General features: G+C 32.6%; 2 protein-coding genes across 5 annotated transcripts; one reads left to right on the forward strand and one right to left on the reverse strand.

Annotated features, from left to right (window-relative positions):
• Positions 1-23953: 23953 nt before the first annotated feature.
• On the forward strand, positions 23954-93918 carry LOC129221949 (sterol O-acyltransferase 1-like). Of its 4 annotated transcripts, none has more exons than XM_054856341.1 (14): positions 23954-24081; positions 72322-72415; positions 76289-76419; positions 76654-76716; positions 80870-80977; positions 82137-82291; positions 82371-82498; positions 83419-83494; positions 84853-84949; positions 86567-86840; positions 87129-87227; positions 89136-89268; positions 90322-90464; positions 92149-93918. In XM_054856341.1, exons 2-14 carry the CDS (start codon positions 72344-72346, stop codon positions 92212-92214), a joined length of 1545 nt encoding a protein of 514 aa, XP_054712316.1. In that variant the 5' UTR covers positions 23954-24081; positions 72322-72343; the 3' UTR covers positions 92215-93918. The 4 variants fall into 4 exon arrangements, with proteins under 4 accessions (XP_054712316.1, XP_054712318.1, XP_054712317.1 ...); XM_054856343.1 differs by lacking the exon at positions 23954-24081 and adding an exon at positions 34435-34545; XM_054856342.1 differs by lacking the exon at positions 23954-24081 and adding an exon at positions 42204-42319.
• A 5542-nt stretch (positions 93919-99460) lies between these two features.
• On the reverse strand, positions 99461-105042 carry LOC129222655 (titin homolog). The gene is made up of 3 exons (XM_054857184.1): positions 103582-105042; positions 100200-100237; positions 99461-99717 (listed from the first exon to the last, which is right to left on the reverse strand). Exons 1-3 carry the CDS (start codon positions 105010-105012, stop codon positions 99603-99605), a joined length of 1584 nt encoding a protein of 527 aa, XP_054713159.1. The 5' UTR covers positions 105013-105042; the 3' UTR covers positions 99461-99602.
• Positions 105043-144179: the final 39137 nt, after the last annotated feature.

Below are 144179 nucleotides of genomic sequence, written 5' to 3' on the forward strand. Positions count from 1 at the left end.
TTCTGAATGATATTTAATGCAATTTAAACAGCTCTTCTTATAAAGAAATGATTACCATTTAACTTAATAATAAATACTTCTAGTGACTAATTTAATACATAATAATTTCTAATATAATTTTCTCTTGTGCCAATTTTTTTCTAGCTAATTTCTATTGAATATGAGTTAGCATTCAAGAATAAGATTTCCAATTGAATTTTGAGTGAGTCTGGCAAACATATCCTTCTTGTCTACTTTTAATTTCATAACTCATAAAATAGAATAATGCTCTGCTTTAAAAAAAAAAACAAAAAAAAAAAAAAAAAAACTGTAAAATATATAATTAAACGAATAAATAGCATTATCTTTAAGCAAAAAATGGCGCTTTTGAAGAAGGAGCTATTGGAGTTTAATTTAACTCATTTGTCAACTAATTTTCAATGTAAGTTTTTTTTTTTATTAAACAGCAAATTCTATATCTTTTAATATTCTTCATAATTTTTAAGTTATATGTAAAAAGGAATAGGTAATTTAAACTCTTGAATGAAATAATTGAGAATAACATTAAAAATCAATGTTTCATAATGTAAAATTATATATATGTTATTTCAAGTCAAACTTTCAGAAATCGCACCGTTTGTTACATTAAATTCATTTATTATTAATTAAATAAAATATCACGCACAGTTGATGAGACAATTTAAGAGAATTTCATGCAGTTTCATTTACTATTTAACTTAAATACATTTGGGGGGGAAAAGTTTCACAAAATTCTAAAACTTGAAAACTCAACCATTTTTGAGGCAATTTTGAAATCAATATATGACTTTTAATGTATTGTAATAAAAAATACAGCGAAATTTTTTAGACTGACCCATGAAGAGAACTGCAGCTGTTAAATATTTTCAGCAAAATTAGCAAAAAAGTTTTCCTTATTTTTTTGTTGTACTGTTGATAAGACCATCGTGATTTTATGAATAGTTCTGAAACAATTTGAATGTTATCATTTGAGAGTGTTGTGAAGGTTTATAACAACACCCTAATTTTGTATAAGAATTTGACTCCATTATTTTATAAAAATCGACAAAACTTTATTTACATCACATATACTTCAAGAAGTCGTCATTTTTATTTTCTCAAGACCAAATTTTTGGAACACGATCTCGTGCGTCTTTTTCACTTTTTTTAATTACGTGTTGCCATTCGGCAGTTTGTGTTAAATAGAAATAAAATAATTAAATTTAAGAATTAAAAGACATTAAAAATATGGATGAAAATATAATACTAGAGAATTATCATTACGTGGTAATAATTTTGACTGAGAAGGGCACTTCAGTGCCCCCTTCCCAGTAATGATGATAATAAATGCGTTGCCGAAAGTCACGCATTAACCACGAATAACATGTCCATAATTCTTTGGGAAGTGAACTGTTCGTCCATATTTTGTCCTATATGAAGTTTCTTCATCTTTTTACGCATTTCTTCTTCTGGTTGGTTAACATTGTCCTTGTCAGCAGACAGAAATGCTGGTTTTAGCCTGTCTACAGACACAGTGACATTTTTGCCTTTTATCATTACTTTGAACTCTTTCGCGCCGCGCTTGATGACTGCATAAGGTCCGTTGTATGGCGGCTGAAGACTTTTCCGCACCTCATCATTTCTGATAAAAACATGGGTGCAAGTTTTTAAGTCTTGTGATACGAAAGGCTTAATATTAGAATGTGATTTTGTCGGTAAAGGAGCAAAATCGTGAAATATATCTCTTAGCTTCTGTATCATAGTTTCAGGGCTTTTTATAACCGAATGTTCATCGAAAAAATCTCCTGGAAGTCGAAGTGAAGTTCCATAAACAAGTTCGGCTGGTGAAACATTCAGAACCGTTTTAATTGCTGCACGGAATCCTAGGAGTATGGTGGGAAGAACTTCGGTCCATTTTTCATTTCGTCGAGCTTTTAAAGCACATTCTAATGGTCGATGCCAGTTCTCAATAAGACCATTTGATTGAGGATGGTATGGTGAAGTTCTTATCTTTTCGGCACCAATGAATCGAGTTAATTGTCGAAATAGCTCAGACTCAAATTGACGACCTTGATCTGATGTAATTTTTTCTGGACAACCAAATCTTGAAATCCATTCAGACATCAACGTCTTAGCGACAGTTGATGCTGTCATATCACAAATAGGATATGCTTCTGGCCATCGCGTTGCCCTATCAATTACCGTTAAGCAGTAATTCTTTCCTTCAGATTCTGGTAGTGGTCCTATTAGATCAATGTGTATATGGGCAAACCTAGATGTGTTAATATCAAATTTTCCTTCTTCAGTTTTAGTGTGCCTGAAAACCTTTGATCTTTGGCAGTTTAAACACTCTTTAACCCATACTTTGATATCCGTAGCCATTGAAGGCCAAACAAATCTCTGCTTAATAAGCTTAGTCGAACCTTTTATACCTGGGTGTGTTAAATTATGTAGGTTTAAAAAAACTTGTTTACGAAAACTTTTTATTAGAAAAGGTCGTGCTTTTCCTGTAGAAATATCACAAAATATTTCAGTTTTTGAATCAGGCATAGTAAGTAATTTTAATACTAAATTAGATTCCTTATTTTCTAAAGCAGATTTAAGTTCTAAGTCAGATTTTTGTTCAACACCTAACTTAGCGTAATCTAGCGAAGTAGGAAATTTAATTGTACTTATTCGAGAAAGGGCATCGGCTGCTTCATTTGAGCTACCTTGCAAATATTCAATGTCAGTTGTAAACTCAGAGATAAAGGATAACCATCTACTTTGCCTATTTGTGTAGGTATCTCGTTTCTTTTGAAAAGCAAATTTTATTGGTTTGTGATCAGTGTATATTATACATTTTTTCGCCTCGATGAAATGTCGAAAATATTTTACTGATTCATAAATGGCTAATAATTCCCTATCAAAAACCGAGTATTTTAACTGAGCAGTATTCAGTTTTTTTGAAAAAAATGCTATTGGTTTCAACCCTTCTTCAGTCTGCAGACTTAAGGTTGAACAAATGGAGAAATCACTAGCATCAGTGTGTAATGCTAACTGCCCATCCTGCGAGGGAAAGACCAATGCAGCGCCAATCAAACTTTGTTTAGCTTTCTCAAATGCGTCATTCAAAATTGGAGACCATTCAATAGGAGTGCTATCATTCTTTTTACATCCTCTTATTTGATCTGTTAAAGGGGTAAGCAGTCTTGCTGCATGTTTAACAAATCTTCTAAAATAATTTATTAATCCAATGAATCGTCGAAGCTCTGATATTGTTTTTGGCTTAGGATAATTTTGAATGGTTTCAACTTTTGATTTTAAAGGTTTAATTCCTTCAAAAGAAATATCATGTCCTAAAAATGATACTTCAGTTTGAGCAAAAACACTTTTGGAAATATTCACATTTAAACCATATTTGGCAAGGCTACCTAATACAATTTTCATGTGTTCTAAGTGTTCCGTTTCATTTTCGGAAAAAATTAGTATGTCGTCTAAATAAGCAACAGCGAAGTCTACATTTGAAAGTGCCTCGTTAATAAATCTTTGGAACGTATTTGCTGCACATTTTAAACCGAAATTTAAATATAAGAACTCAAAACTACCAAACGGTGTGGTAACTGCAGTTTTTTGAATATCATCTTTGAAAACTGGAATGTGAAAATATGCCCTAACAATATCGAGTTTAGAGAAAATTTTCTTGCCGTGTAAAATGTTCGTTACATCGTGTATGTGTGGCACAGGGTAACGGTCAGGCACAGTGACCGAATTTAACCTTCGATAATCACCACAAATACGGTAAGATCCATCCGCTTTTGGTACCACGTGAATAGGAGAAGCCCAAGGAGATTTTGAAGGACGGCATAGTCCTTGATCCATAAGGTATTGAAATTCTTTTTTAACTTCGATTAATACCTTTGGATGTAAACGTCGGGGCTTAGAAAATAAAGGCGGTCCTTTTGTTTCTATATAATGGACAGTATCGTGACTGACTGAATTTTTGAAATTTGGGATAGGATTCAATAACTCGGGAAAATCTTTAAATAATTCTTTGTACACCATATTATCCGAGACTAATTTAATTCCACTATATTGAGTTTTAGTTAACTCTCCCTTCGTTGTCAAACCAGTGACTGAATCAATTAATCTCGACTTCTTTAAATCTACTAGTAGTGAAAAATTTTGTAAAAAATCTGCTCCTAGAATTGGGCAAGAAACATTTGCTACGACAAATGGCCACTGATATATTCTACGCAATCCCATGTTGATATTTAACACCTTGTGGTCGTACACAGCTATTTTTGAATCGTTCGCAGCATACACGTAAGTGATGGGAGTTTTTGCTTTGAATGAAAAATGGGCAGGAATGCAAGAAATATCACTGCCACTATCAACCAAAAAATTTAATCCCGTACTTTTATCCATTATGTGTAATCTACACTGTTTATGTGCTGCTATGTCAGGGTAAATATCGTTATTAGACATAGCAGCTGTGGCAAGTTTTTTTGAACTGCATCATAACTGCATGGTTGGCGACATTTAAATGCTTTATCGCCGAATTTTTCATGATAAAAACAAAACTCAGATGTATTTTGATTATCTGAGGGTGTTGGAGCTCGTCTACTCCTAGATTGGGACCTATATCTATGATTACTACGACCTCTTGAAAATGAACGTTTTGATACCATTTTAGTTAATTCAGAAACTCGCATGGTTAAATGCTCAATTTGATTTTGCAAATTTGATATTTGCGTCGTTTGTTCACTATGTTTTAGTGTTTCTGAAATTTTGCAAACTGATGGCTCCATTTTTATTTCATGAATTTTATCAGCTAAAATGGACAGTTCAGTCAACTCTGAAGTTGATGCTGATAAAATGGCTTGAATATGTGTTGGCAAACGCTCTAACCAAATGGTTTTTAAAAATTCGTCAGTAATTGAATTTCGTGAAAGTTCTTTCATTTGCCGAAGTAAAACAGATGGTTTTTTATCACCTAATGTAAGTTCACACAAAAGTTTCCGTATTTGGCTTGATTTCAAATCGGAAAACTCTTTAACTAATCTATCTTTTAAAGCTTGATATTTATTTCCCTCTGGAGGAGCTATAATTAAATCCGAAACAGCGCTAAGTGTATCTGCGTCAATGGCGGATAACAAGTAGTTATACTTCGTCTCATCATTTGTTATACGTGAAGCATTGAAACTAGCCTCCACTTGAATAAACCAAACTGTTATATTACTTTTCCATAGTGGAGGTAATCTGGTTGCAACTCTCAAAACTGAGTCACTTTGTACAGTATTATTGGTAAATTCAACATTATCTAAACTTTCTACCGACATTTTAAAATTTAACTGAGAATTTACAAGTAAAATAAACAAATGCAATTAAATTAAAACAAAGAAAAATTAGTCAAAGATAAAATTTATCTTTACACGAAAATAAAATTTAGGCCAGAGCATTTCCCTTCAAGTGAATGACTTTAAGTGAAGAGCATACCATAGAATAAAGCATTGTCCGTCTTCTTTTTCTTTTCCTTTTTTTCTTGTCCAAAACGTGGGTCACCACTGAGAGAGTTGTGAAGGTTTATAACAACACCCTAATTTTGTATAAGAATTTGACTCCATTATTTTATAAAAATCGACAAAACTTTATTTACATCACATATACTTCAAGAAGTCGTCATTTTTATTTTCTCAAGACCAAATTTTTGGAACACGATCTCGTGCGTCTTTTTCACTTTTTTTTAATTACGTGTTGCCATTCGGCAGTTTGTGTTAAATAGAAATAAAATAATTAAATTTAAGAATTAAAAGACATTAAAAATATGGATGAAAATATAATACTAGAGAATTATCATTACGTGGTAATAATTTTGACTGAGAAGGGCACTTCACATTCAAATACATTAAATATCATACATTCATTGAAAATTTTTTAAAGTATTTAAAAAAAATTGAATTTAATGAAGGTGAAGCCTTTCTTTTCTAAATACAGACATCTTACTTGTTTTAGCATTTTATAAAGAGTACGCATCGACTATTTATAATTTAACTCAGGATTATGAATTTAACCACTGAAGACACACATAAAGCAATCCAACCAATGAACGATAAGATAAACAAAATATAGACAAAAAAAAAAAACGGATTAACATAAAAAAAAGAAAAAAGGACAACCTGTTAGAGAGCTTTATAAAGCTTTTGACCAATAACGATATGATATTTTGTTCAGCTGACGTTATCAAATAGTAGTGCGCGAATAGCTGATTCTTTTAAACATAATCTTTGAAGTAAAGGATTAGTTTTTTTTTTTTTTTTTGTAAAGAAGGAAATTCTTCCAAAACAAAAAGGAACTTTTTCCAGATGGACTCACTTCTCAATTAAAGGTCTTATTCTTGAATGCTAACTCATATTCAATAGAAATTAGCTAGAAATAAATTGGCGCAAGAGAAAATTATATTAGAAATTATTATGTATTAAATTATTCACTAGAAGTATTTATTATTAAGTTAAATAGTAATTACAAACAAGAAACACAGTGCGAAAGACGACTAGTAACAATACAATGGTGTCTTTGAAGCTTTGATGTACACTCCAATAAGCCAATGAGAGGACCTGAAATTTTCCTATGACCGAACAGGAGTAAAGGTAGCTTATATGCCGCCGGGCAACTGGTTCTGCAGAATTGCTACCTTAGAGGGCACAGGAGCTGATTTGATTTTGGCGTCAAAAGCTCGAAAGGGGATGGTGCAATCGCAGGTTCTTTTTTCTTTATTGCAAGTGCTATATGGATGCCTCACTTGCCAAATCCAATTAACTCCATAAAACAAAAAGTTGAGAAAAGTTATGAAGAAGATATTGCTATACATAAGAGTGAATAATTCCTCGTGTTACATTTTCTGCCATCACATGGTCAGAAATGTACTGAACCAAAACTTTAATATAAATTCACATGCTAAGCATTGGTTAAACACTATTAAAGCAGCAATGAGATTTTTTTTTAAAGTGGAGTTTGGCTGCTGAGGCATTCATATATCTCAAAAAAGAATGCAACGTTTTGGATGAAATTCGGAATAAATATGAACCTACGCGGGAACAGACGCTGATTCAATTTTTGCGTTAATCACTCCAGGAGGGGGGCTGATTTTTGGCATTATTTGCTCGAATAAAAATAGCTCATATAATACAAAAACGTGAAAGATAAACCATTAATTAAGTATCGTCTGCTCGAGAAAGCCTTTCACGTGATTTAATTGTTTGAAAATGATCGGAAGAATCGCAATAATTCAAAATTCTAATTTTCTTCGATTTGTTAACAAATAAAGTGTTAGTAATTAAAACAAGCAAGGCTTTTGAAATGATTTTCAATTTTTGCTTTTTGATTCTGCCTTTGTTGGTGTATTTCGGTTATTCGGAATTTGGCACGGTTGTCAAATTTTTAAGTTAGTAATTTTATTTTGGTATCCCTGTTGTTTTATAAGCAGTGCAAATACCTCTTTCCCTATAATTTGTTTACGTATGCAAAGGAAAAATATACCTTTCTCCAAACTGGTGTCAAAAATTTAGCGGCAAAGAATTAGATCACCGATTTCCCAACTATGATCAGGAGGAAATTCTTGACAAGAGTTCAAGACGGCCACGAAAATTGTATCTCATCATTTTAAAATTGTGATATCATTCCAGAAAATGAAAGTCACATTTGTTTTACAACTTTGAATTTCTGTGAGACATATGCAAAACCAGGAACGGAAATCAACAATTAGGAAACTCCAACCATTGCTATTTAAAATAATCATCTTTTCTTTCTATTTCAAAATATATATATATACAACATGAGATACATATTTTAAATATAAATTCAAAGACATTAAAAAAATGAAAGAATAAATGCTAAAATGTACTATATATATATATATATATATATATATATATATATATATATATATATATATATATATATATATATATATATATATATATTTTGGTTATTTAAGGAAGGCCTGCTGCTTTAAAGGCAGGAACGTTAGCTAATGGAAAAAGTGACGTATCATTAAATGAAGGGGGGGGGATCTAATGTGCACAACACAACTTCTCTCCTGTTGAGTATTCGAAGTCTTTAACAACTGAAAAAAAAAATAGATGCGTATGCTCATTACTCGGTTTGGAAGTAATACTTCTTTAATTCATATTGTTTGACATTTATAAAATATGGTAAATATAGAGTTACGCAATTTAAAATTCAAAGAATTGTGATATTTTTATTAGCGTCAGGAATTCAAAATTTGAGGGAACATGCTATATTCTTTTGTAGAAAATGGTGTTCGCAAGAAAATTTCATTTATCAAATAAAATTGAAAGAAAAAAAGCCATATATGGTGTGTGTGTGTGTATATATATATATATATATATATATATATATATATATATGTGTGTGTGTGTGTGTGTGTGTGTGTGTGTGTGTGTGTGTGTGTGTTTGTGTGTGTGTAAAATAAAATAGTAATAATATTTTCAACCAAAAAATATGATGAAAAGCATTTTTTTGGGGGATAGTTTTGAAAATAGTGTTTGAACACTAAGAACTTACCCTTAAATACGGTCCTGATTTGACCCCTCCCTCCTTTGTTATAAAGTGTCACTTTTCACCTTCCCTTGTCTCATGTTGCGCTATACTTCATTGAAATATTGTCAAAAAATGCGTAACGTCACATTTCTTTTTACTCCCTCCGTTTCCCTTTTTTCACAAACTTAGAAATTTCATTCCCCTCCCCTCCCCTATAAAGCGTGACACCATTTGTTGCCCAGTGTATCAAGATTTAGTTTTATATTTATCATGTTAAACAATTTTAAATCCAAATTTTGCCCTCGTTGTTTCCTTTCTTGTTATGAAAAAGGAAAAGTATTTTTCTTATTTCTTTATACTTCCTTTCTTTCTTCACAAACTTGTAAGGAAAGAAAATGGATGCTTTCTTGAAATTTTTGTGCAGTATTTACACTGGTTCTTCTTAAACCGTCCTCCAAGATCATTTTTTATTTTTCCTCCCTATAATTTGTTAAGCTTACCGGTCTATCTTTCCACTGACGAAATTCTTCTTTTTCGTAATTACGGAGTAGCAAGTCCGTTGACTGTGCTACAGTTCGGAAATCGATGTCATGAGCATTCTTAATCATCTATGTTAGTTGTTAACATGTTCGATTTTTTTTTTTTTTTTTTTTTTTGAACTTTTTACAAATACCTGTGTTTTGTTATAATTTGGGGTATGAGGAATTGTTTGCATCTGCAAAAATATATAAAAGCTTTCCGAAAAGTTCATTTCAACTAGGAAAAGTGATCGACTGAAAATTTTTTGAAATTTCAGTCTATCTTTAAGCAGTTAATTTATAAATATTAATTTGTTTCATTACTTATCATGCCGATTGTCTACTACAGACTACAGATTGATGTGTTTTACATTTCGGTTTACTTTTTGAATTTTTCACTCTCAACTTTACGATTTCTCGTTCTTCCATTCATTTAAGTAACTTAATTTTATAGGGAGTTTACCTTTTTCGTCGTCTTAATTCTTTAACGACGCTTATTGCGTAATTAAATGATATTTTTGCTCCCCTAGTTCAGAAATACATGTAAAAAAAAAGTTTCTCCTAGATAACAGGACACCCCTCAATATTTTTAGACTTGTAGATAGTAATATACTGGAAGAATTTTAGCTTCCTATTTCAACTGAAAGATGGTGCACAATCCCCTCCCCCAAACTTAATCAGTACCAGGAGGGGGGGGCAAAAAAAATACATTGAACTGAAAAAACAATGGTGCATATTATAATATACACGAGTAGTATGCATCACATTGAAATAAAATAATTATTTACAAAAACAAAAAAAAAAAAAAAAAAAACAGCTGGGGAAATTTAATGTTTCTAAATTTGACATTTTCTGTGCTACGGCTAATGTTAAATGAAGGGGTCATTGAGCACCCTCTTAAAATTTGAGTTAGAAGCTAAAACTTTTACAGCATAATACTATAGTAAGTCCAAAAAAAATAGGGAGTGTCCTGGACTCGAGCTGAAAAAAAAGTTTTTTTGGATCACTCTAGTGGACATGTTAATGCGTTAAGGGCATCGTTATTTTACTATTGATTTTTTTTTTTTTTTTCAATCTTTGCAAAATGGCGATTTTGCTTATTGGGCGGGGCAAAACCGCCATTTGGTGGGCCAATAACGGACGCGATATAAAGTCAATGAAAGATAGCTAGTTTAGAAAGTTTGGAAAAAAATAGAAAAAGGATATAAACTACACAAAACGATCACAAAATAATGATGCTCCAATGATTATACTAGAAAAAGTTACAGCACGTCAACGACGCAAACTTTCTTTCGTCTTCAATTTCCAGTTATTCTTTTCCTACACAATTGTGTTTAATAAATATTCAGTTACTAACTTAAAACAATGAAGCTAATATTTGCAAACAAATTTAAACCTCTTGTCTTGAATTAAAATTTTTTTTAATTGATTCAAATACAGTTATTTGAAGCTTTGAAATCATGAAAAAAAAATTAATGGTTCCGTTTTGATGTTAATTATTGCAAATTCAAGCTTATTCTCTCTCATGGCTAAAATAAATAAATAAATTTTAAAAAAATGATGGGGCGAAACGTACCAGGAAAACCCAACTATGTAGTGTTCGATTTTGCCCCACTAAATAATGTGCAATTTTGCTCCTCTACGTAGCGAAACAAATTTGGTTATTCTAGGGCTACAATGTAACACGTCAACATGGCATTTCCTTACTAAAATAAAATATCCTAAAAAATGAAATGAATTCATATATTTACTTACTACATACAGGAGTATCACTCTTTCTAAGATAAAATAGAATCTTTATACCCTTAAAATCAGACAAAATGTGACGAAAGTTTTCTAAAAACTTTGACACCTAAACTGAATGACCGACAAATAATTACAGCTTCAACTGCTTTTTATTTTAATCGCTCTAATAACTGATATTGTTTTCACTTAGTTGTTGCACATATTACACATAATCAGAGGTGTTGGGTTTCACTTTCCTGAACAGTTTTACCCGAAGTTCCTCTACTTAATTTTGGTGGGTTGAGTACTTCAAGTAGTTAACTATAAATTTAGCAAAATAGAATGTTTCAGTTTTGTCGAAAATTTTTATTCGAAAGAAGACATATAAATACTTTAAACTAAGTAAAATTAAGAAATTGTAGTTTAATTACAGTTAAATTAAATCTTGTCTTTAAATATTGTAAAAAAACCATTGACTTGTTGTTTTCTTCAAATATGTATGAAAAAAAACTGAATTGTAGTGACCTAGTTGTATTATTCACCTTTCACTTTGTAGGGACTAATTTTTGAAATAGTAATTCATTCAGAAACTATGTTATGTGACTGCGACTGAACCAACCTCTAAGTGTTTGAATTATAATGGTGCCCTACTTGCAAAATATTTTAACAACTACCCTAAAAGATTCCGATATTAACTGCATCGAAATCTGGTAGCAACTAATCTAAAAGATTCCGATGTTTAACCGCTTTGATCATTATCAGTAATTAGAAATTTCTTATCGATAAACTCATACAATGCTTGATTTCAACTCATTTTTTTTTCTTTTCAATTAATTAGTTTAAAAAAAAGAAGAGAAAAACTGCTGCACTCGCTCGCGGTCGAAGAAAAAATGTCATAAACAAACAACCAAATGTTGTCAATTTCTATGCACTTCGCGTTCCATGCACTTGAATTTGAGACATTTATAAGATAAGAAGGGATTGAGAAATGAGCTAAAAGATAAGAGCTTTCTTGATAACACTGAACTTACAACATGTCTTATGAATTTGAACATATATTTCCGGAAAAAAGAAGAATGTCGAGATGAAAAGAGCTCATTCCGTAGAGTTTCCTCATAAAGTACATTCAAAAAATAAATTTATCTGTTTTTGAAATTTTTCGTGAGAACTAACATTTTCTCCTGAATTCTACTGAAAAGTATTTCGTTCGGTGAATATTTGCGCATGAAGATTTTTTTTCCCTTGAAAATGTCAGAATTAATTTTGGGAAGAGCTTTGAGAATTCCATGTACTCAAACTAAAAGGAAAGTTTGTAGTTTTCAGTTCAATTCAATTGCTGCGTTTAGTATAGTGAACATGGGCTACTTTGGCCCTGGAGTCCTTCTTTGGCCCAAACTAAGAAAAAAAATGCAACGTTCCGTGCAAACTTTCAGATAGCAGTTTTTACGCTAATGTTAACGGTTTTCAATAGGATTAGCAACAAGCAAGCAGTGATGTACTATATCAAAGAGTTGAATAACCACACAGGTTCAATCACTAAACAATTTTCAGTCGCTTTAAACTGTTTGATAAATTTTGTTTTTCGGTAAGAAACATTCCCTCCCTCCACCTTTACGAAATTGAATTTAAAACGAAATAATCAAACTCTAAAAAATATGAAGCTTGAAGGGAAATTCTTAAAAAAGCTTCTTGTTTAACATCTTCCGACATTTAAAAAATAGCGAATGTTTCAACTTTTGTTTTGGATAAAAAAATTTGTGTGAACTTCCTTTATCATATTTAAATTCAAAAGCCTTCGCTTTTGCTTTAGGGGATGTCCATAAATGATGTCACCCTTTTTTTCCAACTAAGTTGACCCTCTACCTTTCTTACGTCATAAATTGTCGCACTTCGCCTTACTCCCCCCTCCCCCTTTTCACACGTCGCGATGCTTTTCATAAGTATATTATTAAAAAGAATGAGAGGCATTTTTCTCTTTTTTTTGTGAGTGGGGGGGGGGGGAAGGGTCTTGCTCATGGGATTTTTGTGGTATTTAGGGGGATAGGATGCGACCTTGTTCTTGGGGGATGGGCACCTCTCCCCCCTCCCTCCCCTTTTTTTAAACTCGCAGTTTCATTCTGCCCCTGCCCCCTTGAAGCGTGATGTCATCTGTTGCCAGCTCCTTATTGCTTTTTGTACTCATTAGATTCATTGCAATAATTAGGATATGTCCCATGCGTAAAATCAGTAGTTGATGAACGGTGAGAAGCTATAACCATTCATCTTATTCCTGTTACTAATTAAATAATTAATATTGAATAGTGTACTGCGATGGGAAGATGTTAAAGCATAGTATTTCCAGAAATGAGGTTTTGAAAATTTTGAAGAAACACGTTTTGGATTCCATACTAACAATAGAGCATTGTTGGAATTTAACTTTTTTTCGCGCTTTATTTTCAGCAGAAACCAAACAAGGAAGCTTGTACGATTGCTGAAGTCGGGTACATTTTTTGACAAAAATGTTTAAAAAAATGAAAAATTTGCTGATACTGTGCTTTACCTTAGCACGGCATTGTAACATAGTGCTATTGGTTTCTTGGATTATTGTTATTATTCTTATATTTAAAGAGTTCTGAAAAACTATTGTTGGGGCAAACCTAACCTGACAGCATTGTGAAGTATACGCCAATCCTAAACACAACATTACGGCGTTGCCAGGTTAGGTTTTCCCCAACTATAGTTGGCAATCATAAATTTTCAATTTCAATATTGAAAGACTTTTTTTTTTACTATCATTTCAGAGTGAACTACTTTTTTTCTGCGCAAATTTATTTTTCTTTACATATTTCCCTTTCTTATTGGGTATATTAAGGGAGGGGGGGAGCTGTGTTTACAAAATAAGTCTGTCTTATGTTACGGTTCAAATTCTGTGCTTAGATATGTTTCACGCTGATGATCTGCAAATAATAATCGCATGATTCCTCAAAATATGAAATTTCAGAAAGAGTTTATAGAGAATGAATCCAGCATTTTTTTTTTTTTTTTCACATTGTAAAAAAAGTTTCACAACTTATTATTATTATTGTTATCATTATTATTATTATTATTGTTATTATTCGTTTTAAATTTGAATTTTGCCTCTAAAGGCAAAAAATCTGAATGATATAAAGCTTAGTTCTTGAGAAATATTTCTCGTAGTCTTTGAAAACGACTCGTGAAGAAACCTGCCTCTACGTTTGAACTTAACATTGTGATTCAAAATTCTTCAGTAGTTAGAAAGTCAGATTTTCTACGAAGAATGGTCATGACGTAATATCCGGATCCACCTCATGAATGATGACGTCCCTGATAAACTGGGGAATTCCTTCCGGTGCAGTAGCACTAAATCGGTCGACCAGAAAGAGATCATTATTGCACTTGTATTTTCGCCAAATCTTTTCCGGATTCTATTTATGAATGAAGTAATAAGGTATGCGACCATTAGTTCAGAATCTACTTGTTTTGGAATGTATCTAGTTTACAATAAAACTCCAGAAATTGAAAAAAAAAAAAAAAACATGAATTGAGTATGGAGTTTGCAACAGAACTCCAGAAATTTAAAAAAAAAAACATGTATGGAACTTCATGACAGTTCACGAAACAGAAATTATTTGTTTTAATTATACTATTCTACAGCTTGGGATATATTTTATTTTTTCCAGCAGTTTTTTCATTTTATTCATATCGTTTCAATTTTCTGAAATAAATCAATGAAGAAAAAAAGCACTTTTGTATATTTAGATAGTGTACACTGGTTTGTAAATGCACACTTAAGCCAAACTTCATTTTCAAAAATTCATAATTATGCATAAACTTTCAAAACTATAGCATTTGACACACGAAAGAAAAACATTTAAATTAATATGTGTAGTTTTTTTGAAAATTGAGATAATTTTTACGGTGTTGCTTTTCTTTTCTTTTCTTTTTTTTTTTTTAATTTTTGATAAACGTTTTCTAGCCTAGCCATTTTCTTTAAAGAATCGTAGAGAAAAAATTCTTCAGAAAAGTTTTTAATAGAAATCTATTGACATCTTTAGAAAAATTTTCTATGTATTAAATTTTTTTTGAAGTGTTTTCTGTAGAAATCTATAGACAGTTTTATCAAAATACCTATAGAAAAGTGTTCAATAGAAATCTCTTAAGAGTGTCAAAGAAATTATTTATGTGAAAATATCTCGCTACTGAAACATTTTGTATGCTACATATTGCTAGGATCTTACATTGAAAATGTATCGAAAATCTAGAGCAAATGATTCAAAAATTATCTACTGCGCTTTAAAAAGATATCTTGTTTTACATAGGGGAGGGTCAAAATAGTTTTTAAAAAAATTGACATCATTTATGGACCGCTCCTAACTCTGCCCACATTCCCTTACTTTCTTTCATTTTATTCATCATAGAAGATTTTGGCTTTCTATACAGCTGAGGAGAAATATCAAAACAAGGCGAGTGAAACGCGACATCGTGATTCGCACAATCAAAGTATATAAGTGTAATACACGTGAAGTAAACACGTGAGTCAGAAAAAATAACCAACAGAAAAAAAATAAGGTCTTCAGATCAAACATATCTTTTAGAATGTTCCAGACGCTACAGAAAGTCGAAGGATAAACAAGTAAAAGGAACTCATATCGTGTGCGAATATAAAGTTTTGAAATTTAAAAAGAAAGAAAATATGAGAGAAATTCATGTAAAAAACTTATGTGATGTGATGGTATTTTCTGCTTATCTGCTAATCTGATAGGAACTCAGTTTCAGTTGCCTTTGGAGCAAAATAATATTAAAATACGCTTACTAAACTAAACATGTTGATGCACTTTGCATAAAAATGGCGCACGAATTATGTGGAAATGTATCACGTAATGAGAATCCTATGAAGTCAAAAAGAAAATGTCTATATAGTTTTTTAAAAACAAAAATCTAATACTCGACATGAGTGAGCATTTGGTTCACTGTATCTCCGGTGACTTCTGATTGGGTTTGCTTTTAAGTTTTAAAAGAAAATGTCAGGATGTCTGGAATTGCCACTTCTGTTGTGACACTGCCCAGCGCTCAGCAGCGTGTGTAAGAATTTATTTCGAAGGGGCTCCAGTCAAATTAAAAAAAAAAAAAAAAGAAAATTAACTTGAATTCTGAAACTTTGAATTCAAATTATGTTTTTCGCAATCACGATTTGCGACAGGGCCCTACTCATTGGGGGCTATTGTTCCTAGAAACGGCTCCTGTCCCCCCAAGCCTGCCCCTCCTCCTAGGCGGTTACGTGTGTATAGTTGTGTGTGTAGTGTGTATATGTAGGCTTGTGTGTGTGCGTAGACCTGTGTGTATGCACGTAGGCGTGTGTGTATGTGTGTAAAGGCTTGTGTGTATGAGCGTGCGTGTGTGTGTGTGTATGAGCGCGGGTGTGCGTAGGACATGGACGCCTCCGACCAGGAGAAGCGGATAGCTCAGGACCGGAGCAGCTGCGCCGCGCCGTCTGCAGAGGCCGGTGGACGGTGGTGCTGGTGTCCCTGGTCCAAGCTGAAAAAGGAACCAGACGCCAAGGACGGTAAAATGAAAGCAATAAGCAATCGTGACTGCTCAAAAAAATCCAAATTTGAGTTTGAAACATAAAAAATCTTATTCAGACATTCAGAGTAGTTATAAACCTATTTGGGGAGGGGCGCGGGCCCCTTCAGCTCCCCCACAAATACGCCCTTACCTATGTGTCTACCCAACGAAAGAGAGCGACCCTTGCCTCTTTATTTTCTTCTATGTAGTCATTGCTCATGTTAACCACCAAATTCACATATTTAACCGCTCTAGCATGTTGACAGATAGTCGATTGTTGAATTGCTGCGAAAGTAATTCTTACATTGACACAATACGTGCGCTATGCTCTGGCTTCTCTAAATATAGGTTAAAGAACATTTAATTTCACAAATGATTGTGTTGTTAAATTCAAGTTCATCCCAAGAAGATTTTTTTGAGTGATTACATGCATTAGAAATGGTCAAAGATAAAAATCTTGTATCGTTTAAATCTTTGGTATTATCAGGGTTTAAACTGCGTTGGTACTCGTAGAAGCTCAGATCCTGAACTTGATTAGAATTTAGATGAATTTTTACACGTTTCACAGAACTCAGGATACACACAAATTAAAAAAAAGCTTTGAAGATCATAGGGTTCCCCGAACTTCTTTTGCTGGAAATTACTCCTTCGATGTAATCGAAGTATTTTTAGAAGTTAAGCAATAAACTATTCGATAAAATATCAAGAGTTTCTATACTGCTTTTTTTTTTTTACTCTTAGCATTTGATGGTTTTAAACTACTTATCAGGGGCGCTCCTCCCAAAAATTTCTTATTCGGCAAAATTGCCATCATTTGGCGACATTTGGAGCTCCATTCGGCAATGAGAATTCCCGCCTTCCCAAAAATTTGAGTTCAGAGTGTCATTGCTACTTATTTTTACATTTGGGGCAGCGAGAAACAAAGGGACGTAATTTTCAAAATTAAAAATTTGGAGATAACCTTTCCAAATGGTAGGTGAACATCCAGGGGTGCCCCCCCCCAAGCTCAATGGCGCAAATTCCCCCCCCCCCCAAAAAAAAATTCTCGCTTTCAAATAACGATAAAGATAACACTTTTTAGAGTTTCTAATTCCCAGGCAAATTAACGGAAGGAGGGGTAGTTACGCTAACTACCGCCATGTGAACCGAAATATTGTTGGATTGTTGACACGTCTCACCTCCCAAAACTTTACAATATGGCCCTTGAGTAAAAAAGTTTAGAGATTTTTTTTTTTTTTCAAACGTATGTGAAAAAATACAGAGAGAGTGGATTCATCTTTCTTGTGTTGGGATTGAGTCATTATTGGATGTAAGCAAGTTGAACTTTGTCCGAAGTATAATATTCCGTCAGATAAGGGGCTCCGGGGGTTTCTCCCCCGAAAAAGTTTCGAAATTGTTGTTATAAAAACAGTTTTTGACATTAATTGGGAAGGTTCAGTGGCTTCGATTGGAACGATTCGGTGGTCCCTCCCCGGTATTTTTTTCCAAATTGAACTACAGTTGAAAAACCAACTGTAGATACTCATCTGTTATGTAAGGGAGAGTGGGCGGGTTCGGGGACTTTCCCCCGAAACGTTTTCAAAATAGTAGTTCTAAAAACGTCGCTTTAAACTATATGTGGTAATGTTAGGTAAAGAAGGGATTCGGGAGGTCTCCCTGTAAAATTTTCGAGATTGAAGTCTTAAAATTGCGATTTCAGGCTATCTATGGTTAGGGGACAGGCAGTTTTCGGAAATTGAAGCCTTAAAATCGCAATTGTAGCCGACCTTCGAGACGTTAGAAAAGGGAGTTTTCGAAAGCTCTCCCCAGATGTTTTTTTCGAGATTGAAGCTAAGAAAACCAAATTTAAGACGATATTTAATGACTTTGACGATAGTGGGGGAAAGGAGAGGGGCGCTCCACTTCAATGTTCGAACCTGTTGCTTTAGAAACGCAATATTGATAGATCTTTGGTAATGTTAGTGGAAGGAGAAGTTCGATGGCATTCCCCCGGGTAATTTTTCGAAATTGAAACTCCAAAAAGGCAATTGCAGATTGTCCTTGATTGTGTGCTAAGAAGAGGGAAAGTTCAGGTTCTCTCCCCATAAATTTTTCGAAATTGCAGTTCTGGAAACTCACAACCTTGAGGGTCACGGATTTGGACAAAATGCTAGGTATAGGTCCATTCTCACTAGATACGAGCGCATGTAAAGCGGTTTGACTGCATAGGTCCTAGTTTTTCTGCAGCGAGGGTCCAAAGTTGCTAGTTTTGCCCCAGAAATGCAATAGCGTTTCCATTGGAATTTCAGAATTCGACACTATGTTCGATCTCCCAACACCTTTGGCATCTTTCGTTAGTAAATTGAGCATAAGGAAGAACACGTATTTATTTATGGCCATTTTCTAAGTTATTCGAAAAGTCGAAACGATCCTGTATTTTTGTTCTTTTGTTTGCCATGTGCAATAAATCAGAGTTTTTTCTCTTCTCCTTATTTTTGCTTATTTATGTGGGATACCTTTGATAACAGACGATAAATATCCAATTAAAGTAAATGTTTTCTATTAGCAAACGATAAATACTTTTTACTTGAAGACGATCAATATAAAACGAAAATAATTAGTTTAATTTGCAAATGATAAATATCACGTAACTATGTTATTTTGGCGTTCATGTTAGTGAAATTAAAAATAGTAGCCAATTTCAATTTGAGAGTCGCTTACAAAAAATTAGTATTCAACGTAATTAATTTAAAGGTAAGCATGCAAACGGCTCATACTGCAGTACAATAGTAGAAAAAGTGATAAAACTGGTAATTTTAAAGGTAACTCCATTGCATCTCTGGGTTCAAATTATCAACTTTCTACACCCGTTGCAGTCGAACTAGGGCTTATGCAGTCAAACCGCTATACCTAGGCTCATATCTAGTTGAAATTGACCTATATCTAGAATTTGGTCCAATTCTGTGACCGGTCGTACCGTTTGGTAGCCAGTTTTTGATAACTCTTAATGACAAAGAGGACGTTTTTCGGGCGTTACAGTGGAGAAGCGCTCCTGGAAGTTTACCGAAATCGAAGTCGCATATCCAAAAAAGGTGGGTCACACACAAGTTCACTATGACAGATATTTTTCGGAAATCCTCAAAATTGATCCAACTATTCAGCACACATCGAAAGAACTCGAAAATTTTCACGAATAGAATACTTCCTTCTATATACACGTATCAGATACAGAAGAAAATAAAAATGATTTAAGAAAAATAATTAAAATACCTTAAGAACAAACTGTTCTACTTCCAACAATGGAACCTAACATCATTGAAAGTTTTATGAAAATCATCTAATGATAAATTGATAGAACAATCAATTTAAAAATGATAGAAAAACTAGTAAAGTGAAATGAAAAATTCTACATAAACTTAAGCTTTTTTTTTCCAAGTGATGGGCTGAAAAAGTATGTTATTCGAAAACTTCAAAATCAGTTTTAAACGATTGTTTTGGTTCAAAGGAATCCATGAAAGGCTAGAGCAAAGTGGTCGAAATTCTTACAAACAATTAATAAATAGCCGGGGGAAAAACAATTAAAAAACGTTTTATTTCAGCCATTTTTGGCCTCCCTCTCATCACTATTACATGTATACACCCCTGAAGTAGATTTACTTCCCTTGGATTACAAAACCATTAACAAGGCTGTAAAACCAACAGGAGAAAAGTTGTACGCATTTTTAAGTAAAGGAACATCAAAATTAAATCGGAAATTTATCTTCTATTGCGAGCTCAGTTATCTTTACTAATAATAAAGCTGAAAGTCTCTCTGTCTGGATATCTGGATCTCTGTGACGCGCATACGCCTAGACTGTTCGGCGGATTTTCATGAAATTTGGCACAAAATTAGTTTGTAGCATTGGGGTGTGCCCCTCGAAGCGAGTTTTCGAAAATTCGACTTCGAATTATTTTTATTTATTTTTACTGTCAAATATATTTTTATTGTCAAATGTTAAATGCTACTCAAAAATGCAAAAAACTTTGATCCTATTTTTTTTTCTTCTTTCTCCCCTGCACTGTGCACTCTTACATTTTTAATGTTGGCATATGTACTAAACTTCTGTTTGATTATTTCAATAAAACATACAAAATATAGATGGCTTTACTTGCAACTTTTAACTTGTTTTCAAATTTTTTAATAAGTTTACTTTATAATTTTTAAAGTATACCGTGTTCACTTTAAGTGTACTGCTGTAAAGATTTTGAAAGCTTTTAATTTTATCACATATAATTTTACAAGTAGCTCAAATGACCGGTTGTAGCTCAAACGATTGTTTTTGAAAATGCTGTGTACAGATTTTGGTATCAATTCAACTTTGAGTAAAAGCTTGTAGCTCGCTGAAAAATGTAACTATCTCGATGAAAAAAGTTGCTTTATGGGATTTTGTTTGCTTTTTCAAATAAGTATTTATTTTGTGTGTGATTTTCTGAGAATTTCAGAAATCAGTTTTCATTTCAGAATTATTTTTTTTTTAGCTTTTTTTTCTATTTACTCGATTACGGTTACAAATTGCAGAGGATAATGGATGGTTCTATGCTCCACTTGGGCTCTTCTAACACCCCCTTTCGTTTGGCAGATTAGGTCAAATTCACCCACGTATGTACATATATAATTGAATCAGTCACTTTAAGGAATCAATTCCTCAAAAACAAAACGAAATCCGATTTTAACATTAAAAAATTGCAGAATATTTGAGTCAAACACGCCGCTTAAATAAATCAAGCGTATGAGACTTACCAATTCTCTCTCTCTCTCACCCACAAACGTGGTGCATTAGCAGTCTTAATTTCTTTGCCTTCGTTTAGCAGTTTTTTTTTTTTTTTTTTTTTTTTGTAAATAGTGAAACGAAGGTGAGGTAGAGTGTTGCTCACTTTTCGTAACAATTTTCTCATGATATGTCCAACAACACCAGTGAGACGAGAGAGATATGTAGTCGACGGGACTTTTCATCTTAGTGTTAGCATTGAAACAATGAGGTACCAATTCCGAGGACTAAAGGTAAATTTATGACATTGAAAAAAAAAAATGCCCAAATTAGTTATTACCTAGTTTTAGCAATCAATAAGAGATGCATTTTTCGAAGCACGTAAGTTAAAAATCTCAATTTTGTAATTGCTTTTTCATACTGTTTTGAGATTAAATTCTTCTAATAATCAGAGAATGGATATTTTGAAGGTGCAATATACTTCTAATAATATCTCGTTTGACCAAAAATTTAATAAAGTTCTCTGAAATTGTATGTGGGATTCTATGTTTAAAAAAAAGAAAAACACGCACACACAATTTTGTGTAATTGAATCAAAATTGTGCTAAACAAACATGATTCATATAAGGGGCAGTGGGTGCAAAAATTAATTTGCTCTCATATCTGCGACTCTTCACATTGCTATGACTTCATGCAAAATAGAATTGTATTGATATTGGCTCTTTTTTTTTTTTTAGTGCTTCAAACATGCTTGATGATATACTTTTTCGAAATTCCTATATATTTTTCTACCTAATAAACTCCTATATATTTTGATGTCAAACTTCTATAGATTTTGCTGCCAAACTCCTATATATTTTGCTATCAAACTCCTATATTTTTCCTTCTAAACTCCTATATATTTTTTTTCACTTGCTATGAGCCATGGTTTTTGCCGATTTTCATGAAATTCGGCACAAAATTAGTCCGTAGCATAAGGGTGAGCACGTCGAAGCGTTTTTTCAAAAATTCAAATTTTGTTCTTTTTCTTTTCAAATTTTAAGCCCATTTTACCCAGCAAATTATCATAACGTGGACGAGTAAATCACCAAATTATCATAACGTGGAACCGTAACATGGGCGAGCAAATTAACATAGCACATCGGCTAGAAATTCATCACCCATTTTAAAAATATACAGGCGAATCAAATGATCTTTTAATTTTCTACTACGGGCCAAGGCCAAGCCGTGCAGGTAACGCTAGTTTTGACTAAAGGGATCATGAAAGACGGGATGGAGTCAGAGCCCGTTGCAAATCATGATCAGACGATTTGATTTCTTTTTAATTCATTATAAACTAGCTGCGTCGCCCGACTTTGCAAGATCTACATCGAAAATAAAAGTTATTTCAAGTGATGTGTGTTTAATAATCAGGCTTGGAACAAAAAGAAAAAGAAAATCTGTAAAATTTCCCGACAGATCGCGGAAAAATAACCAAAAAGGAATAATTTTACACACCTCGATTATAGGAAAAGCCTCAAAACAAAAGTAAGAATTTTATTTGTTCACAGTCGAGAAAAAAAAAATGGTAACAGATCTTTCTTCTCAATGATTTTATTGACGACTAGTGGTACCTGCACGGCTTTGCTCGTAGTAGAAAAGTAAAAGCTCGTTTGGTTCGCCTGTATATTGACAAATAATGTAAATTGAATTTCTCGCCAATTGGCTTGCCCATGTTACGGTTCCACGTTATGATAACTTGGTAATTTACTCGTCCATCTTATGATAATTTTGCAAGAAAACATGTTCTTAAAATTGGAATAGAAAAAGAAGAAAATCGAATTAGTGAGAAAATATAGGAAACATAGGAGAATATCTGACAAATCGTTTAAATATACTAAATATAGGAGATATAGGAGGACTATGAGCCCTGAAAACGGTTTAGGTGCTATGCGCGTAAGACATCCAGAGGGACAAAGATCCAGAGATACAGACTTTCAGTTTTATTATTAGTAAAGGTAAAGAAGAGACGCGGCTAGTAAATTTTGGAATGAGTACGTCCAAAAAGTATTATTTATACATGTATTTATACATGTTGAATAAGTATAAATATTTTTTTCCTTTCAAAAATAAAAAATTTCATGTTCTAAAAAAAAAAAAAAACTTTTGGAAAAAAATATCCCCTTCCCCCCCAAAAATTTTGATGGCGCAACTTGCGCCATAATCCCCCCCCCCCTGTGGGCACCCCTGTGAACATCTCTCCTGTCTTGGGGCAAGACATAGTACTAGTAGCTAGCCCTGGTAGGTGCTGCTGTACAGCATTATTTTAAAAAAAAATCAATGAAAGCTTACCTAGCACCTTATCTTTAAGCCATAAGCGCGAATATGCAAAATTGTAAGGGGGGGGGGGCATAGAAACCAATTTCAGAACAGATTACGGTTATTAAAATTTGACATTTTAACTACCTTATTCATTAATGGCTGGAGAAGAAATTTTTTTACATTTTCGCAAAGACAAAAGTACTAAAATCAAAGAAATTCTAATTTCTAAGGGGTTGCCCTCCCCCCCCCCCGTCCATTCTTTAAAGTTTAAACGAGTTTTACTCGAAACTTGAAAATGTCCACTAACATCCCTTTGCTTCTCACTGCCTCATTTATAAAGAATACATGTGAACAGAAGACTTTATTTTGAACTTTTTTGCGTGAAAACTCAATATAGAAAAGAAAAGAAAAAAATACCGCGTTGATTGTGTTAGCGTATTGAAACGAAAAAAAGATATAGAACTGAACTCAGTTTCTTTCCCTCTAACTTTTTAATCCTGGCGATATTTTGGCGTGATCTTTACTTTGGCAACCATGCAAGCTGAGTGAGTGCAAAGGTACGCGACTTGTAATGACCCAGCACGAACGAAAACAACCGGTTGCTTGGTGAATGGCAGACATATGATTACAACTCGGGTGAAGTTTTCACGTGTCTTTTTGTAACGCTTGCTTCTGTCAAACGTTCGCGATAAGATTATTTACTTTTGGTAAGTGCAGATGTTATTAGTTTTTAGTTTCAATCATCCAAGCCTTTTAGTTTTATTGCATTGTTGGAAATTGAAATTTTATTCTAAAAGGACAAAATGTGTTTTAATAATTGTTATTTACATGCATCGGAGCTTATGTAATTCATATTGTTTGTTACTTGTTTATCTAATTTATATTGTTTTAAGGGACAAATGATGTCATGCTTTTGCAAGGGGAGGGGGTAACAAGAGTCACGTATTTGTTTTCTAAAAATGTCTTCAGAAATAGGGTGACATGTGACAAGGGAGCAGAGTGTAAGGTGAAGTGTGAAACTTTGTGAATAAGAGGGGAAGGGAGTCAAAAATGTTCGAAAAAAGTGACATTTATTAACAGTCCCCAAGAAATTACACATGTTCCCTGATGTGACTAAAATGTATGGATGGTATCTTTTCGTGATGTTAAATACATTAAGTGTTCACTCAATTTTTCGATTTGGGAGAGAAAAAAAAAAAACGATGCTCTCAAATGGTTAATTTTGCAGTTAAAATTAACATAAAAATCTCAAAATGAATTTGCAGAACAATGAATTTGCAGAACAGATGAATTTGCAGAACAGATTTGTTGCAAGTGAAGCATTTTTGGGGGTAACAAGTCAGACATTTACCTTTGGTGCATGCAAAATACCGACAGCAAAGATACGACATCCATACTAGTTGTACCACAACATTGGGTGCTGTTTCTCCCGGTGTGTTAAATTCATTTTAGCTGCCATTTTGTTGGTACATAATCTCAGCTTCAATGGGAGAATATCTTCCTCCAGGTTGGTTATTGACTATTCTAGACTGATGAGTTTATAATAAGGATGTAATCTATAGTGTTCGGGTGTCATAACTGGGCTGTCGGTACTTTGCATGTAGCTCAGCCTTAAGAGCGGTAACTTCGTGCTTATTTACTCTTTTGCTTAAAAAATCAAGTATCGTTAAAATAATGCAAATTGCAAAAAATTTCGCGAAAACTTTACAAATGTTTTTTTTTTATGAACTGACAAATGGGCTTCTCGCATCTCTGAAACATGACTGCAATATTTTTTTTTTTTTTTTTCAAATTGTACCGTAGCCTCAATAAGATCATAAAATGTCTGGTCCGTAACTCCGTAAAATTTCTTTAAAATTTGAAATATTCTCAGAAGTACTCAACTTTGCTCGAAGTACCTCTCTCCCATTTTCATTTAGCAAATTGTTGTGGTTGTCATTACTATGGCTGTCATTACTTAAAAAAATTAGTCAAGCGTATTTTCACGTTTTAATTATTATTATTTTTTAATTGCCGAAACTACCTTCGTGGAGAAAATAGTAATTGTGATTCAAAAAAATATTACATTTGAAAGGGTTGTTACTTTTCTATATATATAAAAATGGAGTTTGGTAAATTTGTTCCCTAAGATCTTAGAAACTACCCGGCAGATTTGGCTGAAACTTTCACCGTTTGTTCAGTTTGGTACTGGGAAGGTTTATAGACCAGTTCGAAAAAAATCCGATTGATAGTTCCCTTTTTATTCCAATTTTTGTCCCAATTTTCGCATAAATGCCCCAATATGAGGGTGGAAAAAAACGTGCACATACTAACATTATGTGTCCATCGAAAGCGCGAATTTTTCTGCTGAAGATAGCATCTGTTCGAAGTTTCTAAGTTGTATAAAAAACGAGTTATGAGTTTTTTTGTTCCCTGTTCGAAGGCTTTCATCAGCCCAAGTCATTATTTAGTGTGTCATCTCAACTCCCAAGAACTGTTGTAATGTTGAATATTTTTGCGTTTCGTCTGACTTTTTGAGGCTTTTCTCAAGTCAAATCTTAAAGTAACGTTTTTCCACAAGATTGGCTAAAAATAAATGAATTTCGCTGATTATTTTACTTTTAAACGGAACTTATGTAATTAATGGTTTATTATTATTATTTAAGCTGATTGAACACTTGCTCACTATATCCAACCAACCTGCAGAAATATCGCCAGAATTTTTTCAGAAAGATTTCAGTAGCTGATGCATTTGGCAGTTTTTTTCCACTGTCGCTGTTTTTGAGCCCAAAGACTACGTAATAATGTTTCTCAGCTATCACCATATAAACAAAATAGCGCCAATCAAAGATACTTAAAAAAAAAAAAATACTGTGAAATAATTCAACAACTAAATAAGCAAATCCATAAACCGCCATAGGCGGATTTAGGACTGAGTTCCTGGGGGGGGGGGGATTTTTTTTTTTTTTGAGCAACATTTTTATAGCTCCCCCCCCCCACACTCCCATGTTTTTGTCTATGCTTTACTTTTTTGTGTTGTTTTTATTAATATGTGTTTTCATGTTGTCCTTTTTGAATTGACCTTAAGAGAGGGGGCTGATATCAAGAGAGTGACACAGGGCTCCCTTTTAAGTGGGAAATAGAATATCTCTAATTTTAGGGGTCCCGAGGGTTTCTCCCCCGGAAGAAATTTTGTAAAATGGATATAAAATTCTGCATTTTGAAGCCTTATAAAGGTTAATGGGACAGACAAAGAAAGTGATAACTAGATTATACAGTTGTACAGTATTGTTCAAACTTTGTAAGAAACAGCCATTTTAAGTTCGAAAGAAAAAATAAACTATAGATTTCTCATTACAACAACCTTTTTTTAATTATAAGAAGTGTAGAAAACGAAAAGGAATAGAGGTAGTGTATGATTTTTTTTTTCGGGCTAAACAGATTAACAATATGCAGTAGAAGTAAGACAAAAGCAATCAATGCTAAAGAATTTCCAAAATACTGCATTAGGGATTGAATATATAGCAAGATATGAAACATGTGAGTCACAAAAATTTATTTCAAATAATATGTTACAAACGCAAGAACCATGATTTTTACAATTTTTAATGCAAGATGTGGCAAGGAGCTGAATTTGACAAATTTTGGCATTCCTCTTCCTCTACCATTTGTTAGAAATTTTAAAATTTAAGATTTGTAGCCACATGTTTCCAAACATTCAAAGTGTTCAAGCACTTGAAAATGAAATTAGTTTTTTCAAGCAATTTCCGTTTTTTAAGGAACAAATCATGAATTTTGTTTTGTGGGAGTTAGGGACCCACTTCAAAGCATGGACCCTAAGCAATAGCTTGTATGATATAAAATGTCAATCAGTTTAGATGCTGAAATTCAAAATAGTGCCCCCCCCCCCAGATATGCAAATGTGCATATCTCGTGCAGCAAACGCTACACGTAGCTAACGACAGTTATTTTTGAATTTTAGAGACTGTGAAAGCTTGATTTAAATGTTATTAATCTACCATTTCTAAATTTCATTTGAATTGAAATATTTAGCCCTTTCGAACAAAAGTGAAACTTTCTATTTTTTTCCAAATTTGCAGTTACCTTGTTGCAGGGTTCGCCGATATAAATCAGTCGATATGTATCATGATGTACAGTGACTCCCAAAAGTGTTCGTACACTTTGAAATTTTTTAGTAAAACCAAAATAACTCAAAACTGAATTCGAATATAAAGGCCAATATTTTTTCTCACCATTCCTATGTCTTTCCAAATATAAACCATTGGTTTTTTCAAAATATTGAAGGATCTTCTTTTTGAAATGGGTCAGAAAACGAAGAGACAGAGAAATAACATGCCACAAAAGTCATCGTACACTCAAATATTTTCGAATAAATTCATGATTAAAATTATCATATGCCGTTTTATTAATATTTTTGCATTGTGTTGACCCTTATAAGTCATTTTGCTTTATTTTTTTTTATTTATTCCTTAATATATTGCTTATTACTGTAAAATGGCTGGTATTCGTAAAAAAAACCGCAAACGCCATTCAAAATTTGAATTTTTTTCCCACAGTAGTGGTAAATTGGTTTGAAATGTCTCTAAATTAGTTAATTTATTTGTTTGTATAGTAAAGTGCTTGATAAAATGCTTTAAATAAAGGAATCGGACTGAAAACAAGGTAAGAAAAGGTCAACCGGCAAAGTTGACAAAACGTGATCGTAGATTTAAAGTTAAAAAATTTAGGAAAAATCAACATTTGAGTACTGTAAAAGTTTCTGCAGAGTTAAATGAAACATTTTACATTTAATTTTCACCTAAAATTGTTCGCCAAGTTCTTTGATTAGCTGGATTAAATGGAACCTCTTTCCGCAGAAATTTTCTTGGTCGTGTGAAAAACAGAAAGCTTACGCTTTTTGTCCCAAAATCAATGATAAATAAGCTAAAAACAGTTTAGAATCATGTCTTACTTACAGATAAAAATTAATTCAACATTTTTGGTTAAATTGTTGTATAACTGTAAGTAGAAGAAAAAATTAGGAACTTAATCTTAAGAACTTAGTTGGATCAGTTAATCTGGACGATGAAGGTGTTTTAGTGTGAGGGTGCATATCAGCATCAGGACTTGGTAGTTTGTAATTTTTTGGTGAAATAATGAATCATGCTGTTCCTTTAAATATTTTAAAAACCAATTTTGAACTCTTAGCCAAAAATTTGGTTATTGGAAACAACTTTGTTTTTTTATCAAGATAACGATAAGAAGCACACGGTTTTCAACGTTTGCGTCTAGAGCCTCGAAAATGGTCCTAAAGTTTAGAAAATACCCCCTCAATCTCCAGATTGTAACTTAATTTAACGTATTTAGAGATATTTGGAGGCTAGATTACGAAAATAGGGCCTTAAAACGAAAATAGAGCTAGAAATAGTAACACTCGAAGTGGTGGTAGAACACTTACTCAGAAATTACGCTAAAAAAAGAAAGAAAAAGAATGAAATCTATTCCCAGACATTTAAAAGGTGTTATGAATACTGTATGATATTCTACTAATTAATAACTTAATCAAAAGTTAGATTATTCAATAATATATAGACATTTTATAAAGTGTACGAAGACTTTTATGAGATAAAATTTCCGGCACTTTTCGGGTTTTGATTTAAAAAAAATTAAGTTTTAATATTTTTTAAAAACTTTTCATGCAGTTTTGTTAAAAATTAATCATAAATCTTATAATTAAATACCTATTCCGAAATATTAATTCTAACCAATGATTTGGGACCTATTTCGTTGAAAGTCGTAGGTGTACGAAGACTTTTAGGAGCCACTGTATATCCGATATTTATTTTGAAAATATCATGATATTTTGATATTTTCGATATTTATTTTTTCAACCACTTTGTTTTTCACTGTAAAAATATTATTAAACAATATTGTGTTTTTTTGAAAATGACCAAAAAGTTATGTACTATATTTTTATGATGCTATACTATATTAAATATAACAAAGTAATATAGTATTCCTTTCGTATTTTATATTCATAAAATTGTTACAAATGTAACTTTTAATTCAGATTAAAAGTGCCTAATTTAATATTAAACGTTGGTCAGATAAAAAGAATGTCTTATGTCTGTGCACCAACTAATGCATATTTTTTATTTCTGATTCATATAACTGGGTAAAACTAGCCAACTGAAGAAAAACGAGTAAAACAACTAATTTAAATTTTATTTTAATTGATTAAAATGTAGAATGAAATGTTAGATATAAAATAATAAAAGTAACCTTAATTATAAGTCTACATATTGTAATAACAATGTAAGAAAAAAAGTGTTTTGAGAATGCATTTAATATTTTGAAGACTTAAAATATCGGATACATATCATAATCTCCCATATTTTCGATATTTTGGAAAATATCATATTTTCGAACCCTGCCTTGTTGTAACTCAGCCGACGATCATTTTTCCATGCCATCTTCTATTTATTTCATCCTTGGGAAATAAGTTTTTCTTTTCTGTAAAATTGATCACTGCTATGTCTTTCCTGTTTCCGCACATTTCACTCCTCTGAATCCCAAAGCCCTTGCCCCTCCCCTCCCCTAAAAATGTCAAGGATTATTTTCAAGCCATGAAAAATCCGTAGCTTTATCTCTACTACATGTTTGTAAAATGCTGTATTAGGGTTAAAATAGGGGTTAAAACATGGCGTTCTGGAGATTTTTTGGGGTCTCTCTTCCATGTCTTTCAATAACTCTTTGTAAAAGGTTTTATAAAGCCTGTCCAAACATTAAAAACTTTTTTTTAATGTCACCTTTAGATGTTGTGAATGATAAATCAACGTATTAGGAAGTAATGAATGTATATACGTATGGAATGTGTCTGTACGTATGTGAGTGTGTGCATAACACACAAATACTTAATTCGAAAAAGAGAGAGAAAAGAAAGTGCATGCATTTGTCTGGGGTGTGCACAGATGAAGTTTTACTTTTAGATTCATAATTTTTTCATGAATTTGAGCTTTTCCTGGACTAAAATATATATTTTCTTCTTCACAAAATTAACTTTTCCTATTACTTTTCCTGTTTTTCTTTTAATTTTATTTTAAGTTTCGGGAAATAAAATTAAGATTTTTTTAGGGATACTCTTTTTTTTTTTTTTAGTATCATTTAAAACTTAATATTATTATGTTCGAAACTGATTCTTTTTTTTTTTGAGGGGGAGGGGAAATCTTTTTTTATAATGTTGCAATTCATCACTGATTTGATTGAAAAGTAAAGAAAGGATCCCTTTTGTGCCCTTACTGCTTTTGCATTGTGTAATCATCGGCGAGAAAAGAGCTGTTCTGGTTGACCTTGTTAGCACACCTGCTGTACTTACTGTCTGAAAAGATTCAGAAAGCAAATAAATATTAATTTGTTTTCTCTTACGACGGAGAAAAAGTATCTTTCTTTTGTTTCTTAATTTGTGAACTTCATAAAGGAAGCTTAAAATCCCTTATTACAACTAGGCACTTCCGTGATGATTAATAACTATTAAATCTTTTGCCTCTGCGAATTGAAGTACATCAGACAGGCGCGTCATTTCAAAAAATTTCGAGGTGGAGGAGTGGAGAGGGATGGCAAAAGCAACCGAGACATATCGCACCCCGGCAAAAAAAGTGAAACAACTCCAAAAAAAAAAAAAAAAATCAAATGGGCGATTCTCGAAAAAATGTCCCGTGCGTAACGCTAAGTTTTTTTATTTTTTCCAGCTAAACAAAGCCTTCAAAAAATAATGCTGTTGGGGCAATAATACATACTTTAATGTACTGTCAAAGCATAACAGTTAATCCCATATTTAATTAATAATTACTTCAATAGAATAAAAAGGCTAGCGTTACGCACTGGACATTTTTTCGAGAATCGCCCATTGGAGAAAATCCACGTTTTACGCAATAGTTGTTTCAAATGATTTAGTCTCAAACACTGCAATACGTGAAATTAAATTTGTAATGTGATGTTTAGAGGTCAGGTTTCGTTGCCTTGATTTATAATGCATACTTAAAGTTAGAAAATTTTACTTCTGAATTATAAAATTCTAATGATGTGTCACTATTGATTACTATATCGTTTTCACGTCACCACGGACCAATTATGCAAGCTAACTATGCGAGTTTTGTGGCAAGAAAGAGCATTAAATTTAGATTTTAAATCAATAGCTATTAAGTTTTTATTTTGAGTTTCATCACTCTCCTTTCCGGGGTGTGATATATTGCGAGATGATGGGATGTTTCCACAATAGCATCAATTGACAAATAATGAAGAAGGTACGCAACACATTAGGTGTTTTACCAATAAACAGTTTTACGTCTGTATTCAATTTCATTCATCATCAGAGACAGTGGTTACATCAACATCTTGAAGGCCCTCCGCAATATTTTTGAAATGGCCCTATTCCGAACATTTTCCTATAATTCGCTTTTAGAAGTTTTATATTTCATGAGATAGTATATTTATCTTTTTAAGAGAGAAGTTCTGAAAGTGATAAAAACTGTACTGGTCATTATTTTGACGCATGGAACTGCAAAGTGTGGTGACATAAAAATAGTTACTGCCCATTATGTTTTCAGATAGAAAATCGTTTTCCTTTCATAGTCTTTTATAAACTAAGAGTACCCACACAGTGATGCCCGTGCTAGGAATTTAAAGTCCACTGAATTAACCGCCCCCCCCCCCCCCATGTGAAATGATCATTTTTCTTCGACTAAAATGCGTACACACCTTTTCAACTAACCTATTAAATTTTCTTTGGAATTTAAAACTATTCACCAAAACACAGCTTTAAAACTCAAAATAACCCTTCAACTATCTAGTTCATCACTTAACGCGCCAAGTAAACTCGCTACCGTAACCCTGCTCTTTAGCGAGTGCAGCGGGTATTTTTCTGCAACTTAAAATGTTTCGCCAAATAAACAATAATACAACAGAAACTTTATAAAGAACAATCACAATTGAAGAATTCGATAAATCAAATTATTTACTTAGATAAGTAGCTGTCTTCAACTATGAGAATGTACCTGATATGTGCTTGAATTTAAAAATGAGTTCGATGACCACAACAGTCCCACAAAAGCGTGGCCGTCCATGCGTCTGAGCCGCGTGGCATAGTTCCTCGCTGCTAACACTGTCGGCCAGCGCTCTCTCGATGAGTTATCTTACCCCGCCATCTATTAGGAATTCATAGAACTAAACAATTAAACATTTAATTTGCAATTACAAATATTTCAGTCTATCTGATTAAAAAAAAAAACAGCATCTATAGCCTTCCTCAATAAATGCACTCTTCAACACAAAAAGAATTTTTGTACTCGAACCAGTAGTTCCTGAGATTAGCGCGTTCAAACAAACTCTTCAGATTTATATTATTAGTATAGGTTAAAATTGAGTTTGTGTTCTGTAAACAACTCTGCACTGTAATACTTCAATAAAATTTTTAAAAACTTTTCCCCCATCTTAATCAGAAATGCTTCTTCAACCTTACTAAAGTCGAGACATTCTGATGTATTTCTTATTCGATACTTAGAGTTGAGTGGCTACTTAGACGCTTTTGGGTTAGTTCTCTTTTTGGGAAAACTATGACTAAATAAGATTTAGTTAAGAGTGCTTGTGTCAATGATCAACGACAATGTCAGATAACAGATATCAGGGAAGTACATTATGTGGCATAAGAAATAAAGCTAGGGATTTTCCATGACGTATTTTTGAAGGAATTAAAATCATCGCAAGGGTTTGACTGTATTGGAAGTAAATTTAAAATATTAAGATTTTGTATTGTTTCTCTGACTTGCCGAATATCTCTGCTAACAACCATAAATGGATTTCTTGCATCATTCCCACCACCTCGCTGATTTCCGTTTTATTTCAGCATTGAATTCTGTTTATAACATCGCAGAATATTAAGCAGGCATACCATGAGGTATCTGAGATATAGCTAGGGTTTTTTTCTTCCTTTTACAAAAAAGGAAGTATTGTATTCGCGAAAAAATTTTCACTCAAAAATCGAACATAATTTCCATTTTACTCACCCCGAATCAATGATGAGTTTTTTTTTTCGACTCGACCGCACATGGATGAGTGCCTAAGAACGTATAGACACGCGAAATATCCATTTTGACGATTCCCGAGTTAATTACAACGAATTTTCTCGTGACGTCTGTATGTACGTATGTATGTATGAGCGTATGTGCGTACGTATGTCGCAGAACTCAAGAACAGTATGTCCTAGAAAGTTGAAATTTGGTACGTAGACTCCTAGTGGGGTCTAGTTGTGCACCTTCCCTTTTGGTTGCATTCAGATGTTTATAAAGGGATCTTTTGCCTGTTTTTGGGGGGAAATCATTGTTAATTTCGATGTAAACTCAAGTGGTGCTATAATTTGGCGGACACTTGGCGATATATCGCCACCTTTTTGGTCGTCAAGTTCTGTCGCCAACTTGGTGACAAATTTAACGTTTTTTTTTAAAATCTGATTTCAAGATGGCCATTGTTGGTGATATTTAGAGAGTAAACTATTGAATCACATTAAAATTGCCAGTAATGGTGAAATGACATTAAATTGGGGTAAAAGGAAGTCAAGTGATGTACACATCAGCTCGTTTTTTTTTCTTCAAGGCATGTACTTTTTGAAGAATTAAAAACCATCGCAACATTTTGATAATATTTAAATAAATTAAAAATATTAGGACTTCATAATTTTTTTCTGACTTTCCGAATATCTCAGCCATAAATGAATTGTTCCCATCTGCTTGCTGTTTACTTTTTCATTTTCCTCATTAAGTTCTGTTTTATAACATCGCGGAATTTTCATGGTCTTATATCAGTGGCAGCTTTTTTTTCCGGAAGAAAACGAATGTATCGATATATTATTGGAATTAGATTTCCCTTAATCTTCCCAACATATACCGGAAACAAAAAAACATTGTCGATTTCTCACTGCCAAAACGAGGTTGGCCTATTTTTGGGTGTTCTGTTATCTAAATTAGCCTTGTTTATTCTAGCGTGACTTACCGTGATGGCAGTCATGGGTGCGACAATCTGTGCATGGACAAAAATTCACCCATCCAAGAAGTTTCCATTTCTGCAAGTTATGCGTTCGTCCGTGGGATGAAACTACTAACTGTTGGAACTTTTTTCCTAATAGATAATTCTAAATAGAAGTACAGTGAAACCTGTGTAAGTTGACCACTCGCGGTGCAATACTTTGGTGGTCAACTTAGACAGGTGGTCAACTTATAAAGGGCGGTAACGATTTTTTTTTAAAAGTTTTTTTTGTCATTTCTTGCACCATGTATTCATTTTTTGAGTAATTCACCCTTATTCTTTCTGTTCAACTCACTTTCATTGTTTAACATTATTGAAAGTGAAACAATCATTAAAAATACTATTCAAATAATTTTGTTATTTTTTCCTTGTTTTTAACTATATTTGACACTAGTTTTAGAAATTCCATATGTGCCGGCCAATTTTCTCTGGCTTTCTCCATTTTCAATTAATTTTAATATAATGTTTCATACTTTTTATTAATCTCAGATACAATTTTCATTTTCAAGCCTTTTTGTACAACTTATAGCGCAAAGAGCAATAAGCGTGACTCTCTCAGTTCATAAAGGCAAAATTAAAATGTCCTATTTCTTAATCCCTTGCACCAGAAACATGTAACTTTACTCATTAGCAGGCCCAGATCTGCGTACCCGCAGTGCGAGGGACCCACGTCTTTAAAGGGGCTAACGGACCTAGAAATTGTAGAAAAAATAGAAAAAACTAGCACTAAGACTTATTCGCTTTACAAATAGACACTGCTGGCCACTAGGGAGGAGCCCTACATATTTTGCTGCACGGGGGCCCAAAATGTATAGATCCGGGCCTGCTCTTTTTTAGCACAATTCCTGTGTTGCCACAACATATTGCAACTGAAAGAAAATACTTTGAACTTTTCTACTGAAACCTATTTTCATTGAACAGAGTACAAAAAGCTATCTCAAATAGAACAACAAATGAAAAACAAGTTTGGAGAATAAAGAGCAGCATAAGCTTTATGCTGCTGTTTAGTTAGTGAAATGCTAGTCTGTCATCAAAGCATTAAAAACATTTTTTGAAAGCTATCAAAAAAAAGAAAAAAAAAGAAGTAATAATAATAAATAAATAAATAATGAAATAAAATAATTTGCTGAAGAAAATTTAAAAAAATAAACCAGGTGGTCAACTTACAAAGGGTTTTTTACAATACTCCTAACCAAATTTGGCGTACATTAGTGGTCAAGATAGACAGGTGGTCAAGATAGAGAGGTGGTCAAGTTACGGAGGTTTTCCTTCAGTGTATGAGATAGTACTAATTCCGTTCCTGACAAAAGCGGTCAACATAGGCATGTGGTCACCTTACAAGGGTAGTCAACTTTACAGGTTTTACTGTATTCATTAATTTCTTCTTTTACAATTGATTTCAAATAGGAAAATATGGTTTTCGTATCACATATGCATATTTCGTTTGTCTATTTTACATTTGTTTATTTATTTTATTTCTTGTCATTTTATGTGTTTATTTATTTTTACTCAATTTGCTCATTTATATCATTTTTAATATATTTTTTAAATGTACACTCTGTATTTCTTATCAAAACTTCGATGTATTTTGCTCTGGGTTTTTCTTGTAAATGCGCATGGGTGCTAACGTCTTTACTACCCTTAGAAAGAACTTTATGTCCGGTAATTTCAACTTAAGTTTTCAAGCCTTGCCCTGGTGCAGTTTTTGCCAAAAGTATGGAAACGTTTTCGAAAATTGACAGATTTTCGAATTTTAGAAATAATACCTGAAGTAGTGTTCCGTAGATTTTTGTCATATAAATGGTGTGCTTGAGTTCACGCTTTCCAGTAAAAATTTAGTGACGTATTTAGGGGTGTCTAACAACAAATTGAAGCAAAGAAGAAAAAATTGTTTCGTTCATCCTGTATTGTAAAAAAATGGGAGAAAACTGTAACCCTCGCAAATTAGTTCCACTTGCTGTGAAAAATTGTTCTTTGGATTTTTGTAAAAATATCACATATACAAGGTATCTAAGAGCTATTTTTTACTCGCAAGATGTGTAAAGAACAAGTGAAATTTCAGAATATGCGAGAGTTCCAAATTACTATCCATCTGGGTATAAAACGCTTTGGATCGGTTTATTTTAAAGGATAAAATCAACGTTGTTAAACCACAGAATTGCAAAATTACTGTATAGGTAATGTTTTTACTTCCTTTTACAAAAAAGGAAGTATTGTATTCGCGAAAAAATTTTCACTCAAAAATCGCCCTTAATTTCCATTTTGCTCACCCCCAAATGAATGTTGAGTTTTTTTTTCGATTCGACCACATGCGGAAAAGTGCCTAAGAATGTATAGACACGCGAAATATCCATTTTGACCATCACCGAGGTAATTACAACGACTTTTCTCGTGACGTCTGTATGTATGTGCGTATGTGTGTATGTGCGTATGTGCGTATGTATCTCGCATAACTCAAAAATGGTATGTCCTAGAAAGTTGAAATTTGGTACATAGACTCGTAGTGGGGTCTAGTTGTGCACCTCCCCTTTTGGTTGCTTTCGGATGTTCCTAAGGGGGTCTTTTGCACCTTTTTGGGGGGAAATCATTGTTAATATCAATGCAAACTTAAGTGGTGTTATAATTTGGTAAACACTTGGTGACGTATCGCCAAGCTTTTGGTCGCCAAGTTTTTTCGCCAACTTGGCGACGATTTTTTTTTTTAAATAACTTGGTATTAACTTGGCCACCGATGGAAATATTTAGAGAGTTAATCATTGAATCACATTATTTTTATTTATTTTTGAAAGTACAGTAATTCATTTTCAAAATTATTTTTTGGCAACAGGGGAAAAACAAACGATTTCTTTTTTCTTACTTTTTTTTTTTTACTTAAGTATTATTTTCCCGAAAGAATTTTCACTCAAAAATCAACCTTAATTTCCATTTTGCTCACCCCCGAATGAATGTTGAGTTTTTTTTTTTTTTTCAAATCGACCACATGGATAAGTGCCTAAGAACGTATAGACACCCGAAATATTCATTTTGACGATTCCCGAGTTAGTTACAACGAATTTTTTCGTGACGTCTGTACGTACGTATGTATGTATGTGCGTATGTACGTATGTGCGGATGTGTGTATGTGCGTATGTATGTCGCATAACTCAAGAACGGTATGTCCTAGAAAGTTGAAATTTTGTACGTAGACTCCTAGTGGGATCTAGTTGTGCACCTCCCCTTTTGGTTGCATTCAGATGTTCTTAAGGGGGTCTTTTGCCCCCTTTTGGGGGAAATCATTGATAATTTTGATGTAAACTCAAGTGGTGTTATAATTTGGCGAACACTTGGCGATATATCGCCAGTCTTTTGATCGCCAAGTTTTGTCGCTAACTTAGTGACAAATTTGGCGATTTTTTTTAAGTTTTAAATCTGGTTTCAATTTGGCCACTGTAGGAAATATTTACAGAGTAAACTATTAAATCACATTAAAATTACCAATAATGGGAAAATGACATGAAATTGGAGTAAAAGGAAGTCATGTGATTCACACATCAGCTCGTTTTTTACCAATGAGGAAATCTTCAATGCAAAAAAAGTCTTGAGCTTGCGAATCAAAGCAGCTGGTTACCAAGGGAGCATGTTTGTTTTCTCACACTAAAGAAGTTATATTTTATTAGTCTTAAGAAGGGGGGAGGGGCGGCACTAGTCAACATCGCCTGGGGCGGCAAAACTACTAGAGCCGGCCCTGAGGGGTCAGGGGGATATATTGATGATTTGAAATCATTTAGCACTGCAGGGTGGGCAACAGCTGCTTCTTGATACAGAGGGAGTTCGGGAGTATGGACATTTTTTACTTCCTTTTACAAAAAAGGAAGTATTGTATTCGCAAAAAAATTTTCACTCAAAAATAGATCTCATTTTCTATTTTACTCACTTCCGAATGAATGTTGAGTTTTTTTTTTTTTTGGCTCGACCACTCGTGGATAAGTGTCTAAGAACGTATAGACACGCGAGATATCCCTTTTGGCGATTTCCGAGTTAATTACGAGTTTTCTCGTGACGTCTGGATGTGTGTATGTGCGTATGTATGTCGCATAGCTCAAGAACGGTATGTCCTAGAAAGTTGAAATTTGGTACGCAGACTCCTAGTGGGGTCTAGTTGTGCACCTCCCATTTTGGTTGCATTCGGGTGTTTCTAAAGGGGTCTTTTGCCCCCATTTTTGGGGGAAATCATTGTTAATTTCGATATAAACTCAAGTGGTGTTATAATTTGGCGGACACTTAGTGATATATATCACCAATATTTTGGTCGCCAAGTTTTGTTGCCAATTTGGCGACAAATTTGGCATTTTTTTTTAAAATCTGGTTTCAATTTGGCCACTGTTGGGGATATTTAGAGAGTAAATTATTGAATCACATTAAAAATGCCAATAATGGGAAATGACATTAAATTGGAGTAAAAGGAAGTCATGCGATGCACACATCAGCTCGTTTGGATACTGAATGCACAAAAAAAAGTTTGACATAATGCATTCGTCTTTTTGTGAATTATTTACCGTAATTATATATAGATATGTATAAATCATCGATTATACTCTCGCAAATTGCTGCAATTTGAGATGGAAAGGAAAAAAACTAAGGAACAAATTTTTGAGTTATTCCCTTTTTTTTTCTCGGGGGGGGGGGGGAGGGTCTTTATTTGCTTCTTTACATTTCACCATCATGAAATTTGCCGTCTTTAAAATCGGCCACCCTAGGCGGTAGCACTGATAGCCTACTCCTGGAGCCGGTTTTACGTCACCATGTAATCATCAAGATGTAAACACTTCTTTCTTCGCCAGTTTTTGGCTCATAACAGAATCTGTTATGGAAAACGGTTTCAGTCAGTTTTCCAAGAAACTCGACCAAATTTGAAGGATATCTTACACCACAAGAGAGACATCATAAGATTTGAAACTAAAATATTGAAAATTTTGTAAAATATAAATTCTTAAAAGTTTAATATTTTCACTGCACATGTGCGAAAGATAGCAAATTATAACCTACATAATGTGGAATGCAGGTGTGTACTTATATAGTAACTTATTAAAAATTGCAGTTGAGATATTACGGATCTAATCAGCTGTATTTTAATTATTTTTAGACACTAGACGGGAACTACGTGGACGAAACTACGGGAGATAAGCTTATAATACATTGTAACAACTGTGCTCTATCGCTTGGAACAAATATATGCAAACCCAGCTGATAGCAGGCATTTTGACTAGCAATTTTATTGCTCTTCGAAAATGTTTTGCATTATCTTTTTCAGTTCAGCTATCTCATGTCGCTGTCAAAATGCGGTAGACACCAAAGTTTATTGCTACACTTATCAAGCTGGTTTTTGAGCTTCGCATTTACTAATTTAACGTTTTGAGATTACGCGAAAGCTAATCTAAGCTATTCTCTTTTAGAATTTTTAAAATAAGCACGCACACTTGAAGTTACGTTTTTAGAGATCGTAAAAATAAACTGGACTAAAGAGGCTTTGTGATGTAATTTAACAAATAATTGGTGCATGTGAATTTGTGAAACAGTGGCCGTAAATTTATTTTCGTGTACATAGTTATAAAATGGTTCAAGTTTTCAAAATGCTATAAATTGAAAAGCGATCGAATCTGTAAGTAAATTATTATTTAATTGAACAGTTATTTTTAAAACTACGGTATTTATGTTGAAAAGTTAACTGGATATGGTTAACTGGATATTTTCCCCGTGGAAACTGATTTCAGGACAGATTAGAGTCATTAAAATTTGACATTTTTTATAACTTATTCATTAATGGCTTTAGAAGAAATGTTTTTACATTTTTGCAAAGAAAAAAGTACTAAAAGCAAGGAAGTTCTAATTTCAAAGGGGGGGGGGCTCTAGCCCCCCTTGCCCCCTATATGGCCGCCCTTGGTGCCACAATACGAAAGTTTTAATTTTTTTTTTCGCTTAAAGGGCTTCAAACGACGTTATTTTCTTGGGAAAACAATGACAGATTTTTGTTCTAATATCAACCGCCGAAGAGCACAGTAAATTTACTTTTCTTACAGCAATTTTCCAGAAGAGTCAAACTTAAAATGCTTCTCCTGTAAAATTTCATTTCTTCGTATTGTGGCACTCTTCTTCCAAATGAGCGATATTGTGTTTCATTAAATTTGTATTCATTGCAATTTCTGATTTTTGTGGCATTTATTGTTTTTAAATGTAGCAATAATGTCAACATAAAGCTTTGTAAACGTGTACATGTTTAAATCCAGTTATTTTTGCGAGCACCATTTTATAGTGTTCTCTTCAATCCAGAATTTTCGATTCACAGAAGGAAATCCGTCTTCGATCACTTCGCCCAATCGAGGTTTTATTGCAATCATGGACGTCATGATAGGAGGTCACTGTGCTCTCCCAAAACTTTCCTTATTCGACAAATTTTGTCTGTCAATTATTAAAATTTGGACATCGTATTGTAATGTTAATTTTTTTCTAAATGACGCCTAATGTCTCTTTTTATTAGACATAGGTATGTGAACAATATGCATGATCATGTTTCATCATTTGGCAAAAATTTGGAGCTTCTTTCGGTAAGTTAAGAATTTTCTCCTTCCAAAAATGTGAGTTCAGGGAGCTCCTGACTGTTTATCAAATGAAATAGGTTTGGTAGTGTGTGCAGGGGCGCTGGAACTTAGGTTTTTGGTAGGGCGAAAATTCTCAATTTTCCGAATGGAACTCCAAGTTTATCCGAATGATATTTTTGCCATTCGGCAAAAATATCATCGATCCGATAATTTTGCCGGATGGAACTCCAAATTTCGCCGAATGATGTCAATTTTGCCGAATCGTCAGACAAAAATTGCCGTATGAGGACATTTTGGAAGGTCGTAGTGACATCCCGAGATGGCAGTGCATCGGGACGTCCCTGAGTGTATCCAGTCTGCTAGAAATGTTATTTCCATTAAATCTCTTGCTTTCCAACAAAGGGAGAAACAGTTTCCGGAGTGTCATTGGTGCAGGGCCGATCAACTGCTTAAATTTCAGTGCTTAAGATTTTAAGAGACCCCCCCCCCCCTTTTTTTTGACTTATTTTGGAGAATTTTGGTTCAATGGAGATGATATAACTAAGTTATACCATCTAGGATTAGCAACAACCCAGAAATGTTGTTTCAGAATTTAAATTAAATATAACACATATATTTCAATTATACAAAGTTATTTGCATTTAACCTGAGGAAATGTGGGATAATGACTCCATTAAAAATATTCTAATGAATAACAATTTTATTAATTTATCGCACCATATTTTGTTGAAGATTTGTGAACACAGATTTGCGTGACTGTGATTAAGAAAACGATATAATAATCGAATGCAGGAAAATAACTTTTCACCAAGGAGGGAGGGGGGAGACAGCAGAGCATTTAGTTTAAGTACAACCTATTTTTAGGCTAATTGAAACATTTTACATGAAGTTGCATTTTGTCGTGGTTCTATTTCTAGTCAAGGTAACTTGCAGCGCCATGGTAATGAAATTTTCTTCTTTCATTGCTGCTTGTTAAAGAGAACGGAAAAAATTGTTCAATTTAAGAAAGTATTCGAAATTGAGCGTGTAAATCTGCACTCCAGTAATCCAAAATCGACAGCACCTCTCTCTGACGAAAACATTTAGATCTCATGGCCCTGACTCATATCTGCGCTCGTTTTTTACTCTCGTTCCGTTTCAGCTGAACTTGTCTCCCCGTGCACGCAGCGATCGCTAACTTTTTCTTCGCTTGTGTGCACCGAGCAGCCTTTCTTTCCCTCTCCTTCTCGCAGCTCTTACTTCTGGTTTAGTGTTGCGTCAAAGATTCGTAAAAGCGACCTCCAGACGGATGTTTTGGTTTTTCTTCATCTTGATGGTGATTGTTCCTGGATTCCTTTTATTCGATGTATTTTTCGCAGTGGCGGCGATTCGAGGGGGGGGGGAGATCATCCGCCTTACTTTTCTGGTTTCTTTATTTATTTTATTTTCCAATTTATTAACCAAAACTAGAAATTATAAAAAAGAGCAGAAATGTCAAAATTTTCAGATTACAATGGAGTTGTTTCCTTCAGTCAAAAGTAGTACTTTTAGTCACTGAAATTGATAGAATAAGCAAAAAAAAAAAAAAAAAAAAAAAAAAACAGGCCTAGAAAATTCTTTTATTTTCCCAACAGTTATTTTTAAATTAATTTTTTAAAATGTCCGATTTTGCAAACAAGGCGTGGTCTTGATGAAGTCACAAATGATGCTCTTTCGCATATCGTTGCCAATACACGTGACTAAAATTGCGAATTAAATATTTTGCAGTGTGAATGGCAAGACAGAATGGCATTTCATCATTTGTGATGTCATCGGCAAGAAATGTAAACAATGAAAGATCACCAATTTAAGTAATTTTTAAAAAATATTAAACTTAAAGAAATTATTTAAAAAATGGTTAGATCCTATGTTTTTAAGCATGTTCTTTCAGAAAAAAATCTTTTAAAATACTGGAAACGACCCCATTATTTGTTTTACTTTGCTGTATCTGTTTATGAAACATTATTTAGCACGAGCAGTAACTTTTAGTTAATGTATTCGTTGTTTAGATATTAGTAAATCGATTGTTTTACTTAAACAAGCTATACTTGCCTATTGAAATTATTACCAAATGTTTGTGACATCTCAAAATACTTTGGGGTAAATAATGTAAGTCTAATTCATGTCTAAGTATTTCCTCGGGGTAAGTTATTGTGTACATAATTCATCCAAATCGAAATAAAACGTAAATTTACATCAATTACCATTCATATGATCTCAAAACCAGCTTAGCGAAATTTTGTATATTTTTCTCTCTTCCATTACGTTGCTGCCGCTAAAAATCCTACGGCTTCTAGCTGTGTTTTTTTCGCCCCCCCCCCCCCCCCACTTTTCAGTCCCAATCGCCGACTCTAATTTTTCGGATGTTCAACGCTAAATTGAAGGCCGGTAACATTGTATCTAGTTACCATGGGATTTATCCCTAAAGCCTTGAATCCCTAAGCCTTGAAATCGACAATTTTTCTTAGATTGGTGGCTTTACGCCTGTCTCCTTGTACATAGGTAGCATACGAGTCAACGGAATGCCAAAGAAACCAAAAACGTCGTATCGCCTCTAAAACCAGCTATGATCATTGAATCCCACTTTTCACTTTTTCCTTGATTCAGGAGCAATGTGACACTGCGGTTTAGTCCGGAAAACGCGCTATATGTGTTTTGTTTGATCTTGGGACCAAAAAGTTGAAACCTGCTTAACGTTTACATAGAATACTGCACATCTAAACCATCTCTGTGGAAATGATTGTATGAAATATTGAAAAATATTTATCGAAGGAAATTCATGATATTAAAGTTTGAACCAAAATTCAATGTGATTAATTTTTTTTAAAAACAATTTGTACAAATGTACATAACAAACTTGGGAGGAGCAGTTGCGATATATGGATAAGATTGGGAACATAACCAACAATGGTGTGCAACCGGAGTTTTTTTCTGTGTAAGTGGATTGGGGCAGTGGTGCCCAGCCCCTAAGAGCAAGGACGCACCCCTTCAATATCGCTGAGACCTTCCCCCAAAAGCAAGAGGCACCCCCTCAAAATGAGAAAAATGCCCCTCAACCCTCCCCTCCAAAAAAATTGAATGGCGCAGTCTGCGCCATGACGCCCCTCCCCCCTCTCCTAGATGGGCACCCCTGGATTGGGGTCTTAGCAATTCTTTTACTCATATGTGTCAGCGTTCTAGTGTTGGGGACGTGGCTCGAGTCCAAGTGTTCTGCAAAAGAGCACCCTGAAGATAACCCTTCTAATTGCATCCCTGATGAACAATAATCCTGTTCACTGGAAAAGATATCATTCATCTTCTTCAGTCTATGTAAAGTAACTTTTCAAGGTAGTAAATCCAACTTTTAATTTCAAGCGAAAGAAATGGAGGAGCTTTAAAGGGCAGTAGTTGCAAACTTTTCATTTTTAATTTTTTTGCATTTTTGTTATTTGTTGTACGTTAGCTTTGTTTTACAAGCTTGCTTATTTGTTTCCTACAAAAAAAAAGCGCATAGAAAATGTTTAATTCCAGCACTTTCCTATTGTTATTATTGAATTCAAAACGCGTTGTTTTCAAACGTCTCGAAAACTCATTTCTGCAGATACTGCCGTTAACCTGCCCACTGTAGTATAATCTCCAGAACTTTTTTTATGTACAAAAAGTCTGAATTTAGTCGAATATTTTAAAAAAATCGCATAAAACTGAAAAAAAAGTACGAGAGCTGAACTGCCGTGAGTTCCCATCAACTCTGAAAGAAGCAATCCGTAAAGGAGCTACAGCATATCTTACTGTCTGTACTCTGTTTCAGAAACAGTGACCTCTGATCTGTCAAATTTGGGCAGCTCTGCCCCCTAAAAAGAGTTATTTATATTTAGAACTGCTTTTAGTAGACTCCAAAAATTGTATCACCCGCTGTAAGGCAGCGCGTTTGAGCTTAAGCAATGGGAAGCAAACATCCATCGTAAATATAGATCTTCAACCTTGTTTTTACTAAAGAGTTAAGAGTTATAGGAAGTACCCCTTATGAGTGGTAAACAAGAATGCGTGGGACTAGAACGACTGAATCGCAGGCAGCATATTCGTTTAGAGATCAAAAGTGCAAAACGCACATCAACAGAGAAGAAAAGTTCAAGTAGATTTTTCATTTCTTTAAATTGGTAAGTTATTTGTATACTCACTGCTTGGAAGTAGGTAGAGCTATACATTTACTGCAAGCAATCCACGACTGTTTTGTTAGTAAATTCTTCTGAAGTCTAAACAGCTTCAACTTTAGGTCACCTTTGAGGTGATGGTTCAAAGAGCAAAGCTGAGTTTTTGAGGAAATCGCGACCATCTCCTGCACTTCGACATCAATTGTTCCAACCCATCCCTTTTCCCACAAGTTTCACAAATGTTCATGGTTTACCCACTAATGGATCAAAGGTCCTTCATTCGCTTGCTCTATTTACTGTCTTTACACACCCAGTGGAAAATGTGCCAGGAGAGTATTTTGCATGTTTATTTTTACCTGTTTTTTCCTCCTTAAACACGACTTTTGAATGTTGCTTAACCTATCCCATAATGTTTATTTCCTATGAAGATATTTTGTTTCCTGTTCTTGGGGATTACAAAGAAAGTTTTGTTGATTATTTCTCATTTGCATTGGAAATGTGACGGACACACTTGTACTCTTTTCATAGGTGGCCTTGTTTTTCTTTAGAAACTTCGACACCATAATTTACGTTAAAATTAGTACAGACAATTCTTTAGCACGAAACTTGCTTACAGCACTTAATTGGGCTTGCACAAATTTGTCCGATGTTACAAATTACGAACTTTTGGATCTCGTGAGGGTTGTTTCATAAACTTGTTTTCATATTCAAACTTGAACAATTGTCGTGTGACATGAAGTTTTCATCATTGGGATTGAAGTAAAATTTATCATTACATTCCGTTTGTGTGAAATGTTATCTTTGGGTTTTGATAGTTTTTACGTAATACAAGTGCATTGTTTTTTGCAATGGTGTTTAATTACTTACATTTTACTTCAGAAAATTTAACATATACTATTACAGCATGAAATGTTTTAGTTTGTATCCTTGCATATGAGCCGGATTTTCTATCTTTTTTAACCGATTTCAAAAAGGAGGCGGTTATCAGTTCATACCGTATGTATGTTTTTTTTTTTTTTTTTGTCCACTCACAGCGTCTCACCTAGTGAACCGATTTTGATGATTCTTTTTTTAATGGATAGGGAATGGCTCAACTTAGGTCCCATTACTTTGTTTGACCATATTTGTCCTTTAGAAAAAAAGTTATGGGCAAAAATCAATAAATTTCATGCAATTTCCCTGATTAAATGATTAAATTTAAAACCCATTGTTATGAAAGTTTGGTGCCATATGACAGTAACATTAATAGTAATTGTAAGGATAATTTTGAATGAAGGCTTCCCTGAAGCAAGCATCAAGTTTCTTCAGTGGGATATTTTGATAATCGGGAATCTGGCGCTGTCGTCTCATTTTTGGCATAAATAATTTGATTTTGGTAACCCTGCTGATGTATAGTTACCCTATGTGAATTACCGAAATCTTCCCTTCTTCTGTGCTATTGCTCCATAGTGGGGGTAAACCTAACCTGGAAGCGAAGTGATGCAGTGATCAGGATCTGCTTAGGCCTTCACAATGCTACCATTTGGTTTGCCTCAACTACACACAGTAGTATTTTTATCGTTATTATCTATTCCAATAACAGATGATCGGGGCTAAGTAAGAAAATACAGGATTGCATAACAAGCAACTTGTATGCTGTGAAATTTAAATTAGTTAGGGAAAACGTAATACTTAAATAGAAATTAACTACACATGAATTCCAGAGAGGAACAAAGATAAGTTTTTAGTGCCAATCGTTTAAAGTGTAACGCGTGTTTATAGTTTTTTTTTTTTTTAGTACGGAGCATTTTTATGAAAAAAAATAAGGTGAAGTTTCGTGATGGTAACTTCTTACTATTTCTGAAATACCTACATTTACACTAAAAAGAATGAAATAAAAAAATTTTGAAAAAAAATAGAACCAACTTCAAAATTGCTCTAAAAAGTGAAAAATAATTTTATTCTTTAAACACCATCGATAATGCTTTTAAACATAATTTTTGAAGTTGGCGCAAAAACGATAGATAAAATCATTCACAGTCGTAACTCAACTATAATTATAAATTTAACCACGCCCAGTTTCTTCACTATCACATATATCATGCATTGATGACAGCATATTTGAATAACGATATAAATGTTTCGTTCGTAACTTTGGATGCTTTTCTGAAAAAAATAAGAACGAAGCATGGTTGCACTGGATTTTACGTTTTGTTTTTGCGCCAACTTCAAAAATTATGTTTAAAAGCATTATCGATGGTGTTTAAAGAATAAAATTATTTTTCACTTTTTAGAGCAATTTTGAAGTCGGTTCTATTTTTTTTCAAAATTTTTTTATTTCTTGTACGACTAACCCTGTTTTTCTAGCAATTGTTTTGGACTCATGGAAAGGGCGATTCTTTTTTTAACCGACTGCAAAAAAGGAGGTTATGATTTCGTCTTGCGGCTTTTTATATATGTTTTTTTGATTACTACTGGACCGATTTAAAAAATTCTTTTTTTGTTTGGAAGGGTATACTTTCCAGATGGTCCCATTGTAGTTTGGTCTGGATCTGATAAGGAATCGCGGAGAAATACAAGAAACTTTGAATTTCACACGTTGTGGATACGTAATCCAACTTCGTCAGCGGCTGGAATACATCACAGGTCACGTGGTTTTGGCGTGAGCGGTGTATTTTCACAGCAAATGTTTTGCCTTCGCCTTAAACGATAATTCTCGCGGCATAAGGATGATTTATTTTCGCGACGCCGCCTATTAATTTTTAATTATAAGTAATACTAATGTATTACTACGTAGCAAAGTAGTGAATTCTATATATTTTGTTACTTTAATAGTTGAATCAATTACCTTAATGTTTTTTTAAACTGAAGTAACTTTATTTAGTCACTAAAATGTAATTTTTTGTTTTTAATATTTACATTTTTAAACATGTTTCGTGTTCAATTCAATGGGAATTTGATGCAGAGAACCCCTGATGATTTTATATTATTTAATAATATGTTGTAACTGGTGTCTGATTTCTAAAGTTTGACCAGTATTCTAGATTTACTATTTCACAATGCCGCCAGTTTAATTTGAAATTATGATTATACTAATTAGCAGGCTTCTAAAACAAGGAGGAAGTTCTGATCTTGTCGGATTTGTTTTTTCTTTGTACAATGTTCCATAAGTACTCGAAGACACCTGTACCCAGGGATGTGCACAAGGGCGAGGAGGAGGGCCACCTGTTGGCTCGGCCCCGAGTCTGAAGAGTGCCCAATATTTTTAAAACTAGGGGTAAAATATGGAGTAAGCAATTTTGAGAAGGGCCCGGAAAAGTCATTTGTGACGGGCCCCGAAATTTCTGTGCACGCACCTGCCTGTACCGATTAGGAAAATTCTTTTTTCGTTTGAAACGGTATACTTCCCCGGCAGTCGATGGTAATCAAGTTCGGATTTGATGAAATTGAGGGAACTCTTCAAATATCATACGATCGTCGTATCGTAATTTTAATCGATTTGTACTTTATTAACTTTGTATATCGTCTCACTTAGTGAACCGGTTTTTATGACCTTTTTTGTTTAGTGGTGGTTTTGTTTAAGGGTGGTGTAACTTTGGTTCCAAATCTTTGACTTACCCTATTTGTTCTTTAGAGAAAAGTTATGGGTAAAAAAAACAATAAATTTAATGTAATTTCTCTAATAAACGATTAAATATAAAACTCGATGTTTAAAAAGGTCATAAAACAAAGGTATTTACTTTCTTTACCCATAGTTAAAGAAAGTACTAAAAGAATTATTATTAAGAGTAATCATAATGAAACTTTTGAATCAAGGATTCTCTGAAGCAAACATAAAATTCATTCTAGTGGAATTTTTTTTATCTTCATCTCTAGTGGGACCATGTGAAGAAACATGCGACTTTTATCACGAGTTACATGACACATATTGTTATGAAGCATAAATTACAATATTACAATCCTTAAATTTACAATTTTCAACTCAAACCGATTTCTGTTTTTTTTAGTGACTCTTACATTTGCTTTCCGAAAGCAAATTTTGATAAAGTTGACCTAATGAAGACAATTTTTTGTACATAGTTACGCATTTGAAAAAGCTTTTCTGCACAGTCGTCGGAAGTCTTAGAGACGCTGCCCACTATACCACTAAAAAGCAAAAAATAAATTATTTTTAAATTTAAAAAAAAAAAACCTTCGAAAAACACCTAGGAACTAAAGCAAAAAATAACTGATTACCTTACATACTATTTTCTACCCAAACCTAGAAATGAAATTTATTTTACAATACCAGTACAAAAATCAACTAAACACCGAATTATGAAATAAACACCGATTTTAATTATTATACGATAATTATTTTAAATACCTAATTATATACGATCTCTTAATTTTTAATAACCTTTTGAAGTCGCGGCCTCCTATAAACTACTACCTAAGGTAACTGAGTAGGTTTAGCTTTAAAGACTAATTCCGCGTTTAGTTAAATTAGTATTTAATTCGGGATTCGATAGGTTGTCAGTTGTATTTATTTTTATTTTGATCTAAATTTTAAAAATAAATGCGTAATTAAATAATAATTAAGTAAAACATCATATTATTTTCAGATTCGATCGCCTTCAAATTTATGTTTTTTTTTTAAATAAAATTTTTTACTATTCCAAAAATTTATTCGTAGATGTAGGAAAAGAAACAGAAGTGACGAAAATGCATGTAGAATTTGTGTCTGTATCAAAAATGGCTGCATCTAGTGACCTTGAAGTGATATTTTTTATGAACCATAGATGAATAAAATTTAGTAAACCGACGTCAGTTGAACTAGGTATCAGTTAATATCTTTTCGGATAACCATAACCAAGGTTTTACTGTATTCATTTACATTGTACTCGAGGGTGCCTCAAACTTTAAATTTCGGTATAGAAATTCTCAATTTCCGAATTGAACATCAAAGTTTGCCGAACGATGAAATATGAGGATGCACACATAAGTACACATGAAAAAGGACATTCCGGCGTTTAAGAATTGCAATTGTGCTCCTCCCAAATTTGCCGAATCGTCAGATAAAACTTTTCGTGGTAGGATTTTTTTGGGGAGGGCACAGTGACTTCCCGTGACCGCCCATCGGGGCGCCTCTGATTATACTTAATGGTTTTGCTGCTAAAATCGTAGTCTATTCCGAAATAAATTTACATTGAGTTGTTAAAGATTTCTGTACTTGCTTGACAGAAGAGTAATCTTACGGTTCATTGAAGAAAGAACCTTGGGTAGAAGAAACCTTGAGAGATGTTTACTATATCGACCTTCTATTTGAGCGTGTAATAATAGGTCAAGATGCGCATGTGCAAGCAGCTGAATACTGTTTATACTTTTATAAATATTTACTAATGGTATTCCGAAATCTAATGCCAAAATTCATTTTTATGCATTGTAGCATGCTCAGATCCGAAGGCCGTATTAATCAAAATTTGACTATTTCAGGATAGTTAGGAATTTAAGTTATGGAGAATTGCTTATCTTTTTTTTTTTTTTGTTTTTTTTTAATATCTTGAAGTTTCTGAATTCGCCTTTATCACCAAATTGGAAAAATATTGTTTGATATTTTACGCTTCATTGAATCAAATTCCGATGCATTAAAAGGATGTGATATCTTGCACTAAACTCGATCAGGTTTTTCCTCTATGATCTTGAAAAAATTTGTTTTACACGATTTCACAAAAAATGCTGCAGAATCTTGCTTTTTCTTCATTTTGTTTCATAGTTTACAATTAACACACTGATTTTTGTCTTTCGATCATCTACATTGTGATCATGCATGTTACACCACATCGCTCAGCAAAAAGCAGCAAATTTTTCCTGACGGCACTTTGCCCCCCCCCCCCTTCCAGAGAACCCCGTGCCTTCCAATCTAACTTCCATGGATTAACCGCTTTAGAATGGGTCTTTGATATATTTCTTTACATAAAAAGAAAATACTACATATATTTTAGAATAACCAATTTGGAGTTCCCACAAGATACATATAAACAGGAATCAGCAGAGCGAAAACTTTTTTATTTTCTTCAAAAGAGCATTTGTCCAAAATTACAGAATTTTAATCCACTTGTTTTAGGTTCAAGTACTTCGATTTGAGGATATGAGAAGGCAATATGTTAAGGTTTTGCTGAAATTGGAGCTATAAACGTTCATGTTTTGTTACAAACGATACATAATCTAAAATTAAAATGACCGTATCTCCTTGATTTTTCATACGAATTTTTTTTAACCTTGGAATATAATCTGTTATGTTGTTGTGCTTGATTCTGTACCCAGAAAATATAATAAAACTACTTTGCTGTTAGCCAATTTCATTTTTTTCTTTTCACCTACTGAACACTTTTGCAAAATTGATATGTTTCCTCTTGATAAATTAATCCGCAATTATTTCCCTTTATTTGATCAATGGGGTAGTTTCCAAAATTTTGAAAGTGCTTTTTTCTGAAAGAACATGCTTAAAAACATAGGATCCGACCATTTTTTAAATAATTTTTTAATTTTAATATTTTTAAAAAAATTACTTAAATTGGGTGCGCTTTCATTGCTTACGCTTCTGCCGATGACATCATAAACGATGAAATGCCATTCAGTGTTGCCATTCACAGAGCAAAATATTTAATTCGCATCTTTACTCGTGTGTATTGGCAACGATATGGTATGCCATTGACATAACAAGCATAGAACGCAATTTTAATTCGCTTCTTGATTATCACAACGTGGAAATGCGGTAGAAAGATGCACCAAAAAGCATTTATGACGTCATCAAGACCACGCCTTGTTTGGAAAATCGGACGTTTTAAAAAATAACTGTTTGGAAAATGAAAGTATTTTCTGGGTCTTTTTTTTTTTTTTTTTTTTTTTTTGCTTATTCTATCAATTTCAGTGACTAAAAGTAATACTTTTGACTGAAGGAAACATCCATTAACTCTCACAATCAAAGTTATAACTGGGTTTTTTTCGGATGGAAAATTAATCTTTGACATTTTTTAGGGAAGAAAAATTAATTTTGGTGGATTAAAATGTACGAAAATATTTAAGATCATATTTGTAATCAAATCCAGTAATCAGTTCCATTAATAAGTGACTTCCTAAAGATGAAATGGGACTGGAAAGAAATAGATGTGTACTTATTTTGATTTTCAATATTTAGAAGGTTTAACATATTGTACGTGAAAAAGTAATCGGTCATTCAAATTTAAAATTTCAAAAATTCCTTCTTTCCCCCCTGTTTTCACGATGATAAGTTTTTATTTGAAATACAAAGCGCGAAAATACGCTTGAATAAGTTCTTGAGGCGCATCTCCAGTTTCCATACGTGAAATACGCTTGCTGGGCGTTAAACGAATCTCTGCTCATAATTACCGCAAAAATGATGTACACAATGAACAGAAAAACATTAGTCAATATTAAAGAGACATGACTATTTTTTCCTTATTTTTCTTGTCAAGTGCAATCACTTTCCTTTACAATCGGAACTAGTCTTTTTAATATTCTCCTTTAAATATAAAGTTATGGTTTTTTCGACAGTATAACATTTTATTAATGTTCCTGATGACTGTGTTTTGAATAATGTGACTTTTAATGAGTATATTCATAATACTTCCTGAAAATTAACAAGACTTGAATGCTTTTTCAGGCGAAAAATTTTTCCCTCAGCGTAATGACACGTTTTAAATTGCGGTGATTTTGTTTTGCTAATGAATTTTGTATTATTTCCTTGAAATATATTGCAATTTTTATTTGTTTGCAAAATCAACAAGGAAAGAGAATCTAGTCTTCCTTTTTGTAAATAAACTAGCTGCGTTGCCCGGCTTTGCCCGGTCTACTTTGAAAACAAAAATTTTGTCAAGTGACGTATAGTCAACAATCAGGCATAAATAAAAGAAAAAAAAAACATCATGCAAAATTTCCCTCCAAACAATGACGACAGATATTAAAATACTTTTAAGAAATTAAAACAAAATGAGATAGATGGATTTAAAAAGCGTAACCATAGAAACATAAAATAAAATAAGTTTAGGAATTGAAAATGAGAAAGATGGAAATAAACAATGGATTCAAAAAGCGTTACCGTGGAAACGCAAAATAAAATGGTTAAAAACTTGAATAGAGAACAGATTTTTGAACTTCATTTAATTCGCTTGTAACTTTTTTTCTAATGGAGGGTTAAAATTTCGACTATAGGTCGAGTTAGATCTGGAGTAAAAAAAAGCAGCTCTTTCCAATGCTGTCAAAAAGAAAACTGTGGGACAATTCCTTCACTTTTTATTGATGGATTTAATGAAGAAAGTAGTGCCTAATTTTCAGCTAAGCCTAAAAGAATTGAGCTAAAAACGTAAACTCCCGCCGCAATTAAGTTAGAGCATTGGAAAAAAATTGCATAGAACGCGGAATTTCTTCTCTTTCCAACGATATATAATGTTACTATTTGCGAGTAATTTTTCACCCCCATATTCGGGAATTTATGTGAAAATTGGGCCTAAATTGGAATAAAAAAAGAACTATTTATCGAATTGTTTTCGAACTGGTCTGCAAACCTCAGGACTTAAAGGAACAAACTGTGAAAAATCGGCCGGGTAGTTCTCGAGTTTTGCGAGTTCAAACACACAGACGCTTTTTGGAGACTTTATTTTATACTATGTAGAGATTGGAAGCGTCTGTTTTGGAAATAGCCGGCTGATTGCATTACCAGGGGCGGACACGGTAGAGGGGTGTCATAACCCCATCCCCCTCCCTAAACCGTAGAGACTACTATATATCTACATTGGGTTCAAGCAGTTTATGTTGCAAGCAATGTAAACGGTTACATTATCTTTTTCATTCATTAAAATAATTTTAAAATAAGCATTTTGAATAATCACTGTTTTTCATTGCTTATGAAATTAGTTTGTTAACCTTTTGACCTATTAGGTGCGTAATTCCACGCTGATTCGTTGCTTTTTATTGACACCCAAGAAGGTTTTTCGCGTCCAAAACCATAGTTTCGTTCGTAAGGGAGTGATCTTTCCTCAGCATGACCTCCCCCCCCCTAAATTGATTGTCTGTATCTGCCCCTGTCTATTACAAATATTGTTTAGACGCGAGTGCTGTGTATTAACGTTTAGTTTTCATTCAACAATGTATGCCACTGTACATACTCAGCGGATGACGATAACGAAAAATTCAATTAGTTTCTAAAATGCTTGTGACGATCACGAACTAAGTCTGGCATTCCATACTCAAAGGAGAATTCAGGGAGGATTTTAGCCCCTCAGAACACTGGTTTTAAGTTTATTTACTGACAACCCTAAGTATTTCGATATTCATTTGTGTAATGATTGTGACATCCCTCCCCGCCCGGGGAAATTCTGGCTACGCTTGCGAAAACGTCTAGTACTGTATGTTGTGGTTCTGATAAGTTAAGCTGGACTTGAAGATGTTTAATTTTTTTAGAGGTAATAATGAAGAGTGATCGACAATAAGTTGATAATGGTGGTTTTTGTAGCATTTTTTCAAAAGTTCTCTAGCTCAAATCCCCGCCAGTAACACGTCTCTTTTTCATTGAACTCAAAAAAAAAAAAAAAAAAAAAAAAAAAAAAAAAAAACATTATCAACGCCTTAACTATCAGAGCTACTCCATTTAACATTTCCCCTTTGGGTTTGTTGTAACCACCATCTGGGGAAAACTTTTTTAACTGTGCTACTGCTCAGACGTATACCTCAAAATAAATGAATACTTGAATCGTTTCACACGATAATTTACTTCTTCACTTTATATGAAAGACATTTCTCCTAATACTTCTTTTTTCTAGTCATAGATTCAATTTTTTCTAGCTCTCCTGTGGAATCATTTCACTAACGTTAGTCTTTTTGGATTGCTTTGAAAAAAGTACATAATTAAGAAACTATCTGCAGTTGCAGTAAAGCTAATCTCATACAATTAGCGCTTTTCCCAGAAGAAAAACTTCGCTGCTTTTTGGGATCTTGCCACTTTTGTTTTTCTTTTTGCCATAACTGTTCAAAGCATATGATAGTTAAATATACCAAGAATTCGTGATGTGAAACATATCCTTAATTCAATTTGAGAAAATCTGGACAGAACAGGAAGTTTTTTGTTGTGTGTGAATTTTCAAACTTTTTGTTTTCTAAAATGCTTCCTCGTTTTACTGGAAATTTTTGCTTCTCTGCAGGGTAACTTTTCGTAAGAGCTTTCTCTTCCCACGCTTTGCTAACGTTATTTAGTTGGAATCATTTTCTGTGTTATAAGTGTCCATAATCCCCGAATGATTGAATGCCAATGAGCCGGCGCTTAATCCGAAAAGACCTCATCCACAATTCAAATTGCACATAATGAGGAGTTGCTTGGTAGTTATTGTTTCCTCAATTGCATTTGTTCGCACAGAATCCAAACTCTTCCCATTATGTTCGCTGGGAACGTAAAAATTGAAATCCTTAAATTCTTAACTCATTGTTGAAGTTAATATGCCGGAAGTTCCACTTAAGCTCATTTGCATTGCATCGATAAATTGTTTCAATTCCAATCCGTGATTTTATGTGTTTTCAACGGAAAAAAGAAACCATTTTCCAATTTTTACCAATATATTGATTGATTTTTTTTTCTTCCCGTGAATCGTACGAAACTAACTTAAAATGTTGAGCACGTTTTATGTGAAGCACTTACTGCTTAGCAGCTTTAACAAAATCTAGCATTGTCTGTAAATATAAGATACTTGGAATGTGTGTGTGTGTGGGGGGGGGGGGGGGGGGCAATTTAGCTTACAGAGGAATTACATCAAAATCAAGATTTTAATTGCACTGCATTGCGTTTTTTTCCCTTTCAGTTATTATTGGCTCTGGTTTTTAATACATTTTCTCAATCAGATGACAAGAGAGGTGTTTGGCCATTTCTCTCTCTATGCGTGCTTTTCTTCCTTGCATTCTTAACTAACTGAAATACATTTTTTGACGCACATTAATAACTACCCTGACTTATCACTAGATTTTTCATGCATCATGTTTTTCTTTTCGTTCTTTTCGGAGGTTACTTTTTGCCGTAAAAAATTAGTTTTATCTAAATAGCTTTTATCAACTTTATCATAAACAAAAATGTCTTGTGCGAAATTTTTAACATACAACTTTTTTCATATGGTACATGGTTGGGTAGCTTCCCATTGATCTTTGTGTTGATATTTTCCTACTGTTTTACATTAAATTTTTGAGTTACCAGCTATATATATATTAGTAAAATTTTCCAGGACTGTAGTGGGAACTACTATATATTGAATTGCTGTAAACGTTTCAACTTGTAAAGCTATACAGGATCTGTATAATAAGCAATGAGTAATTTTTCCTGATGCGACTGTACCTCCAAAGTGCCCACAAATTGGATAGGTCGGTGGTGGGGACTACTGGTGGGACTCACTCTGGTTCGCAATCGCCTGAGAGTTTTCGTTCTCGCAGCATCTTCGTTATAATGTAGGGGAATGTGGGGCAAAATGGTTAAGATGACTGAGTTTTTTCAAAATGAAAAAAATCGGAAATTTTTTTTGTAAATTACAGTACATAAAGAAAAAACATTGTATTTTATAATAAAACTTGAGTTGAAACAGTATTTTTTATTTTTGGCAGTGAATTTGAGTCTTCAAAAAAGAAAAGAAAAAGTGGAAATTTTTCGCTTTTTTTTAATGGGGCAAAGTGAAAAATAAAATATTTTTCTGACGGAATATTTCCTATTTGATTCTAAAAAATATTTTTGATCAAAAGAATCAGTAAATAAAAGGTTGAATGAATAAATAAAAAGATAATGAAACAATAAACAAATAACTAAACGAATAAGTCAATAAATATTTAAGAAAAATAAATGAGGGAGTAAAAAAATGAATGAATAAGAAAACAAGTGCAAACGTCGGTTCCAGCTTCAAAATGCAGAGAACATTTAAGCAATGTTACGCGATTAAGTTTTGTTTAGAACTTGGTAAATTGGCCTCATATAATTTAGAGATATGTGAACAAGGTTCGGAGATAATTATTTGTCAAAGGCTCATGTATTTCGGTGGCACAAGTGTTTCAAAGATGGCCGGGAGAGCGTTGAGGAGGAATCTCAAACAGGATGTTCGTTAACCAGCGGAACGTACGAAAATGTGGAACGTGCGCGTGTTGTGCTGAATTCGGACCACCGGTTATGTGTGAGAATGGTTACAGATGAAATTTAGCTTGATAAAATGACAGTTCACAGAATCATCGCTGAAATCTTAAATGCTGGAAACACCTGCTTCATCCTACAAGAGTTCTTGAACAATTTTGGTATCTCTATGATTCCACAGCCTGTCTGCAGCCACTATTTAGCCCCAGCAGACTTTTTTCTATTTTCAAAGATGAAAATATCACTAAAAAGACATCACCGCGGAACTCTGGATGCGGTAAAAGTGCTGGTACAAGACTTAAACGCTATTCTGGAAGCAGACTACAAAGCAGCCTTCGAAGCTAAGAAGACTCCCTGAGATAAGCGTGTGCTAGGCCAAGGGTCTTATTTTGAAGAATTTTAGGTGTGAGAATTAATATCTGCAATATATTCCTAGAACACGGCTCAGTCTTACTTTTTATACAGACCCTGTAAGTAATATCTTGCGTGAAATAAAATGTTACACACTGTTTTGTTTAAGTACATAAAAAATCGAAATCATACCTGTTTTAATTTAGTCTTAGTATTTGTATTTTTTTTTTTAACTTTATGCTTAATTTATTTCTCACTGAAAAGAAAAATTATTCTCCTTTTCGCATATTCTAAATAAGTAATACTTAAAAATTCGTCTTTGTCGAAAACAAATTGAGAAAAGCGAGGTGGTTTAGTGCAAATCGCAAAGTATGCTGCGTACACATGGTTCAAGGTTACAGGTCAACTCTGCTTAATATTTCAAATTGAAAAAGAGTTTCATATTAACCCAGAAACACGTGTATGCTGCATGTTTTTGCTTTTAGTTTTTCTTAACGTTTCCTTCTAAGAGTTTCAAGTTACGAGATTAAAATTCGGTCTCAATGTTGGAATTAGCATCGTTAATACTGTAATATTTCTTGTAAATAAATGTATATGTAGTTAAATTCCACGTTTTACATTTATTTGCATTACCCCTTTTGATGCCAATGTGCGTTGATAAATATTCAGGTACCCTCGTGGAGAGAACTAAGAGCTATAACAAGAAGAGAAACAACTGGTATTTGATAGCTTTTACTTACCCAACATAAGCACTGGTCATGAATTTTAATCGACCTCAAAGAAATGGAACAAGTAAGTTCACTTGCACTCTCATTTAGCCTCCAGCTTCTTTCCATAACCTCTGTGACACATTGTTGCACAATAGCCAAATCATTAGCATTTATTTTTTGCCTGTTTTTTTTTTTTTTTTGGTGGGATGTAATTTTTTGACTCATGTGCGAGCGTTCTCAATCGATATTGCTGGTTCTCTTACACTGGTAAGACTTACCTAATTTGTACTTCTTCATTTCGACCTATTAAAATAGTTTCTCTCTTAAAAAATAGCTATAGGTGGTTTCATTCTCTTGAATATAGGTTTGATACTAGCAGTCGCACTCATCACCTATAATTTTCTCTGCATATACAATTGTTTTGATTAGGGATCTAAAATGAACTTAACTTTTTGGAAATAGGTTAGTTTATTTGCTATTGTCAACTATCCTGAAACGAGCTGTGTGCCTCACATGACTTCCTTTTACTCCAATTTAATGTCATTTTCCCATTATTGGTAATTTTAATGTGGTTCAATAGATTACTCTCTAAATATCACTAACAGTAGCCAAATTGAAACTAGATTTAAAATTGGCGACAAAACTTGGCGACCAAAAGACTGGCGATATATTGCCAAGTGTCCGCTAAATTGTAACACCACTTGAGTTTACATCGAAATTAACAATGATTTCCCCCCCAAAAAAGGGCAAAATAACCCCTTAGAAACAACCGAATGCAACCAAAAGGGAGGTGCCCAACTAGACCCCACTAGGAGTCTACGTACCAAATTTCAACTTTCTAGGACATACCGTTCTTGAGTTATGCGACATACATACGCACATACATACGTACATACAGACGTTACGAGAAAACTTGTTGTAACTAACTCGGGAATCGTCAAAATGGATATTTCGCGTGTCTATACGTTCTTTGGCAATTATCCACGTGTGGTCGAGTCGAAATAAAAAACTCAACATTCATTCGGGGGTGAGCAAAATTTAAATTACGGTCGATTTTTGAGTGAATTTTTTTTTTTGCTAATACAATACTTCCTTTTTTGCAAAAGGAAGTAAAAAAAGAAGAAAAAAATGTGTCGTACGGTCGCACGATAGAAGCTTTTACCTTTTCTCTTTTTCAATGCGGAAAATAGATTATAACAACGAGAAAACTAAACAATACTCGAAAACGATTTGTTGCCGAAAACAATGAAGAATAATAGTAATTACTGAGTTAGTTTTGTAAATAAAAGTTAACAAACTAATTTCAAGGTTGAAATTAAGCAATGTGGAGAACCCTTATTAACGGATGATTTGACTTGAATCAAAGAAATCTTCGAAAATCTGCATTGTTTGAAACGTCAAAAAACCGAATGTATGCAAGATTAAGTTCAGCATTTAATTTAATTTGTTAAAATTTTGAACAAATTTCATTTTATAATTACGATTGTTTTTCTTGGGGTTTTTTTCCACAATTAAAAACAAACTACATCACTTCAGTCACACAAAAATATTGCGGATCAGAATTTTAAAGCCCTTGCTCAAAAATTTTCACTTTAAAAAGACTTGCTCAAAAATTTTCATTTAAAAAAGAAAACTATGTTCTGAATCTGATTGGAATAGGATGAATTACATGCATTATTTCAGCACAATAAGGGTTTTTTAGTGGAAAAATTTAATTCGTCTAGTAATCACAACGGAAGTCAGCAGACTTAGTAGTTTAGTTGAACTTTTCCATGAGTACATGTAGTGTATACAAATAGTTTACCGATCGATATTGTGATAAGTTTTCAATCTTTAGGGATTAATATTTTCAAAAATATGAACCCATAACTTTGATCTGGAATCTCCTAAATATGAAAGGTTTTTTAATATCATTGTCACATCTCACTTGGCAATTTTGTTGTTGGGTGTTTACAAGTAGTTTCTCGATTAACATTGAGATAAGTTTTTAATCTTTAGGAATTATTGCTTTAAAAATCATTAACCTCTAACTTCAAAATTAAACTGATATAAAGCGAGACTAGTTTAACATTTAACTAAAACCAGACAAATCTGATTCATGAGGAGTGAAGATAAAAAGGTCTCAAAGCTACATTTTGAATCTTTTTATCATTAATATCGATTATTTTCTGGTTATTTATAGCGGCATACGTCCTTGTAGCAAGCTCAAATAGGTAATCAAAAAATAACTTTCAGAAACTTGTTCTTGCTTAAAAAAGAATACGTACGTCTTATGAATTTAACAATACGTTTCTCAATCAAAGACGCTCAAGGGCTGTAAGATACTCCTTACAGGTCCCAAGAGAAAGTGGCGACAGTGAAATTGCGAAATTACAAAGAATAAATTGCAAGAATTATAGAGGAAAGGAAATTAAATGAAGCAGGGAGAAAGAGAGAATAAAGCTATAAAGAAGAAATAGTTGTTGAGAACAGAACCTAAAATCAAGATACCAAGCATCCATTGTTGATACTGCTATTTGTAAATTTGTCGTTTGTACATTTTTATCATCAGGCTATTATTGTCTGTATACGTTGTATTTCTTTTCTATTACTTAAGGTATCGTTCAGAGCAGTGGTGCCCAATCTGCGACCCGCGGGCTAGATGTGGTCTACGAAGCCGATCTATGTGTCCCGTAGTTATGTTCAATGTTGCGAACCAAAAAAATATTTTCTGAAACCTTCCAAAACAAGATAGTCCTTATTCGGTACTACGAGTGATTCATGCAAATTTGAAGCCAAAAAGTTAGATATTTGTTTCTAAGAAAACAGCTTCAAATTTCGGGAATCTGGATTAACTGGGACCTGATCCGTAAAAATAAAAAATCCGGATAATCCGAATAATAAGCAAAGCAAATCTTCGAAAACACTTACCGTTCTTTATGTAAAAATAAGATCTTGTAACAAAATTACATAAGAGTTGTTAACAAGACATTACAAAATGTAAAAATAATTTTTCATTCTTTCTGAACAAAAAAATTGGTTCACTGCCTCCTTTTTCAAAGCGTTTAAATGAAGCACGGTCACGCGATTGCTTTATCAAATAGTTCAGTTGGTGTGTTGTGAGGCTGACGATCCAAGAACTTCTGCAAGATTACCATAGTTTATTGTAAAACCTATGCGAAGCTGTATATTTAATCAAAATTAAAAAATAAAGTTTGACGTACTTATAGTTACGTTTTGCTCTCATAAATTTTCAATTTTTATTGATGTGAATATAAATTTTAAAAGAGGTGTACAAATGTAACCTGGATTATCCTGTTCGTATCAACGAGGACTAGATAAACGAGGTACTATTGAAAAGTATGTAAGTTTTATTTTTTAACTTTATTCAACATAGTTTCTGCGTGGCAAATGAAGTCATTGAAATTAAATTGCTATTATTACTATATCAGAAAATCGCCCGTCATTGTATGACGGGTGAAAATTTGCTTCTACATTTGAACGCAGCGTGATAATTGAAATTTTAACCTTAACTCCAGTGGATTAACCCTAAACTCCAGGAGATAGCGTTTATTGTTGACCATTTTTACGTTTCTTTATTCTCCTTAAAATGATATTCTTACCATTAAAACAGTTAAGTTACCAGATTCAGTTCAGCCCAAACAAAATAAAACATTTCCCTGCATGTCAAACATTACTAAAAAATATTATCAAATTATCATGCCGTGGCGCGACTTTCATTGTTGATGACGTCAGCGTTACTCGATCATTCGCTATTATATTTATGAGGATGCTTCCATATATTTATTTATCTTTGACTTTTAATTTGTTTAAAAATAAAGTTGAATTTCATTTTTAATCTATATTAATTATGTGTTCTATTTACAATCGGTTTTTACGTTAACGCGTGTGTAAGAGATTACTGTATTTTTCGAATATAAAATGACTTTTCTTAATTTGTGACTAGGCACAAAAATAAAAGTTGAATTTCATTAATAAATCTGTCTTACTTATGTCTTATTTACATATTTTCATTTGATTTTTACGTTAACGTGTGTGCAAGAGATAACTGTATTTGTCGGACGATGACTTTTCTTATGTTGTGACTAAGCATAAAATCTAATGCCTTATTTTTTGTATTACTTCACGCTAATGCCAAATAACACTTTACTGCAAAATCCTTTGTATGCCGAAGTATCAAAACTACTTTTAGTTGAATTATTATGTGAGTACCTCTGAAATGAAAAAAAAATGTTGAAGTGGTCTGATTGTAAACGTAGCTCAAATCTCAGACATTAAGTAAGTCTAGACATTAAGTAGTACGTCTTTTTTAAGTATTTGGAGTAACATTATCTAGAAATTCGTTATTTTTTGTAGATAGTGTTTTGTTTGAAACTGATAAATTTTTACTTTATTAGAACATCAAAACTATGTTTTGAACTCCACGTACTTTTTAATTGCTTCATTGTTTCGTAGGTTCACTCACAGAATTCTTTTTTTTTTTATTATGTGTCAATATTTCACTGTATAATGCTGAACACTTAACTGGTGCAGCAGTTACACCCCAGAGTATTTGGACTTTTGCATTTATACGTTTTGTAATGTTTACGTGTATGGTTTTATATGCATTTGTACGTCACTATTGTTTCAGTTGTACTCGTATTTACATAAACAAATAGTATGAAAGTTACTGGTAAATTTCCTACTTCAATTGGCTAACTTTTCCGGAGTGCACAAGAAAGATAAGACTGGGGTTGCATACACTCCACTCCTCACCACTTTCCCACTTTCGTTACAAAAAATCACCTTACCAGTGAAGGGTCCAATTTTCTGTTTCTAGTTAACTGTGCGCTACATATGTTTCTAACTCTGCGTTTTTTGGGTCTATTTTGACTCGCGGATCGGTTAAAATTTAAAAAAAGTTTTCAAGCCGATGCGGGTATTTTTTCGAAAGAAAATTGGTTCTAGATGCTGAAGAACTGTTGTATAATTTAATAGTAATATTTTTAACATAATTCACTTAAAATAATATTTAAATGCAAGAGTAAGTAATTATTGTAAGTAATCAACTTCCGTTAAAAAACTCACCAAACTAGTTAAGGCTGTTTCTAGTAACATTACGTTACATTTGTTTCTAAGCCAAAGTTTTTCTTCCACTTTTGATTTACGGATCGGTAAAAATTTGAAAACGTTTCGCGGACCGATGAGGGGATTTTTTTAACACAAAAAAAATTTCTTGGTGTTGAAGAACTGTTATATAATTTAACTGTAATATTTTTCTATGATTCATTGCAACGATATTTTAATGTAAAGATAAGTAATTATCGTAAGTAATAAATAATAACATTAACTTCTGCAGAGAAAATTGCGAAATGTAATCCCAAAAGACTTCACAATATCTTGGCACACTTTATTATTAAACTAGTAGTACCCGCACGGCTTTGCCCGTAGTAGAAAATTAAAAGGTCATTTGGTTCGCCTGTATATTTACAAATAATGGATGATGAATTTCTCGCCAATTTGCTATGTTCATTCGCGCTCCCAATCCACGTCCTGATAATTTCGTAATTTACTCGTCCATCTTATGATAATTTTGCTCCGGAAAATGTTCTTAAAATTGAAATAGAAAAAGAACAAAAGCGAATTTTCGAAAAATCGCTTCGAGGTGCACACCCCCATGCTAAGAACTAATTTTGTGCCAAATTTCATGAAAATCGGCCGAACGGTCTAGGCGCTATGCGCGTCACAGACATCCAGACATCCTGACAGAGAGACTTTAAGCTTTATTATTAGTAAAGATAAAGAAGAAAATTTTGAACTCAGGTAGGTAAAAATCTCCGAAGATCGAGCTGTCAAATTTTTCTGTGAAATGGTCCGCCGGACAAGCGGTCGAGAATACCAGTTCAAGGAATCTTAGCTCTATCTGTTACAAGTGTAGCCAGTGGCATCGCTACGGGGGGGGGGGGGGGGGTAACACCCGAAGTAGAATTGTAAATTTTGAAAAGTGTAAATCTAAAATGCATTTTCAAGACTAAAAATTTAACGGGGGAGCGAATCTCCTTCACCCCCACCCGCCCATTCCACTTCATGGTTTAGGGTTATATTGTCAAAACTTAGACCTAGTAGTAACTTCCTCTTAAAGTAAAAAACTGAAACCCGTTATTTTCCCCTGTGCTTGATGAAATACGTTTACAATTATTAAGAGGCCATCAATTTCATATACCTTCTTACTTTTTAGACTTCGCAACGGCTCTGCACATATGCGTCTGGGCATATAAAAAGCGTTCATAGTTTTTGTCTTTTCCACATTGACCCACTTAAAATTTCGTAATAACACAAATGTAGTTGTTTCTGAAAATTGTATAAATTTCATGTTTTTATAGAATAATAAAAATATTTTTTGCGCTTGTAAAAGGGGGGGGGGGGTAGCATTACACATCACCGCCACGGGTGTCACCCATGCTAGGTATGCCACTGAGTGTAGCTGTATTTAACCTCAATAGCAAACTATATTCTGTATCTTATTACAAAGCGTGGGGAAAATTTTCACTTTGCCTTGCAACAATTTGCGGATAGTGAAATTAGAACCTGCGGTTCTTCTTTCTCAGTGGTTTGTAATCATCATTAGCGTAATTTGTTGCTTCAGAAGAATGCACATGCTTTATTGTTTTGTGAAATTTTTAGACTTTAGAAAAGAAATACCTAATTTATTTTAAAAAACATTAAGAATCGTTTAAAATGCACAAATATTAATAAAATTATAGACACATGTTTCGGGATTGCTAGGAACCCGGTTTTTAACACAGAAAAATCAGCTTTATTTTGTTTTATACTTTTTTTACTTTGTGTACCATGGTAAGTTTTTACTAATTTTTAGAATAAAAGGTTTTTTTGCAAGTTATGTGAAAATTTCGAATTGTTATTGAACTATTCCTTAAAGAGCTCGCTTTTCAATAAGACCTTAACTGAATATTAAGCTATTGGATAACTTTTTTATCTTCCAAAAAACATGTTTTTGTATGAAATGTAGTGAAGAAATATATATTGATGCATCTGTTTACAATTGGTCAGGTATTGTAATCGTTTCTGCAAACTTCCTTAGTTTGAGAGTAGATAGTTGATGGTGCTTAATAAGATCTCAAAGACATTCATTTAAATTATTAACATTAACTTCTGATAGTGTGCTCATGTTTTCATTAAATGATACTAAGAATAATAAAACAAGGATAGACATTTTAATAAAGTGAAGCATTATTTTTCGTTGGCTAATGTCCAGAATGGCTTTAATGCGTTTTTAACTATAACCGCCGCTTTTTTTACGAATTACTTGAAATTAAAAGCCTTATCATATTAGCTGAACTTATCGATAGTGTAGGAATACCTTTTTACCTATTTCTAAAATTAGATGTTTAATACTAAATTTTAATTTAAATTAAACTAAATTTGAAGAAATGTTGTTCAAGGTTAGCAATTAGAGATAAAGCAAATCTCAACCTTTAACCTTCTTACGACGATATGTTGTCCAACAATCAAATTATTTATAGCAAATTGTGAGAACAAATCCTAAGTATGATTGGACCACTCGAGCAAAAAAGCAGGAAAACTCTTATTAGTAAGCTGATAATGTTCAGATATTGTCTCAGTAAGAACTTAATACCGTTTTAACAAAACATGTCTGTAACACTTAGATTTGAACCCTGGAACTTCAAATCAAAAGTGTTCCAATTAAATCATCAATTGATATTTTTAGGAAAAAACAGTACTAATAATGGTTGGCACTTTGATTTTTATGTTGAATGTCAAAACATAACCCTAAAAAATGGCGGTGGCCATGGTCAAGATTAAAAATAAAATAAAATAAACATAAACATGAGCGTAACTGAGAATTATGAAATCGCGAAGATCAGATTCTTTTAGCGCAGCGGTGATTAACCTGGGAGTACTCACCTCCAAGGAAATAAAATGGAATTGCCTGAAATATGAAGATAAATAACAAGGATACAACCATCGTTCGCTCACAAAACAAAATTCCATGCATCAAATCAAACTAATTACCTAATGGATGACAGCTTTTTTAGTGATTAGTAGGTAATTGTTAATATATTAAAACTTGAAGCAAGACTTACGATGTGCATAGGAGATTTTTATATTTTTCAATGCTTCTTAGAAAACGTTTGAAAGCATTTGGACATAGAAAACGTTTGCTTTTGAATAAATACAAAGTGTATTTGGAGTTTATTCTCCTGATACCTTCTGAGAACTTATCGGCTACATGTTGCTGAGAATTCATGACCCATGTAGAACCCATTCTCAGTAGCTTGTCTTTATGAGTGATTCGTGAGTTTGTGACTATGGCCGAGGCATGAATTATTGTTGGAATTATTTAAATTTATTTCCGTTCTGGATGGGGAAGTAGATTCCGAATTTCACAGATATGGTTCAGGTAGCACGACTTTGGAAAAGCTAAATAAATAGATGAATATGAACTAGTATGACATCAACTGTTCTTTAATTTGAAAAATGTGTTTTCAGTTTTACTAAAATTAGATTGTGTCAAGGGACAGAATAATAAACGCATACACAATATACACTTTCCCACATTTTTAGTATTTTTTAGAATTTTTCTATGCTTTATGTTACGAAAGCTTGTGATGAGCAGTTCCTTATACAAGTAATTAATAATACAGTGAAATCTCGTTATAACAAACTTCAAGGGACCACAAATTTTGTTCGTTGTAATGGGAGTTTCGTTATAATGGAATCCAACTAATACAATAGCAATTAAATTGCGACTAAAAATTAGCTTCGTTTAAAAGGAAAATTCGTTGTATTGGTGTTCGTCGTAACGGGATTTCACTGGACTAAAAAGTGCTTAGACTAAATTTTTAAAAATGACTTTACTGCGTAAATGGAAATTTGAGATCAAAAATTAGCTATATTTACTGTTCGTAATTTTTAACAAAGGGTATACCCGTTGCATTTAATGTTGAGACATAGATATATGCTTTGATCTACAGAAATACACTTTCTATTAGCATGCATAGCGTTTTCAGAAACGTCATTTAAAACTTTTAACGTCAAAAGGTGAAAGATGAAACTTGCATTGATAGGTTGTTTTCATTCATAAATGTTTAATGCCATCACGATGACGAAAGTCACAAAGATGTCACAAAGAATAATACTACTGAAGCATGCTATAATATGTCCTGTTAGTAGTTAAAAGGCATCAAAAATAAATCTGAAGCTTATAATTTAACTCACTTTCAATTCGGATCTGAAATACGACACTTAATTCTCAGTCAAAACAAACCTGGTTAAATGAAAAATAATCAAATTAGCTGTGTGCTAAAATATGATTAAAGGGAAAAACCAACTTAAATAAAGTACAAATTCTCAAGAAAATACAGCAAATAGCTATTTCAAGACTACAATAGAGCCTCTTCATCAGAACAAAAAGCTCAGCATACAAAGAAAAAGTCGCGGAGTACTCTCGCGACTTTCTGGTTGTGTGATGAGCTTTTTTCGCTGATGAAAAGGCTCTATTGTAGAATTTAAATAGCTATTTGCTGTATTTTCTTGAAAATTTGTGCTTTATTTACGTTGGTTTTTCCCTTTAATCAAACCGGGTTAATTTTACTTTTTAAAATTTAGATCAGTATTTAACTTGATGCTAAGCAATATTGTCTAGCAACATTTTTTGCCAAATGCATTTTTTTTCCGAGCTTTGATACCACTCCTACTGTTTTTGTGTAAAATAACCGCCCAAATCCGAACATAAATCCTACTGAATCCGAATGCATTTTCCGTGTCATTCACTGTATTATGAAGACTCATTCCACCCACGCTTATCACTGCGATAATTTTGTAGCCATGAATATATTTTGAAAAGGGGAAAATCTTAAAATTTCATTTAACATTTAAATTTTAGAAGTTTTGGTTTTTACGGTGGAAAATAAGCGAAAAACTCTGAGAAAACCCCTGATCATTGTCAAAGGGTTTTCTTAATTTATGGGGGCAAATTTCCCCAAATTTCTTTCTTGAAATTTGTGTTTTAAGAGCTTTCATATCTGTAATTCTACAAAGAACTTGAAATATTTTTTTTGCCCCCCCCCCCCCCCAAAAGTCGAACCCGCGCTCAAAAGTAATCAAAAAGTAATAAAACAGGAGAGAGCAGCGCAGAAAACGGTGGGTGATGGTTGAAAACGGGGTTCATGTATTCGGATTCAGAAAAGCATTTACATGAGAACGGCCATAACATAAGAACCGGCAGGAATGAAATCGGGACTATTTTTCGTGGAGAACAGTGTATTAACGAGGCATGCGTACAAAATAACGATATAATTAATGATATTCCAGCATTTGAAATCAATACACCTCCCAAAAGTGTTCGTACACTTAGAAATTTTTAAAAAAAACCAAAATAACGCGAAACTGAATTCGAATATGAAGTCCAATATTTTTTCACATCACTCCTATGTCATTCTAAATAAAATCCTGTAGTTTTTTCAAAATATTGACGGATCTTTTTGAAATGGGTCAAAAAAACGAAGAGACAGAGAAATAATACCCAACAAAAGTCATCGTACACTCTAATATTTTCGAATAAATTCATGATTAAAATTATAATATGTCATTTTTTAAAATTTTGCATTGGTGTTGACCCTTAAAAGTCATTTGACTTTAATTTTTTGTTTTTTTAGTCCTTAATATTGTGCTTATTACTTTAAAATGGCTGGTATTCGTAAAAAATCACAAACACCATTCGAAATTTGAATTTTTTCCTTACAGTAGCGGTAAATTGGTCTGAAATGTCTCTAAATTAGTTAATTTATTCCATTCCATAGTATAGTGCTTGATAAAATGCTTCAAAGAAAAGAATCGGACCGAAAACAAGGTAAGAAAAGGTCAAACGGCAAAGTTGACAATGCGTGATCGGAGATTTACAGTTAAAAAAATTTATGAAAAATACACATTTGACTGCTGTAAAAGTTTCTGCAGAGTTAAATGAAAATTTTTACATTTAATTTTCACCTAAAATTGTTCGCCAAGTTCTCTGATTAGCTGGGTTAAATGGGACCTCTTCCCGCAGAAATTTTCTTGGCCGTGGCGAAAAACAGAAAGCTTACGCTTTTCGTCGCAAAATCAATGATAAATAAGTTCAAAACGTTTTGAAATTACGTCTTACTTACAGATAGAAATGAATTCCACATTTTTGGTTAAATTCTTGCATAATTGTAAATAGAAGAAAAAATTAGGAACTTAAGAGCTTAGTTGGACCAGTTAATCAGGACGGTGAAGGTGTTCTTGAGTGAGGGTGCATATCAGCACCAGGACTTGGTAGTTTGGAATTTTTTTATAAAATATCAAATCATGCTGTTCATTTAAATATTTTAAAAACCAATTTTAAACTTTTAGCAAAAACTTGGCTATTGGAAACAGCTTCGTTTTTTATCAAGATAATGATAAAAAGCACACAGTTTTCAACGTTTGCGGTCTAGTGCCTCAAAAATTGTCCTTAAGTTTAGAAAATACCACTTCAATTTCCAGATTTTAGCTAAATGTAACATATTTAGAGATATTTGGAGGCTAGATTACGAAAACACAGCTTTGAAACGAACATAGTGTTGGAAACAGTAAGATTCGAAGTGTGGTTGAACACTTACTCAGAAATTAGGCAAAAAAAAGAGAAAAGAAAAAAAAAAGAATGAAATCTATTCCCAGACGTTTAAAAGGTGTTGTTGATACTGCACGATATTCTAATAAATAATAACTTAATAAAAGGGTTAGATTATTGAATAATATATAGACATTTTTAAAAGTGTACAAAAGCTTTTGTGAGATAAAATTTCCGCGCTTTTTGCTTTTTGATGTTTAAAAAAATTAAGTTTGAATATTTTTTAAAAATATTTCATGTAGTTTTGTTGAAAATTGATCAACTTATAATTAAATACCTATTCCGAAATATTAATTCTAACTTATGGATAGGGTCCTATTTCATTGAAAATCGTAGGTGTACGAACACTTTTGGGAGCCACTGTATGGTTTCGAATTTTCAAACGACAATTTTTAAACACCTAAAAAGGGAGAAAGAAAAGGGGGGGGGGATCAGTGAAAATGAAACTGATTTTGCCTTCTCTTAAGTGCTTGCTAATTATGTTCTAAATTCTGTAAATAATTATAAGTATGTAGAACGAAAGAAATTGGTAATTAAGGTAATAAAACTCAATTTATGTTTTATCCCGGCATCTTTCAAAGAACTAGACGTTCAGTTGCCAAAATGATTTGCTCTACAAAGAAAGAGATTGAGAAGACAGAGGAAGTTGGTCTCGTCTCATGAAAGTACACTCCCGTAACATTTTCCTATATCACGTATCGAGAAAAGTTGCAATGAAACACTTTGTTATGGATTAACATACTACGCGGCAGTTTTTTTGCAGCAGAAATAGGACGTTTTTCAAAAGTGAAGTTTAATCGGTTTGACTTGAGAATGGCTCTAGAATTAATACATTGCTATGTATTTTTCTTGGCATTATCATTTTAATGTCATGAGTTGCTTGTGATGTATCTCCATCGCTCCAGTAAAAAATATATCTTAAATTTATTATGACCAGGAAGTCCTCAAAATTTCGAAAATGGCATTATAATAACTTGATTCAAGCTTTGAAACATAAAATAAATATCGTAATTACGATGCTGCTACATAAGTGTTATACCACTGACTTCCGTAGTTCGAACAAAAGAATTTGATACAATTCAAAAATAACATTGAACGTATTATTTTTTCTCTCGTAAAAGTTTAAGTGCAACTAAATGTTTTTATTGATTTTAATCTTCAAGAAACATTATTACATCTACAACGATCGCTACATTTTCTTTTTGAGACGGCGAAGCACGATGCCTTCAAAATACTCTATTGTACTTTTAATGGAACTTCCTGGTTTCGTCATTAAGGTCGAATCTCTGCAAGCGTCCAATCATGTAATGAATTCTTACATTGTCAAGGGTTTGTTTCTGTCTACGCTAAGACAGTTATCGAGTTAAAATGTGGCGTAGACGATTATTGAGAGCGAATTTTTTTAAACGTGATGAGCTGATTATTTTTAGTCAACAAAGTAAAACCTTTTCTCTAGGAAATTGACCAAATTATTTTATCTGGAACTATAACACTTTTGACAATACGTCTTCTAACTGTGTGGAGTGCTGTGATTTTAAAAATAGAAATTAGTTGCTTAGAGTTAAGGAACTTGAGTATCTCAAAAAGATTTTATGTGAAATGCTACTGCAGATGACTTGAATAAGGATAGACTTCAACTGTTCGTGCAATAAGTAAATAAACAAAATAATTAACTAAATAAAATGAAATAAAAAATAAAGCAAATCAAATGAAAAATTTAAAGCTTTCCACTGGCACTAAACACAAAGTGCAAGAATGAATAATGGCTAGTAAGAGTTTGTTCAGTTTTATACCAATTTTGTGATGGAATTCTTAACAAATTACTCATAATGCAACACTTTTCACTAATGGTCTTCAGTAGAAGTAACTGTAACATATTGATCTACTTTAATTATGGTTTTAGATACATTTTTCGAAGTCACGCTTTAGGGATATCTAAGCAGAAATGAGTGGAAAGTAATATACTACAATTAAAAAAAGCAAATGATATTTTATTTGCTTTGTACGAAACAAATACTTGAATGTTTTTTATAGATACTGTGTGAATGCTTATTGCAGAATAGTTAAAATCCACATTTATATTTTAAAATTGAAGGAATTGAGGCAAGAATGTGATATGCCATATGATGTGAATTTGACCTAATCCACTGTCATGTTTATTTAAGTTTTAGTTATGAGAAACAAAAATTTTGATCGAAAAGTCACTCCTTGTGGCTTGTCTCATTTCGGCCCGAGCCCTTCAATTATAATTGTAACTCTTTGACATTAAATGTATCATTTAAGTGCCATGTATTTTTCCTGTTTGTAAACTGAAGTGTTTTTCAGGTGTGTTGTTCTGCCTTAAAGAATGTCTAACGGGACTATAGAAGGCAAGCAACCACTTAGCGTCCAGCCAGGGGAGCTAAGGACATTCCTACAGGTGAGTTTTTTAAAAATTCAAATACATTTCTGAGTATAATTATGTACTTTTTCAAATCCGTACTTTTTAGATATATAGCTGACCTAGCTTAAAACTGAGTCATGCTATAAATAGCTGTTGTAAGGAAAACGCATTCATCCAGGGACATCTCGATGGGAGGTCGCGAGGAGGGGGGTCACCGTGACCTTCCAAAATTCATTCTGTTCCATTCGGCAAATTGACAATCCCTGCCTAAAATTAAGTTCGTGGTGCCCCTGCATTCACATTTATTTTCGATATGATACAAGAGTGCCCATATGCGAAATTGTAAAGGGGGGGGGGGCTCAGATATTTTCCCTATGGGTTAAGAGGGTATTTTCTTCATGGAAACTGATTTCAGGACTGATTACAGTCATTAAAATATTTCATTTTTAATAACTTATTCATTAACGGCTGGAGAATAAAAGTTTTTACGTTTTTGCAATGAAAAAAGCACAAGGAAGTTCTAATTTTAAACGTGGGGGGGGGGGCGCTCGAGATCCCCTTGCCCCCCCACATGGGTGGCCTTGATAAGATAAAAAAAAAATCATCAAAGTTCTAAGGTTTGCCCGTGCCGACATATCTAACTTTTTTTATTCTTAATTGCCAAAAATGAGCAGTGATGTTGATTGCTTGTTTTAATCAAATCAGATTTATTGAAATCTTCTAATTGTCAAAAATGAGCAATGTTTTCCTTTTGCTTAATTTGCGCTTAACTGATTTGTTTGCAGAAAGCAGGCAGTTTCAATATCATGCACAACCAGATGAATTGCAATAAAATTGTATTTTTAGAGAACACATGTGTTTTATTATATCGTTCTCCAAATGAGGACAGAATACAAATAGTTTGACTTGTACCCAAAGTATGTCATATCACATTTTGCTAATGTAATTTTAATTTCAAATTTGGTGAAACACTTTCATTTTATAAAAGGATCTACTGCAGCAGTATGAGGACCTCAAATTTGGAATGCTCGGAACTGCGATCTTTCCGGATTTTGGATTCTGACTGAAAAATTAGTGAAACTCTTGTGCAGTATTTGTTCCATTTTTTACGGTTTTGCCAATGTTAGAGCTATTTTTTTTTAGTTTTCCGACCAATCTGAATGGAAGTACATTTCATAGTGTTAAAACAAAAGTCGAAAATAATTTTCAGCTTTGTATAGTCCGCGTGTGTTGTTTTTTATTGTTACGCAATGTGCTGGTCAATACAATAAATCATATTTTTACTAAAAATAATTTCGTACTTTTGTTCAATCGGGTTTGTATTGCTTATTTATGAGGGGGAAAAATTATCGTTAACCAAAAGTAAATGTTGAAAGATTACTGCGCAATTATAGCAAAACGCTTTTTTTATGCATAACAGGTGGCTATGAAAAAAACATCTTTAAAAAAAGCTGAATAGAAAGTCCTGTGTTTTCGACAAGAAATTTCCGAACGTCAACAATTTTGAACTTTTAAAACTGGGGGGGGGGGGGGGATGGAAAAATAATATTTTTTTTATTTAAAAAAAAAAACGGAAAAAGTTCCTGATTTTTGAATTTCGAAATTGGGGTTTCATACTGTCATAGTGTACAGATATTACTTACAATGTAACATTTAATTTAATTTTGTATCGGACACATGTATATTTAGATAACATGTATGATAAAATAAATACTTTAACTGCAGATTAGCTCTTATCCTTAATGGAATTTTGTTTAGCAGATATTGAACTTATTTTATCAGATTTCTTTTCAGCAAGTGCAACTCATCTGTGAGAGGTTATTATTTGTAGAATAATTGAGCCAGTGCGTAGTGCTCTTACTTCGAGTTCTAATGTTACGAATTTCATTTTAAACTTGAATGTGTAACGTTGATGTGTTATTGTTATTCAATGGAGCTGTGATTTTATCATTCTGTAAGTATAATATCTGCTATTGGTGATGTATTATGACTGTGTTAGGGAGAATAAATTTCATTTACTAAATATCCATGGATTATGCAATGTTATTAAACGTACGTTAATTTTCTATATTTCAGAGCTTGTCATGCTCTTAAGTAATTGCATCGGTATGTTTACTTAAATAGGATAGATTTTTAAAATTATGTATTATACTTTTTACTATCTAAATGTAAAAAGCATGTTGCATTTGTATGAGTACACTAGAATGCATTTAATATAGCTTGACCTGATTTAAAAGTTCTGTTAGCTGAAATACATTAGAATTTTTAAACTTCTACCAGAAAATTTCATTTTTATTGATGAAATACGTTACACTTCTTAAAACATAAATTTTCCATAAAGACAAAACATGTCTCTACACTTCTACAGTCAAAAAAAAAAAAAAAAATTGCATTTAAATAATGTGGAATGCTTGTAAAAGTGTCAAAAAATTTTTAAAATTATAATTTATTTTGATTAGACAGGATTTTATACATAATATAATTTTTAAAGTTTTAATATATTGAACATGACTTCGTAAAGCACCTATACTCTAAGATTAGTGCCATTTCGTGGCTGGCCGTGGCCAACATTAGATCTTCTGGATTTACTATTATCTTCATAATGTAAATATCTATGTACGTTTAAATACTAAATCTCAATTTACGCATGTGCTGTTGCTTGAATTTAGGTCAAAAAATTATAATGGATAACAACACTGTAAATAAAACCAATAAAAGTTCAGTGATGGATGAAGCACATTTAGCGATTAGCAGTAGAGCAAGAATCATAGATGGAGATATGAGACTCCGAAATAGGACATTTTTTGAATGTAATTTTAATTTTTAAAATCATCTGAAAATCATAGGGGGTGGGGGGGATTCCCCCATAAATTTGCGCATGGCAATGAAGGGCAATGTTTCAAATACATTCAAATCTACATTCGTAGTGTTAAAACACCATTTTGCCTTCCGAGTGAGATATGGTAAAACAATGAGATTATTTTGTAACGTGTTTTATCACTAATGGAAAGTAGTAATGAACAATAATTGTCAATTTGAAAATGAAGCAGAAATTAATTACAAGTGAAACTACTGTGGAGCAAGGTAGGTGTTAAGGTTTAATTCGTAAGAAGGGAAACATCAGGTTTCAATTGTGGAGCAGATTTTGAAAAAAGTTCTAAAGAATGTTTAGCATTGTGCTAAATTTTAGATAAATTCTACAGTTATTTCTTTAGTTTATTAATTAACAAGCAACTTTCCTTACTTTTTTTTTGAAATATTGTTTTATGAGTTTTTTAAACACGGTTGCTTCTGCAATAATTAAAGAATTTTTAAATGGTATCACATTCTCTCCTATTATTTTTGTATCTTTCACTTTCGTTTCCATTCTAAAGTTGTACATCTATCTTCGGTAGCCATCACATAAAAATTAATCTGTTAATCAATTTAAAAATAAACTCGCTGTTCTTTATTTTTAAGCCAACCAAAATTGCTCTCATTTTCTAAAATTAGGAAATAGGTTACTTCTCAAGAGTTGATATTTAAATCAATAATTTTATGAAAAATGCATGGTAACGCATGTTTTTTTTTTTTTTTTTTTTTTGTTTTTAAAATTTAAATGTTGTAAAACAGGTTGCAATGTTTATCCTTTCTGTATACTCAAAACACACACACACACACATATATATATATATATATATATATATATATATTACGATATCATATCTCAAATACAGGTATTTTGTGTGAATAAAGTTCACTGGAAAATAAATACTTTTTATGGCTATGTATTTTCACTTAAAAATAAATGCTCGGATATTTACCCTCAAGAACATACACCCGGGTATTTTACATCTCTAGTATACACTTTTGAAAAAGTGATTTTCAGTGATTAAACTATGTAATGAATTATCAATTGATTGATTTTAGGCTCTAAGAGGCGACATTTTGAGAGACGTTGACAGAAAGCTGTTTAAAGCTATAGATAGCTTAGTTATGGAGCTTGAACTGAAGCAAAGAAAAACTCAAAATGGAATTAAAGAAATACGCTCACCAGAAAAGTAAGCATGTCTTTAACATATGTGTCTTTATTTGATAGGGTCTGTACATCAGTTTCGAGATTTGAGAGGGTGAACAAGACTCCTGAGGGATCAAGCATCCCCAGTCTTCCCTATATAGTCTATAGTTTAGCAACTTTAGTTATAACAATGTTGTTTTGCTCACTAACTATCACCATGTTTCAAAAATTTTGTTTGATATGAACGCATTCTTAATTTTATTTTTGTCCATTCTAGGAAGGAAGAAAAACCTAAAGAGTTACCACCAAAGGAGTTTGTCTTGAGAAATTCAACTTTGACGTATGAATTTTTTTTCTCAATTTCACAAAATATTCATAGGCTAACAAAAGTTGCCCTGTTCTCGTGTGAATAATTTTAACTGTGTTGTATTACCTGGAAATTATATATAAGCTTGAAATACTGCTTTTTGTTTCATTTTTAATGCAAGAAATTAGTTTTCCCAGTCACTTTAATGTACATCTAGGTACAATTTAACTCAAAATTTCTTATAATAACGAACACATAAAAGGATTAGTAGTTTTGTGTAAAATCTCTCAGAATCATCGCCAACTTGGGTCATCAAGCCTCTTGCCTGCATTCTGAATAAGCAGTAGATGAACTCTGTAAAAGTTGTTTCTTTGCCAGCGCAGTGCAAATGCAGGAAAAATAACATTATACAACTGAAATTCAAAGTAATAGAATGCTTCTCACTTTTTGGAAAAAACGATTAATCTAACCAAATATAAGTGCAAATTAGGTATTTAAATGAACGTGCCACCTTTCGTAGACCTTAAAGTGCGCACTTCATTTCAAATTTGCTCAATTTAAAATAATCTTAGACAGAATAATCCAAAAGTTTACAGTGATGAAAATTTACATTGAGTCAAAAAATTAGAACATTCAAATTAAATGGGGAGAAAACACTTCCAAAAGAAAAATATCAATACTAGAATGCGTCATTTTTTGCTGGATTCAATGCTTTAATCCTTTCACTCACGGATTCTACCACTTGTTTACATTAATCGTTTCTGACACTGTTTCCATACCCTCTTCAAAGTGGCAACGAGCTCAATTTTGTTGGCGGGCATCAGGTCTTGAACCGCTTTCTTTAGATTTGACGGTACCACAAATTCTTGAACGTATTGAGATTGGAAGAGTCACTTGACTAGTTTAATACCGAAATTCCTTTTTTTGATTAAAATCTATGAGTCGATTTCGAGACATGAAAAGGAGTAGAAGCTTGCTGAAAGATAAATATGTCTCTAAATCAGTAACTGCTGCGCCTCAGATGACGTATCATGCAATATTATTGATAAACAGCAGAAGTCACGCAGTTTTATTTTAAGATATACATAATTTCCCCTTTCTAGCAGCCCTCATGCACCCACAAGCAAAAAAGGGTGTGTCAAATTGGAGAAAACGTCTTACACAAGATTTCTCATACGCTTTTCTTTTTAAACGTCAAACCCGAACACCTTTTCTATTCACAGATATTTCAAAAAAAGATTCATCACTGAATATACTTTTCCAACCTTGTTGTCCCTATATGAGCTTCTCTTTGCTCCGGGAGAGTCGTGCACGTTTCTGCTTCATGCTGATCTTAGGTCTTCCTTCGTAGTTCCGCAATTAAAACTGCAGTTTGTGAAACCGTCCAAGTATAGTTGACGTGGACAAGGTAACTATACATTCTTTCCAACACTTATGGATGTAAAAAGCATTTTTCAACGATTATTTTGGACGATTTACTTTGAGTTCATCTCTGTCAGGTGCTATGATTTTTCTACCTTGTTTACTTCGGCTACTTTTTAGTTGGTCAGTCCTTCTATATTCTTTTAAAATCTTACACTCCATAGAATGTAAAACGTTCGTTTGAATTGAATTAGATAGTTTTTTCTAACTTTAAGAAATAATACAATACGTAACTTCGTTTTTTTCCTATTTATTACCTTGACTACCCATTTTAAGCAATAAAAGGATTTTAAAATAACTTAAAATTATCCGGACACCAAGCTCCATACTTGTGACAAACTATCTGTTAACAGGTATGCAAATATTTTCGCTACTTTTTAAAATTCACATTGAATGATTAGATTATTCTAATTTTTTTGACCCATATAAAAAATCCATTTTTCCAATGTGTTAATGATCCCTAAATTGTTAAAATAATATCTGAAAAGTTGTTAAAATTGATTTACCCAGTCATGAATAACGAGTTTTACTCTTTTTAATTTGCATAAGTTCACTTTTCCTGACTCAGGAACAACTTTTTTTCAAACTGATATTCTATTTTGAATTTGGGTTGTACAAAGTGAGTTTGGACAACACAGAAAAAGGGTACTGTATGATAGAAAGATCTAACAGAATACTGCGCATCTCCAGGTAGAAACTTCTTTGTGCCAGACACGGGATGTCTGGGTGACCCTAGGATACCTTTCGTTTCGAAAAAAATGTATTCCATGATTTTTATTCCAATTTTAATGAAAATCATAAATTTGAGAATTTCTCATCGAGAAAGGGTCATATTTGTTTAGGTTTTGCAGCATGTTAAAGCCCTTAAAATGCTGCACAGTGTGAACTTTACTCGAAGTTCGAGAGATAATTAGACCCCCCCCCCTCTAATTTTTCATTTAAAGTTGATTTCACATTCTAAAACGAAGCTTATCTTCATTTTTAAAGTATCGTCTGCGGTTTCCAGAATTGCTGCGAGCTCAATCTTAATTCGCTTGAATAAAATCATTGAGAGCAAAAACCTGTTGCGAATAAAATTCTTGCTTTTGCTTTGACCCTTTTCCTGTGATCGGGAGATTTAAAAAAATTTCTCATTTTGGTTTTTCCCATGATTTATTTTAATTTTTATTTTATTTATTTATTTTATTTTATTTTATTTATTTTTTTTTTTGTATTGCCGGTAGAAGATAAAGATTTCAGAATCATTAAAAATTGAAACGTTTACTCTCCACCTAATGTTGTTTTAAGATTATTGATGCTGATATTGATTTTTAAGGAATCGACGTCGTTATTCTAATGGACACTTTTAGAGAACTTATTTTTCTAAGGGGAAATTTTTTCGAATTATTTTCCCATTTCTGATGGTGATTTAAAAAAACGAGAATGTTGGATGTTGTGTGTGTGTGTGTTTTGAGTTTTTTTTCCTCATTCTGAAAGAGATTTTTCAAACTATTATCTTTATCCAAATACTTTTATTGGAACTGTTGACGTTATTTGAAAACTGTTACCCTCAAATGGGAATTTTTAGCGACTCCAGTTCAAACTTTAAAGACAGTTTTTTTTTTTTTTTTTTGGAATTGTCGCCATTATTCCGACATATGGCAACATTCCATTATTTATTTTCTTTTATTTAACACTGGTTGTTGAACACACGTCATTTGACATAACTTTTATTTTCGAGGTCGACCATGCAACGCCGCTGGTAAGCAATAAATTAATCCTGTAAATTCGGTGGTAGGTTGGTCCCTTGATCAGATAAATGTAATGCTCTAAGTACGAAACAGTTCATTGTCACTTACACGAAAAGTTGTTTTAGTAGAGATATTATATGCAGAAGATGTTAAATGTTGCAATTGAGTCGATTAAAAGGCTTGTGATTTTTAAAGTTATGTATTAAGTCGACTTGTTAGTTAAGTCAATATAAGGCAATTAAGAATTTCATTTCTAAAACACATTTGTTGCCTAACACAAAAGTAGCTTTTTATCGGTTGTCTTTACATCCAAAAGCTCCATTTTCTGAACTGAAAAGAGAGTTTCTTGGAACCCCAAAACACGTGTCGCCAGTTCTCAGAAAATATATGTGATTTAACGTTGTTATATTTTCTTTTACTTTCAATTCTAGAGTTTGCTCGGCGATTGATATTGAAGGGGGGTGGGGCTTCAGTGTTGGCTAAAAGGTGATGAAAATCAACCTATTGATTGAAAGTTTTTTTTTTTTTGTATTAAACTTAAAATTTCGTTATTTTGTTCCAAAAGTTTCTTGTATCCCTGTCTGCCTTGGGAAGGTAAAGCTCAGTTTCTGCAGAAATGAGTTTTTTAGATGTTTGAAGAAATGTTTTTTGGATCCCATACTAACAATAAGAAAATGTTGAGTTTGAGGTTATTTTGGTGCTTTATTTTCAACGGAAACCAAATAAGCAAGCTTGTACAATAAATGTAAAGTACAATAAATACGAAAATGCAAAAAAGAAAGAAAGAAAAATGTAAATTTTGCGGTTACTGTGCTTTACCTTCCTGCAGCAGTTGTAATACCTTTTTCACTATCAACATATAACAAGTGGTATATGAAGGTATTAAAACAATTTCATTAATCTTCTATTTACAATTATTTGCTTATAATGATCATGCAAAATTAGTATAAATTAAAATAAATGTTGTCACCTTAACTTTGCTACATTTAATGATATCATTAAATTTCCTTTTTAATTATTTATTTACTTTGTAGGAATTTGTGGGAAGTTACTCATCTGCGTTCAGTGTACAATATATGTCTAGCAATGTTTGTCCTTCTCTATCTAAATATCACAATTTTCTATTCACTTGATTCTGCAAAGTAAGTAGATGTTTTAACAGATTAATACTTTTATTCAAATTGAGGCTGTTAAAAAACGAAGTATAAATACAATTTCTAACAAATCGTAATTAAGAAATGAAAAATGAGGCTCAAAGCATCAAAAGTTTTCACAATTTTCTCTCCATTAAGTAATTATTTTACTGCATTACAGAGTTCCGAAATTTTTATATTTTCATTTAGAGCTTAAAAAAGTTCTGTAATCGTTTTCTTTTAGTAAAAATACTTACATATTTTGCATGTTAGTTTGATGAATGTTTGAACTTTCATAGCTTGAATCTGTATCAAAATAATTAGTAAATTTTATCCTTAACTTTTAAGTTGAATACTATAAAGATATTTTTTTTATATTTTATGCTGTTAGTTACTGAAGTCTACTTCCTAAGCAAAGGTACTCTGTACAGAATGTATTGATCTTTATACAATCATATGAGTACTTCACTTACTTTGAATGAGCATATTATTTTTATATTAAATAAAAGTTATTAACAATTAGTTGTACTAAAAGATCAATAAAATGAATTGAGAAAGTTTCTTATCGATTGCAAATCATTTCTTACAATTTTTGCTTTATATGAATTAGTTATTCCTTATATTCATATTAAATTATTTCGAACTCGCACTAGAAATAATTTTTTTTTCATTTTGAAATAAAAATCTGCCCACTAAAAATGGGAACTTTTTGAAAGTTTTATTGATGCTTCCTATTTTCTAACATAACTTATCACATAATAAAATTTAAGATGGAGAACAATTTTAATCTCTATGAACTTTTCTTACATGCTAGAGCAAAATAAGTTTTTGGAGTTATGAAATAAGCTTAACAGCTAAAGATAAAACTAAATTAATTGTTTTTACATTGAGGGGTTAATTAAGCACAGCTTTTAAATTAAATAACTTTTTCATGACTATTTCTTCTGGAACATAAACGTCTCAAGAAATTTAGCTTCAATAGTTTTGAATCCATTTTGACATTGGACATAAAATTATTTCACCTTCATGCTTGCATCAGCTATTTTACATTTAAAATCTTTTTCCATGCTTGTGTCTTCACACCTCATGTAAATTCTAGCCATAAAACTCTACTCTATTTCGCAGAAATCGCATAAGTGTGTTCAAAATTTAATATTTTTTCTTTCAGATTAAATAAAGATATATCCATTGTAGCATGGACATTTGGGAAATTTTATATAGTAACTGCTGTTTGGTTTGGTATGAACTTTTCAATAGTTTTTTTACTTTATCCAACATTTCGATTTTGGGCTACCACACGATCTGAAGTTGTAAAAAAGAAAGGTAATTTCGTTTCTTTGAAACGTTAAAGCTAAGACTTGAAAATTGAACTGCTATACGAATCTCTATTTTGTTATTTCAGGACTATATGACACAATGTTCACCTTCTTATTCTTCATATACCAAATGGGTTTACTACTGATACCAGCAAATATAATTGTCTCTTATAACTTACCACCTGTGTCTTCATTTACAGTACTAGCGGAGCAGGTATTTTTTACATAATTATTATTACCTTGTAACTTAAAATGTTTTATTCATTGTCTCTCTCATGTGTGTATAAAGCAGACAATCTAGAAATACATTATGTACTGGGGAAAAACTTAAAGCCATCGCTTTCTTTTTTAATAGATGTACAATGTATGCATTTGAAGGATTATTCTATATGCTATAGAGTATTGCCCCTTATTATTATTTTTTCTTGAACTATATTTTTTAAAAGAAAACGCCTTTAGTTAGTTTGTTTTCGAAAGAAAATAAAAGTTAAGTTTGTTTATTTTTCAGAGTGTCCTTCATTATTTATTGTAGATACTCAACAATGCAAAGGCTATGCTTCTGGAACAAAAGTTATTGACCTGTATTGTACTGCATAGCTGTTTTACTAACGGCTTTTTTCTGCCTGCTATTTAGAATTTGGAAAGCAAACGTTTGGAAGCCATTGTAATTTTTAACAAAAATTGGTCTTATTTTTTTGGTAGCTTTTTAGTAATGTTTCTAGTTAAAACAATGGCCATTAAGTAAGGTCAATAACTTTTTTTGCTTGCATTAACACTTGTGTTTACAAATCTTTCGAAAGATTACATGAATTATAATTTCTACCTGCTCTAAATATTGTTTTAAAGAACTTGGATTTTTCTTAACATTCTATTTTCTTTTGGTTTGGTTTGCTGAATTCTTTTTAAATAATTGCCTTTCTTTTTTCCAAAACAGATCTCTTCCTCGTTCAATATCTTGTAAGAAAACTGAAATCATGATGCTCAAATTGAAAATGATTATTTTATCTGAATAGAAAGAATGAAATATTAGTTACTTCATAATTATATAGATTTGTTGTAAATTTATTTTAGAAGTTACCTTTTCCTGTAGACAGTTGAATTATTCATACCTTATTTTTTTTTTATTACTTTCAGTCCAGATTGATGATGAAAACTCATGCATTTGTGAGGGAAAATGCTTCACGTGCTTTGAGATATAAACCACATCAAGGTATTTGAGTTTTGTTAAGAATATCTATTTTCATTTATTTAAATGAACTAAACAGTAACGGAAATTCTTTTATGTTTGCATAAACAATCATAAGGATACTAAACAATCATAAGGATTTTTTAAACACCTTTTTTATGCAAGATTTCCAAAGATTCAAAATATTATTTTAAAAAAATTAATGTATGTTAAACAATTGAAACTGAATGAATCCTTGCTTTTGAAAAAAAAAAAAGTAAAATGAGATTTCTTTAATTGGAGTAATTATGATTGATTTTGGTAACAAAATCCGTATGATGTATTGAAATAAAGCGAAATAAATAAATATTATTTAAAATGGAACTCATCCTATAGATGGAAAAGAGGTATGTAATGTAAAAAGTTATCTTGCAAGAAATGTGGTTTAACTGTGTTAAGAATTATAGTAACATTTGGATATCCATACAGAAAAATTCAAGAAAAGTACATAAATGGGAATGAATGTAGGAAGATTAAAAAATATATTCACTGTTTAAAGTTAATAATATACATATAATATACATTTAAGGTGTTAAATGTATATTATATGTATTGTATAAAGTCTCACTCGTAGGTAGCACAATGGCAAGTGTACGAAACAAAACAAGAAACACAAAAGAATAATAACAATGTAAATTGAAAAACTATGAGAAGTTGAACAATATGAACTATAGAATGGACAGTAACTGCTACGTTATCAAAGAGCTGGAGCAGTTGGCATGATATATTAATTTGCAGGTTTTCTATAGAGGTCGGTAATGTACATGTCATAGTGTATTTGTATTTTTATCAAATTGGCAAGAATTTACTTGCTTAATTAAACAGTGAGAAGTTTTTATAAAAATTGTCAGCATTTAAAAAAACAATTAAAAAAAACATGTACTGTCCAACCCCCAGTTCTTATTAGCTGGAGGGCTAGACAGTACATGTCAGCATTAATTTTTTTTTTTTTAAATTTATGATTCTTTTTGTTTTGTTTAGACCTGGAAAGTTGAATGATATGAATTTATGTTTGGCAAACCCGTTGATTTTGGCAATATGTTTTTGTGAGTGTTACAGCTCAATAATGTAAATTTTGTGCAATTGAATTTTATTATCAAGGATTTTGAGGAAGTATGTATTTTTATAATCAGAAATAATTTATAGTATCCATTGTGCAGTTACAGGTTTTATGAAGGTTCCTCACTTTGAGCCCCTTTTTACTAACCAAACTCAAAATGATACCCTAAATGTAATACTAATCAATGTATCTATTTCTGTGTAAAATGTGCCATGCCTGAGGTTTTGTCAAAATTACTTTTAATTACTCATTAAAATGAAATGTTTGAAAATGCATTTTCCAGATGGTGATAAAGAAGATTCAAAACCATGTCCAGAAGTTGGGAAGCTTATTTATTTTCTTTTTGCGCCTACATTAATTTATCGTGATCATTATCCAAGGTGACAATTTACTTTGCTGAAATTCCTTTTGCCATTTTTGTTAAAAATATTTTTATCACTTTGATTTTTCTTCTTTTTCACAAAATTATTTATTTATGTGCTTTTCACTTAAATAACTCAGTAATGCATCAATTGTAAATTTTGAAATGGATTTAAAATAATTATGCACCAATTTTCATATTTTGTTTATTAAAAATTAAAAAAATCATTGAATCCGTCAAAAATATGTGAGGAATTCTTAAATTGAGATCTACAAAACTATTTTTAAAATCCTCTGGAGCAAAATTAATCCTAATTTAAATGTTGCAGAAGCATTTCAGAAACACTAAAAGTGTTCATGTGGATATTTGTTATTAATATTAATATCAAACTGAATTTTAAAATGGTAAAATTTCTTTTTATAAAGTACACTTGTGTTAACATTTGTTCATTTGCATGTGTCGTACTCGACTTCTCATGAAAAATATTTAATAAACATTGCTCACCGAATTAAATCTTTTTAACAATCGATTAGTTTCATGGACAATGGATCCTTACAACTTATTATTAGTCACTTTTTGAAAAAAAAAAAAAACAAATACATGAATTAATGTTATAATTATCAAAAGCTAATGTCATGATGTTGTTTGAGAAAAATTATATCCTTCAAAGTGTTTGACTTACAATCACAATAGACTTATTCACAGTAGCAAAATAAAAAGAGTAATTAAAAAAGAGAGAAACTTTTATAACAAAACAAAATTTCCATTTAACGCTTTGTTTTAATATAAACTATTAAGCATTTTCAAAATTTAAGTTTTCTATAGTTTATAACCCATTCAGTATTTTTAAAGGCACTTATGTTTGGAATCTTTGTTTTGAATAACTCAATCATGTTTCGGAAATAAACTGTAAATAATTTATTTTACCAGAAAATGGACCTTTTTTTGCACTAAGAAAAAATTGCTTTTGTTTTTAAGATCAATAATATTTTGATGCATTTTTAATTGCATTAATAGTTGACTCCATAATACTTTACCACCCTGTAAGTTTATATTAATGTTTTGGGAGAATTACTACTATAATTAAGTTCTCTCTAAAGAAGATTCATTTATTCATAATCTTCGAATTTAATGAAAATAAAGACCAAGTCCGAGTTAAATTTATTCATTTTCACAGAATAATTTAGAATGTAAGATACCGTTTTCTACCGCAAATCTGTCCAGTGTCTGAAGCTCCGTAATATATATTATACAGCAAAAATAGAGATCAACCGTTTGCATTACAAGCAAATGGTTAACCTCTGCTTTAGCCAATTAGCTGAAATACCATTAAAGTTATTTTTTTAATTGCAATAAAAAATTCAGTTGGGACTCTTATTGGACAGTTTCTTGTTGTTAGTTTTTGTTAAAATCTCTAATTCTGTTAAAATCTAAATTCTTAACTATAATATTATACTACTTCTACTACAGACATCTCTTCTCGCAGATAATTTTTTTGTTCCATAATTCTCTACTAACAAGAAGTATTCATTGTAAAAAATTATTTTATTACACTATTAGTTTAATGATGCGTTATTTCATTGCTGTTGGTCAAACATTTTATGCTACATACTTTCCTTAATCTGTTATTTTTCAGAACACCTCATATTCGCTGGAGTTATGTAGCCTGGAATTTTCTCCAAGTTTTGGGATGCATACTTGGTGCTTACATTCCTTGTACTCACTTCATTGTGGATGTTTTCAACAAAATAGGAATCGAGCCCATTCCACTGGTGAATTTTATGGGCGTTCTGGCAATGTCTGTCTTTGCTGGAGGTCTGCTTATGTTCCTAGTGTTTTATGGGATGTTTCACTGCTGGCTCAATGCTTTTGCTGAAATGTTACGTTTTGGGGACCGAATGTTTTATGATGTAAGTCTCAATATTTTTATCATTTAATGAAAATTTGTTAGTGATTGTTCTATACTAAGAATCCATTACTAATTTAAGTTTTGGAATTATTTTCAGTTTTACTTAAGTCCTCTCTGAAGGAAGAATTGTAGAATTTTTGTTCACAAACAGTTTAGATTTTTGTATTTTAAAGCGTACCTTCGTGTAAAATCTATTAATTTTAAATTAGCATTTTAAACAATTATTCTATTAAAGAATTTTTGACATGATCATTATAACTTTTTACTAGCATTATTTATTATTTTTTAGGATTGGTGGAATTGTACTTCTTTTGCAAAATATTATCGATCTTGGAACATGGTAGTCTACGATTGGTTATATTCATATATTTATAGGGATATGTACACGGCAAGTATTTTATTATTTTTTTTTCTTTCATGTTTTTGTGTGCGATAAATTCTTTACGACTTGTGCGAACCAGATGCTCAGCATGTTATATAATTAAGAAACTCTTGAAGGAAAAGTTCTTTGTCCTTTTCCGGCTCTTTGTCTCTCTTTGTTAAGTATTTTTCAATTGTATACATATTTTTTTAATATAATTTTCTACTAATTAGAAATACTTTAATTTATAGTTATAAAATTATCGTAATATCTATTTTACATTTAAAGAGAACTATATTTTCTCTTTGTATACAATGTTACAATTAGTGTTTCTTACATCATTTTTCAAATACTGATAATGTGGTACAGTAGACCCTCGTTTTATGCTGGTTTATTTTACGCGGTTTACGATTTGACACCTTTATTTTATTTTACGCGGATGAGTTTCGATTTTACGCGGATGCGGCAATGCAAACATAAAATTTTCCTCTCTTTCAAAATCCAAACTACTAAAGATTGCAGATTACACGCATTAAACTGCATTTTGGCTTGCTAATAATCGAGCTTAGGCCACTGAAGACATTTTATGCGATTGGTTCCAGAACTCTTTCTGGAAGTAAAGTTATTCAACTTGCACAGTTCAGAATTCACTAGAACTTTTAGGAGTAACGAAGGCGGCCAAAACCATCGAGGATACCGACAGCGGTGAAACACAACCAAAAACGTTCACATTGAAAATTTCGAGCCATTCCTAGACAACAGAAATGATCTTTCTGATTTGTTAGTGAAGGAAGATTCTATCATGGAAATGATGCAAGTGATCATGGCATCATTAATGCTCTGCAAAGAATTCAAGAGAAAAATTCTTAATGACTGCCAAAAGACTATCATTGCCTTTTGGCAGTTTATAATAATTTTTTTTCGCTTTTCATAAATATAACATTAAATTAGTTTTTTTTCTTTTTGCATGTTGTGCATATAAATCGATATAAGAACACATTAAACTCATTATACAATTAGTAATCACTAGAATGAAGTAGTTTTTTTTATCTACGGAACCTAGCCCCTATTTTAACACTACTATTAAGTCCCAATTTACGCGGTTTCGATTTAAACGGCATTTCCGTGGAAACGAGGGTCTACTGAAATCTTATATATCTGAAATTTAAACCAATTTTTAAAAACATTTTCGATGATTCAACTTTATAAAATGGATTAAACATCTAAATATTTGCAAAAAAATAATTTAAAATTCCCTAAAGCCGACACCTAAAAAACGGTTCTTAAGGCTGACAGCTTTAATTAAAACAGAAGTTTAAATAATTGGCAATTTTCTAAAACATTTTTTTAACTAGATTTTCTTTCTTCTTAAGAACAAAAAACTCTTTTTAAATAATTTTAGTCAATTATTAAAGCTTAAGTCTTTGTTTTAATAAAATATATCGTCTTTCATATATATATATATATATATATATATACATATATATATAACATTCCTTACATATAACCTTCTAACATTACCTTACATATATTTAGATATTTTTGCATAACTATAAGCATGTATAATAATTTTTACTCTTAAAGATTAAAATTTGATTCTAATTCGAACAATATATTTCAAACTATATAATCGATGTGAATAATATGTAAGCAAATAACTTGAAATTGTGATCAAAAACTCATGTTTACTGATAAAAAAAGAAATAAGTTATCAAAGCGAAATATTGTAAAATTTGAAGGATTTTCTTTATTAAGTCTGTTAATCTTATGTTTTTCTTGAATACAGAAGTGGTTTGATGCGACTATAAATAAAAATGAGCAGTAATTACCTGGTTGCAAAATTTTGTAGCTGCAACAGTAAATTATAAAAAAGTTTTTTTTAATATCAGATCGTGTTTGACCACACTTTTAAATCTGGTTATTTTTTCTCTGCAGCTTTTAGGAAAAAGCAGAGTTGGTGCTATGCTTGTTGTGTTCATGATATCAGCTATAATTCATGAATATATTTTAGCTGTGTGTTTCAAATTCGTTTTTCCTTTGCTGTTCATATTATTCTCTACATTTGGTAGTAAGTTAACATGTTTTGCATTGTTCTTTTTTAAAAAATGTGAATTGTTCCATTATCATATTACTACACTTATTATAACCCTACACTAATATTACAATTATGGGCAAAATATGAGAACTGTTCACATCTGCCTTTACATGCGTTCACAACTGTTCCATCCTCTACCTTTGAACTAACTTTCAAAAATCAAGTGTCGTTAAATTTGAAAAATATTTTATTGTCATGAATGTAGTTAAATTTTCATGTAATGATTTGCAATAATTAAGTCCGGCTTATTAGTTAGTTTAAAATATGTTTTTACATGAAGAAAACTGAAAAATTACTCGCTTGCTTAAACAGAAAACTTGTCACCACTGAAACATACACTGGTTCATTGCTCTAAGAGTTTGGCCAAGAGATAGTTCTGGCACTGCCATTACTTGAGAATTTTTCAAGATTTTTCGTTTGAAATTATCTTAGTAAAACGTGCCATGTTCACACACACACATGTTCCCCTTTTTTCTACATTTTTCGGGTTACTTCCACCCATAATCTCACATTAAAAAAGAGATTCTTTGTAACTTTTTACACACATAAATGCAATTGTTGTTAATCATTTTTATATTGTGTATTGTGGGAAAATATTTTTTGAGTATATATTTATTTAATTTTGTTTTCTTATTTATTTTTTTATTGAAACCTTTGACAAAAGTAGAAATTTTTAAAATCAACTGGAATTTTAGGAAAAATTCTTATAAAATCTTTTTTGTTCATAATGATACAAAACTATTCATTTTTTATTATATATTTTTAAAAAATGAACTAATTTTCAAGATTTCTTCTGAGCGAGCTGAATTGCTGCTGAAATAAATTAAGTAAAATGATATTCAGCTGAACAGTTGATGAATTACTTTAAATTACTTCATTTCCGAAGATAACATCTAACAACATCACTCATGAAACAGTGGAAATAATTAAAAATAAAATCCAATATTAAGAATGATTTTAAAAACATTTATTGCGATAGTTTTTGGGATTCATATTCAAAGATTTCTGTTACGTTTTTCCTTACAGTTATATTAGTTTTCATCACAAGAAGAAGAACATCAAGTTTTTGGAATGTGTTTCTTTGGGGTTCCATGTTTCAAGGATGGGGACTTCTAACTGTATTCTATAGCATGGAGTGGTATGCTAGAATCAACTGCTCAAGAACACTGGTAAATCATGTTGTTTTTCATAATTGTTTTTTAAGTTATTAATATGAAATTAATTTTGATAAGCTGAAACGGAAGATATGATCCTATTACATAGACTAATAGAGTTTTTATTGTTATTGAGTAAATTTTGAACGAAAATATATATGGGCTACATTACATGTACTGGTACCGGGTGTTCTTCAGTAACTTTGAGGACATTTTGCTTCACACTTCATTTGTACATAAATTATTTTTTAATTAAGAAACCTGAAAAATTTATCTGAATTGATATTGTAAAGAATATCACAAGTTAAAGTAAATGTAAAATACTTCCTACATAATAAGTTCAAGTTTCTTTACTGAATTACTTTATTACAAATTTACGGACAGAAAAGTCATTGTGTGGTATTGAATTTCTAAGAAAAACGAGAGGAGAAAACTAACATGACAATAAGTTTCTCTATGAATGCTCAAAAACTTTGCCGTTGAAATTTTTTAAATCAGAGACATTACTTTTCTGGTTTTCTTTTTAAAAAAATAAATAATATCTGTATTTCAATAAAATCTGTTCCAAGTGATAACTTTCCAATAAATTACTTTTCATGCATCTTTGAAGGCTTCACGTTGAATATTTCACTTTTCTAAACAGAAATAGTTGTTGAAATATAATCGCAAATATGTGTATGCAGTACGTTAATTTCATGTAATTAAATGCTAAACATTTTCACAGAAACTTTTTTTTTCTTAAGTATTTGACTTTTATTTCATTTAGTTTTCTTTTAGAAAAGGGATTAGCATACTAGATTCATATTCATTTTGTGAGACACTAATCCAATTAAGATAAATATAATGTTTTAAAAAGATAATATAAATTAGAGAGCATGTGTTTGAGATAAAATGTAAAAAAACAGTCTGTCATTTTGCATAAAATTTTCACATAAAGGAAAAATTTTCTATTTTCTTTTAAAACATTTTTGCAATTATTTTGTTTTGTTGCCAAATGTGTGCGTTTATTATTCAGTGAAATTTTTTTAGTGCAGAAATTCTTATTTTATTAAGATAAAAAACATAAACAAAATATATGATGAAAAATGTTCTTTCTTGTCTTTTGAGACGCAATAATCACTCTTAACTGTCACATTTAAGGTATATCGAAAGAAGCGAAATATTCCTATATCTTTTAACTAGTCAAGCATATCTGAAGCTCAGACTGTAAACCAGATATTGCCAAAAATGAATTTTTTTTTTTGAAAACTTGGTTATTATTTCAAGATGCCAAATGATGCCTACAAACAGAAAAATCTGTTGCATTAAGATCGGCTAACTACACAACGTGCTATTATAAACCTGACATGTTTTATTTTCCTCATGAAAATTTATAAGTGGTGGAATTAACAGGTTTACAGTCGGTCATCAAAATGACATCCATAAGATTTTCCATTTGGAAATCGTATATATCTAAACACTCTTTATGTAGAAAGTTTTAAATATTTCATTCATCATCATTTGCAACACATTTAACACAATGTTCACAAGAAATGTTGAACCTTTTCTACAATCGCGCTTATTAATGCATGTTAAATTGCTCATTAATGCATGCGAATGTTAAATAACATTCGCATGTGCGCATTTAACATGCATCTATCATGTTTCCAAAAAATGTTGAATTCTTCCTACATTTTCATTAACTGATCTTTCTTTCCAGGACTCATGGCTAGATTATGTTGTTCCTAGATCATTCACCTGTGACGTCATTTCTTTGCCTTCCTAGTAAAAGATGTCTTCATTTGAGTTTTTAACATTTTAACAATGACTATGTTTAGCAACAAGTGTAAATAATTATTGCTATTTTCATTGTATATTTGACCTTATCAACATGAACATACTAAAGGAAACTTGTTTATATTATCTGTAATTCATATGCAAAATACACCTAATGGAAAAATATTTTGAAGGTTAGAAGTCCAAAAGGGCTTATGTCGGGGAAGTTTAAATAAGTTGATGTTGGAGGATGAAATATTTCATTTTATGTTGTGTATGTGCTTGTTTGTGAGTGTGGAATTGGTATTTTAAAACTACTATTTTTAGTTTTGCGTGGAGAAAAAAATGTAAGCATGTTTTTAAAAAAACCTCACTTGTTGTTTTGCTTATGAATGTTATCAATTTTAATACGTCTAAGTTTCTAAGTATTTCTGAGAGTTTGGAAAAATTTAGAATTTGCATTTGTCAAACTGCAACTGTCATTTCATTGTAAATAACTTGGAATAATATATTTTGATATTTATTTATTTTTTAAATTTTATTTATTGAAAATATTTACAGTGTGATACAGTATATGGTTGAAAGGACCACTGTAAGCATATGAAAGCTTCCAGTGTAATAATCTATTTTTGTACAACTTGTAATTTATTTGTATATAAGCTCGATTCTGTAAATCATGTTGTTTTAACAAATTGAATGTAACTAATTGTTAAGATTGGATAACATATCAAAAAGTGAATGTTGTATACTTTGAAGTGATATATATTTTTAAAAAAGTATTACGCATATTGAATAGATGTTCAATACGCATGAATATATAGTATTACCACCTGATATTTTGTCATTATTGTTATTTCTTCCTAACCAACAGCTTTTATAGTTATAGTTCTTTTACAACTTCGAGTGTTAATATATTTTTTAAAGTCCGACTGCAATATATTTTTTAATAATATAGAATGTTAAGACAACAAGTATTGGATTTACAAAACATTGGAAATTTTAAATACATTTTTAGAACTATATGAAATATATTAACAGATTTATTATGTACCTAAGATATATTTATTAAATAATAAATATATTTAGATGAGACATTTATAGAAAATAATTTTATTAATATTCTGGTAACTTTTATTTTGATTACTGTATTGAAAATGGATAGTGTGTATAAAGAAGATCAATAAAAATGAAATCATAGCCTTGTTTAAATTTTAATTATCTTAATTAACATCTCACTCAACTTTCACTGTTTTAACATATTGTTAAATTTTGAATGCAGTTATTGGTAACTGAACAGTAAAGAGTAAAAAAAGAAAAATAATTTTTCATTCAAATTCAAATGTAAGTACCTACAAATATGTATTTGAAAAAAAAAGGAAAAAGTAAAAATTGATTATTAGTCGTACAAATAAATTTTTATTTTGCTTTACATTTTGATAGTGTAGATAACAAAAACTTACTGCAGAATGTTAATACTTTTTAAAAATGTGTCAAGGGTTTTTGACGTTTTATTTTCTACATGTAAAAATCTATTAATAATGCAAATTATTGACTACTGAAAGTGTTATGAAATTAGCGAATTATTTTAGTTTTCATTCGTATTTAAAGAATTTCCATTCAATTTTTGTCATGCCACATTGTTAAAGTTTAACTGCATTTAAATGTAGCTTGTAAGAGATAGTCAAGAGAAAAATAAGTAAACAAATAAAATATATATTGCTTGTGCATGTTGCTCAATCAATTTGTATGGGAGTAAAATTTTTATACTTATGTACGCATTATACTGCGGGACTTTTTAAACTTCAGCTTTTAATTTTTACTTATTTGAATACAAGGAGTTATTAATTATCATAATATAATTTACCAGCTTTGTAATTTTTTATTTAAAGAATAACGATTTATATGTGTTGTGCGCGTGACTTTAAAATCACTCCCGAAACACGTACAAATCATTATTTCTTAAAGTACATTTTTTTCTTTTTAGAAAATTGATACCATTGATCATCGGTTCCCAACTGCTGATTTATGAGCTATGAACCCCTAAGGGTTTGCGAGAAGTAGAAAAGGGGTTTGCGAGAATAATATTGTGATAGCGGACTTTGTTACAGATGAAGTTTTAAGTTCAGTTTTTCTCAATATTTGTTCATTTGTCTCTTGCTCATACGATGCTCCTTGGATGCGAATGTTTCCCTGGTTTCCTTTCGATGAAATAAATATTTTTCTCGAAAGATTAAGAAAAATGTATTTTGCCATTATGTTCCCAAATTCATAGTGATGAAAATTTATGGTAGAAAATTTTTGGCATGAGCCTCTAAAAATGTTCGATATTTTGTTTTGGGGAGTAAATAGTTAAATTCATTGAAAGAAAATAAAGGGGGACATGGGTCGAACTGAAGAAGTTAAAGTAACATACCTTTTTCAAAATGCACAAATTGAAAATTTGTTTTGAAAGTTAGAGTATTTTATAGTACAGAAAGAACATTTTTTTAATTAAAATTTGCATTGAAACATTATTTTGATTTTTAGTAGATAATTTGTGCTTTCAATAAATGGGGGGGAGGGGGAGTACGGTTTTTTTTTTTTTTTTTGTATGAGGCAAAGTATTGAGGCAAAGTGAAAAAAAAGGAAAGGAAACATTTTCTGTTTGATTATTAAAAATAGTTTTAATCTTCTGAATAAATAAACAAATGAATAAATAAATAATTAGAAGCAAACGAATAAATAAATCAGCGAAATACACCGCCAGCTCAGTCAATTCCAGCCGAAGACTGCAGTTTCGTACTTATTAGCACTCATCAGTCCGGCATAGAAGTGGAAAACCTCTTGAGGAAACCAAGAGTGCCAAACAAACTGGTAGCTAATACAGAATTAGTACTGACTAGACGAGTGACCGAAGCAACGGTTCGGTACTACTCGAATATTGCAGGCAAGGCAGGTATATTCAGTAAGTTACCGCCCTATAGCCAGGCTAGGGCAGAAATACATGAAATACACCCCCAGCTCAGTCAATTCCTGCCAAGGACTGCATGCCGGGCTGATGAGTGCTAATAAGTACGAAACTGCAGTCCTCGGCTGGAATTGACTGAGCTGGCGGTGTATTTAATGAATTTCTACCTTAGCCCTGGCTATGGGGCGGTAACTTACTAAATAAATCAGTGTATGAAAAAATAATAAATGAGTGAATAAACTAGAGCATGAATTAGAGAATAGTGAATGAATGAAGGAACAAGGGAATTAATGCTTGAAAGAAAATAAATGAATCAGTGAATGCATATGTTAGTGATTTAATGAATAAATTAAATGAACTATTTTACTTTGCTCAGAGTACACTTGATAAATTGCGTTGAATATTTGAAATGAAAACATACCTTATACTATTAAAACAATTACTGCCCTTTTAACTTGTACCTAAAATTAATACTTAAAAATTTTAATACAAAACTTTTATCATTTCATAATAACAAAGCATATTTTTGATAAATCACTAAATAAACATTATGTGTATCAAATTTTGGAAATGACTTAGATTATTTTTTTCCTTTATCCTTAGAGTTATTTACTTTTTGGCTAGACATTATTAGATAGGGACTCTAAAAACTGAGAGGAGATTAGTTAAACGAAAAAAAAATTTAAAGTTTTTTTTTTTTTAAATATATAGCCCAATGTCTTAAGTTGTTTTTAAAACAGTTGTTTACAAGGCAATACTACTTTGAAAAGGATACAAGTGGCGGTGCATCCCTAGAAATATAATCTTGCATTAATCTTGCAGGCATGCATACTTTCCTTTTTAATCTTAATTATAGCTGTGAATAAAAATTGAATCAAAATAAATTATACGGGAAGGTTCTTCACTGGAGATCTGCGATGCGACTCGGATCCAATATTCGATGTTTCCCAGATTTTTTTTTTAAAGTTTACAACCTTGAAAATGATTTTGGGCATGTTCTTAGGTGTGAGGCCGATACTCTGGTTTTGTACAAAAACATAAGGGAAAAAGTTTTGAAAAAAAAGATCGTTTTGAATATTTTAGGGAGGAATACTCGCTTGAGTTTCTCAACTTGTTACAAATTCTCCTGTCGTTAAACTTTTCCCCTCTCTAGTTCCTCAGAAGAATGTCAACTAGTAATATAATGCTCCCATCCCCTCCAAATAAAAGTAATTGCTATGAAACAGCTGAAAATTGAAAACAAAAGGGGGGGGGGTAAGTGGTCATATTCGGATTTAGGGACTTATTTTAGATGAGAGGGAGAGGGTAAGTGATCATATTCGGATTTAGGGATTAATTTTACATGAGTGAATAGTGTCAGAAGCAATTTGAGAGGTTTACCGCACAACCGACTTTATGAATCGGGGAACGAAATAATTGAAAACGGACAGAAGTCAAATTACATTGACTTCTGTTCGTTTTCGGTCAGGCTTTTCTGAAATAGACGTTCAATTGCGCAAACATGGCATAAACGAGGTGACACGTATGTAAGGGACAAACTACAATGTTGGATATATTTTGGATAAAAACATCGTATATACTGCTCACTTCTTTCAAAAACGTCACATCTCAAAAATCAGCGATTTTGAGTGATATCTTTTTTTTTTTTAATTCCCAAGACATGCATTTCTATAACTTAGTATTTCACCTTTAGAGAACAAAAGTGCCGCATTTGCATTTTCAAGTATTTTCGGAATGTTCTTTTCAAGAATGTCAAATCTTGGATTGTGTTTGGTCCATTAGATATGAAACATCTGTTTCGTTTAGTGAAAGATATTATTTATTCCGAAAACAGTATTGACACAAAAAATAACATTTTTCATTCTTATTTTTTAATTAGGAACGCAACATTTGCGTTTATGTCGGTTTTGTATAAAGAGCATGTATATATTGGTAACAATAAAATGACATTTCCAGAAATTTCAAATAAGTATCTTTGAAATATAATGCAAGACCATCATCTTCTTTACTAATAATAAAGCTGAAAGTCGCTTTGTCTGGATGTCCGGAGGATGTCTGGATCTCAGTGACGTGCATAGCTCCTATAACGTTCGGCCAATTTTCATGAAATTTGGCTCAAAGTTAGTTTGTAGCATGGGGGTGTGCACCTCTAAGCGATTTTTCAAAAAATTGATGAAGTTCTTTTTCTATTCCAATTTTAAGAAAAAAAGATATCATAAGATGGACGAGTAAATTACGAAATTATCATAGCGTGGAACCGTAACATGGGTACAAGCCAATTGGCGATACCATACATTATTTGTAATTATACAGGCTAACCAAAAGACCTTTTAATTTTTCTATTACGGGCAAAGCCGTGCGGGTACCAATAGTAAAAAATAAAAAAAAATAAATAAACTTATACATTTTACACTTCTGCATGAAAAAGGAAAGAAACACCAGATTTTCTTGAAAAGACCTTTTGCATAAGAAAAAGTTCAGTCAGTGGCTTGAAATATTACATGAAATCTTACTTTTAATTTTTAAAACCGCTCTCCTGAAAAATCACGCATTTTGAGAAATGACGTTGTTGAAAGGAGTGAGCGATACTACGAGTCGGATGTCTATTCCTCAGATCTTATTCCAGTGACTTGTATTTAAATGCCGATGATGGATGTCAGTGCATGGTAAATAGCGCATTGACTTCTTTACATACCTAAGGGGAGTATTTTTTTTTTCAATCGTCCTAATCTAGTATGACTGTCTGCTCAATATAACAATGAACCAGTAATTATAGAGAAATAACGGATTATAATAAGAGATCATTTAAATATGTTCTTTTGATTGATACCTGTATTTTCGTGTTGAATTTTAAGTGAAGTATTTACGAAGTTCAAAGCATTTTTGGAAGTTATTTTTGAGCAATCACATTGCTTATTGTTCTCATTTGACTGTTTTGAATTCCCCTATGATTTTATTTTCCCCCCGCTTCCCTCTGCAGCACCACGGTCGACCGGCTTCACGATGCTGCTCCTCTTGCGAAAACCCGTCTCCAGGTTGCGTCCATATCCTACACGCACATACACACACGCATGCCTGCACACACACACTCACACACGCATGCGTACACACACACACACTCACACACATACCCACACACACACATACACACATTTACCCACACACTCATGTCTGCACACAAACACACGCCTACACACACACATACACACACACGCCTGCACACAGACACAAACACACACACATACACACTCATGCCTGCACACAGACACAAACACACACACTCACACACAAACACACACTCACACACACAGATATACCCACACGCACACATACACATATATAAACACATATCCACATACACACACACATGCCTGCACACAGACACAAACACACACGCCTACATACACACATACCCACACACACACATGCCTGCACACACCGCGCAAAAAAACACATGCTTGCGAAAAACATAATTTGAATTCAAGATGTCAAAATTCAATTATTTTTTTTTTTGACTTAGCAAAATTTTTTGATAGCGCCAGTGGTTTCAAAATGTTTAGCTCATGATTACAATCCCCATTCGGCACTTAGTGAATTTGACTTATGATTATATATATATTTCATTATAACTGCTATGTGATAATGTGTACAAAGCAAGAGAAAAATAGCCAGAAGTTATGATAAAAAATCGAAATCAATCAAGCTCGCTTTTTGACTGACAGAGTAGTAGCAAAGTTTGAGGTCTAGTAAAAAGGGCTTCTGCTTTGGCTCCATTCACACTGTTCCGATGAAATTATACTATCCCTTTTTAACTATGCGACAGGGTGGCCCTCCTCCCTAAGTGGGAGGAGGGCACCCATGTCATCCTCTCCCCACAAATATTTCAAAGCAAGAGCCCCCCCCCCCCCACACAAAAAGCCCGCTCCCCGTCCTTAAAAATTTCAATGGCGCAGTCAGCGCCGTGACCCAACCCTTCCCTAGTTGGGAACCCCTGCTTTGCGAAAAATATCGTTAGTAAAAAGCCACTTTGTTGAAAGACAAAATATCGAGCTCGCCAAAAGAATTTACATAATTGTGGTCAAAAATATTTTCATGGTGACAGCCTGAAAGTAATACTAGCTCGCAATCCATTTTTCCTCTGCCCTAAAGATATTACGCCCGCTTTTGTACCGATTATTCTGACTTAAAACAAAACCGTATTTCCGAATTAAAATAATTTTGCATCTATACTTCAAAAAAATTTTATTCAACACAGAATAATTTACTTCGAACTGTACAAAATCTCTAAAACATTGAAGTTGTTTCACATGCATGTCAAATAATTTTGGATATCACGTTTGCTTTGCAATGAAAAAGTTCTCATTGTCGGCATTGATTACTGGATTGGAAGTCTGTACACACTTTCGTTACTTCCACTTCTACTGATGATTTTGAAAAGTGCTTGATAGTGATCAATCTTCCTCACTGTCAGATTCGCTGTCTTCGCATTTGCATTTCTTCTTCTTTTTCAAAATTTTACTTTTGGACATTTGATGTACTTCACTTTTGTCTGTCATTTTCTTTTTTCTGTGTAAAACAAAAAAAAAAAGAGAGAATACATATTTTGAATGCTCTATAGTTAATTTTTTGCTATTTTTCTCCCGCGGTTCTCAATTTTAACATAAAATGTACAATCTTAAAAATAATACAAAAGTTAACAATTGCTTGCTAAGTTATGCTTGGGAAAAAATAGGATCAGCACATGTTTTTAGTATTTTTTTTTTAAGGAAATATGATAATAGAACTACTCGTATTTTACCTGGGTGTAGGCTGGAGATATTTGAGTCACCTGTTTCTGTTTTCAAAAAATATAGCCAATAATATTTGTCAACAGTAACGCAAACATGCATATACTAATCATTTAATTTTTTTTAAAAATGTATGGTTTTTAAAATTGTTGTATTACTTTGTATCTATATTGCAATGAAAAAATAATAATTATTATTAATTTACAACTGAAACGTCAAAAATTGTGTTGCTTAACAATGAAACATGAAGCCATTACTTACTCATCTAAAAACATAACTCCCTCTGCAGAGCTGATGTCCTAGAAAAAACAAGAAATTATGAGCTCTTGACTATTTAGAGTTTAAGCAAAATTAATTATATATTTGGGTGAAATTAACTGTAAAATTTATGTTCTTGCCATAGAAATTCATTATAAACTTGATGTTCTTGCGTAATTAATAAAGTTTACAGTCATGGGAAATTAAAAATAAATCTTGTTCTCTTGTAGGGGAAAAATTATTTTAATAAAAATCAAAGCTTCAAATTCGAAAACAACATTTTAAACCCCCATTAGCATTAGGGTAACGGGACCAGTAACAGACGTGCTGAAGACATCGCTCTCTCGTTAACTCAATTTTCTGAGCCTTTTAATGTGTTTATATTTTTAAACTATTTTTTTCTCTTGCAACAACATCTCATCTAATGTTTGGCTGCTTCTGGATCCTCTGAATTAGTTAATTATATTTTCATTTACTCAATATCGGAAAAAGGTCCGACCCCCCCAGTAACAGACAAAAATCTGATGATACCCAGTAACAGATAGGATGAGGAAAGGATGAGTAATGGAAAAAATTATATTTTCCTCTTCAAAACGTGCATAAGTTCTTTACTTTTAGAACTATAGCTTTATTAAACTCAAATGAACATGAAACACGAGCAGACCTTGTGGTGGCTGTTTATCATCTTTCACCGCTGCACAGTGTTTCGATTAGTACAAGCTAGGTGGACAAAAGTCATGTTCAAAATTATAAACTTTGGTATTGGGATAATGCAAACAATAAACCAAAACATGACACTTAGTTATTGTTTATGTCTAACTCCCTTCCGTCACGTGAGTAATAAGGTTCAAAGGTATGTATCCGTTTGTAATTGAATAATTCAGTTGTGTTCCAGTCATCATTTCATCACCCAAAATCAAAGTGTTCCAATTTCATATGATTCAAGATGAATATTTTCTATACTAGTAAGTGCTTTTTTTTCCCTAATTTAATTAATCTCTCTGATAGTTAAACAATATCAAAAAATTTATAAAAGATGAACTACGGATATTTTGTCAGTTTCAAAATTTTCAAGTGATGGCAATGACTTGACCCATTTGTACCCGGGCTAAATTTTCTGTTATAGTAGTTACAGCTTTCCCATTAATAATAAGACGTATTATAGTCAGCACACTCGAGTACAACGTATTTTTTTTACCCAAAACTTTGGATACTGCAATAATTCTTCAAAGAAATCCCTAATCAAAAGGAAGCATTCTAGAGAAAAAAAAAGGTGTTGTACTAGAGTGTGCTGACTATAATACGCCTTAATAATAATGGGAAAAGTGCAGCTATCATATACAGAAAATTTGACCCTGGTACAAACGGGTAAAATCATTACCATCACTTGAAAGGTTTTAAAGGAGCAAAAACTCCTTCGTTTATCTTCAAAAAATTTTAATATTGTTTAATTATCAGATGGAGTAATTAAATTAGGGAAAAAAAAGCACTTACCAGTATAAATAATATCTATCTTGAACAATTAAATCATGTGAATTAAGGAACTTTTAATTTTGTGAGTTTAAATGGTGAGTTCTGAACTTGACTTTTGTTCAGCTAGCTTGTATGAATCGAAACACTGTGCGCTGTCTTGAAAATACCGACTAGCTCATAAAATGCACTCTGATAACATTAGATGGTTGCATTGCATTCATGGGCCACAGCAACGTCAGTTTTACACGCTTATAATTATTATTATTTAAATCCAAACTTATGACTGTCTGTTACTGTACCCTTGTCTGTTACGGGTGACCTTACCGTATTACTTGTAGTAAAATCCTAAATTAGATAATCAAGTTTTAACCATTCAAGAACTAATACATAGGGTAAACTTGTATCAGGACAGCAGCGGCAATCATCACATTGTTTTGATTTTTAACGATAAAATCAAGAGGAATTGAAGTAAAGTATTAAACTTCTTGTCTTTAAACAAAGTATGTCATTCGTTTTCTTATGTTTCTGGTCCTCACATTCCTACATTAAAGCTTGATTACTACCTAGTAGCTAAAGGTTGGATCACACTCGTCTAAGCAAATCAAATTTTAACCAAAGTTAGAGCATTGAAAAATATTTGAAACTTCAGGTATGAGTACAATCTCTGTAGCAAAAAATTTCATAATCAAGGTGATTTTTTTATATCAAAATTAAACAAGCAGTTTTCAAAACAGAAAAAAAAATCAATAGATGACAAAATGATTATTTGGTAATAAACAACAAAAAAGATAGTCTAGAGCATCTGTAGTATCTTTTATTATTTTGCTAAGAACAGGAATTGCCTTGGGTAATCTAATGAATATATTCCGAATCCTTACCTTTTTTTTTCTCAAATCTTCAATGTTAAATTTTCAATTTCAAGATTGTGTTTTTTTTAACATGAAGAAATTTGATTTAATGATTAAAAAGTTTTTCTCAATGATGTTTATTAAAACATTTTGTTTTTAACGTTAGGAAGTTTTTTAAAGTTAAATTCTTTAATTTTATACGCGTAAACGCTGATCTTAGACGTTTTTAGAATTCTTAATATCACCCTTTTAAACAGGCTGAACACGATTGAATTCAAAATCAGCGTATTCGGCATTGATTTTTTTTTATCTGGTGAACTTTATTTGAACCGAATCGGCTTTTTTTTTAGGAGTCATGAAAAAAGTGTCGTTTTTTTTTTCTCGGTAGCGCACCTTTTCTTTTTTACCCACTATTGTTTCTTTTATTTGTGAAATGTTTCTTGTATATGTGAAATACTCAATTGTTAACCTTACAATAATTAAAAAGGAGAGAAATAAAGTAGTGGTGTGGGAAAACTAACAATCTGTTTCATTTTGCTTTACCTGAGAATTTGATAATATCTTTGTGTGTATAATGTTATAATTGTTAAGTGTTGTTAATAACAATTATTTTGTCAGTGAATTCTTTCATATTTAGCTTTGAGCTTTTTTTTCTCTTTGAAAGCCTTAGAAACGTATACAAAACATTTTTAAAGTTATGGATAAAGACTGAAACCCAACCAAGAAAACCAAACAGATCAACTAACGCGCATTCATCTTGAGTACTTATTTTCAAATGTTTTGTCTTTAACTTACTTTATTATTATTATTATTATTATTATTATTATTATTATTATTATTATTATTGTTGTTGTTGTTGTTGTTGTTGTTGATGCGTTCAATGATGTATTTGCGAGAAATTTAGTTCACTTTCACATTAGTTTTTCTCTCAACTCACCTTATTATATTTTATTTCTCCATTCCTTTTTTAATTTTTTTTTCTTTTTTTTAAATTTTCATTTTATTACTTCTTGCTGAGAAATAAATGTGGTAAAAATGTAGTAATATTAAGAGTAAATTTGTACCTTTTGTTTATTTGTACTTGCTAGCATTGCCATTCCATTTTCTACATTTTTCTTTTCAACATCAGCGACGATGATCGTCGGCCTCATATCTTGCTTTGGTTCTAAGCTGTCCTTTTCATTTTCCTCACTGCCCGTTTTTGTAGGAACAATAATTTCTTTGTCAGGTTTCAATCTTTTCTCTATAAATTCAGAGGACTCTTCATCCAAGTTTTTGTGAAATATCTCTTTGCTTGCTGTAGATTCGTCAATTACTTCAGCTTTTTCCCATTTTTTCCTTTCTTCATCGCTCATTTTTATGATAAAAGGTTCAATAGGAAGTCGATCCTCAACTGAATCTTGAAAAAAGACTCCTCTTTCCATCTCCACTCCAGGTTTATCTAATTGCATATCCCTTTTCCCTGATTCTTTGAAATTTTCATTCATTTCCAGTTTCTTCTTTTCCCCACTCATTTCTAACTCAGCTTCTACGCTCATTTCACCTTTAAGCATTTTATTCTTTTCTTTTCCGATCATTTTCATTTCAGTATTTGAAGCCATATCATCATTCATATTCATTTTATCTTCTTTCATCTCTTTTTCTTTCAGTTCTGTCATTTCACCTTTAAGCATTTTATTCTTTTCTTGTCCGATCATTTTCATTTCAGTATTTGAAGCCATATCATCATTCATATTCATTTTATCTTCTTTCATCTTTTCTTCATTGCGTTCTGTCATTTCACCCTTATTCTTTTCTTGTCCGATCATTTTCATTTCAGTATTTGAAGTCATATCATTAGTCATTTTTATTTTGTCTTCTTTCATCTTCTCTTCATTCAATACTGTAATCGAGGTACCTACCAACAAAGTGTCTTTTACTAGTTCTTTCATATTCTTTCTGTCTAACATGTCCTTAGATGAATCACTTTTACTTTCACCTATCACGCCTTCAATGGCCGCATCTCCTTTCATTCTCATTGAAAGTTCGAGTTCCGACATTTTCGAGTCTTTTCCTTCACCAATTTCCATTTTCTCTTCTACAATTCCTGGAAACATTTCATTTTCTTTCATCTCTACTTTAACTATTTTAATCTCAGATTCCTTCGGTGTATTCAGTGACTTGTCTGCTTGAAGAATATGGACAAACTCATTTTCCTTCTTACCCGCTTCGCTTTGTTTCATTTCAAGTTGAACATCCATGTCTTTTCCAATTGCTTTAGTTGCTATTTTACTATCAGTTACTTTTTTCTTCCCACTCTCAAGACTCATAGTATCTACTGATTTTTCCTTATTAACCATTTCTACAGCTTTTAGCATATCATCCTGCTCTTTTAGTTCAACACCATTTTCCATAACATTATCATCTTTTTCCATAGATAATTTTGGTTCTGGCTTCAATAATTCGCTGTTCTTTTTCTCATCAATACCAAATTCTTTTTTCTTTTCTTTTTCCATTTCTTTGTCTTTCAGTATTTTAGAACCTTCTTCAGAACTTTCTTTTGAATTAACTCTTTTGTCTTTTTCTCCCATCATTTCCTCAGGCATCATTGGATTAACCTTATCCAAGGGTTGGAGGGACGCCAATCGAACGTACATGCGATTATTTCCATTAGAAGGGTACTTCACCACATTCGTTTTAAGCAAAAACTTCTTCCCCATAATTTCTTTGATTTCAGAATTCGTTTCGTCATTTGGTTTGTCTTCATCCGCAGAAGAGAGACCAACATTCGATACAAAGCCTAGAATGAAAATGTTGAACAATGTTTAATAGTTTAAAGAAGGAAAATCTGAATGCTGAATTTTAAATAATGAACTTGATTATTTTTATTACAAATAATTGTTTTTTTTTTTTTTAAATTTAAATTGAAATTAATAAAACACCATTTTTTAGCATGCTTTTTTAGTTTGTTCGATCAAAGTAATGTTTCAGAAAGGTTAATTACAATATAGAGTGTACCTAAAAAAGTAGTTTTTATTTTTGAAAATACTTTTGAACCTCACTGCGTAATAAAAAGAAACGTTTTTTTAATAAAGTTTTTTTTAATTAATGGAGAAAAAATATCATCAATTCCTGAAGATATTTTTCCTATTCTACTACGAAAGAAGACTATTAAAGAAATGTTGTCTAAAGAAAGAAAAAATATGAGCAATTCTTAAATTATTGTTCTTCTTCGTATTTAATGAAGAACTTTTTTTTAAATATCAATTTAAATGATATTCAGTATATTTGAATATCATTTAAATTGGTCGTGAAAAAACAATTAATTATCAGTTCATGAACAAACTCTTGTTTATTTTGCACAGTAAGAGCAAAGAACGTGTTTGAAAGATTATGAGAGATGCTTAAACAGTTACTGGTAAACAACGATTCATAATCTACTATTTTTTTTTAAATATTGTAGTTAAAACTTAAAATGGCAATGCAAAATTGCATGCAAGTTTTTCGGCATGATGAAAAACTCCTCTTTCAATACAAAAAAAGAAGACTTAAATTTACGGAGAGAAAAATATTAGATTTATTAGTTATTTGTTTAGTTATTTGACAAATAACTAAAATACTAATGATCTTTGAGCTCAATGAGTTGTTATTTAGTAAAATAACTGAAATATTGCTTCTGTCTGATCTGATAAAGTTTTGAATTCGACTTCTGCTCTCCTGCTGATATGGAGTAAGATTACTAGTAATAATAAAAATATATGCAACACTTCACCTAAAGAGTGATCATTTTGTATATCCACTTCAGGTATTACTTATTTAAGCAAAAAACAGCATCACACCTGCGTTTTTTATTTCAATATTTATGATTGTTCTTACATTCATGAGGGGGGTGGGACATGTCTCCTGAAGTGTTGGGTCAAGTCTCCTTAGCTCTAGGGACACTTGACCCATTCGCAGACTTGATGAATATAATTTTTTTGCGCCATTTCTACTTGGAATTTTGCTATTATTTTTACCCATAATAATGCGCAAAATGGCAAGCTATTTATGTTTATTTTTATTTTGTTCTAGCTATTCTACAAAAAAAAAAAAAAAAAGGAATGTAAAAAAACCAAAAATTGGGTCAAGTTTCCCTTGATTCCCCTATTAAAGAAAATTCATTCCTAATATGTCTAAAACTACCACCCCTTTAAGAAAATTATTAAGACAGCTGTACATTTTGACTGGTCACCAATACATGCTACGACTCTTAATGAGCTAAAAAATAAGGTTAGTAAGCCCTTGTCTTGGCAAATTTTGATTCTACTAAACCAATTGTATTGCAGTGTGATAGTTCTAAAAAAGGCTTAGGGTGTTGTTTAATGCAGAATGGTCAACCTTATGGTTTTGAAACCAACCTTGAAAGTTATATTTAGTACTCATGGCATTTCTAGATTCGTAGTTGCAGATAGTAAGCCTTTTGGTTCTAGAAAATTTTTAAAAAATGCAGAAGATTAGGATTTTAAAATAATTAATAGCAGTTCACGATATCCTAAATCTAATGACCAGCGGAAATTGGAGTTAAAATTGCTAAAAGTATACTTTAAAAAAATTCCGAGTCTAATCGGGATATATAAGTAAAGCTAATGGAATACAGAATACCCTATTAAAGGTTTAGATTTTTCCTCATACCAAGCCCTAATGAGTGAAAGAAATCGTAATAAACTGCCAATAAGTAGAAAGCTGTCAAAACATGAAATACAATTTAACGTTCAGGATGAAATTATAAAAAAGCAACAAATAAGTTACTCAATGATAAAACTTCTAAAAAGCTTGAGGATTTCCATAGAGGTCAAAACGTGTTAATTGGTAATGGTAATGAATTGGGAAAGAGGTAGAATTCTTAGAAAAGATAAAGAACCTTGTAGTTACTAGGTGAAACAAGAAAATAATCGGGAGGCGAAATAAGTGCCATTTAAGATCTTCTTGTAACGAGCCAAGGTTTAAAGTTGACTGTGATATCTGTGATGTAGTTGGTTGTATAAATGCTGAAAATGTAATAAATGATTCAGATATCGACTCTGGTATTGAAACTTCAAACAATATCTGCTCTATAATGAACTCAACAAATTATGTAACAAGATATGGAAGAATGTCCAGACCATCAAAGAGATATGTTGCACCGGCAAAATAGTCTGAACTGTAAACACAGGTGTCCCTCGTATAACACGGTACTTCTACAACACGGTTTCGATATTACACGGTGCAAAACTTGATTTTATAAGTACACGGTTTTGATGTAACACGAACTTTAAAAGAGGGAATTTAATTTTTGTTCAATACACTGTTAAAAAACGTATGGTACGTACGGTAATACGTTTTTACTTCGTTTTTATGAAACGTTTACGAAAAATTGTCTGTCTTCGGTTCAAAAGTTTGGCTTCCCCGTATAACACTAACTTTTAACTTTTAAATACATACTTTATTTTTCTCATCAGTGTTATAAAAGCAAAAATATTAATATTATTTCGTATTAGTAATTGTAAGGAAATAGCATTAGGATTAAACGTAAGCTAAATTTGACAAACGATAAATAAAAAATGAAGTCGAAACAAAATATGAAATAAAGTAAATAGAATAATCCTATTTATTTTATTTTGTTGTTGTTGCTCAGACAAACTTTATTGCTATAGAAAAGCTCTGATTTTCTTTCTCATAGAATGCGATTTCTTCTTAGTAAAGAAAAGCGAATAAAGTTTTTTCTTGTTATGCATAACAGTTTTAACTTGAGGTATGTAAAATAATTAAGTTTTATCGTTTGTAACAACTCTTATTTTTAAGTCAGTGGGTCTTTGCATGCTCTGGTTACCAGTTTTTTTGTTCGTTTGCTCTATTGAACCGAAATTTCAGCTCTTATAAAATTTGCATCTTATGACTTGGTTTCGATGTAACACGGTACACATTCCTTGATTTACATTATTTCAAGGTCTCGTATAACTTGATTTCGCTATAACACGGAACACGGTACACATTGGCATAATTTATGATATGTACATGATTAATTAGGTTAAAAAATAAGTTTAAAAAAACATTTATATAAAAGTCTCGTATAACACGGTTTCGATACTACACGGAACGAATTAACCGTATTATACGAGGGATACCCCTCTACTTGAATTGTTTTTTGTATATAGTATTAATGCTTTAAATTTTGGAAGAGGAAGGTGTTTTATGTAATTTGCTCATTGTCATAACTCTAACTTGATGCTCGTATGTATTCTATACAGTGGTTGGAAAAACTACATTTATTTTGCAGCGAACTACAACTAAAACTACTTCGTTACAAATGTAGTTAACTACAACTACAACTACCTTTTTAAAAATGTAGCAACTACAAACTACTTTTGAAATGTAGCCGCTACTTCGCTACTTTTTACAAAATAAGTAAATAAAAAGCATACAGACTAGGGTGCCCCACAAAAATTTTCGAGTTGCATACCCTCTTATATTTTTCTTCTTATGTCAAAACAATTGTTAAAAAAAAAGTTTCATGCAGTTTGAACAACGGCAATCCGTGCCGACCTGCGTCTGAAAGGTTAAGCCAGCACTTGTAGGTACGAGTATGTCAGGACATATTGTAAAAAAAAAATCTTTTTTAGTAACTCGAAATATTTGTTGATAAACCCTTGCACCTATATATCCCACACCCCACATGCACCATAAAATCAATTATTCAAATTTAAAAAACATTTAGATATCTCACACTTGGCTTAAACTTTATAATTTTCTTCAAAAAACTGATTTATTTTTCTATTTATCTACATTTTAGTTGAAACAAAATATCAAGTTCAAAAATTATTAGCGAACACATTTTTCAGATCAACATTTGTAAATGAATAATAATATTAAAAAAAAAAATTCAAAATGAAAAATTTAACTTAACCTTGAAAAAATGCATATCTTTGAGTACTATGTAGGAGACTTAAATGTTGCAGGAGAGCAAAAATTTCTGTTTAACGCTAATAACCTACTTTACTTCTCATATTTTTTAGCTTGATAATTTCGTTAAATTTACCTTGCTTTTTAAAAATTTGTATTAAAAAAAGAAAAGTTTAAAAAAAAATTATTAATTTTAGGCCAAGTGTAAAATACCTAAAAGTTTTTTTTTTTTTTAAATTTGGATAAATATGTTTGTGGTACATGTGGGGCTATAGGGCAAACGTTTTATCAACGTGAAGTTTCGAACTTCGAAAAAATATATATATTTTTTTATTTGTTCTAGTACACAGGGCTGGTTTTTACTCTCAAACAAAAGCCAGCACTGTTTGCCGTTGTTCAAATTATATGAAACATTTTTTACAATTGTTTTGACTTTAAAGGAAAAATACAGAGGGTGTGCGACTTGAAAAATCAACTTTTGATTTTTCGGGGGCACCCTAATACACACACTCACCGTACGAAGATTGAACGGAAAAAGTGTTAGATTGATAAATTAGCTCATCTGAACATGGAATACTACTAAGAATTATCTATTATTTCTTTTTTCTTTTTATTTTCCCCAAAAACGTCCGTTATCATACTTTTATAAACACTCTAATGCTCGTATTTATTGTAAGCCGGTCAGGTCAGTTTAGTATCATTTTCTATAATATTTACAGCTTCTTTATTTGGTGAACACTGTAGAAGCACTATTTTCACGAAACTTTAATTTTCACGATTTTTCCGTGCCCATCGTAATTTCGAAAATTTAAACTTCACCTTCACGAAATACTTTTGTTTTTCAACTTTCGGTCTGTTCATATAAAATTCACAAAATTTTCAACTCGCGAAATCACCGATATTTTAATTTTCGCGAAAATAAGTGCTTTTACAATCTTGGAACAATAATCTCTTTGAAATTTAAAATGTTCATCCACGGGACATTCTCGGCAGCCAGAAAAAACAAAGGAGTTACAAAATTGGCGGTTATCGTTAATTCATATACTTTCTTTTTAAGTCAAGCTCTATTCAGTATAAATATTGAAGAAATATGAGAAATACGATGACAAACAAACTAATGGCGTCAAACAGATATAACGTATGGCGTTAAAACGATAGATCTGAGGTTAGCTCGTATTTTTATGAGCTTTATTTCTCATTGTATCCGCTGATGCACTTGTGTAAAACTTGCACCAGTCAAATTCGTTTGAACTGTGATTCTTCTTTTTTTTTTCAGAAGTTTATTTAAAAGTAGTTTTCTGAAATCGCTATAAACTACTATTTTTTTGTATCGAAATACTCGCTACACTACTTTTTTCAAAAAGTAGTGTAGCGAGTTTAGTTTCTAGTGCACTACACTAGAAACTACTAAAAAATGTAGCTACTACAATAATGTCGCTACTTGTAGCGCGCTACTTCCAACCACTGATTCACTATATGGCATCCCTATGCTTTAACTAGAGACTCGTGCTCAATTTTGTAACAGTTTTATTTTGTGCTTATAATAAATGTTCCTAAGATGCAACAAATACTTAGGGGGATCCCTACAAGGTAGGGACCCTAAATAAGTGCCCTCCCCCCACCCCAACCCACCCCCGTAAATCAATACTTGTTTAGTAACAGAAAAGAAGTTTTGCAAGACAGGAATGCGAGTAGAAGAAAAAGATGGAAGATAATATTAAAAAAAAAAAATAAATAAAACATGAATTAAAAAAAATATATGTCTGGCATGATAAAATGGATTGGAGAAGCCAATGTTCTGAAGACAAAAAAAAAGGAACAAATTCGGTTGGGAGACGGTTATGTAATACCCTCGGCTAGACGAGGTTGAATGAAAAATTTGAACCGAACTTATTTAAAATATGTATTAAAATTTATTCGGGAAACTATCTACTTTTCTTGATAAGTTTGCTCAACATAGACAACTTGTGCCTGATTTTCAAAGATTATAAACCGAAGGATGTTTAGAAACGGTTTTTAAGTAGCACCTTTTGTAACTTATCTGTTTATTTTCGTTGAATTCCCCCTGTGAAATCACGCGTGGAATAGTGGCACAAATATGCAAGCGACTTTAAGATTTCCATTGAAAAAGACATAAATTATTATTTTCTCCCACTTTACTCAGCTTTTTAAGGTACTTGATTGCTACATACTCCACGTGACAGCTTACTAGAAACACATAAGAGATTGCACAAAATCGCTTGGCAAAAGCTAAAGAATACCATGACTTCTAAAAAAATTAACTCCGTGACTAAAAGACTTTTCGTGAAGATTTGTTGTGTAAAACAGCATTTAACTTTAAAATAAAAAAAGAGAAATAGTGCATGACATACAATTTAAGGACACAAGTTCAGTAATTAATGATTACTTATTCACTCATGAACCTTTTACGAAAGATGCAGTAAAATGTTTTGAACAAGAAACATATTAAAGCTAAAATAAAAACGAATGTACTCAAAGATGACAAAAAGCAACACAATAAATGCAGCTTCCGCGTTTCTTTAGTTATAAGAGATTTGTTTTGTAATGCAATTGATGAAGTAACTGTGCATCATATTTGGTTAAGAAGAACATGTTTTTTTTTTCTTTGTGCAGAAGTAATTGAAAATAATGAGTTAATATGGATGGGTGAAAGTGGCTATTTATTCAGAATGGATAAAAATTAACGTTGACAGCGACCTGCAAACTGCATACGGCCTAATGCAGTACGTTTATCCGACCCGTTGACGAAAATAGAGAAAAATTCTCAATGAAAATAAAACTAGGTATAGAAATATTTTACACAGTTAATTTACGCAGTGTATCCTATTTCAATCTAGGAATAAAGATAGTCAGTTAATTTTCACGTTATTACTAGACTATGTATAGAATTTCCCTACTTAAAAGTTTTATTTCACTTATTTTTCAAAACTGAACTTATGTATGGAAAAATAATATATGCTTTTGTTAAATCTATGCTCGAAGTAGTTAACTTTTTTTTTCCATTTGTTTCCTAGTTTCCGAAAAAAGTATAATTCTAGATGGCGCTTGAAACGTGGATACTTTGTAAATCCACAGTTTTCTCGAATTTCATTTGTGCAGGTTTTAATTAATACAAATCAAGCACATATTGCTTGAGACTTTGAATTCATGGCCGACATCAAAGGTACAGGGGTAAAAATAACTAAATTAGTTGCTATAAACGGTAAGAAAATTGCTAATAAAACACATTTGAGGGAAATAGGCGGAAGGGAGACTACAGACACGTGTTTTGGGGTTACAAGAACCTCTTTCAATAAAAGCTAAAACTTTATTTTATCCATAAGCTCCGTTGCAACCCCGAAACATTTATGACTGCAACTTTTTGAGCATTTTTGTGCATTGTTAACATTGTGTTTACTATTTATAGTTTCCGTACAAAGGTATTAATTTCATTTTTAAATTTAGTTGTTATTTTGTGAGATTATACTATTTCTTTTCTTTTTCAAGGTAAGTAATAAATAAAGAATTCGCAAATATGGTCATTCGTTGTGATATTTGTGTATTTGAATGATATTAATCTTTCTTACCCCCCCCCCCTTTTTATCAGAGATGTGCACTTTGGAAAAAAGTCTGCCGAGCTCTAGTTCAGAACTGTCTTTTTTTTTTTTTTTTTTTTTTTTGCGCATAGCATCTCTCAATTTAAAACTGAAATTATTATTTTTTTAGACTTGAGTTGATCATAACATCTAACATTTTGAAAGAAATAAGTGAAATAATTTTCAAGACACCGAATATTCTGAATAACTGTACATTTTCAATCCCGTTTAAATATTTCCGTTGTTTTTCTCTGGAAAAGAGATTTTTGCTGAGATGCAGTTGTAAAGTTTCCAGTACTAAAACGCCATTACTCTACTGAGCAGTAGTTGAGTCCTGACTCGACAAGGACGAGTTCGGTCAACAGGTTACGGTTCAGGGGTTTCAGAATCAGCCCAATAACAGCTGGAAACAGCGATTTGGTTGTATTAGATGTGTAATTTGTTTCTGACTAACTTACGGCCTCCGAGTTCAAAAATTATCTCAGTTCTAGTCTTTCACGTCACGATTTTAAGCTATGTAGGGATGCAAGATACCAATCCGCAAAATAAAGGGCATTTTTAACAAAGTATGGAGCAAAAAAAAAAAAAAAAAAGATTCTAAAGTAAGCAACAATCATTAAATTTTGCATACACGATATAAAAGAATGACATTTTTAAGTAACGGATGAGCCCGGGATTATTACACAATCCTCATTGATCCTTCAATTTTTTACCGTGCGCCGTGTCAAAAGGGTGAATTAACAGATGTCCCAAAAATAATAACAAACAAACAGTAATAAGCAAAAAAAAAAACATTTAATACCGTTCTGACTCTACTCTTGCTGAATATTGTGCAAAATTACCAGCTGAATCCAAATATGACCATCGTTTCCCCCGATCACGTCTAACTTTTTTGGAAATGTTTCCCCCCCCCCATTTTTTTTTTTCATTTTCGACAGTTTTACAGGCATTATTTTTATTTGGAGGGGAAGGGAGCATTATATTAACCGTTACTATTTTTTGAGGGGATAGAGGAGGCAAAGTTCAAAGTTAGGAACATTTGGAGCAAGTTGGGAGATTCATGGGGGTATTCCACCCCTAAACCATTTGAAAAATCATCACAACTGACCTTTTTTTGGGAGGAGTGGGGGGGGGGGAGACGTGTGTTTTACATTTTTTTTTCTCTTTTTTTAAAGCTTTTTAAACAAGAGAATCAGACTCAAGCGTACAAACCCCATGTCCGTAAAAAATTTCCCGTTTTAAAAATAATAATAATAAATATTGCAAGCGTTGTATGTTGCACAGTCCGAGTCGTATCGCAGATCTTCAGAGAAGAATCTCCCTGTATTATACTTATATTTACTCTAGTTATATTTACGGGCATAATTGAGATTAAAAATGAACTTAGGCATGCTTGTAATGTAACATTAATGTATATTTACATTTCTGGGGATGTTCAACCCCCACTGTTTATCACTTCTGTTATAAATGAAAAACAAGGGGGCATTGCTCTCCAGAAATATAAATATACATTAATGCTATACTATAAGCATACCTAAGTTCATTTTTAATCTTAATTATGTTTGTGAATGCAAGTTGAATAATACGGAAGGTTCTTCACTTAAGATCAGCGATGCGACTCTGTCTATGAAGTGACTAATAAGTTAATATCTAGCTATCAATGCTTGTAAGTTTCGTAAAATACTTTAATGATACTCACTTTCTACTTCGCTAAGCATTTTATGTATAGGTAAGAATGGAAATCTCATGGAGAGGATGAGAGGATTTCCCAAATGGTAAGAACCATCAGTATTTTCTTCTTCTGCTTCTTTTGGAATAACTTCTTCAACTAGACTCGATTCAGATTCATCAGCATCGGCTTCCACATCTGCCAAAGGTAATCTGTCGGAAACATCCACGGCAGGGGGAGGCAAAGGCATGTAAGCAACTGAGCCAAAAGATAAACTGCGAACAGGGACAAAAAGGGGGACAGGAATCCTTCTCCCATCAGGCATCAGTTGAGGATACACTACTGGAGTTTGCCCGATAACAACTTTTTGTAAATCGTCTTCCACCATAGGTGTTTTTGTAATTGCAAAAGGATTGACGGGATCTACGTTCAGTGGCATGTCATCTTTGCCATTTGGCTTTTCCTCTGGAACGAGAGGTGAACTAACTGGCATTGTGTCTGGTTCAATTTCTTCTAACTTTATGTCGAACGTTTTTGGAATGTCTGCTGCTTTAGTAGCTTCTATTTTCTTACTATCGACTCCTAAATCAGAAATTCCTGCTTTAATTTTGCTTTCTACTTTTTCTTTAGATGATATTTCTTCCGATGTGTCTTTCAGAACTTCTGTGGACTTCACATCCTTTGGAAGCATTAATGTGGGATCTTTCACTACTGGTTTTTCTTTCTGTTCATTGGCTATTTTGTCTGGGCCTTCTTTAGCTTTCGCTTTCATAATATCTGTTTTTGCATTTATGCCCTCTATGGTAACCGGTCTAACTTCACCTTTCATCTTCGGGATTGATCGCATGTGATAGTTCCCATTTGCATCCTTCTCAAACTCAACAGCGGGTATAGTGATGGGATCAATAAAATAGTCCTTCACAATAAGTCTTTTATGTCTTCTGTGAGGCAGACTGTAGCACACAGAGGAAAGAACAAATAATGTGATTGTGACAGCAAAAATGTAGCACCCAGTGGAAGGCATATCCTGAAAAATAATCAAAATAAATATTGATAGACCCATCAGTTTCCTATTTAAGCTAAAATGATAACTCGGTTAAGAAAAAGAAATGAAATTGAAAAAAGGAACAAGACCCAATTCTTTGAGAATCTTACAACTACTTAAAAATAAATTTTCCCCAGCCCCAAAACTAGATTTGCTTGATGCACACATGAAAGGGATTGATGATTTTTCGAATGTACGTAATATTTAATACGTAATATTTATAAAATTTAGTACGTAAAGAACTTCGTATGTAGAAAAGGTGGTAAAAAGGCTAGGAATAAAGAGCAAATTCTATTGGAAGCTGCAAATTTTAAATCTGAACTACACAAAACATTCGAACAAATTCAAGGGATTTATGTCCACTTAGAAAGAGTTACTCCAATGTAAAATTGGATAAGCTTTACAAGGCAAAATAATAGAACAGCCTCCCCAAAACAAGATGCTCTTTCCAGAACTAACCGTGCAACGCTCTCATATATTAACTTTAATTTTATAACATCAAATAAATCTATCTATCTCTAATAGTTTAAGCTGAAATATTTTCACGTATACCTTTTAAGCATATAAAATTGATTTCCGAAAATGAAGTGTGCCACTTTGTGACTAAGAGGGGTAGAGGAGTGAATTCTGTTGAAAAAGTGTGACATCATTTATTTAAATAGAAATGAATGATAAGAAACCTCTCCAAAATTGTTTGAAGTAGGTTACTTTAAATGTTCGATTCTTAGAAGTTCCTAGATATTGATTGATCCGCCCTCTTTGGTGAAAATTTGGCCCTGAAGGTCATGACGAATTTCAGTTGTTCGCCCCTCATTTTATACGATAGGGATAGTTTGTACGACTAGAGGCGCCTCGAAGCGCCCCCTCATTTTGTGGTGCCCAGGGCGATTTCCCCGCTCGCCTCCCTCCCCTTCGGATGGCCCTGCCCCCTCCCACCAGAGAATTCTGACTAGTTTGTCCAACAGATAAAAATCTGGGGAATTCCACAAGAGAAAATCCTGGCTGCGCTAATGCACCTAATAATGTATGTCTATCCAAAAAGAAATCTGAATCTCAAATATGTTTTTAAATTATAAATCAATTTTAATCGGTAATCGTAAGTTTCAGAAAGTTCCAAAAATTAAATTATTGGTCAAAATTGAAATGCATCGCATATTTTACTTATTAGTTAGAAGTAACTGAATTATAAGCAAAATAAGCAAAGCGTATTAACTGTTTGTCAATGTAAAACCAATAAAGAAATAAACAAATAAAATGAAATAGTGTTTCTTATGATCATTTTTGCACTGTTATGTAGAAGAGTAGAAAGTGAAGTTATGAAAAGTAGAAAATTGTGTCTTCACCCCTTACATTTCGTCATTTGTTCCTTATAACATTCACGCATCCACTTAACTAATCAAAAGTTCTCTATATCCCTTTCTTTCTTTCTCGCTTTTTTTCCATTTTCTTTTCCCTCTCAGTATGAAAAAGATTCAATTGTGTACTTCTGTCTTCGAATTTCAAAATAAACTGCTCTATTTGTAGGCTTTTAGCACTTTAAATCACGTAGCTTCGTAATTTATATGTAAACAATCAATTGTTACCTTTAAAAAAATCGGCATTTTTTTCAACAGTAATCGTTTACCATGCTAACAGCAGTGAAACAATCGAAAATGAAATACGCATTATAAGTCGATCGCGTTTTAAGTGGATTGAAAGGGAAAAAGTAAACTTTCTCGCTAAATGGTTGGCAACACAAATCACTTCCTGACACGCGTAACCGGCCTTCCTTGATTTCGATTAAAGTCCACTACCCTGGAAGCTGAATGAAGTGTGAAAAACTATTGGAGCGTTACTATATTGCATAAGAGACCTTGCACGAAGCTTTGATCCCCCGAAAGTTCTTAAATTACTGTAGCATAAGCGTAATTGATTCAGACAGTGTGTGATAAATACTTCAACATAAATTACTTATCGTGTATTATCTTCATAAGTGAATTCCTTCAAACGTTAAATCGCATGCAAAATTAAGAAAGATGCAGTTGTAAATCAACCTCATTTGTCCTAATCAGTGGCGGGGGCCGCCCCCTCCGCCTCATCCTAGGGTGAGGCGGAGGGGGCGGTTCGCCCCGGGTGGCATACTTTTCGGGGTGGCAATTTAGCACTTTTGATGTTAGAAAAAAAAATCAAATAACGGAATCATACTTTAAATCTATTACTCAAGACCAAAAAAAAAAAAAAAAAAAAACCCTTCGAAATGTAAGGTTTTAGTCTGACTGAACGGTCAATTCAGTGTTCAAAGTTGAAATATTTCCGTAGCGACCCCCTCCTCTAAGACAGACCTAAATTATATTTTTAGAACTTAAATTTCAGAAAATATTCAAATAATATGAAATATATATTTCTGTAATATAATATCTGTTTCTGTATATAAATATCAAATATATGTTTGTAAAAGTTGTTTCTTTGGCAGTGCTGTGTTAATGCGGGGAAAACAAACTGTTGGAACTTTGTTACCGAATAAAAGCAGACTCCCTGTCGTTTCCAAAGGCTAATACTGACTTCAGTTTCGATAAATATTCAGTAGAAAACCCCATTTCCCCAAACATTACATTTAACTGCAATTTTTGATGTAAATTCAGAATATTTCTGCGAGGTAGACGCCTGACTCCTCCCCCCCCCCTTTTTTTAGGAAGAATACGGATTAAATTAGTTTCCTTTTGCTTCCTTAAATGAAATTTTCAATTTTAATTTCGATTATTTTTAATGGTTCTTTAATGTATTAGATATGTCTCAATGAAATGGCGGCAAATAGAGGAACCATCCTTGGCGTCAGAAACTGTGCCATTGGTCCTAAACAAGTACAGCGTGTCCGAGAAAGATCTTTACCATTTTAAACATCATCTTAATCAAGGACTAGGCTAGTAGTAACCTAGGTAAGAACTAGGCAAGTTGGCCTGTTCTGGCTTCTTTGTCCACCCACCGTTTTCTAGTCCTTCCACGGTCTTACCTGCCTGTAGTAGAAAGCAGCTCTAGGAAGTCTTCCTCGTTTCATACAGTGGATATAGGGTCTGGTGGGGGAAAGTGGTCAATGGGGTAAAGTGGTCATTCGTCAGATAAATGGCTATAACTTGGAAATAAATGTTCGAATGAACATGAAAATTTTATTTTAGGATAGGGCAGATAGAAACTACATTTTGAGTACAAAATTTCACATCTGGCAAAATCTTATTTGGTAAAATAAAATACTTTGTGTGAATATGAAAAATTTCAAAATCTGAACACCTCTTTTAACTTTCTTTGAAAATTTTGTTTGTTAGAATTATGAACAGATTGACTACACAGGAAGCTTCCTACATGTCTCAAAAACTCTTACTCATTAGCAGTTAACTGAATCTATTTTGGTTAATTTTTCAGAACAATTTAAATAAGATGGGGTAAAGTTGTCATAATATTAGACTTAACGAATATTGTCCTTCTAACGTCACGTAATCTTTAAGTATGAAACAGACACAAATGAAATATTAATTTTACTTAATAAGTATCGTTTTTACAGTTAACAGGGTTAAATATACGAGTATATGCGTGTGAATGCGCATATACTCGTGTAGGCAAGTATACATACGCATTCACATAAATGCACCAATAAACGCGTAGTATATGGGTATCTGCAAGTATTTTTTGTCTATAAAGGTATACGTTCGACTATACACGTATATACCCGCTTATACTCGTATATATACGAACACTTATTTTCTCAGGTAGACACGTATATATGCGTACGTACTCGAAACTCAAGTAGACACACACAAGCATATGATATGCACGTATACAGGGTAAGATTAAACTCTTGGGCAAATTCTGAAAAGATGTAAGAAGGGAGTAGAAGAAACAAGAATCATAAGAAACATATGGTCACAAACACAACGCTGACGCGCTACATGCACGCAGTCAGAAACTGAGGGATGCAAAACAGGTCACAAATTTATTACACAAAGACAATTTTATACAACATTTTAGATCTTAAGAAAGTGTTAAAGTGATTGATGAACTTTGTGGCCGGTTGCTGTAATACGTGCATCGTAATCACAAAGCACTCTCTGTTGCAATAATGAGACTTTTGAAAAACTTTTATCAGTCGCTGTACCTTTGTTGCGATGCGTGGATTAGAGCTACTACAGGCCGTAACTTTAACATCTGCTCTAAATATTTCTTAAGAATTATAATGTTGGTTAAAATCATCTTTTTTTTTTCCAATTGGGCTGTACAAGAGACCCACCTGAAGAGGCGTCTGGGCCATAACCAGACCTAGTGCTCTCCCCTACAAAGCATCAGTTTTTTATGTGTCACCATTAAGGCGCTGATGCATATGACACAGTAGTTTTTTTGACGCTCAGTTTCCACCAGGTGGAGGCACCTGAGCTCTCTGATGCGACATTGCACTAGGAATTTATTTTTTTTCTAGGGAGTTCTAACTCAAACGAATACCCTAGGAATCTTTTACATTCCGCACAATCATACGACATGTGCACAAACATACGATAATTTTCTTCATGATGAAAATCCACCGACCGGCATCCCCAGTTCAGAACCCGGGTCCACAGACCTGCAAGGCGAGCGCCTAACCATCACGCCACCAGCCGGTCAGGTAAATCATGTTTGTGTGACAAATTTGTGGCCTGTTTTGCATCCATCAGTTTCTGGCTCAGTGTGCATGTAGCACGTCAGCGACCATAAGTTCATTATGATTCTTTGCTTCGTATCCTCTCCTCTCACCACCCCTTTGGATTTTGCCCCAGACCTTGGATTTACTCTGTAACAGGATTGGCAAACCCGGGGTTTTTTCTAAAAGCCCATGGACCCAATATGTTTTGGGTTTTTTAAATAAAACCAAAAAAAAAAAAAAACAACTAAATATGTGTTTTTTAAAAGAAATGCGGGTTTTTTTTGTCTTTTTTTTAGGGAAAATATGAGTACTTGTACCATATTGTAGCGTAAGTATATGGACAAAGCACAAAAATTTTCTTGGGGTAAAAAAAGCTGAAAAATTTAGCATTTTCTGAAGAAAAGTATAAAAAACGACGAATCCCAAGAATGGATTCAGATTTTTTAGTTTTTATGATTATCAACAGTTGAGGCAAAGTTACTTCTCGGGTGATAAAATCTATTGTTCGTTTGTTCGTTTTTAATTACTACATTATTTTTTTTATTTATTTATTTATTTTTTGAATTTTACTCTATTGTGTTTCATTTTGTTATGCAAAACGACTGCAGAACCTCAAGTAGTTTAAATCCCTTTTTACTGAATTCCAGTTTAATCAAGACATTTCCTTGAATTTTACGTTGCCCGTTTTTCTACTTTTGTGTACAGAGTAAGAAATAGTAAACTTTTTCGTAAGATAATGAAAAAAAAATACTGTACATCCTATTCTGTTTTCTGTCCGACCGTTTGTAACATATGTAATTTCAAAAAAATATACCTTGTTTATTCGAGATTTGTGACGTGTTGGTTTGCAGAAAATAATTCAAATGAAAGCCTTTTAGCTAGAGTAGTTTCCTCTCTACAATCTACAAATATTGAGAAAATCAGACGTGACAGGACTTAGTCAAGATAATTTGAGTTATTAATTTAAATCTTTGAAGTATTTTTTTTAATGCCATTAAGAGTTAAGAAATACTATTAAAGTTCAAAATTCATTTTTTATGTCCTTTGTCTGTGATGAAGAACAAATAAAAAAGAAGTTTAAATTATGAAAGTATTCAAATTAATTTTTTTAAACTCCTCAGAAAATTTAAAAAACCCAAAAGTGGGCTAAATATTGAGTTTTTTTAAATGGGTTTTTTCAAAAAAACCCATTGAGTCCAACCTAATTGGGTACAATTCGGCCAACCCTGCTCTGTAAGCATATATGTATATTAGGGGACATACCTGTGTATACATACATGTACTGATATAAACGTAAATGTACGTATATACGTCTATATGGTCCATAATCGTGTTTGCACGTAAACATTCGTATATACTCGTTGCTTCCATATATATGTACATGAGTAGACATGTACAAACACGCACTGGATATATCCACGGAATAACTCGTGTATACCCGTAAATGTATGTATGTATATTTATATATGCGTATATATGTCTACTATATACGTATATACTCAGGTATGCATGTATATACTCGAGAAAGAAGTGCATACACGCATATGATGTTCGTTTATACACGTATATACTTGTATATACACGTGACACGTATGTACTCGTTTAGACACGTATACTGTAGGTAATAACGTATAAATGCTTATGTATACCCGCATATACTCGTGCATATACTTGTAACTATAAAAGTAATCGAAATATACAAATATTACGGTTATTTAGAACGGTTTTGCATCTAATTTAAACTGTGACCTCTTTACCCCATGCTATGACCACTTTACCCCACGGGGTGGGGGAAATGAAAGTCATAAATACATAGGGAAATGAAAGTGTTATAAAACTACTTAAAACAATATTTTTTCCCCTGAAATTCTACGTACTGTGTTCTTTAATAATGCAATGTAAAATAACAACAAAAAAAGTTGAAGTGTTTAAAGAATTTATTGTATTTATTATCTACCTAAGTTGAAAACCTACGATTTTATGACCACTTTACCCCACCAGACCCTACTTTTTGCAATCGATGTAGTATGAATTTTTCCACAGGGGCTAAGAACCTTCTAATGCTCTTCTAATATCTTCATTTCTTATTTTGTCCATTCGTGTGCAGCTCTTTAGAGATCGCAGGTACCGCATCTTAGTTGCTTGGATTCTGCTTCTATCTTGGACACTCAAAGTCATAACAATAATAATAAAAATACTAACCAGGTGAAATAAAAGTTTATTTCAATAAATGTAAGTTAGGGGACCTAGGGCCCGTATAAAAAATTAAAGTTTGAATTTTTTTTCTTATTCTTATTTTCACTTCAGACTCTCAATATCTTAACTCTTCATCTTATTTTGGACATTTCTGCAATTGGAAGTATAACATCTATGACTTACGGTTGCGAAAATAAAGATCTTGCAGGTTAAAACGGAACACCCTGTATAGATACATCACTATCATAAACTATCGAAATCGGCTTCGGCAATGCCAGCTGTTGTAAAACTGCGAAAACTTATTCAACTACCCAATATTAAAATTTAAAATGGTAAAGATCTTTCTCTGACACCGTAGTTTGGATGAATTTTGTTGAATCTTGTTATCCTCAAGGGAATAAGCGAAAATTGGAATTAGGATTCAATCTGAGCTGTCCGTCGACATCTGATTGATCCATTAAAATTTAAAATAAATAAAACTATGACGCATTATAAAAACTTCACCAGTAATATGTTCTCCAAACAATAATCTCTACAACCCCGCAATTCCCAGAAATGTCAGCCATTCTTTTGTTTTAAAGTAACTCTAGTCTTAACAAAACGAGTTCCTGAGCTTTTTTTCACTTTCAAAATGCGTGTTATGACACTAAAATACTGTTGCACAAAATGATTTTTCAGCAGAACTTTTATTGAAAGTTCCTCATTATTATGTTTTTCTTATGATATCTACATCCATTTAAGTTGATGCGTTTCCCAGAAATATATAAAAGTTTTATTCAGTTATTTCGTTTTGAAAATATAATTTATAGTGAAATTTTCTCATAAAAACCAATTAATTGGAAGTATACCACATTTTTTTCATTTTGCGTCTGATGATAGAGAAAAAGTTTTAAAACAAATGATTTGGAAAAAACAAAAAACGTCAAACATTTAGGGGAAGGAAAAGTTTTAATCATCCCTTTTATCTTTCACAAATATTATATATTAATGGTTATTAATTTTATTTATGTATGTACTCTGTTAATGTTATAATGTATTAAACATAAAGTACCTTTAAGATAACATTTTGCCCTCGCCATACTCGGGAAAATTTTCAAGTTTCTAGCCTGATGAACGCTTATCCGCAACATAGCATTTCACTTAACAAGCATATAAAAAGTCACAATTTAAAAAATAAGCTTTTCGGGGAAAAAAAGGAAACATCAAATGTGATTAATATGGTTTTTAATTTAATCTTTGTAAACGGTTCAACCACGAGATAAAAGGGAAAAATACTGATACAGTAACCGCAGTCAAGTGTTTTCGAACATAATTCAAAATGTCAAAAAGTTTGCGAAACTATTTCGCTCTAAAGTACAAAAATACTGACTGCAATCATGTACATTCAAAAATCTAAAATACTTGATGAATATCCGATAAGAAAATTCTATTTAAAATACAAAATGAGCCCATTCTAAACAAACAATGTTCCATTTAGCAAATTTTACTCTAAAAACAAAAATGAATCAAATCTTTCTATAGGACGTTTAAATTTGCTTTAGTTTAATCTGAAGTATAATTTACACTCACACAGATGATCTTTCGCGAGCAGTTCAGCAGCTTTTCAGATTTAAACTAATATGGCTCAACTAAAAATTTTTTCAAAAAAAAAAAAAAAAATTTTAAGTACACACGCACACCAATACTATACCTAATATTTGATTCAAAATTCATTTTTAATCTATTATGAGTAACATAGCACTAGTGCAGAGAAGGGGTCACTGTCAATATGACCTACGGGTCTGGGATGGGGGATGACCCCCAAACCCCACCTTGCTTCACACATCCTCATATAAATAATAGCCGATGATCGAGTAACCCGCGTGCTTCAACAATGAAACTCGCGCCACGGCATGATAATTTGATACTATGTTTTGGCAATGTTTAACATGCAGGGAAAGGATTATTGTGGCAAGGCTGAACTCGACCCGGTAACTTAACTGTTTTACTGGTAAGACTCATTTCAGGGGAATGTAGAAACGAAAAAATGGTCAACAATGAACGCTACCTATTGGAGTTTGGGGGTTAATCCACTGAAGTTAGGGTTATAGTTTCAAGTATCAAAATATCACCAAACAAGCAATGACTTTGTTCAAATGTAGAAGCAATTTTCACCCATCATACCTTGACGGACGAGTTTCTAGTATTCAAAATAATAGACTTTAATTGAGAACATAAATGAAACAAACATTAACCTTTTACTATCTAATCTCAAATATTTGACTACAGTACAACCTCGTTTATCCGGACTAACTGTAAACAAAAGCAATGTGGATGAACAAAAATCCGGATAATCCGGCAAATATGGAGTACAATCGAAACATTCTTACGTAAGCAGACTGATCTTTTATCAGAGTCAAAAACAATGCTTCAGATGGAAATTATATGAGATAATTTCTCACAAACACTTTATTTCTTATATTTCAGCTGCCGTGGTGTCGGACTAACGCTCCTAAGTACGCAATGTAACAACATTGCGTTAGTTGTTACATTACTATAATTTATTGTACTATTTGTGCAGGAGCTCTACATTTAATCAAAATAAAAAGCGAATACTTGGTATATTTATAGCTCCGTTATTGCTACCACAATTTAAAATTATTATTTAAGTGAGTATAATTTTCTTTCCGGATGAACGGGGGGTCGGATAAACGAGGTTTTACTGCATTTGTTAAACTATTTCGAGCAAAACTTTTACCTGCTAAAATGAGGGACAACTAACAATGAGAACTTTATGGGACTCTATGTTGATCAAGTAAAATTAAATTAATGGGGAATTAATCAACTGATTGCTGTTTTCATTCACACATGTGCTAAGGTCAGTCAATAACTATATATTTCAAATCATTAATTAAAACAGATAAAGAGGTAGAAATGCAACTTACCGTTTACCGCCTAAATTTCTGCGTTGTATCCAGCTATTGCCGATACTGCTATACATTCATCTGTGGAGCGGTGTAGACTTTTATTGGCTGCATGCTTCAGTAGCTTCATGATTGCCTTCAGAAGTCAAGTAATTCGTCATACTCAAATGCTTTTCGGAGAAAGAATGAATATGCTTTGTGGTACACTTTTATTTTCTTCTGTTTGCAATTCAAGATTTTCTAAGAAACCAAGTGAAGGTTCTAAGAGCATTCTTGTTGTTATGTCAGCACCTTTATCATCTTTTTTTGTTCACAAATTTATTTTCATGTAAGCATAACGGTATTTAAATAATTTCACGCTTTTACAATTCCTTAGTTGGTTTGCAAAAAAAATGTTTTAAGTGCCTGAAAAAGAGTGATTTGTTTTAAGTTTCATAATTTAAATGGAGCATCAGCTTGTGTAAATGTGTTTCGTGAATTTTTCCATCTGAAGATTCTACTTTCTAGCGTTTAATTGTTCCATATTTCTTTACTAATAATAAAGCTGAAAGTCTGTCTGGATCTCTGTCTGTCTGGATTCTTGTGACGCGTGTAGCGCCTAGACCATTCTGCCTATTTTCATGAAATTTGGCACGAAGTTAGTTTGTAGCATGGGGGTGTGCACCTCGAAGTGATTTTTCAAAAATTCGATTTTGTTCTTTTTTTATTCCTATTTTAAGAACATTTTCCCGAGCAAAATTATCATAAAATAAATGAGTAAATTAACAAGTTATCATAACGTGGAACCATAACATGAGCAAGCCAATGGGGTCTTTTCTAAAATTTTAAAAGTATTTTTTTTTTCTGAAAGAGCATGCTTAAAAACACAGCATCTGACCATTTTTTTAATTTTTATTTAAGTTTAATATTTTTGAAAAATTACTTAAATTCGTGCGCTTTCATTGTTTACACTTCTGTCGTGTGACATCACAAATGATGAAATGCCATTCAATGTTGCCATTCACAGAACAAAATATTTAAGTCGCATCTTTACTTACGTGTAATGGCAACGATATGGTTGATAGCAAGCGTAGAGCGCAATTTTAATTCGCTGCTTGATTATCATAACGTGGAAACGTAGTAGAAAGATGCGTCAAATTGCATCATTTGTGACGTCAAAGACCACGCCTTGTTTGAAAAATCGGACATTTAAAAAAAATAATTAAAAAAAACTGTTGGGAAAATGAAAGTATTTTCTGGGTCCATGTAATTTTTTTTTTTTGCTCATTCTATCCATTTTAATGACTAAAAGTAGTACTTTTGACTGAGGGAAACCACCCTATTGGCGAGAAATTCACCATACATTATTTGTAAATATACAGGCGAGGCAAAAGACCTTTTAATTTTCTACTACGGGCAAAGCCGTGCGGGAACCACTAGTATTTAATAATTCAGCAACCATGAACTGCTTTTTGTTGTCACTTGACAGTTTCATGTGTCCTTTTTCCTTTGATTTTATTTTTACCATCGTCTCCCTGCAGCACCACCGTCAACCGGCTCCCCGATGCTGCTCCTCCATCGAGCTGCTGAGCGGTGGCGTCCATATCCTACACATACATGCCTATACACACACACCACTGCTTACACATCACACACGCTCGCACACACAACCCTGCACACACACACACACCACTGCTTACACATCACACACGCTCGCACACACAACCCTGCACACACACACACACACGATTGCGAAAAGCATAATTTGAATTCGAGATGTCAAAAATTCGGATTTTCTGTTTTATTACTTACTTATTTTTCGCTTTTTTTAAATCAATATTTTAAAGATGCATTAGGCCTTCGTTCATGCTTTTTTATTCCTTCTTTTAATTTTACAGGAAAGTAGGCTGAAAAGAAACAAATGGTGAAAGGAGATTTGAAAAAGTAGAAAAATGGAAAATACCATCGATTTGCAGATAAGTGAAAATCACTAAATGATAACTGAGCTAAAAAATAATATAGAACTAACTCTAGGTCTAATAAAAGAGTATAGAAAGACTGGACATCTGTCATGATTGAATAAAATGTGCAGATAACAGTTCTGCAGATTTTAATTCCTGCAAAAACTAGTTGGTTACAAAAATGGAATCAATAGTGTCTATCTTTGAAAAAAGGACACATTTTGAGAAAAATACAGAAAACAAATTTCTTTCTTATTTGATTTTTCAAAATCACAATCCAAAATATAAAATTTTTATTTTAAATGAAGTAACAATCTGATAATTTCCAAAATTGTGTTTATTTCGAAAAGTGATTGGTGAAATCGAAATGTAAATCATCGGCATTTTATCCCCCCTTTTCCATTTGTCCTCTTTTTGTTTTCTTTTAAAACTATTGTATAGTTTCTCTCTCAACGGCGCTGCGTTGGAGGTACTAAATTTTGCAGACATAGGGCGTTCGCGGGAATAGCACCCATTCTTTCATGCAGCACCACTATTGGCGGATGCTTTTACCACGAGAACTTTGATGATCAGTTTCCCCACCAGATTTAGACACCTGCGCTCTATTTGATGCGAAATTGCTCTTAAGCCAAACGAGTGCTCGAGGGATATCTTTTGCATGCCGCATAATCATACAACATGGACACTGTTTTTTGCATCTTGAAAATCCACCGTCTGAAGTCAGGACTGAACTTGCGCCTTAGGGCATAAGAGACCAACGTCTAACCGGAGCTTAAGATCATTGTTTAGTTTTCCACTGCAATACATTCGTCTTAGTTTAAAAAAAATAAATCTTAATCGTAAAACCAAACCTTGAGATATTTCGAAGAGACATTACAAAAAATAACAAGAGATTTGCGCTGATAACAGTTGGAACAAAAGTGAAAAAAAAATTGAGAGCACTTTGCTGCGGTTCATTTGGAATAGTCAATGTACAATATCTTCTTGTTAAGGAATTTATCTCGCTAAAACAAAGAAGTTTTTCGAAATGCATAGATCGAAAGAGAAATGTAGAGAAGAAAAAATGATTTTCAAGGCAAAAGAGTAGTTTTAGATCGATTCCATCTGGAGAATTTCTTACAGATGACTGGATACGTTTTGATTGAAGATTATTCTTGCCACACTAGAGGTATGCCTAACTGATAACAAATTCATTTCATCAAGACTCATTCTCAAACATAAGAAATTATAATGGTCGCCATTCTACGTAATATGAGGCCATGGTGTTTGAAAAGATTGAGTATTTCTCAATCTTGTGGAATTACATCAAAACCGTATCTTTTTTAGCATGAAAATAAAGGCAATGTTTTGAAAAATTATGAATTTATCAAGTATGAATAATTCTGATGTTAATATTAATGATAATAACTGGAATTCATTTGAGACAAACTGTAGTTTTTGTAATCAAGGATGGGAGCCTGATGATTTCGTGTTTCTAAGAACTTTTCATGAATTTCAATTCAAAATTTTCAGATTTTTCTTTATACTAAAATTTCGCTAATGAATTGCGATATTTTAAAAAGTTGGCAGAGTTGGGGTTTTATCATGTCGAGTTCAAAAATTTTGGTTTTTCGTCCATTCCAGAACTTTTGTTAAAATATGAAAATTCACCAAACAAATAATTAAGGCCTCAAAAAAACATTAAACTTGAGCTAATCAGTCAAATAAATTAAAAAACCCATTGAACCATGTTACAAAGTCCCTTAAAATGTAAAATAATGCGCCAACTCCACTGTTTATTGCCAACCTCATCAAAATATCACGTTACCGTAGCCCAGCTTCATTCACAATCATCGCATCTAAGCATTTAAAGTTAATAAGAAAGGCGTACGTTTGGGGAAGCCAAATCCTCAAATAACTGCGGAAGAAATTACGATTTTTTTTTAAAGCCGGGAGGTTTTAATATCGAAATGATTATTTTTTGTAATACTTTCTTTTTTGAAAAAAGTTCTAGTTTCGTTTTTGGAAAAGTTTTATCTGTGAAAAATGAATACAGTAAACTGGGACTACTTGGACCCGAAATTTCATATTTTTTACGAGTTTTACATTGATATTTTGATTAAACCCATAATGTGCACTGATAGCTTGTTTTTATTACTTTTCAGACATTCTGCTACCATCTTAAGCCTTTTTTCAACAACAATTTTAACTCTTCATATGTTTGTTTCTATTTTTAAAAATTGGGTTCAAGTAGCCCCGTGCTGGGGCTACTTGGTCCCACTCAGCAAAAAAGCTGTAAAACAGGTGGTGGTATCAAGAAGGACCAATGATTTTGAAAGAAAACTCAAAACATACATTCTAGTGAGCAAACTATTTATATAAATTGCAAATTATTTATATAAATTAATATAAAATCAACGTACATTCATAAAACATATTTTAAGGCTAACATAATTTCTCAAATAGAAATATAATCTAACTGCAGCTAAAACTAATTGAAATGCTCATTATTTAAACATTAGAAAGAATGAAAACTCCTCTCTTTAATGACTTGGGCGGATTTATTTTATTTGATATTATTTAATACTTGCTCTTCTTCGCTACAAATACTACAGGATGCCCAGGTTTGTTTTGTGAACGATCTTTTAATTTCCTTTTTTGAGTTGATATATTTAAGTCAAAATAGGCTGATGCCACTTTCTAAGACATTTCTCCGGAGTTGATTGAATCTGGACACAATTGTAATTATTTCTCTTAATAATCCGTATATTTTCTACTTCAAAGGGTTCTCTTTTACTTTCGGACCCCTTTTATTCCCAGATCTGCAAATTATCGGGTATAAATAGTAGCTAACCTCTTTATTTTAAAAGATTGCAAACCTTACTTAACATAATTTCGTGATAAAATGTGGTCTGGGGCTGCTTGAACGCTTGGTTCAAGTAGCCCCATTTTAAGGCAACCAATGCACTTTTACTAACTTATATTAGTTACTGTGTTAATTATATAGCTATAACCTTAAAACACTGCTATTTCATTAAAAAATAAAGTGCAAACATAAAACTATCTTTACTTTGATGATATCAGATGTTTCCATGAACTTACATGTGAAAGTTTGTAGACACTAAAAACAACTGTTTAGACAACTTGCAATCATAACCTCAATCAGAAAAAGGCGAGAATAGCAGAATCTTTGTTTCATGCTCCAGCCTCTGCCTAGTACTGCTACCTGTCATGCAGAAGGTTTTTTAAGTCTATACATTGAGTTTTATAGGACCAAGACGGATTTTAAACACTTTTTTCTCATGGGTTCAAGTAGCCCCAGTTTACGGTACTTGAATCAATTTGAACATTAAGACAAATGAAAGTGAACGATTGCAAATGTTATAAAATCGTTGTAGTTAAGCAAAAAAGTCTCCTCGTTTAGTGTGGAGATTTTTTCGAATGAAGCAAATTTTGTTTAGCTCAGACTATTTCCTCAAAATTTATCGAATGAAAGGAGACTAATATTTGGATAGATACACGTTTTCCATTCGGATAATACATCTTACTAGCGGCCTACCAGTGATGACCGGAGCCTAGGATACGACTTAAAATAGAGAACCATGCAGTATTGAAACTAGAATTTTTCTTCGTTCACCATTTAAAAAATACTGTCAGTGAATAATATCAATAAATCTGAACGATTAATATAAAAATGAGTTAAATTTGCTTTTCGTTTTCTAAATAAACATCCCTTGATTAAATTCAAAGTATAAATTTTTATATGAAGAGAAATACTATTTTATTATTATATTTTGTATTTAAAGCAGGGTCGACGAGATTCAAAGTCAGCCAAGTCGGACGAAAACTAGGAACCCGGGTTTGAAACAGAGCAGTATAAATTCTATGAATTTTAGGGGGAAGGGGGACCCATTGACCCCCTTATTTATTGCTTATTGAAATTGAAACAACGAAAGCACGCATAAAAATTCACAAATTGCTAAAAGTTCTTAAAAATGGTTTGCGACAGCTTTGGGGCTCGATCTCACAACCTTTCGAATGCGCAGTACGGCAAAAAGTTTAAATCTTCTGTTTGCTTAGAAGATTAAAAGAGAATCAAAGAAGACTCATTTTTGTTGAGTGAAAACGTGGCTCATTGTTTCCACACCAAAAATGCAAGACTGCGTCAGTGGTCATACATCTCAAGGATCAATTTTAGGTCGAATTTAAGCGAAGTAACCACTTGACTATGCCTGCACGTAAGCTGTTAGTCATATTTATTATAAGAACTTTTATCTGAAATGATTTAGTTAGTAGCGTCATCTAGTGATGAAATTGAGAGAGAAACAAAGATTGAAAGAAAGATTTTATCGGGTGCGGGCTGCGTGATCCAACCTTTATTTCCCAGATCAAAAAATTGATGAAGTTCAAAAGTTTGTTTCAAATGAAGTCCTTATAGAAAATCCCCACATACTTCAGAGGGCGCCCATCCTCTAAGGCTAATGGCACCCCCCAAAGATTACGAAAAGACCCCCTAAGAGTCTGTGCTATATGACCAATCTTCTAGTTATGGAACCGTTGTATAGTTCATGAGCTCGTAGAACAAAAATGTTGAACACAAGGTACAAGATAAATTTTTGCCCGAGAAGAGTAGAGCACTCACCTAATCGATCATTGAGGGGTTGGTCCATGGAGGTAGGAGTACATCTAGTCCTTAAGGTCGTGGCGTCCGGTATACCGGACATGAACTTTAAACAGATGCTAGTCATTTATTAGTTGAATAAATTACTCGATTTTCTCGTAGTTGACTCTTTACGGTCTGCTTATTGTTATCTGTACAAAAAAATTTCATTTTGGGATTGACAACATAAAGAAATAGGGGTTGGGAGAATGGGACAGGCTCATTTTCCCAACCACGGATTCTCGTCGCACAAACGATTTTTTTTTCTGATTTTTTCAAAATGTATAATTATGTATTAATCATTTCAAATGCTTATATTATGTTTTATTATTGTTTAGAGAATATTTTACAAATAAGTTTGATGTTTCATCGTTTTAGTATCTGAAATATGTATTTCAGTAACATATGTCCGGATTATTGGACGTGTCATAACTCTTTTAATTTCTCACCTATAAACTTGAAATTTTGTCTATAAGATAATCTGTACCATAGTACACTGTCTACCAAATAAAAACACTTTTGGTTAAGTATTTCGAAATTCCGTCTGAAAGGACTAGGGAGGTATTCCTACATTTATGGGTTGGTCAGACAAGGCAGATGGCATGGAGTCAGGTAAAGAGAACAAAGTTTTGCAGACTTTTCAAAATTAAAAGTCAGTTGAAAGTTGCTACAGATCACGCTTATTTGGTTCAAGATTTGACATTTTCGCACGAAAAGGTTTTCAATGATATGGGAGTTGCATAAGTTTGAAATATTAGCGATTTTGTGCAAGCATCACGTAATTTGGTCCGTGCGGAAATTTCGAGTTGTGAGCAAATAAGCGTCAGTTGTGGGAACTTTGAACTCAATTCTTATTTGAAAAATATGAAGTAATTGGAAAAAACTTCTGGAAAATTTCTCCTTTAATTAGAAGGTCTTGCAAATATCCGACGACGTTTTTGTTTGCAGAATCTGCAGAATTTTTGCAGAAAGTTTGTGATTTTTGACTGGCAGATTCATCGATCAATCAATATCGACCCTGTGCTCTCTTCTCAGCCAAAAATTTTCCTTGTTTCTTATGATCAACATTTTCGTGTAGCTAGTTCTTGATTTGATGCTTTCACTTTTAATGGTTAATAAGCAAATAAGGTTCAGATCAGGCCTAGAAATACCCCCCTTCCCCTCGGATTTTAGGCACATAATGTAAAGATGCCTTTTTGCATGCATTTTGCTGCTTTTTCCAAAAAATGCATTGAATATCTAAACTCTTTATTTCTCTCCCTTCCCCTCCCCCCCTTCCCTAGAGAAAACTGAAATCAAAGAGGTGGTGCAAAGTTTTAAGATTGAAAATGCGAAAGAAAATAAAAGTTACTATACTTGTTAACCTACGATAGAAGTTAAACTTTTTAAATTCATGATGTTTCTTAAAATTATGTGTTTTTGTTAAGATCAGATAGGTATTTGTTGAGATATGGCAGGATATTTCTCCCCCCCCCCTTAAATATTTAAAAAAAAATCATTAAAACCCATCTTTTTTCCTAGGGGTTTGTCTTACAGTTTTTTCACTTATTTTTTAGCATAAAATGGGAGTATAATACTCACTCCTATGAGCCCCATGTCCAAAAAATTTTTCACGAATCAGCAAGAATTATGTCGGAAGCAATTTGAAGGTACTTTTTTGGCTCGCAGTGTTGTTCTGAATTCACATAAAACAGCTGTTTGCTCTCTCCGCTTTAACACTGCTGTCAAAAAAAAAAAAAAAAACTTTTACAGATTTCATCAATTACACTGCACGAAAAAAAAAATATAAAAAAAAACTGTTAAAATGTTCCTAGCATAATTTTTGCTAATTCCTACGTATAATGACCGCCTGAACCCAACTGCGACCACCGTTTTTCCCCATCATGTCTCACTTTTAGGAAATGGCGGCCCCACCCCATTTTTTTTCTTCTCCTTTTTCTGTTTTCTACAGTTTCATAGCTTTTTTTTCATTTGGAAGGAAAGGGAGCGTTATATTTCTAGTCCCTCTTTTGATGGACTAGATAGGTGCAAAGTTCAAAAGCATGAATACTCGTATAAGTTCGAGCAAGTTGGGATACTCGGGGGGGGGGGGCTGTTCTCCCCTATTAAATCTCCAAAATGATCAAAAACGATCTTTTATGGGGGTTTGTTTCACAATTTTTTCGCTTATTTTTTGGCATAAAACTAGAGTATAGAACTCACTTCTGTGAGCTCCATATCTGAAAAACATTTCACGTTGTAAAAAACATTTTAAAAAAAAATATTCGAAGCATTGCATTTTTAATAGTCAGAGTAGTATCGTTGATTTCAGTATCAATTCTTCCCGTATTATTCAATTTACATTCCCTTTATAGTTATGATTAAACAGATATTAAGCGTGTTAACGCAGCAGTAATGATTATTTATATTTCTGGGGATGGACTGCCCCCAATATTTTTCATTATATCCACAGTGATAAACAATAGAGCCGGTGCATCCCCGGCATATAATTCCCCGGTGCATATACATAACAATGCTATTTTATAGGCACATCTAATTTTATTTTAAATCATAATTATTTTTGGGAATGTAAGTTGAATAGTACGGGAAGTTTTTCTGAAGATCAGTGATGCGACTTTGACTATGCATAATGCGATCCTTCATTTTTTTTCCTTACAAAGAGTGAAAATTTTTTTGGAAGGGGGTTTCATAGGAGTGAGTACTAAACTCTGGTTTTATGCCAAAAAATGAGTGAAAAAACTGTAAAACAATAAACCCCCGGGCATAAGAGATCGGGGATCAGGTTTGATGATTTTAGGAATATTTTAGGGGGAAGTACCCCCTGAGTCTCCCAACTTACTTCAAATGTTCATGCTTTTGAACTTTGCACCTCTCTAGCCCCTCAGAAGAGTGATAATGGCTAATGTAACGCTCCCTTCCACTCCAAATAAAATTAATGGCTATGAAACTGAGGAAATTTGGAAAAAAAAGGGTGTCTCCATTTCAAAATTTTCAAAAAGGTTGGACGTATAGGGGGGAAACGAGGGTCATAGTTTGATTAAGGGGGTCCTTTTGCATTGGAATCAGCAAGAGTTTTGTCAGAAGCATTTTGGAGGGGTTTTTTTTTTTTTTTTTTTTTTTTTTTTTTGCCAGTATTGTTTTTAGGGGGAATTTACATTCAACTGCAGTTTGCTTTCTCTGCATTAACACTGCGCTGACAGAAAAACAACTTTTACAGAATCCATTAATTGTTTTTACAGAGAATTTACGTACAACGTCAATTTGCTTTCTATGTATTGACACTATGATGGCAGAAAAACAACTTTTGCAGAATTTATTAATTATTTTTATTGGGAATTTACATTAAAACGGCAGTGTATTTTCTCTGCATTGACACTGCTGGCAGAACAAACGGTTTTTACAGAATTCATTCACTGTTTTTTGAGAAATTATATATAAGGAGCTTTAAGACAAAAATACTCTCAGAGATCACCTGTCCGAGCAACATTTGGCGAAAAACATTTCATGTCTTCAAAAAGTAAAGGAAGACAGACTCCAGAACGAAAAATGTCGAATAGAATTATTTCCCAGAGTCAAAATGATTAAATTGAAACACATTTTAAAAACACCGTATGTTGTTTCAGTAGACTCATTAGTGTTTTTATTTGGAATATATAATAAACAAAACATAGAGTGTACTATTTGTCAATTTATAAAAAAATCAATTTAAAAAACACGAATCATAAGCCTTAAAATCTTTTTTAAGAGAAAAAAAAATCATTCAAAACATTTTTCTCTCCTGCAGTTGTAAAAACTTCGTTTTTTGTCTTTAAATCAAATTACTTAAATAAATATTATTTTTATGAGTGACGTTGGGATTCGATCCAGTAACGTTTTAGAAACGAAAAATGACAAGAAATTCAAAATCGTCCATTTTTTTGACAAAGCAAAATGAAATTGAAATTGTGTGAGATGCATTGTTTGAAAGAAAAAGAACGTAGTGCTATGATATGTCACATCAACAAAAGGCAAAACGCAGGACTGCGTCAGTGGTTTTTTCCTGTGGCTTAATTTACGGTCAAGTTAAAGCGAAGTAACCACTTGACTATGCCTACGCAAGGAGGAAGAGTTCCTTTTGATACAAAAGCAGAAGCCAAATCCAAATCCGTGAGAACCAAGGTTGGTGGCGTCATCTAGTAATGAAATAGTGCTTAAATATATGAATAACGATCATTGAATTTTACAGTCGGTCAGAAAAGGGTAAAACCGTTCAGAAGAGGCGGCGATTGGAACTGAAAAGGGGGGGGGGAGACAACTAAAAGTCATAGGACTTTTAGCAAAAAAAAAAATGAAAAAAAAAAAAGAAAGAGGGAGAAAAAAAGTACATTTTGCTAGAGCTGCTTTGAGAGCAAATGAGTAGTAATCGATGTAAATCTAACAACTTATTTCAAGTTTTTATTAAGATTGTGATGAACTTTCTACACAATAACTTTCCCTGAAGAAATACGTAGGCATGAATTAGGCTGACATTATTTACCCCCAAAGAATTTTGAGATGTCACAAACACTTGGTAATAATTTCACTGAACAAGTATGGCTTGTTTAAGTAAAACAATTGATTTACTAATATCTGAGCAATGAATAAATAAACTAACAGTTACTGCTTGTGCTAAAAATGTTTCATAAACAGATATACAAAGCAAAAAAAATAATTACGGTCTGAAAATTTTGACATTTCTGCTTTTTTTAATAATTTCTAGTTTTGGTTCCTAAATTGGAAAAAGAAATAAATGAACCATAAAAAGTGGGAGGAGGTGCTATGCCCCCCCCCCTTCTCCTTTGATATTTTTCATTAAAAATCAAAAGTATCAAAAGTATCATTATTTCATTGAAAATCAAAACCCCTCTCCCAATCTTTTGATATTTTTCATTTAAAAACCAAAAGTATCAAAAGGATTTTTATTTTTGTTCAAATGGCCAAACTTTCAACCAGCTAACTGAAAGATAAAAGGGTAAAGCGGTATTAATGCTAATGGAGTGAGCAAAGTCACCACTCGACCGTCGAACAAGCATCAGAAAAGGGATTCCTTGAAACTTCGAAACATGTGTATGCCGTAATCTGTATATGTGTGCTGTAAATGCGTTGTTTTTTCTAGTCACATCAATCACTGTCAAAGAGTTCAGCTATCAAGTAAACACATTTAGAGACAATACGAAGTACGCTTTTTATTTCCATGAAGTATAATAAAAATGCAACTCAAGAAATGAAAATGGACTAGCTTTTTTGAATTCCAGTGCAAGGACAGAGAAATTTAAAATAGGTTTTAATTTTTTTTCTAAGCATTTATTATTTAAACATTTTTAAATATGATACAATGTATTGCAAATACGTAGAGCTTCATTTTCGCAGTCATTTAGTCTCCTCATCTGTATCCCACGATTTTCCAATTAGCAAGAAAAATTTGAAAACAGTATTTGTAACAGCAGCGGGAATCGAACCTTCGATCTGTCACTTGAAATCCTAATCATGCATTGATGTAGCCAAAATTAATCGAACTGATTTCTTTGAAAGGAAAAATTGATCCCCAGTTAGAAAACAAAACAAAAAATACAAACGTAATGGACCTAAAGATTGCTGTTGTCACAGAAAAGCAAAAGGTGCAGGACAGCGTCAGTGGTCACCGAAGGTTGGGTTCAATAATTGTAACGAAGTAACCACTCGACTAAGCTTGCGTTCATTTTGGGCGATGAAAATGTTTAAAAACCTGAAATGTTTCTTGAGCGGGTGCTGTCACCTGGTGAAAGCTGTTAAAGGTTTCAGCAAACATTTCTCTCACTCTATCTCTCTTTCTCCTCTTTTTCTCTTTTTACTGTTAAGACCGAAAGCATTCCTTGCCAAATTTGGCTCTTAGGTCCTTTGATGCTCAGGAATTCATTCTGTGGAGAGATTGTATCCCTATTGAGAGGAAAATCGTCCATAGTTTACGGCGGATCTCTGCCCAATTTGGGACAGAAAATTTTCGGTGGTCAAGAACTCTCATAGAAGGGATTTCGCCGAAAAAATTGGGAAAAGGAATCTTTATGCCTGTCAGTAACAACATCTGAATTTTTGGAACTTAAAAAAAAAAGCCAGAGAGATCGAAATTTAAATTTTGAGCCAGAAAATTACTCTTTCCTTCAAGTTGACGGGAAATTTTACGTTTTTTCTTCTTTTATTATTTATGTCTAATTGTTGAACATGTGTCACTTGATGAAACTTTTATTTTCAAGGTAGACCGTGCTACGTCAGGCAACGCAGCTAATGAATTTATGATTCGGTAATAGATACTATTGTCCAAAAATGAATCTATCCTTTTTTGTATTTGAATAGTTGATAATATTTTGTGCATTTTGCTTCTTAATTTTTTTTACTCATGTCATCATGTTCCAGTCTTACTTTACAAAAGTATGCCGCCTACGGTTACCAAAACACCCCCTCCCTTCCTTCTCTCTTTCATGCATACATGCACTGATTGCGAACATATGCGGCTAAGGAAGTACAATTTTACTGGTGTGTAGATTTTTTTTTTTTTTTTTAATGTATTAAATAAAGATTTTTCCATTAAAGTCGAAAAATTCATCACGCGCAATGAAAAAAAAAAGAAAGAAAGAAAAAGTTAAAAATAGAATAAGAAGTTTCATTAAAAAACTAATTTTATGCATAAATCATTTATGTGTGATTGATCATTACGCTTGTTGCTTTATTAGCAGGGGTGCCCATCCCCCCCAAACTCAATGGCGCAAATTCCCCCCAAAAAAATTTCTTGCTTTCGAGTCGGGTTAAAGATAATAGTTTTTTGAGTGTATAATTTCCAGTCAAATTCACGTGGTGGGGGGATAGCGCTAACAAATACCATTTGGACTGAAATGTTGTTGGATTGTTGACCTGCTTTGCCTTCCCTAATTTTAAAACGTAGACCTTGAGTAAACAAGTTTTATGTACCCCTGAATTTTGCTACACCTTATTATTTTCCCTAATTTTAAAACGTAGACCTTGAGTAAACAAGTTTTTTGTACCCCTGAATTTTGCTACACCTTATTATTATTTTTTTTCAAACGTATGAATAATTACAGGGACAACTTTCTGGCTTGGGATAGAGCCATATACAATATGTACCGTGAAATGGAATTTTTTTTGTCACTTAGATTGAGAGTCCGGGGAGTTTCTCCCCCGAAAAATTTTCGAAATTGTAATTTTAAAACCACAGTTTTACATAATCTCTGGTGATGTTAGGGGAATAAAAGGTTTGGTGACTCCTTTCCGGTAATTTTTCAATATTGAAACTTTAAAAGCGCAATTGTATAAAGTCTACCGCTGTGTTCAGGAGGGCTTTCCTTTGTTTTCAAAATTGTAGTTCTAAAAACGCAGTTTTAGACTATCTGTGGTAATGTTAAGGAAAGAAGAGATCCTAGGGCTCGCCCCTGGAAAATTTTCAAAATTAAAGTCTTAAAAACGCAATCTATGGTTGGGGGACAAGCAGTTTTCTGAAATTGAAGTTCTAAAATCGCAATCGTAGCCGACCTTTGTGACGTTGATTAAAAGAGTTTTCGAAAGCTCTCCCGGAATTTTCTCGATATTGAAGCCCTAAAAACCAACTTTAAGACGACTTTTTAATAATGTTGACGAGAGTGGGAAGGAAGAAGAGGGAATCTTCTCTTAAATTTCCGAACTTGTAGCTTTAGAAACGCAGTTTTGATATATCTTGATAATGTTAGTGGAAGGTGAATTTCGGTGCCATTCCCCCGGCAATTTTTTGAAATTAATACTCCAAAAACGCAATTCTAGGCTTGTCTTTGATCGTGTTAAGGAAAGAGGGGGGAAATCAGGGGCTCTCTCCTATAAATTTTTCAAAATTGCATTGCTATAGAAACGCGGTTTTAGATGACTCTTGATGATAAAGAGGGTGTCATTCTGGCGTTACAGTGGGGGAAGGGGCGCTCTCCTGGAAGTTTTCCAAAATTGAAGTCGCATAGCCAAAAAAGATGGATCATACACACCATGACATATATTTTTCGGGAATCCTCAAAAATGGATTCAGCTATTCTGCACACATCGAAAATCAGAACTCGAGAATTTTAACGAATCAAATATCCTTTTATACATATCACACACGGAAGAAAGTAAATGTGATTTACGAAAAATGATTTAAACACCTTAAGAACAGACTGTTCTACTTCAATCAGCGAAAACCAGCATCACTGAAAGTATTAAAAATTATCATCTAATGATAAATTGAAACAATCAGTTTAAAAATGTTAGAGAAGATGGGAGTAAAGTGAAATGAGAAAAATTCTTCATAAGCTTAAGACAGTTAATGAAGAAAATATATAAATTGTCGATTGGAGGGATAAAAAATATGTAATTCGCAAACTTCAAAACTAGTTCTTAACGATTGTCAAGGTGCAAATAAATCAATGAAAGTCTAGAGCATAGTGGTCAGAATTATTACAACCAATAAAACATTTTTGACCTCCCTCCCTCTCATCACTGTCACACGTTTTCATCATGCAGAATTGTGCTACTTCCAGAAAATTTATAAGATATTGAAAAGAAATCAAATCGTGAAATCCAGCTTTGAAACGGACACCAACTCCATGCCGTCTGTGATGCTTCTTTCATTGAAAAAGAGACACGCTCATTAAATTTTGGAAAGAGTACCAGGGCCGTCGCTATTTCAAAAAACTGGAGGGGAGGGGGGTACGCTTTTGGCAGCCCCTTAATTTTTTTTCAAACGCATGTTCGAATATGCAGAGAGAGAGAAGATTTGGCTTCTGGTTTAGCAGGGATAGTCATATTACTAGAACTTAGTACTAGCACTATAAGTAATCGTAAGGATAATATTCAATCAGAATTAGGGGGTGTCGGAGGGCTACCTTCTTGCATTATTACGCAATTTGAAGATATAAAAACGCAGTTTTAAACTATATTTTAAGTTGGGGGGGGGGGGGGGGGGGCTGGGGAGAGGAGTTCCAGGATAGCCTCTCCCGATATTTTTTCCAAATTTAAGTTCAAAATACAATCGTACGTTATATTTAATTATGTTCAGAAGAGGGGGTCTGGGGCACTCCCTCGGGAATTTTCAAGACTGTTATTTGAAAAACATAGTTTTAGACGATCTATGGTGATGTTAAGGGAGGAAGAGACTCGGGGTCATCGTTCTATAATTTTTCAAAATGCAAACTTTAAGCATGCATTCCCAATTGTGAATTATTTGTGATTGTGACAAGTAAAGGGGAGTCCAGGGACTCTCCTCCGGGAAAAATTTGAAAATTGTAGTTAGAAAAATGCAGTTTTAGACTTTCTATGTTGATATTAAGAGGAAGAGAGATGCGGCCTCCCCACCCCCCACCCCCGAATTTTTTTGAAATTTTGAAGTCTTAAAAACACGATTGTAGAGTTTTTTGTTAAAATTTAGTGCACCGCCAGTTTTTTGAAATCGAAGCTCCGAAAACGTAATTTAAGCCAACCTTCGATGAAGGGGGGGGGGGAGGGTTTGAAGGGAACCAGAACTCGCAACCAGAAATATTTCGTAATTGAAGAACTAAAAGCGAGATTTAACACATTTTTCGATGATGTTGGCGCACGAGAGAGAGAGAGAGAGAGAGAGAGGCATTCTCTCGAAAAAAATTCGATCCGTAGAAACCGCAATTTTAGACGATTTTTGTTAATGTTAATGGGTGGAGAGATTCGGAGTCCTCCCCTGGAAAATTTTCAAAATTGAAATTCAATTCAAGCAATCATAGAAGATTTATTAATACTGTTAGAGGGGTAGAAGATTTTGGAGATCTCTCTCCCGAAAAAATTTCTAAATTGAAGCCTTTACAATGAAATTTTTGAGGATCTTCGGTAATATTTGAAGGACGACAGTTTCAGGACAACTCAGTGAGTTTTTTTTAAATTAAAGTTCAAAAGACGGGATTTATTCGATCTTGAATGAGGATGAATGATTAATTGAGAGGGCGTTTCTCGGAGGTTACGTTGGGAGCACTCTCATGGTTTTTCGAAATTGTACTCCTAAATACTCAGGTGTAGGCCATCTTTAATGACATTAGGCTTAAAAGATGGGGTTTGAGAACATTTTTCTGGGATTTTTTCAAAACCTAAATTTAAAAAACTCACTTATGGGCCAGCTTTGGGGACGTAAAAAGAAGGAGTTTGAGTTCCCCACTCTTCCTTTCAGTTTGGCTACGTTCCTCCTATCTTCATTGTCAATTTTAATTACTTATAAACACATTGTGGTAATATTTTCTTCCAATTTCCCTTTGTCAAACACGATTATTTGCTTGGATTTTCCATAACAAAACTTTCAATTTCCTCCCTAATATTTTTGCTTTCTTGCAATACAAGCGTTTGTGGCCTTGGAAAAAGGACTTTTAACATTTTGAACAGATGTGGTAATTTTCTGCGATACATTAGGTCTCTAATCCACTTCATTTTATTTTAAATATGCCACCTGCATCTCTGGATCAAGCTATGATTTACATTCAAAAATTTAGAACTTTTGATGTGAGTATTCATTACAATACTTTGAATCTCTTTTTGCATTTTATTGTTATTATATTATTTTTTTCTCTCTATTTCAAATTTATTTCGGCGACCCATACATTTTTCTCCAATTAGCAATGATTTTCAGGACAATATTTTTCATCAAAAAAAAAGAAAAAAATACATATGGGAATGATTCGGCAAACCCTATCCTATGGGCTGTTCTAATGAAGCTGTCATATATATATATATATATATATATATATATATACTCTATGCACAATACTTTAATTTGAGCCGAGCCCATAGTTTTCGACTAGGCAAACATACCCACTCTGCGGCCTAGTGAAAAGTGTACTTGTACTGAATACTTTTTTTGCGTTAATAAAAATGCTTGAAGCGTACATTTCCGCGACTCTTAATAAAAGAGAATCATGGATGTTCCTAAATTGTATTTTATTCAAATTTCTATTCAAATTTTACAGAAAAAATACTTTTTGTCGCTATTATTTCAATTGTTCATTTATAATTACTATTTTAATTTTTTAAAACAACGAAGAGTTTTCCTTTCTCTTCGTTCGTTTTCCCCACTTCTGAAAAACTGGGCGGGGGGGATAGCATCCCCCCTCTTGGTGACGGCCCTGAAGAGTACGTGACAAAAGTATTAATAATGCATCTATTTCTTGTTGAATAAGTTTAAATATTTTTTCTTTCCAAAATTCATAAATTTCATGTTCTAAAAAAAAATTCTGGAAAAAAAATCCCCTCCAAAATTTTGATAGCGCAACTTGCGCCATAATCCCCCCTGTGGGCACCCCTGATTTATTAGGAAAGGAACCTTTTTTAATTTAAATTCTAAGCATTAATTATTTTATTATTTTTGAACATGATGCACGGTTACGCAGGGCGTTGTTTGTTCATTTGTCTCTTTTTCATCATTTTCTCTTTTTCATGATTTTTGGCATAGCTGAATAAAAATTCGAAACAAGATGTAACGGCAGCGGGGATCGAACCCTAGAACTCTCGCGTGCAATCCTAATCGTAAACTCATGCTCAAAGTGAATGAATGTATCTTCTTTAATAAGAAAGCTTTCCCCGCGCCTTATATTTTTGTATCAAAATAATAATAATAATACGCTAAAATTGTAGCTGTCACACACAAGCAAAACACAGGACAGCGTCAATGGTCATAGCTGTTGTTTCAATACAAGTAGAGAAGCGAAGTAACCACTCGACTAAGCCTGTGCACTCACTTCGAACTAAAAATATTATATTAAGTCAAACTGCGAGTCATGCGAGTAGGTACCAGCGATAACTTCCTTGGTACTACTGCCATCTAGTGAAAACTTTGAGAGGTTTTATCAAATACACTCAAACCTGTTTCTGTGCAGTGGATACAGACCGCATAAAAAAAAAAATCGTTCAAAACTTCACATCACGAGTAATAGCTATAAAAAAATAGTTTTCGCGACACAGTTTAAAAATATTTCTTATGCAGTGGATACTGGATAGGGACCGCATAAAAAAAGCCTCATGTAGAAAATAACCCTTTTCATTGCACTAAGAAGGCATAAAATACTGGTCATTTTGCGGTTTTCGATCTTTTCAGCTGTTATTATTACTAACAAA

This window comes from Uloborus diversus, chromosome 5, assembly GCF_026930045.1.
Source record: "Uloborus diversus isolate 005 chromosome 5, Udiv.v.3.1, whole genome shotgun sequence".
In the NCBI taxonomy this organism is placed as follows: Eukaryota; Metazoa; Arthropoda; class Arachnida; order Araneae; family Uloboridae; genus Uloborus; species Uloborus diversus.

Coding starts and splice junctions, on each gene's coding strand:
- LOC129221949 (XM_054856341.1), top strand. CDS start 72,344: ATGTCTAACGGGACTATAGAAGGCAAGCAACCACTTAGCGTCCAGCCA. Junction 84,950..86,566: donor TATCGTGATCATTATCCAAG/GTGACAATTTAC, acceptor GTTATTTTTCAG/AACACCTCATATTCGCTGGA. Junction 90,465..92,148: donor TCAACTGCTCAAGAACACTG/GTAAATCATGTT, acceptor CTTTCTTTCCAG/GACTCATGGCTAGATTATGT.
- LOC129222655 (XM_054857184.1), bottom strand. CDS start 105,012: ATGGAAAAAGAAAAGAAAAAAGAATTTGGTATTGATGAGAAAAAGAAC. Junction 100,238..103,581: donor CAAGTACAAATAAACAAAAG/GTACAAATTTAC, acceptor TGTTTTTTCTAG/GACATCAGCTCTGCAGAGGG. Junction 99,718..100,199: donor GGAGTTATGTTTTTAGATGA/GTAAGTAATGGC, acceptor TGTTTTACACAG/AAAAAAGAAAATGACAGACA.